Source organism: Glycine soja, chromosome 11 (genome assembly GCF_004193775.1).
Source record: "Glycine soja cultivar W05 chromosome 11, ASM419377v2, whole genome shotgun sequence".
Taxonomy (NCBI): domain Eukaryota; kingdom Viridiplantae; phylum Streptophyta; class Magnoliopsida; order Fabales; family Fabaceae; genus Glycine; species Glycine soja.
The window spans coordinates 52118929-52259770 of NC_041012.1; the positions used below are offsets into that span (position 1 = coordinate 52118929).

The following is a 140842-nucleotide window of genomic DNA, read 5'->3' on the forward strand; positions in this document are numbered from 1 at the left end:
TTGCTAATTTTAAAAAATTGGTTTATCTCGCTTTTTTAAATACGATAATATTATAGTGTCGAGTTAATATTATCACAAACTACCGATAAAAAAATATTATTACAAAATAAACTTCAAATTCTATTCTCTGTTAAATAAGATAATTACACTTATTTTGTATGAATAAAGATTAAATTTAATACATTTTTAGTTAAAATATTTATTATTATCTACATGAGATATTGATAAAATATTATAAACTGTTATTGTACACAATCTATAAGCACAACTTTTCAATTCTTAAATAGATCCACTTTAAAACCTTATTTAGAATGAGACACGCTCATATTAAGTTCCGAAAACCTTACGTGATAAGAAACAATCATATACGTACTGGCAGTACCAAACATCAGTTGACATGAACCACACGTAAACCTTATTTGTATTTTAGCTAGTTTTATCTAAAAAAAACCCCACTTAAAATTTTAAATTTTTCATTCTACTTCCAAGAGAAAGAAGAAACAAAACTTCAACCCTACTTATTAACGCTAACTGTAAGAAGCGTTAGGTTTTCTTTCTAATTTAGTTATAAGTCAGAGTAACCACATACATTAAAAAAAAAGGTATATCAAAAGTTAAATTAATAATTATCTTTATAAAATGTATATATATTAAACATACAAACATTTGTATAAACTTATAGATAAAAACATAATGACTGGTTAAGTGTGTGTTTGAATCAAACTAACAAGTGTTGTTCTGTATAAGTGTATATCATGTAAGATTTTTTTCAACGTATGAAAAAATCGAAAAATATAAATAGAAATATTTAAAATTGTAACAAAATATGCATAATTGAAGACAAAAATATGAGTAAAGTTTAAAAGAATTAAAGGTAACTTATACTCACTTTTACACTTTATTTCATACATTACCCAAAAAAAATTATTTTTACACTGTTTAATCACTTTTAAATAGACAATTTAATCTCAAAACCTTAATTAAAAGTTTATTTCACATTAATTATATTTACAAAAGTTTATGTTAATTTAAAATTATTTGATATTTCATTCGTATACATTAAAATAAAAAAACTTGATGTATATTAAATTAATTATACATGAATTGCCATCATGTTTGAAATAACTTCCGATCAAAACAATTTTGGTGCAATAACATAACAAATAAAAAAAAATTAAGAATGGATCACCACTAAAATACAACAACGATAAATTATTTATGCAAATTCAACTTATTTAGCAACGAGTGATTAAAGTACTGTATGCCATATGACTATCACCTCAATCCATTACTTATTTAAAGAGGAATTAGTGAGTATTGGAACGAAATGTATAGAAAGAAATAAGAGAAAAGACTAGTTTTTTTATTATTTATTTTAGAGAAAAAAAGTAGAAAGGGATTTTTTTTCCATTCACAAAAAAAATCCTCTCCAATTTGCCTTAAAATGGAGAAAGCTAAATATTTTCTTTTCTATTTATCAAAATATTTTTTATTTCTTTCATTTTTTTATTTGAAAAATGTTTAATAAACACCTAATATGCTATCCAACACCTAAATAAAAAGAAAAAAAAAAGAAAAAACAACATATGAATATGATATGATTTATGATATGATAAGAAGAGAAATAAAGAAAAATAAACTGTGTTAATGAAGTATTTAAAATAAAGAATAATTTATGTATTATTATTCCTTTTATTTCCCTTTTAATTCAAATAGAGAAAATGCTAAAGAATTCAACAGTTTTCCTCTCAAAACAATTAACCCAATTATAAAACAAATTTACACTGTAAATTCATAACTCATCTTCTCGTTATAAAATGACATTTGTCAATTTTTTTAATAATGAAATAATATATTTTTTATTCCAAATTTACCCTCTGTGCCACACTTTTGCTACCCTCTCAGCCCACGAATCCCTCTCCCAAATAAAGCAAATACTATCAAAGCCCTTAGCAATATAAAATCTCCTTACCTTTAGTAGTCACAGAAAGTGATAAGAAAGAAATTCTATCCCACCACCGTCCATAACGGATTGGAGAGAAAGCACTCATTTCATTTTTTCCATTAAATCCGATTTTATTTTTATCTATAATAATTAGAAACAAATTATTTTAAATAATAATAAAAAAAACACACTCCACTGACACATCCTTAAAGTTCAATAACGAAGTGAAGGTAACAAGGAGTAGAAGAGAAGAGAAGAGGACCCCAAACTGAAAGTAATGTGTCATATATATATATATGTGTGTGATATTAATTAAAAAGTGAAGGAACTAACGAAACCATCAACCGCTGACCGGGGAGATCAAAAATAGCGAAACAGTATTTGATTTGATGATCATACATTTCATAACAACAGAAGAACAGAGTGTCTGATGGACACGTTTAGTTTTATAGCCTCTGAAAAACCGAAACTGTTTAAACTAAACAGAACATGTTTGGTGATCGGTTCCAAATTGGAACAATCCACACTCATGTTCCCCAAGCATCATCATGTCACAAATGCTCCCCACTGTCATTGGAGGAGGGTACACCCAACTATCCACCGAGTCGATCAACGCGAATTCACTTCTCGACTCAACCGAGTCGAAGCTCTCTTCAATGTTCGGAAGCTCCACAATCTCGCTCAGCTCCGTCGACTCCGCCTCCGAGCTCTCCCGGTCGAACTCCACCATCGCCGCGGCTTCGGCGGCCGCGGCTTGAATGTCACGTGGGGCACACGTGACGGGTCTGGGAAGCATGTTTACTATGTTTGGAAAGTTGAGAACCGCCGTGTGGCCCTTAATGCTCAAAGCCGCAACATCGTGCGCACGTGCCGCCATTTCAGGGGTGGCGAAAGTTCCGAGCCAGATGCGTGATTTCTTGCGAGGCTCGCGAATTTCGGATACCCATTTGCCCCAATTGCGCATTCGCACGCCGTGGTAATCGGAATGCTTGGTGGGGTCTCTGTTTCTCTTTGCTTTGCTCTGTTTCGGGGTCTCTGTTTTCAGGGGTTTTGAGGTGGAGGAGTTGCTGGTGCTGCTGCTTGGAGTTTCGTGACACCTTGCTGTTTCAGTCATTGTTATTCAGAATAAGAATGTTTTTGTAGCAGAATACGGGTTGCGCATGATAGAGGAGTGAGTGTGAGTACTAGGATGTAGGGGGAGGTAACATAGGAGAGGTGTTGAGCAGAGGAGAAACAGAGCATATGGGTTGGCTTTTTTGTAGTGAGGATAGATTATAGATATAGCGACCCTTAACCTACCAATAATATATTTCGTGACAATGCATAGTGTGTTAAGTTTAGGTTTACTAGTACGATGGGAAAGAAGAAAAAAAGAGAAGACTTTATGAGTAATAAAACTAACGCGGTTAAAAAATAGAAATGCATAAAGAGACTCGGAGAGGATTGGATTTTTCCTTTTCTTGCCAAAGATATATTAATTTGGTTAAGTATAAGGTTGTGTAGGACTGTGTGGAAGAAAGAAAGGATGAACGCACTCACTCGGGTACATTGGTCCCACCCAGGTATCGTATTTTTGTTCTAGATACGTTTTAGTTTTATTGTGTAACATTACATTTCTGGCCAAGTCTCATGTGTCAACATCGCACCTTTCTTGTGCCCGTTGGGGTCGAATTGTCTCAACGTTGCTTTGCTTTGTGCAATTCTCATTGATTCTCCATTTGTTTAAAGAAATTCACAACCAATTGGCAGTGTCTTCCGCACAAAGCAATTGGTGGTGTCTACAGACGCCACTAACTAGCCTTTGTTCTTGTTTTCCTTCGTTAAAATTTCCCTTCTTTTTTTTATTATTTTCATTTTTTTTTGGATAAGGACTTGTGAAGTTAATTGGTATGGAAGAAAGTTAGGCATCCTTTGTAAGAAAAAAAGATCAATAATCTCAGCCAATGAGGACATTAGGAGTTAGGGAGTCTATTATTCCATTAAGGTCATAATCATCCTATCCTATGTAAAGATAATAATAGAAAGAAACATATATCTCCATCCTAGGATGCTTTGCTATATCGTTGTGCTGTGCGCACTGCTGATTCAAAAGCATTCCTTCCTTCCCGCGGATTCCGAATTTCCAATGTTCTAGAGGGAGGTAGCTTATGGTATGGATTATTTACAAGCTATCCCTATCCAAGTTACCAAGATGTGACACTTGGGGGCATTACTATTTAGTATATTTTTTTATTGATACTATTTAGTATTAGTATTTAATCGCTCCCACGTTGAAAAGTAATGAGATACACAAACTTTTTTCACCAAAATATTTATCTGAGTAATTTAAAAAAAGCTTCAACTATTACTTTACACACAAATTATGTTGGTTTCCAGCCAATTGGGTTTCTTCTTTACCCCTCAAATTCATTTCAATACAACAAATTACCCAATTAGAGTGTTGTGATTTTTATGTATAAACTCAAAGAACGCAACCTAGGGAATCGGTTTAATATTAGACAAACGTGTAATCTGCAATATGTGACTGCATATAATCACACTCAGATTCATTTGCTAGAGACAAAAGAGAATGAAAAAAAAAGTAAAATAAAAAGTAAATTTTCTAAGATTCCCATTTTTCTCTCTACTTTAATTTAAGTTTTTTTTTATCTGTTTTTATATTTATTTATTTTTCTTTTCACTCTATCAAACATACATTCACTCCATACCTTCATTGTAACCTTAAACATTGGTGTATACATAACAGTCTATCAAACATACATTCACTCCATACCTTCATTGTAACCTTAAACATTGGTGTATACATAACAGTCATACTGAAATCTTTAACTACTTTAGGTATTATACGTATGTACCTTGGATGTATTTATTATTTTTCCCCAAATAAGAATTATAGTTGTCTATGAGCCAATGATAACTGAAGGAGCCAATGAAAAACAAAATTGTGCTTGATCCAACATATTTACTTTTTTTTTAACCATCCCACATATTTACCAGGAAAAAAACTGTAGCTAATTGATTAAGCAATGTTTAAATTTCAAGCTGTAATTTTGGTTGGTATACATTATTACTTTAAAGTTTAAAACGAAAATAGTGGCATTGGTACCTGGTCCTTTAATGCAATTCTTCCACCATCTTTTTTTTGGTATAGAAGTGGGTCTTTTATAGTCCATTGTTATATTTTGGTTATGAGCTAAGTGACTAAAAAAAATAAAAAAAATTATGTATAGTATAAAATAATTTTATATTTATATTTAATCATAAACTATCATTTTTGATAAATTTGTTGTCTTCACAAAATTAATTTAAAAGTCACACTAACAGATTTTTTATATTACTTGATAATATATAACTATTTTACACTACTGCCCTTTAATTTTTGTTTACTAACAAGTATATTTTAAAAAAAATAAAAATTTAATTTAAATTTTTCCCTTAATTATATTTTAATATTTAATTTAATCTTTAATTATTAAAAAATTCAACTTAATTATATTTTAATATTCAATTTAATCTTTAATTATTAAAAAATTTAACTTGGTCGTTCAATTATCAAAAAATTAAATTTAAAAGATGATCATATTAATTTTTTTTCAGTTTTTTCATTAAGTAACTTATATAAAAGATTAAAATGATCATAAAAAAATGCCTTTTCAATTTGTTCAAAGATCTAAAACAAAATCTTTCAAAACTATCTTGATTTGATGAATAAAATCTTACAAGAACTTGGGGGTTGGGCTCTTGAAGGACCTTCCTTCTTGTCAATTTACTTTTCTCGAGTTATGCCAGATCCCCATTAAATCCTTCCTTTTCTATTCTGCACATCATTTGGTCATTTTCAAAAGGCAAAGGAAATTAAGAATTTAAAACACTCCAAGAAAGCTGAATCCGATCGAACAATTGAACCAAGTATGAAATTTGTTTCCAAGGGGTGCTAGATTTATACTGGACTTTAAGGAGATGGGAGGGACCATTTTCTATTGAGAAAAAAATTGTAAAGAAAGGGCCAAACAGAACTCATAAACATTGCAGCAGGAAAAAGCAAGACATTACGCCGAATTCACTCATATGATAATGCTGATAGTGCCTGGAATACAGATAAAAAATCTCAACTACGTACAAAAAGAATTAAAGGAAAAAAAATATCAACATTCTAATGCTCATTTCCATTCAAAATAAGAGAACCGGTAGTAACCATTTCTTCTTCTTCCAAGTGCAAAAATTTTGCTCATATTTCGTTGACGACATGGACGAATCAAATAACATTGACAATGCTCCATCATGGTAAAGGAAATCAATCAACTTTTTTCATTGGAAATTATAAACCAGTTTGATCTATTCGTGTGAAATCCACTACGGCATCATACAGCACCATAAGTCTTTCTCCACAATAGCAAAACATTGAAATTTCAAATTACTCTCCTTGAATCGCACGCAGTAGCAAGATGGTCCTACAAGCGTTAGACAACATGATCAAGTGAGTCAACCAAAAACTAGACAAAGTATTGTTAAAACTATAACTTGAAATATGAGGAAAAATGAATATTATTTTTTATAATTGAAAACTGTAAAGTGAGGGTTACAATATATACCACTTTGATACTAAATGCTAGCCTATAATTATGGGCAGGAAATATGGTCTGATTACTACAAATAAGGAAATCAGTCCTAAGAACAAATAATGAAGAAATAAATCTAATTATGAGCTGCGACACTAATAAGGAACAACCCAGTTTATCAAACTCAAGCTATAGTTTCCATAAAGCAGAAACCATGACCTGACAGGATAAATTGTTCATCCTGGTAGCTATTATTTGGTATTCAAGGTGTTCAATTATGAACTTCTGATGACATCTACAATTCCACAAAAAGGGCTTGTACAATAAAGCAAATGAAATGACTTGTTTCTTAAGATAAATCACATTCAAATGATTGAATTCCACTGAATCTAAACAAGATTGGATTCTACAAAGCAGACAAATCATTGCAGATCATTACAATGCTTAAAGTAAATCGTTGGATGGTAAATAAATGATTTACTCCAAGACTTACCGATATAAAATCAAATGCTTTAGTTTCTTCCTTCTTTGAACTGTTGATCATTGAGCTAGGAGCTTGAGTTGAAAATTTTGATTGGAATATGTCCGGAAGAGGTGTTTTTCCATTGGATCCAGCATTTTGAGCAGTACCACCATCATTCTTGTTGACATTATTAAGGTGCTGGAAATTAGCCATTGTTGCTAGAAGTTGCTGCTGAGCCAAGAGATTTCCCATGGCACCATAATTAAGTGGCTGAGAAGAATATGACTGGTTCAACATAATGCCAGGCTGTACAGTACAAGGCGGATGACCAGAAGGAAATATGGAATTTACATCGAACCCAACTGCTTGTGTGCCCAACATGCCACCTAAACCATTTTCAGGTCCCAGATGGCTAACATGATTGTTTAAACCAGAAAATGAAGATTCGGATTGCATGGCAGGAGATGTTACTTTCTGTTTAGTACTAGAGGTATTTTCATCAATGGACAAGCCAGCCAATAAATCATCATTTTCAGGTTCAGTTCTATTCCCCAGACCATGACTCACATGATGACCCAATTTATCATCACCAGCAGTCATGCTTGAAAAGATATCTGCAGGCTCTTTGTTGTCATTAGAATGAAATGACACATCAGCAAAGGGATCATCATCATTTTTTAGTTCATTACTAGCTACTCCAGAGTTCATAAAATTTCCAAATAAATCATCAGCCAGAGCTGGAGGTGTGGATGGTGTCAAATGTGCTATATTTTGATCATTCTTACTCTTTGTAGTATCATCTGTTCCATGATAGTCATTCAAATCACCAGTGTCTATCAAGTCAGGTAACTCAGCAACGGCAGCACTATCCGTTTTCACAGCCTTCTCCGAGTTAATAGCACTGTTTAGTTGGTTTCCACCTAAAAGACCACGAACCTGTCCATCAAAGGGCCAAGTGCTAAATTTAATTACAAAATATTAATCTTGCAATCAAAAGGTTGCTCTTATTTTGATTGCTCTAAAATTTTTCTGCTTCATAGTTCCTACTTAGCTATTTGGTATAGAGTGATTCCTTTTGTCTGTGTAATTTGACCAAAAAACAGAAAGAACTGCACAATATTTTGCAGAGTTCTGAGATATAACTTAAATTCTCTGCCAGTATCTATACTCTCATAGTAACTAGCATGTTATTGTGCAGATTTAACGAGTGGCACACATAATTGAGTGGATAGAAGAAGGGGGAATGAATACAAGCTGGATTATCAGATTTATTAAAAGGGAAAGAAATTAAATCCTCAACTTGGATCTTTAGGCATATATTACACCAAACATTTGTTACAATATCTCAAAATATATTGTAAAATCAATTAGTACTCAAACTAAGGAAAAAATCTTGGGAGTTATTTCATTATTTAATTAGGGTGAGAAGCCTTATTGTATTAGTGGGCTTGGGTTTACACCAATTGCAATACACTAGTACTTGACCTATTTGTTAGCACCGAGAAAGTCTTTTTCTATTTTACACTCATCAAACATCACATATTACATCTCTTTATTCATTAGATATTACGTTATTCTGTCTAACTATGTCCATGTCATTTCCCACGCGTGCCTCAGACGCAAATGTTAACATCATGTTAAGAGAATGTAAAGATGAAAGATGAATCTATAACTCATTATAGGACTTCCAACTACATGCCTATCACCAATACTCCAATTTAATGTAATTATGGTTCAATAACTCTGGTTAAAAATTACTTCATGCTCAGAATAATGCTCAAGTCAAAAGAAATAAAAGTAATTCAAAAAAGAAGATATGAATTGATATAAGAAGAAAATATGAGATGAACGAGAAGTTGAAATAGGGTACCTTGTTTGCCTTTTCCCTCAAAGATGCTTGGGGGGATTCAGAACATCTCAACACCAGATCATTATTTTCAGCAAAGTAAGACGCCATACGTGAAAAATGATCGTCATCGTCTTTCTTTCTGACGATGGACTCAAGGACACAAACGGCTTTCACACGAACCTGAAAATATTGTTCCCAAAAGAGGTAAAAATGGGATGGCAAATACATCAATAATATGCAGCAAATATCAAATGAAGCGTTGAGCAATTCATATGGGCATTCATGTATGATTGAATTCGGTATTTTTGAAGAAACGTCAACACAACAGACATGCCTGCCACATCGGAGACTGGAGCTTTCGTTCAATGGCATGACATAAAGCCATGGCATCCAACTTTGCAGCCTCTCTTAGGAAAACTTGAATGGCATCTCGAGTGGGCTGCAGGCGCACACCACCAGAACTTGCAACTGTCTCCAGCAATCTATCCTCTTGTGTCTTGCTCTCAGCATAACTAGCATCACTTTTCGCAATCGACATTTCGATCCTAGTTACACTAGTATCCCGATTCAAAGGGCCACCAGAATGATTCCTTGAAAGTCCAGAAGCACCTTGCATTCCACCGCGATACGCAACGGGTTCATATCTGTCGCCACGTTCTGTTTCTGCTGTAAATGAGGCATGAAGATTATTGGGGCCCTTGTAGGTTCCAGTCCCAGCCTCATTCTTGATGAGAGAAGAATGGCCCTGTGTGAAGGCACTGAGCCCTTGCTTAATGGTTGCACTTCCAATATCAACCACCTCACTGAGAAACGATTTCTTATCATGAGAAGGCGCTTGGAAGTTCGTGTTCCCAAACCCTTCTATCCGTCTATTGAGATCAGAAGCAGCAGGAGGAGCTGAAGGAGGTGGGTTTTTGTTATCATCTGCAGAAAAAATAGCAGAGATGGCCTCTTGAGCAGTGTCTCTCACAGCCTTGTTGAGTGCATCGCCTTTGAGAGGATCCGAAGGACCCTTGTAGTGTAACAATTGACGTATTGCCACCGAATGTCTCTGCATTTCCCTTCTAAACTCCACACCACACTTTCCAACCGCGTATTTGATCAATCTTAAAGCCTGCCAAGTGCAACACAACACAACACAATAATCTGAATCCGATTTCAATTTCAGGAAGGGAATAATAATAATGGTGCAGTGCATGCGTATGTACCTTGTGTTTGACGATGGGGTTTTTATGGTCGAGGCGTTTAAGGATGAATTCTGAGAGCTCCTTGACGATAGTAGCGTGGGAAGAGAGTAGGAGTTGGCAGATTTCTTCGAGTTTGTAGACAGGTGTGACTTTGTCTTCATCGGAGGTAGCTGAGTCGATCAAGCGCCATCTCCAGTATGATTCCACCGCTCTTCGACTCGATTCCATTCTCTTCTCTTTCACAATTCACAACTCCCCTCTATTCCTTGGAGAAATTTATCAGAGAGAAAAGGAGGGGCTTTTTGCCACCAAATACGCAAATTCAGCGACGACTTGCCACGTCTATTGCTGACTCACCCACGCCGAGTCCAAACTTCATTCTGCTCTCCTCGCGCACGTTAGCATCTAACCTTAGCGCCGTGTTTGGATTCTGGGAACAAATCAATTAAACTCTGTAACGAAAATCTTGTTTTTTTTTTTAAAACATAATTGAACTCAGCAAACGGGCCTTGCGGCGCACACCACAGTCATCTTCATTCATTCCTTGGGAATGATAGCTTGCAGGTCTCTCATCAGGTTCGTTGAAAAAGCTATTTCCTTACAAAATAAATTATCTTTTGATTCCATTCTATTCATTTTGCCTCACAAAATTATAAGTTTGATGTTCTTTTGGTTTGCAGAGTGGAACGAGTTCTCAAGTTTACCAATACTTATGTGGCAGCAAGGTCTACACGTTATTGTTTTCAGGTTCCCAGCTTCTACTACTAGGGGAGTCTGGGACTCATTCTTACACTCACAAAAAAATTGTTTTATACTTATACTACATTCAATGTTGAGTTGCAATTGTATCAAATTTTCTCTAGTTTTGAACTCCTTTCTCAGCTTAAAGTTATTTTATTTTTTGCAACAGGGGCAGAACGCTTATCATTGCTTAAGCTGCAATTTTATGATGAGTGGTAGAAAGAAGAAAATATGTCTTGCAGACCATAGCATGGAACAGAAGAAAATGAATTCTATCTGGAGACCAATTGCCACCAATGCCAGTTCTTATGAAGGTTTGTCTATTTTGTCCCAGGACATACTGATATTCAACTTCAGTTGTACCGACAACTTTGCGTTATGGTTATGATTTTTATGATTTCTTTTGCATGACGTGACATTTTGGGAAATATAATTCTTTAACATATAAACTAGTTACTTTTATCCGATGTTTGCATATGGTGTATTTCCTAGACCAAAAATAAGTATTATTGTATTTTATGTGTTTTCTGCTACCTAAAAGTACTTGGCAAGCACTTGATGCCATGCAGTAGCGTGATTTTCAAAAAGCATGATACTTTTTAGTTTTTAGTTTTTAGTTTTTACTTCTTAGGAGAGACCGGGGAGGGGGGTTATTCATATAAAATGATGTGGTTTTGCAGAAAGCTTGATGAAGGATGCACTTGTTAAGTCAGTAGATGGAGGCAAAGTTCAAGAAACTGGCTGTAGCACATCTAGCAATATTTCAAATGAACATCTCACGAAGGTAGTTGCTGACTCAGCTACTAGTTCAAGCCAGTTGCAGGATAATGCTGAAAACAGAGTGCTAGAAGGAGATTCATCTGTCTCCACCGAAAAGCATTCAATTTCTGTGCAGGCAAGATTATAATTTTCCACTTCCTTTTATTTTTTTGAATTGGTAGTTTACGTTTTATGATGATACCAACCCAATATTTGTTCATTTCGTCTGTTACATGCTAGCGATTACCATATATCTTTTAGTTGGTCGTTTTTCATTACGTTTTGGTTTCATGCAGTGTTGGCTGTTCAATCTACATTAAATGTTACTATAATGCTAGAATTAATCAGTTTGTTATCAGTTATCAGATGACAGGACTTCATTAAAATATGGAAGGATTTCATTAGAAGACTTGCATGCAAGGCTACGCTACTGATGTGTTTTCTCCTTGCTTTTCTTTGAATCCAACCATAGTGTTTATTGTTGTTTGATATTTTTCTTCTTGTTTTTTTGTCACTAATTTACAGTGGAAAGTAATGTTATCACTTGTTGCTTTTTTAGAAATTTTTTATTGTACTATCTTTCTGCGTCCTTAATTTTGATCTCTAGTTTGTCTTGTTTTGTTTTAATAAAGAACTATACTTCCTTTTGGTTCTCTTTTCTGATTATGCATTGCATTGAACAGCCAAAAGCTTCAGCCTTTTCATCTGTTTTAATTTTGCGTTTGTTGTGCAGGTTGGTGCTTCCCTATTTCGTTTTATTAAAGGAAAAGGGTAAAAACTAGTTTTCAATTTCTGTTTTGCATAATGGAATTAATAACAACATTGCTTAGCCAGCTTGAAGTAGATAAATTTCAGATAAAGAGAGGCTCAATATGACATTAATAGAAACTGGCAGGGAAAGAATCTGAAAATGTAGACTTTTATTGCAAGAACTTGCTCCTCCAATGTGAAGGAGAATGAATTACAATCTTAGAATGTATAAGCTTCTCTGGATTACAGAAGAATCCTACGCTCTCAAGATTGTATAAATCTTTCCTCTCTATTTGCTAAAATTCCCCACCCCTCACTAAACACCCTCTACCTTTATTTATATACAACTTTCCTTTCAATTCTGTTATGACAGAATATTCCCCCTTTGGCCCTCCTTTTCTTCCTATTATAAACATTTTTTTATTAAGACATGGGTGAAAGTGATAAAGAAAAATAATTTTCATACAATTGTAAGAGGGACAAGAGAAAAGAGTGTGCTTTGATGATATACGGTGAAAAGCAAAATTGTGCATGTTAGGAGTTTTAAATAGTTTTGACTTGAGGTTCATGTTGCCAACACCATGTGGGAAGTGGGATACAATTACACAAATCTTGTTGCTATTGTTATTATCAGGGGAAAGGTTAGAATATTGTGCTTATGATGTGTGAAGTAGATTATTTACATCTTACTATGCTTAATACATTTTCAGGGGATCCACACAGAAAAAGATAGAAGAGGATATGGGGGTTAAAATCATAATACCTACTTCAAAAGAAGAGGATTTTTTAGTAAGTTTTGGGTTTACCTAATCTGCTATCTATCTTGTGTAGATCAGCTTTGAAATAGTTATCATTTTATTGTGTTTGTGTTTTAATTTTGATTATTGTTATTCTTTGAGATTTTTAAGTTATAGCTGATTGATTTGACATAAACATAGCTCTCTTTTATTCAAAAGAATAGATTGAGTGTGTTGACATTTGACAATCATAATGATGTTATAGGTCTTTGGTTCAAGTTGAGTTTCTTCACTCTATAGAAACATAAAGTCCAATTTCTTTAAAAGGCTAGAACATAATTATGTTTGACATGAGCATGAGTCTTATATTTGCTGAGTCTGAGATACAGAACTTCAGTTCAAAGTAGAAGCTCCCCCATCCTTAATTGCCTGGCTTTTTGGAGTGGGATTGTTACGATCGTGCTGGGTTTTATGAGGACCAGCCCCTCCAGAAGTTAAGAAAGAAGAGGATAACACGAGAGAGAGAAATTCATAAACTTTTTCATTGATTCTTGCTCTTTATTTACAGGTATTTATAATCCTCCTAGTAACGGAAAGATCCTAGGAATATTACAATCACCAATTTGTTAGTGCTGCTATGCAGGCTGGATAACGTTGAGCAAGAATGTCGTTGGAAGAAGATTTTCGAAGATTCTGTGAATGACTCAGCATTTCCTGGTGTTGTCGCTATTCTCAGACGAAGTCATCCAGGTATGTGGGTTTTCTGATCCTCCTTTTGGGCTTATCTTCTGTTGACACCCCCTCTTTTGCATAATCCACCCTGGCTGCTCTGTTTTTGTTGTTCATACCCAAGTGTGGCTCTGCATTCGTAACAGGGATCTCCTCTAAATAATTATTATTCTCATACTTTTTGAGTGGATAACGAAATTTGCTATCTGAATTATTCGATATAAATGCCTTTTGCAGCCACTGAAGGCATTTCAATCAACAGCGGGAATTCAGCTTCAGAGAAGATACAGGCTATAATTGATGAGGTTTGTTGCCTGTCCGCGCAGTCTCTCAGATTCAAATGATCCTTGGTTATATTTATCTCCTTTTCCAATTTGTTTCTTGTGTTTACTTCACACTTCACAGTCACAGACTAATTCACATGTTTGCTTGTGTTTGATAACAGACGGTTAATAGTCGAAGTCTTGATTATTCACACTTCATATCCCTTCCATTGGCCATTCATCCTGAGTTAGTTGATAAACTCATCAATTTTCAACATTCAATATTGGAAATTGGTTCTTGCATGGATGAGAATACTGATACTGAGACTGATTCCAATGAGGATGAGAGTACTACTACTGACACCAAAAAAGTGGATCAACTATCAAAGGAAAATTCTGGTGTTGCAGTTGAGCTTAAAGTTAATGACAACAGTAAATCGGTTAAAGTTAATGTTACTAACATACCCCTTGTCAGTTATGCACCTAAAGCATCCAAGTCTTCCGCTCCGTCTGGTATCAAAACAAACTGGTTTGCTATGCTTCTGATATTTATAGCTTAAGGAGTTTGAATCAAGAGTGAAATTATATCCATTGTGTAGTCAGCCCAGCAGCATAAATATTCTTAAGTATGTCTTGATATGTGTTTCCCATCATTTTCTACTTGTGGAGCCTGTTCTCTGAATTCTTGTTAAATTATATATGGATATTACGGAGTTAGTTGGTTACTCTCCTGAACCCTAAGAGGCTAAGACATGTTCATATTACCTAGTAACCAATCATTTTCATGGCTAATAAATTTAATTTATCAGATAGAAACTCAACAAGGATCAAATATTTATGCTTTACTTCAAATAACAACTTGTTCTGTTAATCTTCTTCTTCCTTCCCCCATGATTCATCTTCAATATGAAATTTTGCTGATTTATGTTGCACTTTTGCAGACCTGGGTATTGACAAATCCATATTCATCAAGCCTAAAACATTTCACCTTACAGTACTCATGCTTAAGCTATGGAACAAAGAGCGAATTAAGACAGCCTCTGAGGTCTTGCAGGTAAGTTTTATTAAATTCAACCTGATAATTTATTTTGAGAATTAGAATTTTGTATTTACGTTTGTAGCTGTGTAGAGTATCTCCTTGAAAGTTATGGAAGCCTTGGATAATCAGCCTCTCTCTATAAGATTAAAGGGACTGGGTATCTACTTTGAGCTCCATTTTTCTGATACATTATTCATATGAATTCCTAGTTGCTGCTTATCTGTTTACAAGATATACAATGACATTGCTACTAGTACATTCACTAAATCTATGGAATGAAGTAACTGAACAATATAAAAGTTAAAAAGTTGATATCTGTAAGTTTTTTGTTTGTTATTAACAATCTGAAAGTTTTATGTTTGAAACCTTGTTAATAAGATGTTCATTATTTATAGCATTGCATCATGAGATGTTAATCCTAATACTCATGTAACCTTAGCCTTCATTGAAAGATTTCTCGTAGCACTTTATGTCTGCTAGAAACTTTTACCCCATTAAAATTGACCTCTGTGTAATTTGTTTAATATCTTTAATGAGGGAAACATATGCTTAATCTTGTAGGAATGCATCAAAGGTTCTTTGGCAAAAGCCCGTGTTCTGTATGCTCCTGTGGAAGAGACTGGCGGTGAGGATCGTCTTTTACATGTCTGTCGTATCCATATATATATATATATATTTCTCTTTGGGGGGGGGGGGGGGGGTTAACTAAGAAATTTGAATCAGTGTTGGTACCTGATTTTAATCATATATTACCCTCAAAGAATTGTTTGAGTTTTCTAAGCTTTTTAGAAGTCATCATTGATGCATATGTTGAAGCTGGACTTGTATTAGAGAATGATGCTAAACAGAAATTGAAGGCAAATTAAATTTGTCAGATTCATTTATTGCTTTTGGATAAGTAATACTGCCTCTAGTCCTTTATATAAAAACATAAACCTATTTTCAAATATATTAATTGTTAAATTTCTTTTATACCCTTATGCTTACCATGAAGTCTTTGACCATACTCATTGATGGAAAAAATTATTCCTTAAATTATGTGTAGGTCATTAAATATAGATTTATGTGCATTTTGTTTGTAATAGTAATAGAAAAGTGCAATTTTGTTTGTAGTTTTAACCGTTTTCGGTGATCATCTTGATTTTTCTCTTATTTTACAGCTACACGCCACTGTGATGAATGCAAGGCATAGGAAAAGGTGCTACTCTATCCCCCCTTATTTTTGCAGCTCAACAATCTCCCTTGCTTTGTAAAACTTTAGATAATTTTCAGTTTAAATTGCTGATATGTGCTACCGGTGTTGAGGAACAAGAACAAGTGGACAAGAAAGGTCGATTCTTTTGATGCACGGGGCATATTCAAGCAGTATTGATCAGAGGACTGGGGGCAGTATCTTATTCCTGAAGCTCATCTTTCGCAGAGATTTTCTTTCAACGAAAATGGATACTATCATTGTTGTGCTTCAATTCCTTTTCCTGAAAATAAGCAGGTAGAATGACTGGTGTCTTGTTGATTGTTGCCTCACTTTCTTTTGTATGGAATAAGGATTTGGATGGTAGCCTTACCAAATATATTAAACTTATCTACCAGCAAAAGAAAATGCCTGGGATTATTAGATCAATTTTTAGTTAGTGTTTTCCTCAACAATTGATATTGCCTCTTGTAAACTTCAACTTCCTAATTGGTAGTTTATCGTTGATTGTTTAAGGAATAAACAAGTTTCACATCTATTTGGTTTAAAAGTTCATAAATAAAATCGTAGACCAAGGCTCCAAACTTTTTTTTTTTATTCCTATAATCAGGAAAGCAACGAAACAAAGAGCAAAAAGGCCGAAAGGCCCAAGCACAGATATAGCAATGGCCCACCCAATAGAACGAATTGCCCTGGACCAAAGATCAATTGATAACATGGACCCCCAAAAGCAAAAGATAAGATAACAGGAATCTTCTTTTCCTGCATCCAATATTTTTTCCAACACACCAGAAAAAAATACAAAATATCCTTATATATAACCTATACGGATTATGAGGCTATTGGGCTTATAGAAGAAGTGAAAAATGATAAAGTTAAATTTTTTTAAAATATATTGAGTGTAAAAAAAATTTATTAGGTGTAAAAAAAATAACCCGATAACAACTTGGCATGTTCTTTGAACCATACACAAAGCAAGATAGGAACCATCCCCCATATAAAAAAAATGTTTTGTGGTAATCTGATATTAGTTTATATTTTGAGAGGGAAAAAAATTAAAAAAAGAAAGAGATAATTGATAATGTGATGAGTGATACACTGTTTTCAGTTGAGAACAGAAACTTCATTTCGGATAAAATAAAATTGTGGTGATAATGAATGTAATTTTAAGCAAATCTATAAATACAAAAAGATAAAAAGTCAATATATCATAAATTTTCAGTATTTTTATTTCATGAAAACAGAAAATAACAAGTCAAACCAAACATATTTTCAAAATTCTAATCTTTTTAAAAATAAAAACAATTATAAAAATAGAAAATGAAAATGCCCACCCTAAATTTTTCAAATGGCACAACATACCACATCCCGTGCTTTACAAATTGATCTATATAGTTTTGAAAATGAAGCATCTAATAGAATCACTTTTGGTCCAAAACTAGAGTGGCCACTGTCCCTAGGCATAGCTTAGTTACTAATCGGAATAAACTACAATATTGGTCGCCACGGATTACATGAACCTTTGTTGTCATTATTCATTTTGTTTCATACTTGTATGCTTGTTTAGTTGTCTGCTATTAAGGCCCATAATTGCGCTGGCAATGATACTCAAAAATATTCAAGCCAGATTTCACGACTTAGTCCCATAAAATTAAGGAAAATCAAATAACATGACTTATAATGATGTTTTTATATGAGACAGTTCATCTCCTTTAAATTAATTTTTTCGGCCTTCACCTCCTCCTTCTCACAAAAGTGATTCAATAAAATTCTACCCATCAAAATTAAATTATATATATTAAATATGGCAGTGCGAGAGAGAACTCCAAGTTTGACATTATGCTTGGTTCAATTTTAAATTCTTTAATTGAACTCAGGCTATCTGGATTATGAAAGGATAATAAAACTATTAATGAAGACAGTGTTTTAAATTAAACAACTAGTCGTTGCTAACATGATGCTTATTTTGTAGCTTGATGCATGGCTCTATCTTATTGAATAGTTGGCAGATAAGGATTCCTATTAATTACAACCATGCAACTGAGACAAAACATGTGCTGCTGCAATGGCAGTATAGGCTAAAATTTTAGTTATCTAATAGGTACGATGTTGGACAAGTTATTCTAGTTAGTTTTTAATTTTTTATTAATTAAAAAATTTATTTAATTATTTAATAAACAAGTTTTTTTAATAGTTTTTTTAATAGTTTTTTTAGTAGTTTTTAATTTTTTGAAATACTATTGAAAATCATATTTTTTTAAATATTAGCTTCTAGTTTTTTTATATTTTTTTAATTTTTATCCTCAATATATTTATTTACATTTTCTGTTATCTTTTTAAAATAAATTATGATATTTTTTATTTTACAATTTTCATCTACTTTAATAACTAATTTTATCGAATATTTTTAATTTAATAAGTTCATTTTTTTTGTTTTTTGTTAGTTTTTTCGGTTTCCAACTATTTTTTTCAAATATTTTTTTTTAATTTTTATCTAATTTTGTCAAACATAATCTTAACAATATAATTAGACTGTCTTAATACTAGTTAAAATCATACAATATCATTAAAAAAGTGATTAAATTTTAAAAAAATAATAACATATATTTACTCTATTATTATTAATGAAATCATTTGAGTCTTCCTTTGTCAAAAAATTAATAATAATATTAAGTACTTATATCAATTTTAATTTTATTTTAAAAAACAACAACTGTGCTTAAAGCTCCATAAAGATGATAAAAAAAATTTAATTATTTCTCTAGAATAATCTGCAACAAATGCACATTAATTTTTTTTAATAAATATTACATATAAAATAAGAAAAAAATAAAATCGGGGGAAAGGGTTTTGCCAGCCATAACTGCAAGTAGCTCCATTGCTGCTTCAAAAGTTGTTTGATTAGCTAGCGTGTCTGATCCGAATGAAACTTTCTGGAAAATTTATCAGTATACAAAGAAGGGTTCCTATCACCCAATTGTTTTTTGGCTGCTTTGAAATGAGCAATTTTATGCTCTGTTTCAAAAAAGTAACGGAGCTCCCATGGCTAACTAGACATTTCATGATCAAGTTTGGCATTTGGCTGGAGAGGACAAAAGAATCACATGCCGGAATGGGATATTCAAAAGGCAAAACCATTGTTTTTTAATTTTGATTTTTTCAAGTTCTTTTTAATTTTACATTCACTCTTTTTTTCCCCTTATTTTTTCATCATATTTTTCATTGCCGTAATTATTAACTTCAAATTTAAGGTGTATGAGTCACACGAAAGAATAAACATATATAAAGATATAATATTGATTTGGTTGGATGGTTAAGAATAAGGAAAATGAAAGAAAAATCAAAATATTTGATTTTTTTTCCTAAAAAAAAGTCCAATATTTTGAAAAAGAGAGCACAACAATTAACATTTGCCGGGGAAAAAATAAATCTATAAAACAACATTTTAGTCAAGTGTATTTTTTGAGAAGAAAATGATAAGAGTAGTTAAAAAAAGTGATAATAACCAATTAAGAGTGGCAGTAGACACTTCCAACTTTACTTTTGAGGATTTTCTGAAGAAAATAAAGGAGAAAAAATTGCTAAATTTTTAATTCAATAAAAGAAAGAAAAAACTAGTAATGAGACAAACAATTTGAATCTGGAATCTGAAATCTGGATTAATGATGACATAATCATAATTAACCAAACCATTTTAAAAAGCATGTTTCAGCATTAAACAAAAAGAGTGGCCAAAAATCCTTAAGACCAGAAATTTCTGTTGATGCATTTTAAATTCCACAGCCCTGCCGATTCTTAGAGAATGGGCGGTGCTATTTGTGGCCCAAATTTCATTCATGTTCTCCACTCCACTTCTCTTGTGGTTATTTCCTTCACTCTCTACTCACATGAAGTAATCATTTTTCAGCTTCTGGACATTTCTAATGAATCATGATTCACGCCACTGACAGCTAAGCTTGCCAGAGAAAGACCCGTTTGGATATGCATTGATATTATGCAGCACACTAACCACATTCACGTACGTACTATCCACACTCCAAAGTCCAAATTATAAGTGTACCCTAACTTTAATTAGTCTATTCAAATTTTAAAATAAACATATCCTAATTTATTTGTTTTACATAAAAACATTTTATTCTTTAACATAATTGCCTCAACTGCTGCTGCTAGCAGAAGATATTCTTATTCTATACCAAAAAATCTTAAAGTAACTTTTTCTTAATAATAATAATAACAACAAAATAATTTAGCCATCAACGTTATGGTGATTTAATAAGTGAAATTAGATTTAGATAATTTAAATAAAGGTTTTAAGTTTAAATTGTATCAATCAGATAAGATTTTATTAAAAATGATCAACCAAATCAAACATCAAATATTAATCATCAATAAAATAAAATCGAATATAAAAAGCAACCCAACCAATCAAAATTAGAGTCGTAAACTTATTTAATAAGCCTTGATACTGTCCTTGATAATTTTCTACTATTTATATTGCTCCCTATAGAAGCCTTTTGTGCTATATTTCTAACTCCCCCAACACTTCCTTATCTTATATCTTCTCCTCCTCCATCTTTGAGATTCTCAAAGAAACTTCTGAAGATGGCTGGCATAGCATTCGGAAGCTTCAATGATTCTGTCAGTTTTGCCTCCATCAAGGCCTACATTGCTGAGTTCATCTCAACCCTTCTCTTTGTTTTTGCCGGTGTTGGTTCAGCCATAGCCTATGGTTAGTTAGTTTTTTTCTGTTTGACCTCAGACTTGTACTTGTCACTGCCACTTCTTTATTACTAGAGTTACATTAATGCAAGTAGCACATGCACAACATTTTTTTTTTTTTTTTAATTCAAGTAAACGAAAAGTAATAGTAAAAGAAAAGAGTGAGGATCCTTGTTACAAAGTTTTCTGAATGATGTACATACATGCAGAAGTTTGCAAACCAAATATTTTAAAAACGTTGTGTTTGCTTAATTTGAACACGAGTCTGACTTGTTATAATTCTTTTTGCAGCTAAGTTGACATCAGATGCAGCTCTTGATCCAACTGGGTTGGTAGCCGTTGCTATTTGCCATGGTTTTGCTCTCTTCGTTGCTGTTTCTGTTGGAGCCAACATTTCTGGTGGCCATGTGAACCCTGCTGTGACCTTTGGGTTGGCTCTTGGGGGCCACATCACCATCCTCACTGGTCTCTTCTACTGGATTGCACAGCTTCTCGGCTCCATAGTGGCATCCTTACTCCTCAAGTTTGTCACTGGCTATGTAAGTTCAAACTTAAAACATCCTTACTCCTCAAGTTTGTCACTGGTTTTTTTCTGTTAATTGGCAATTAATTAATGATTTGGTGTGTGCAGGATACTCCTATCCACAGTGTTGCTGCGGGAATTGGAGCTGGTGAAGGAGTAGTTACAGAGATCATAATCACATTTGGATTAGTGTACACAGTGTATGCCACAGCAGCAGACCCTAAGAAGGGTTCGTTGGGCACAATTGCACCCATTGCCATTGGTTTCATTGTTGGCGCCAACATCTTAGCAGCAGGGCCATTCTCTGGCGGGTCCATGAACCCTGCACGCTCCTTTGGCCCTGCTGTTGTCAGTGGTGACTTTCATGACAACTGGATTTACTGGGTTGGCCCTCTTATTGGTGGTGGTTTGGCTGGTCTTATCTATACCTATGCCTTCATCCCCACCAACCATGCACCTCTCGCTACTGAATTTTGATTTCATGGTCCACATTGTTGCCTTGTGTTAATTTCTGATTCGTAATAAAGTTGGAGTACGTCATTGTTTTCTAGCTTGTAAGAATTCATGAGGTTGGTAATCTAGTTTTTCTTTTTCTTAAAAATTATATTTTTCAGATTTATGGCTTTCCCTAGTATAGTGTTGCATTGATTAACATCTATCAAATGAGGAGAAGCTTACAGCTGTTTTTAGATAATCATTCTCAACTTTTATCTACATGTCTGGATATTACCCTGAATGTTAAGATAGTATAAATACTTTTGAACTCCCCTGATTAATATGCAAACATGCAGTACATCTTAGAGCACTCACAGGTTACTTCTGAGGTTAAATTAGGAAATGAAAGTGGGAAAGCCATAAAGCAGATGCAAAAGAAAAATAAGCTACGTACGTTTGATTGTATACTGTTGGAATGATCAATAAGTATAATTTGTCGTTGACTTATTATGTACCCAAAAAATAGGTGCAATAGTGAGGTTTGTCTTTTAGGCTTTTCATTATGTAGGGTAAAAACACAGTGGATGTTAATGATTAGCTATATAGTACTACAAGATTAAAATTTAAGCAAATGAAACTGAAATTATCTCTTGCTTAATGAAAATCTACTGAAGTGCTTAGGACGGACATTGAATAACGTGCCTTCACGTCTTCATGAAGTGCATATGATATGGGTATGCCCAACAGGTGTTATGTTAGTGTCAATGGGGACCAGCAAGTGGGAATTATTAATTTTAAAAAGTTAGAGTGGATTAAATCCAAGCAATAGAATACAAGGCAGTAAGAACAAGTATAGAGTCACACCAGGCAAAACATTTAGGTAGAGAGGGCCCATGGGATTGCAAAAAGTTGGGCTACTGTTGAGTACTATCGTTGAAGAGTTCCACCATTCCACTCCTACAAGCTGTAATTGCAATATGCAGTAGGTCTCTGTACTTGTTTTATGATATGAGACCACATGCATTTTTTTTTCTAATGGAAGTAATCTTGTTCAGTTACATAGAGACATTTTTATTCTTGTTCAGTTACATAGAATTATAATAGACAATTATCTTGTTCAGTTACATAGAGACATTTTTATTCTTGTTCAGTTACATAGAATTATAATAGACAATTATCTTGTCCAGTTACATAATATTGAACTGTGCTAGGTTTTTGGCCGATCAGAGATCTAATACTGACCAAACGGGCCATTGACAAATCATATTTATTACAGTTCTTAAACATCAAAGGATTTAGCTTAATTAATTAAGCAGGGTACGTAAATATTATAAATTCTTTGTCAGATGTCTCTTACGGATCAGAAAACAAAAAACATCAAAGAAATAATCTACTGTAATCAATGACAACTTTTCTAAAATAACTAGAAAAAAGCATACTACTATTTGCCTATTTGGACCAGTTGTTGTCGAGCTCTAAGACCATCTCACCGAGTTTGGCTGCTGAAATATTTTAACACCTATAAACTTTTCTTAACCACGCATGCCTTTTCCTTTCCCACTTGTTGTCGATACTAAAATTAAGAAATTAAATGAACAAAAACAGAGGAAAAAAGTATCAACCGTTGGTGCGCAGAAAATGGATTTAAGCAATTTTTTGATATCATATTATTGATATGAATTATCGATTCACTTTTGTGGATAATTAATATCCGTAAAAAAAAAATGATTGATCATCTTTAATGAGACTCTTCTATCTTAATCATATATTTTTTTTTCATCCACAATTTAAAATTCAAAACTTTACTAAAGAAAATTGAATTCACTATCACTTGAAGATTTATTGATGTATTTAAGCAATGAAATGAAAGTGTTAGAGCTTTTGGTGATACTAAGACAACATCTTAACAAATTTAATGATTTTTCTCCATTCAATATTATCTCAACCTACTAAAATATTCTTCAAATTAAAGATAAGGTTATAACATATTTTCCTAGCTATAACCATAGAACATTAGCGAGACTCAAGTTAGCTTGTACTATCTCTTTACTTTAGTAATCAAGAATATGTATGAACAGACAACTATGGTGAGAAAACAAAATGAGGTTATAACACATTTTCCTATGATTCTTTCGTGTTTTGATTTCTTTTTTCTTTCTATTAACACAGTGTTAACTTATCTAAATAATTTATAATTAGTGGATCCCACTAAAAATTAAGGAACGTAAAAAGGCAAATGAGCTTTACAATATTTTCCATATTTTTTTTCTTCTTGAAGTGCCTCTGAAGTCTAAGAAAACAGAATATATCTCCTATGTTCGAATTGCAGGTATCCAAGGCTTTCTTCATGGTTTGCAATGAAGCGAAAACAAAAATGTCATTGGAAGAAATTCGTTTTATATATATATCATTTCCTTTACTCCGACTCCCAGTCCGACTCTCCAGGCTTTGCATATTTCCATTCGTGTCCTTTCCACTCTGGTAGTTGTTGAATCACAACCTGCATCAAATCGCAAACCAATACCTGAGCTTTATATTCATGCATTTTAAGTGTAAAGAATGTTACACTATAAACTAACTAAAAATTATCTTTTAAGCATGGTTTTTAAAGTAAATATTATAAAAGTTAATAATTTATAATTAATTGACAATAATAATATATTTAAATTAAATTCTATATAGTATAACACAAAGTAAGAATAGTTTAAGTAACAATGCTGTAAAACAATTTCTAATTTATCAACCAAAGACAAGGATTACTAAAGTTGAAGAGTGAAGAATCACGAACCGCTCCTCTGGAATCTGGTTTACCAACAGTTGTTTGACATGCTAATCTCCAATTCTTTGGTTTCTTGAAAAAGAAAAAGAAAAAGTCCAGATAGCAAAACCATCATTCTCTTCTTAGCCACAAACAAATATAGTTCATGGTAAAAAATGGCAGGCAAAAATTTTCAATCTGACGATCAAGTTTGCATTCGGTCTATTACCTTCTTTAGTATTTTTTTCTCTTTATCAGTGCGAGGGTTTAGAAGCTCCTTGCCTTCAAGAACCTAACAACAATTGTAAAATAGCGTACTTTATTTAATCTGTCGTCGAATAAAAGGTGGTTTTTATTGTTATACATTTTAAACAAATGTATGTTTGGTACGAAGAATCATGAGTGTGACTGAAACTTTTTCATCAATTATAGGAATTTTAGATCCTCACATTTTCCATAAGAATATATTATTAATTAGGAAATATAGTTAATTTTTTTAAAATAATTATACCAAACATGAAAGTGTAAGACTTCAAAAGCATTCCCCCCCATTAAACACCCCTTAAAAAGGTTATTAATATACATATAGCTCACCTCCACCATACATGTGCCACAAGTTCCACCTCCTCCACAATTTAACAAAGGTCTGGCCTGGAAAAAGTAACAAATTAAGCATATGAACTGCTTAATTCACACAATAAAATAGAGCAAACAGTAAGGTTGCTGAGGTAATTACATAGGGTCCATAGAGGTCAACATTGGAATCGAGCATTATCTTCCTAAGCCTCTGGCCTCCACAAGCAGAACGAAAGTGCATATCTGGTGTTCCATCTGGTAGCAATACAGACTAACCAAACGCGGCCACAAGAAACAACCAAAATCATAAAGAGACATAAAAAATGTAAAACCAATTAATGTAGCATCATATTTATTAATTAATTGTTGAACTTACACTAACAAATACGAGGCCGACATAAGGTGGCTCATCGGGGTCAGTGGTGATGTCTGAATCAGAGTCCTTCTCATCAGGGACTGTGCCAACAGCTCTAATTTTGGTTCTTACATAGCTGACACGCTTAGATGAATAGAGGGGTCTGAAGTTATGGGAAGAGACAGAGCGTAATGCATGAGAAGTGAGTTGGAGTTGGAGGAGTGACATCTGATCTGTGTGATGCTATTTCAAAGTGTTATGTTGAGCTGATGAATACAATCATGTGGTTGTTCTTTTGATGATCTTATCTATCTGCTACGCTTTGCATAGCTACAACTTATATAAACGGATAAAGTAAGGGGAGGTTGAGTTGGGCCAATGTATTGGGAGTCATTTTAAAAGAAAACAAACGCTAGAAGAAGGGCTTGAACCTTCGACCTTGTGGTTAACAGCCACACGCTCTAACCAACTGAGCTATTCCAGCTCTGTTGCTAAAAAAAACATTTTATATTATTCCTCCTTTTTGTAATCATGTGTATGCACCAATAAGAAACATGGTTACAAAATTAAAAACACATAATTGCCTATTTGATTTTGGCGATTTTTGTTGATAAGACATTTACCAAATTATATTATAAGGAATTCGTTTGACACGGTTGAACTTTCTTGCAACAAAAAAAATAATAGTGATTTTGTATTTTGTGTTCTAAATTCAAGTGTTTGACATTTAGTTAGAAACAAAACAGTTTGTATAAAGTGATTTCTACTTCACATCTTTCAACCGATTAAAACTTGATACTTAAAACATTTGTTTTTCTTAAGTTTACAGGTGATTGCACTTACTACTTGTTACAAATAGGGATGATAAAAAATCTACATTCCCAACTAAAATCCGTACTAAATATGAAACATGTAGTGTAAATGAGTATTTGTTACTTGCAACTATAAATAAAATCTGTACCAAATATGAAACAGTGCTACTCACACACCATGAGTTAACCAAAATACTCTCGTATATAACATAAGTTAGAATTTGAAGTTATGTTTTAAAAAGATTAATGTTATTTGAATTTATGCTTTAAAGTGATGTAATGAAAACATTTAAAAAGTATAGTTTCGTTAAAGTTGTTGAGCATTATATATATAAATTTTTTTGCTAAAAAAATCATTTTTTTAGGTTTTTAATATTCATTAATATCCATAAATATCCGTGAGTACTTACATACCGGAGCATATATTTTAAGTCATGGGATAAGTAGCACTTACACATTATCCATATCCCGCGGTGCTCGTTACCATTCCTAGTTAAAAAGGCTATCCATGAATTCTAGTGAATAAAATAGAAAATAATGATTAAAATCTTTGGGATGTTGGTTTGGTTATTTTCTATTTTTATTTTCAGTAAAAATAAAAAATGATGATGAAAATATGTTGGATTAAATTTTTGCTGTTTTCATTTTCAGTGAAAATATATTTCAATGAACTAACAATTGAAAGTAATAAAATCTCTCCTTTTTAGTTAAAACCAGAAATTTCATAAAATCAGGTGGAAAAGATATAATTTTAAGTAAATATAAAAATATATTTACTCTTGAAAACATACATGAAAATAATAAATCAAATCAAACATGTTTTTAATATTCTAATCTTTTAAAAATGAAAATATTTTTAAAAAAATAAAAATAGAAAATAAAAATATAAATCAACACATCCTAAATTTATCTGGTGAATGATTGTTGTTACTCTAAATTATTCTCATAAAAAAATGTAAAAGATAGAGAAAAGAAAAAAATTAATGAGAGGAGATTGGTGACGGGGTGAAGGGTGGTGCGGTGAGGTGGTGTGGCAGGCAGCACGGATAAAGGCCGAGGCGATGGCCCAAGTTTCAAAGTTTGGGTACTTCCTTCTTCATTCTTCTCTCCCCAAACCCTCCAACATCCAGTTCCGTTCTCTTCTAACAGTTCTGGCCTCGTCCTCGAAACGACACCGCAGAAAAAGCACGACGCCAAAGCCAATGGAAGTGAAGGAGGAGTCTTCTAGCTTCAACAAGAGAAGGGCCGAGGGCAGAGACAAAAACGACATCTCCAAGAAGAACCTTCTACTCAAAGTTCGCAAGCTCAACCCAATCAATACCATCTCTTATGTTCAGATATTGGGAACTGGGATGGATACTCAAGATACCTCTCCTTCTGTCCTTCTTTTCTTCGACAATCAAAGATTTATATTCAATGCTGGAGAGGTAACTCTATATTCGGACATTATTATCTGCCTTCCTATCTCTCTGTTGAGGATTATTATTTATATTCATCTTCAATTCAGGGATTGCAAAGGTTTTGCACTGAGCATAAGATTAAGTTATCAAAGGTATGCTATATCTTCAACTTCAATCCTTTTCTCTCCTAATGTTAATTGAATTGCCTATTACTAGTAGTATCATCTCATGTAATTGTTGTTCATCTTTCTTCAGATAGATCACATTTTTCTTTCTCGCGTCTGTTCTGAGACTGCCGGTGGCCTTCCAGGTCTGTATAACTTGCCATGTTCAATTGTTTCTTCTTTACTGTTACCGGTTAGATTGGTGATTCATGTACAAGGGCCTTTAAATATTTTTTCTTCAACTCGCAGGTTTACTTCTTACTTTGGCTGGCATGGGAGAAGAAGGGATGTCTGTAAGCAGCATTTAATCTTCCTTTTTCATCGTATATATTTATATTTATCTATTATAAATGATAGTTTCTTTTAATTTGTAGGTTAATATATGGGGGCCGTCAGATCTTAAGTATTTGGTAGATGCCATGAGATCTTTTATTCCCAATGCTGCCATGGTTCACACAAAGAGCTTCGGCCCCATCTCCAACATTGATGGACCCATTGTGCAATGTCAAAGCAAGCTTTTGGACCCCATTGTTCTTATTGATGACGAGGTGGTCAAAATATCAGCCATTATCCTACAACCAAATTGCATTGAAGGTCAGCTGCTGACACCTTCAGAAAGCTCTTCACGGAAGAGGATGGATCATAATTTAGAAACCCTTGACTCTCCCAATGGCAAAAAGCTATCTGCTGCAAAACCTGGTGATATGTCTGTTGTATATGTTTGTGAACTGCCTGAAATCAAGGGGAAATTTGATCCAGAGAAAGCTAAGGCTCTTGGTCTCAGACCTGGGCCTAAGTATCGTGAACTGCAACTTGGAAACTCAGTGAAATCTGATCGCCAGAATATCATGGTTAGTCTCAAAACTCTACATTATTTGCCCAAAGCAGAGTAGAATTAGAAAAGGAAACAGAATTTGAGCCTGATGGATTTCAATCTCAATTACACATGCTTCAATACATTGTAAAGCAACTGTTTGTCTACTAAAATAGGTTCATCCAAGTGATGTCTTGGGTCCTTCTGTTCCTGGTCCCATTGTACTCCTTGTTGATTGCCCAACAGAATCTCATTTGGAAGCATTATTGTCTGTACAATCACTTGCTAGTTATTGTGATCAAACAGACAACCAACCAGAGGCTGGGAAGAGTGTCACTTGTGTAATTCACCTAACTCCTTCATCTGTTGTGAGTTGTTCAAATTACCAAAAATGGATGAAGAAATTTGGTTCTGCTCAACATATCATGGCTGGACATGAAAAGTAAGATGTTTTTCTTCTGGAGAGTCCTTTTTCTGGTTCTCTTACCTGCTTTATTAGGATTACACCTGGTTGCTCATTCTGTTTGCAGGAAGAATGTAGAGATTCCTATTTTGAAAGCTAGTGCAAGAATTGCAACACGACTTAATTACTTGTGTCCTCAGTTCTTTCCAGCTCCAGGATTATGGTCTCTTCCTAATCACAATAGCTCAAAATTTGGCTGTCTTGCTTCAAGTGAGGTTTGTCACATGATTGAAGATGAAATTTTTTTTACTAGACGAAGGTAATTAAGACATAAATGAGTCTAATTAAATTGTTTGATTTGATTCCTTTGCAGGGTTCATTTTCAGAACTTTCTGAAGTCATTTCTGCTGAAAATCTTCTTAAGGTATGAAAGATTGATGTGGCCTAGCCGTTAACTTATTTGTTCTAATTGTGACAATGGATGCCTTTTTTGGGCTCCTTATAGATAATTACAAGATTTTTTATGACACTTTTTAATAAGAGCCTATTGTAGTTGACAACTTAAAGCACTATGCTTATAACTAATAATGTACAAGCTTAAATACCATTCATCTGATTTTTAAATAAACATTTCTGGTGGTCTAACTTGTTCTCTTTGAACAATTCAAATTTTTTTGGATGCATCAGTAAGAAAGAACATAAGAATGGCATTCTTCTTGTCAAGTCCTTGGAGAGTGGTTCTTCATGGACTGTTGTCACAAAATTATGTAAGAAATGTATTGAAGCAAATTTTTAAGACCCCAAATTTTTCTGTAAAACCATTAGAGCATGTTCTCAGGCTCTCATCAATCCTTTTAAACCAAATTATCTTCCATTTAATCTACTTGTCGCTCACTTGAGGTTCTTTTAATCTTCTGACATGACCAAATCACCTTAGGAGAGTTTTTATCATCTTTTTCCTTATAGTGCTTCTCGAATTATCTACCTGATACATTTGTCAGTAGTCACCTTAGGACCGTAGTTTCACTTACTTGATCTCTATCTCTTGCTTTTGCCAACTTCATATTTTGATAGATATATTACTTTCTGCTATACAGTTTACTTTGCGTCCTTATGCTCATCTTGGGTTGGATAGATCTTGTATTCCTACAACGGCGGCTTCCTCAGAAATCATTGATGAGTTGCTGTCAGAAATTCCAGAGGTTTTGGAAGCAGTTAGGCATGTAAGTCAGCTCTGGCAAGAATGTAGTCAGACAAAAGAGGATTTAACTCCTGTGGCAGATCATGGGATGATGATTGAGGAACCATGGCTATGTGCTAATGGTATTCCTGCTTGTTTGGAAAATATAAGGAGAGATGATTTGGAGATAGTTCTTCTTGGAACTGGCTCGTCCCAGCCATCAAAATACCGAAATGTGAGCTCAATATATATAAATCTTTTTTCAAGTGGAGGTTTGCTCTTGGATTGTGGTGAAGGAACCTTGGGACAACTTAAAAGAAGGCAAGTCTATCCATATCCCTAACATTCATTCATGTTTATATAGTACCACACTTAATTTCTCTTTTAATATGAACTGTTGGTTGATGTATCCTTTGGAAACAGATATGGTGTTACTGGTGCTGATGATGCTGTGAGAACTTTAAGGTGCATTTGGATTTCACATATTCATGCTGATCACCATACAGGCTTGGCCAGGATCCTTGCTCTGCGCTGTGATTTGCTGAGGGGGGTGCCTCATGAACCACTGCTTGTTGTAGGACCAAGGCAGCTTAAGAGATATTTAGATGCATACCAAAGACTGGAAGATTTAGATATGCTATTTCTCGATTGCAAGCACACCACAGCAGCTTCATTGGAAGCTTTTGAGGATGATTTTCCAGGAAATTCAGTTAATTCTCGGAATCTGAACAATAATAATGGGGACTTAATTGCATCAAAAGTTGATTCTACTTTATTTGCTAGAGGATCTCGCATGCAAACCTATTTTAAAAGACCAGGTAGTCCTGTTGACAAAGATGTAGTTTCTCCTATCCTAAAGAAATTTAAGGAGGTAATCCAGGAAGCTGGTCTGAAGGCCTTGATTAGTTTCCCGGTTGTACATTGCCCTCAAGCATTTGGTGTTGTTTTAAAAGCAGAAGAGAGGACTAATACTGTCGGAAAAGTGATACCTGGCTGGAAGATTGTATATTCTGGTGACACAAGGCCCTGCCCAGAACTAATAGAAGCATCTGGTGGTGCAACAGTTCTCATACATGAGGCAAGTAATTACTTGATGTTGTTTGAACTTTTAACAATTTAGCTTTTTCTGGTAATATCTTAAAAGGATGTGGAATGAGATCAGTATAAGAATTTGGTACTGTATTTAGGCTACTACTGCAGAAGTATGCGAGTATTCTAGTCTTAACTTTTTAAGGGTGTGCTGGTTGGAGTTGATTTCAAACATTAGCAATCCTAGTCTTATTTCAGATCCAACAATGATAAACAAAGCCTTAAAAATCTAGAAGTTCTTGGTTCTCCAGTTGGTAAATCTTTGGCAAAACTAACCCTCTTTCACGTTAATTAACTTCTGCTCTGTAGTTCAAACTTATTTTACCTCACTCTGTTTCGCAAGCTTGGATACTTTTACAATAGAGTTTGTATCTTTGAGATTCCTTTGCGGTAAATTATGTAATTATTTTTTATCGAAAAAATACATGTTTCTTTGATTTATATTTAAAAGGATAGTCTTATTTATGATCTTTTTACTTCAATTCCTTTTGCAATGAATGCTTTAATTCCAACAATATATATTATTGTCCTTGTTAATGTATTTCCTTCAACATTTTCTTTGTGAACTAACTCTAACTCTATAGAGCATTGTTCGTTGCTTAATGCCATCACTAGTGAGTGCTGTCAACTTCTGACTTGTAATTGATGCAGGCAACTTTCGAGGATGCTATGGTAGAGGAGGCTATAGCAAGAAATCACAGCACCACAAATGAAGCCATAGAAATGGGACAGTCTGCCAATGCATATCGAACCATACTGACTCATTTCAGCCAAAGATATCCTAAAATTCCTGTATTCGATGAAACACACATGCATAAAACATGTATTGCATTTGACATGATGAGTGTCAATGTAGCTGATTTGTCCGTGCTTCCCAAGGCTCTTCCATATTTGAAATTGCTTTTCAGAAATGAAATGATGGTTGACGAGTCAGATGATGTTGTAGAAGCTGTGACTTCAGCTTCTTGACAAAATGACCCCATTCATTATTATTGATTTTTATTTATTAAATTATGATTATACCTCTATGTCAGGCTGTACAATATGGTAGCATTTGTCGTTGGATTTCCCATGCAGTTCCCCCCAACTTCATTTTGTTTAGGGAGTACGTTCTCACTGCCTTCGAATCATTTGTTGAAGCATGTGCCGAAGACAATTATTTTTTGAAGTTAATTTAGCATTGTATTTAATGAGTTTTTTATTTTCTGATACATTCTTTTTGAGTTGGCAATAAAAATTTGTCATCAAATTCCTCACACAAACGGTTATTAGACACTTTTTTTAACTAATATTTGAAAATATTGTATATTAAATTTATGTAATAGTATTAGGTTTGAACAAGATTTCCGTGTTTAAAGTTTTTCTTTATTTGGATTTTAATATTTTATTCATTTTGTTTACCAATTTAGATTTTGTTTATTCTGTCAGAAACAAGTCCTTGTATTTTTCATTCATAAGGTATTGGTTCATAAATTCTTCCCATATTTTTTATATGTTGAGAAATTTTATCTCGCACGAGGTTGAGATAGTTTGCAATATCAGTTGAAGAGTAAAAAAAATCTAAAAAACTATATATCGAATAAAAGTATCTCTTTATTAGATTATTGGTAAAATTTGAGAATTGAAGGAATGGAATATGATAAAATAAGAGAATGAAATTCTCTCTATCTCCCATTGTTTTATCAACCATTGATATGCCGGATGACAAAGACGCTCCTCCCACTTCAAAGAAAACTTCCACGAAACCCATATGTGTGTTCTTCACTTGGTTAGATAAATATCCTGTTTCATTTACCATTAGTCTATGTATTTTTCATGGGGCAGAGCATGGAACAATAGATCATTCCAGGAAAAAAATAAAAACCATTTGTTACCTTAATTAAACTTGTCATGTCTTCGTTATGATGCCAATTATTTCAAATGAATGCTAATTTTGCACTAAAATCTGGAGGATTTGAGGCTATTTCATGTTCAAACTTGTGTTTGCATTATTGTTCAGAACATATATTTTTTTAATTGTAGATTCAAAATTCTCACAGCAAGAACTTCCTGCATGGAAACCAATTCTAACACCTGGATGGGTATAGCGTTCAACTCACTTGCCTCATTTAGTTTCACTGCATGGCTTCTGGTTTTGCAAAATGTTTTACTAATTGATGAGTGATTTTATCTTTTTTTTCCCAGGTCATTTCTGTCATTGGAGTCATCTTCATCCCTATTGGTCTTGCTTCATTGTTTTCATCAGAGTGTAACATCTAGTATACATATATAGTATAACATACTTACATTGTGTGAAATGAGATTTGTGCTGAAGCTGAAAATTTCATTGATATATGAAGAAATTAATACTGATGCAGGTGGAGGAAGCTGATATGAGGAGAGTTGCCTTCCTCCCTCACATGCTCAAAATGCAGTGGCTTATATTCAAAGCGATACCACCAACAAGACCTGCATCACCAAATGGACTGTTAGTACACTTCCTCCCAAATAAGACATGTTGAGTTTTTTTAAATAAACTTCTCTAACTTCATTTTTTGCACCAGGGTATTTAATTTCCTTGTTTGACACCTGATTGAAAACAATTTTTTTGCAAACTTTACAGGTCGAGCATAAAATGGAAGCTCCTATTTATATCTATTATCAACTAGATAATTACTACCAGAACCAGTTGCAGAAAAATCTTCTTCCATATTTCTGTTTGAAGTTACATATAAGGAAAGGCATTCAGGCATTGTTTATGTTTATGAAGGCACTGTTTATGCTTACTTGAAACTGCTAGAAACTCGTATGTACTCATCTCCATTAGTGATAGTTTTCAAATTAGCAGTAAATCTTTACGCAGAGGAGTAGCAACTCACTCTCTAACACATTTTTTGTAACAGATTCTTTCTTATTTGTTAAAATTTATAGAAAACTACAAAATTAAGAGAGAAATTCATTAATAACATGTGACATCCACAAAATTTTGTGGTTTCTAATAAATTTCAACCAATTGAAGGAAGTGTTTTTGTTTTATCAGCAAATGTTAATTGTTAGGATGCTAATTTTTGTTAGCAGAGAAGATCGAATCCGCCACCTTTCTCTCCTAACCATCCAACCCACCTTATATCTCCTCAATAGAAGGAAGTATTCAAAAGTGTGTCAGAAAGTGCATTGTTAGCATACTGTTCTTCTCCATTATTGCAGTGATAGTGTTCAAAACTTCAAATTGTGTTGACATGATTTTGGTTGATTCTTGTAGATATGTTAAGAGTAGAAACGACAAGCAACTGCGGAGTAAGGCAGCAGAGGGGGAAACAACGAATTGTTTTCCCGAAGACAAGACAAAAGATAACCAGCCTATTGTTCCCTGTGGTCTCATTGCATGGAGTCTGTTCAACGACACATACAAATTTTCAACCAACAACAAGGACTTGACGGTCAACAAAAAGAACATTGCATGGGGGAGTGACCAAAGGTCCAGATTTGGCTCTGATGTTTATCCTAAAAATTTTCAGCGCGGAGATTTGATTGGGGGTGCAAAACTCAATGAGAGTATACCCGTAAATATATAATATATATATATATATATATATATATATATATATATATTATTTAATTTCTTCCTTTTATTATTACCCCTTTTTGCATTTTTGTTTTCTTAAGAAAAAGGAAATAACTTGTGTGGTCTTATGGCATACACCAGTTGAGTCAAAAAGAGGATCTGATAGTTTGGATGCGAACGGCAGCACTACCTACATTCAGAAAACTATATGGGAAGATAGAGGTTGACCTTGAAGTGAATGATGAGATAGAAATAGCAATAGAAAACAATTATAACACGTATGAGTTTGGAGGGAAAAAGAAGCTGGTTCTCTCAACAACAACTGTCATGGGAGGAAAAAATCCCTTCTTGGGGACAGCATATCTTTTCGTTGGTGGCCTATCCTTACTCTGTGCCATAGGATTCATACTTCTCTATGTCATCAAGCCAAGGTAAAAGATCATGATTTTGCACTGCTAGTTTCCAATTATACCATACAAACTTCTGACATTGCTTAGTATATTGCTCTTCATGCAGACCTCTTGGGGACCCGTCCTACCTGCCTTGGAACAGAAATCCAGGGAGTATCAAATGACAAGCATGAATTCCAATCTTTCGAATTTGACAATTCTCTATATTTCACTTTGTGAGGCAAGGCCTTCATTCAGGGACTACTACTACTAGGCTTTGTTTTCTCTTGATTACTTGACCAACTTGAAACTCAGTGTATATAAACGTTTCTCTTTCTTTTTTTTTCTTTTTTTTTTATAAATAAAGGACTAGGCTTAAACTTTAGTATAAAATATTGAATATATTTATATATGTAGTGATTTAGAAGAAAGACAATGAGAATTAATTATCGAGTGAATTAGTTTAAATATTTAGTCCTAATTCATATAAGAATCTCACCTAAGTAATACTTTCTTTTAATAATTAGCAACTTCATGATTAATACACGTCCCCAATGAGCAGGTTCAAGTTTCAAGTTAATGTTGATATACTGTGTTGTACTGAATTTCATGTCAGTAGCAGTGGGTGAATTTTCATGTAAAAGCCAGTGGGTTTTCGAATTTCCTGGAAAGTATGGACTTCCGCAACCACTGCCATTTATTTGCGTTTCTACACATTTAAGCATTCTTCCTCAGCAATTTCCTAACCAAATTTAAGTGAAAATTATGATGTCAAATTCCAGACGGTTTGGTGAGCAATTTTATGACTGGAACTTGAAGGAATTCCTATAATAGAACTTGCAATTAATGCCATAGGTGTCTCGGGAAAAAAGTTGAGACCCATCTCATTTACCATGATCTAATTTTAGAAAAAGAATTTGTCCTCATCATCAGTTAATTCAAATGAAATTCGCATTTCCCTCAAATGCAATTGACTATCTCTCATAACCTTCCATGTAATAGTTGCCAAATCCTTTCATTTATGATATTCACATGTTTATATCTAAAATTTGAACCCAAGAAAGGAATCTTTTATGAACATCCCAGCATCACTTTCCAGTGCTCTTAAACATGTTAGAACCTTAAAAGACTTCGCATTGATTTGCTATCTTCTTTTCCTGTAGTAAAAAGCTCACGTCAACTCTTCCACACCGACATCTTAAAACAAATGCTTCATTGCATTTTTTTTGTTTGATCTCTGTGTATCACTATAATTGTATAATTTTAGTCATTAAGGTTCTAATTGTGCAATTGAGTAATTAAGTATTATAGTTATGTAATTTTGTTCCTCTGTCGATTATCTTTATAAATATATATATATATATATATATATATATATATATATATATTTAATGTTGAGCTAATATGATTTAAGTACACTTTTAATTTCTTAGGTATCAACCATATGGCAATAGTAAAAAATATAAATTAGAATTAAGCCCCGTCAGCCCATGTTAAATAACACATTATTGATATTTCAAATTCAGTATCAAAAATAAAATCAATTAAAAATTTAATGAAAGAGTAATGAAGATACTGAAATTGAAGTTACAATATTTGGAAAACACAATTGACTCAACTAATGCTGCATCTAACCAAATATATGTCCATGGCCTGCAAATGTACCAATGCTCCTCATTTCTTTAATGCATAAATGTGCAGAAAATATACTATTAATTTTGAACCATTGCAATAAACGAAGTAATAGCCAGCATCTACCACCCCTCCAATTCATAACCCCGTCACACCAACTTCAATGACAAGTCATAACCACCAAGAAACACCCACTGATCTTTGTTTTGGTGTTGAAGAAGAGAAGATCAATGGACGACTCCGCCAAGTCACCTGATCCCACCGCATCCTTTGCTTTTAGATCCACAAGCACAACACCACCTCAGAGCAACTTGTTGAGAAGCCATTCTACTAAAGAAACCCCTTTCACAAACTTGATTCACTCCCCACCACGCCTCTCTTGTCCCACTCTTTCTCGCAGCCTCCAAAACTCTCCTCTTCACCACCGTCGTCAGTTCTCACCCCCTCCCTCTCCTCCTTCTCCCACAAAACTCTCTGATTCTGACCCTCAAACCACTTACCACTGTGCCTCTTCTGTCCTCAGAAACGATGGCCAAATCCTCTCCATTTCCCTCTCATCAAATGGCTTGGTCTACACTGGCTCTGACTCCAACCTTGTGAGGGTGTGGAAGCTCCCTGAGTTCACTGAATGTGGACAACTCAGGACCAAGGCTTGCAGGGTGGTGGCTCTCCAAGTGTCCAATGACACGGTTTATGCAGCATATGGTGATGGCAAAATAAGGGTGTGGAGAAGAACTTGGGATAAGGTGTTGAAGCATGTTCGGTTGGCTACCATCCCAAAGACACTAGGCTATGTCCGCAGCTACATCGCCGGCAAAGACAAGACAGTAAGTATCTATTAAAAATGTTGTTTCAATGTGGCATGTAACTAGAAAATATTTAACGTAAGAAACAATCGTAACCCACATAACGAAATACCACTTAAGAATTTCTTATGATTGTTTGACAGATGCACAAGGGGCTAATAACGTCAATGGTAATCAACACAGCGGAGGACATTCTATACACAGCTTCACTCGACAAAACGGTGAAAGTGTGGAGAATCTCAGACATGAAGTGCATAGAGACCATCAAGGCACACACTGAGCCAATCAACGCCATAATCGTGGCTGATGATGGGGTCCTCTACACAGCCTCAGATGATGCCACGGTGAGAGTTTGGCGTAGAAATTTTTGCAGCCATGACCAGCCTCATTCTCTCACAGTAACATTACACGCCAAGTACTCCCCAGTGAAGGCCTTAACACTAACCCCAGATGCTGGAATTCTGTACGGTGGATGCACTGATGGCTACATACACTACTGGCACAAGGGTTGGTTTGCGGGGCAGTTACAATACGGTGGCTCAATCCAAGGGCACACGCATGCAGTGTTGTGTCTGGCAAGTGTGGCCAAATATGTAGTGAGTGGCTCGGCTGACTCAACGAGCAGGGTTTGGGCTAGAGAACAAGATGGTCAACACACGTGTCTGGCAGTTCTAGTGGGCCATAGAGGGCCAATCAGGTGTGTGACAGCATTCTTAGGAGGGAGATTACTGGAAGATAATGAAGATAGTTGCTGCACCATTTGCACTGGGAGCCTTGATGGGGTCTTCAAGCTTTGGCGTCTCACTCATAACAATCACTGCTCATCCCCACCTGGGGCCAAGTACTTTGATCTCTGCAAGGGACTTTCATGATTAATTACCACTATTTTTATTTATATTTGCATTCGAGGACTAAGCTCAATAGGGTAAGGATCCTCTTTGATTTCTATTTCTGTAAAGTTTTTTTTTTTTTTTGGACTTGCGGCAGTCACGTTATAAGCCAACTTAATTTTTGATAAAAAAAAAAGAGGAGTAACCAGTCATTGGTCTCTTTTAACATAAATTGATAGTTTGGAATTTTTATACAACCATTAAGAAGTATTTGAATATTTTTAAATTCAAGATATAATCATATTTGTTAGTTTGAGTTTTGTATCATCTTTTAAGATGCAATGGTGGTAACGATAACGATAATAGTGATGGTGACGTTGACATTAGTAATATATGTTAGTAATCATTATAATGACACAATATAATGATGATGACAACAAAAACATGAGAAATATGTATTTTTTTTAAAATTAAAAATTAATTTCATAAAATATTTTTTATTTTAGAAATGAATGTAAAAGTATTTAAAAATTATTTTAGCTTCACTTTTGCTAAACATATTTTGTTTTAAAAATTACATTCAAAAAGTCAAAAACTCCAACTACTCCAAACATATCCTTGTTTTTTAAAAAAAAACATATTCCTTGTGTTCAGTTTTTAAGAATATATTCATTTCTATCCATTAATATTATTTTAAAAAATTAATGAAACATTAAATATTTTATAAATTTATCCTTAACATTAATTGAAAAATAAAATGATAATAATATTAAGTATTTAAATGAATTTATTTTTGATTATTCAAAAAATTATTTAATAATTGTTTTTTATCTTATTATATAATCTTGGAAGAAGTGTCGTTTTTTTGAGAGAGAGGAAGAAGTGTCTTAATAACCATCACATTCTTTAAATTATTTCAATTTATTTCGTAGGTGCCTTGTGTCAGTGTTTCCCTATTTATGAGAGATTGAAAAAAAAACAAAATAGAAGAATGTGTTAGGTTTTATGACACAATAAGCATAAATGTGAATCAAATAGTTAAAACTAGCATAGAGAATGATATAGAAACTTTTTCTTTATAAGAAAAAAGCTACACCTTTATAAAAGAAAAACATGTTTTAAAAATGAATTTAATGATATGTATTGACTATATAAAATATTTATATATTCTTATTTAATTATAATTTGTTATTAATATAATTTAAAATAATTATTATAAAAATTAATAAACTTATGGTATATTATGAATTATAATTAGAGGACGGTGTAAACAAAATTTACACTTTTACTGCACAATCCTTGTTTTCTTTAAAAATTATTATGTTGCAGAAAAGTATAAAACTGTGTTGGTTACTTGGTTATTGAACTTGTAGTTCTGGTTATTATGGCCTCACTAAACGACGTAGCTTTCCATAACAAGAATCATAGTTTCAACTTTGATGCAAAAGGTACAAGATGTCAGCTCAGCTGGCTCAATCATCTTTGTTAGAAACAATAAAACAAATGTATGTCTCCTTTCCTACACATGAAAAAAGAAAGAAAGAATCCATTGGCACCGTTTGGATTATGACCTCTCCACCTCTTTAGTAACCAGCAAACGCAAAACACAAAGAATTGATATGGAATTTGGAACGTTTGCATCCAAACAGAGCTCCTAGACACACCATGATTGGAATCTGGAAGATATATATATTGATGGGATGTGCTTGTGTTTGCCTTCCTTCCTTTTGCTCTATTCTTGCCTTTGCTCACCATTGTTTTCGTCCCTTCCATTTTGTTGTTATTTGTTATAAACAAAACATATATTATTACAATTTCTTGGAGATAAGACAATTCTAACATGTATTTTCTTTCTTACGCCTTCTATTTTTTTTTTCAGGGGAATCGGATGTCTTTCATATATTTATTTATCTTTTAAAAAATTATGAATATTAACCTACATAAAAAAGTCAAACATATAAGTTTAGTAACCGATAAATTTATATTTTAATTAAAAGATATTATAAAATATTTTTTAAACTAAATTATCTTAAAACTGATAAAAACATATACCATATTAACGGTGTTAGATTTAATTTTTATAAAACTTAATTGGTCTATTTTTATTTTTGTCTCATGTTTTAAGTAATGATTATTTTGATTTTTATAGATTATAAATTTGTTTACATAATTTTTTTTCAATAATTTATTAATCTATTATCTAATACAAAAAGAAGATAGATTTATATAAAAAAATATTATATGAAATAGTCTATTAACAAATCTATCTAAGTTTTCAAATAAAATAAACTTATTTAACCAAAACCTTATTTGATGTTAGTATATTTCCATTCCTATCCGCAACTCATCAATTAAGATTTTTCAAAGCAGCAACATCTATTGAACAAAATCTCTCACTTGAGTAAAAAAAAATATTTCATAAATATTAATAATTAATCCTAAACATGAGCGGTGAACAACTATATAAGATTTTTATTTTATAAATTTGATCATGCCAGTAATTTTATTCATTTTTAAATAATAATAATAATCTTTTACATAGAGGCAGTGAGTGTGTGGCACAGCAATTGGTTAAATTAAGAAGAAAGAAAAGAATGTCATCATCTCCACAGACACAGAGCAGCAGCAGCACCCCTACTCACCGCCATCCCAATCTCTCCGCGCCCTCCATGTTGGAGCGGACACTCTCCTCCCGCCGCGTCAACTCCTACGCTGACGACGACGCCGACGCCGACGCCGACGCCGATGTAGACGCCGACGAATCCAAGACTAAGAAGAACCAACACATTCTCTTCCGCATCACCACCAGAGCCTCCAATTACCTCTCCCGAATCGCCGGTTCCGGCTCCTTCTACCTCCCCTGCGTCACCATCGTCCTCTTCGTCTTCTTCGCTTTCTCCTTCCTCTTCACATCTCGCGGCTTCGTCTGCATCTCCTCTTCCTACACCCCCGTCTCCCGCGCCGGCTTCTTCGGCTTCGATGGCCTCGACTCCGATTTCGGATCCCTCGGCGTGCCCTGCTGTAAGTCTCTTTGTTCTGATCTGATCTCTTCCTCAGCCATTTTCGCTTTTCTTTCGGATCTAATGCTTGGTTCGGAGATGTGCAAGATAAAAAATAATTAAATTAAATTAAATGCTTCTACTACATTCATTTTACTATTTCCTGATCCTTTAATTTTAATTGCATGTGTTGTTCCTGAACGGTTATTTGAATGCTGATGAAAATCCCTGTGTCTGTTAAACTAGCCAGCTGTTCAAAGGTAGCAATGTGGCTGTATGCATTTATCAATTCTGCTAACCATTTTATTTCCCTTACGGTAACGATTAAGAAATCAATAAGCGGAAATTTTTTTCATAGAAATAAATGCTATAATTTCCAATGAAGCTTTCAGTTTTTGTTTTGAGTGGGTGACATTATATCTTTTTAGAATTTGCATTTGAGCCTAACTCAACAAAAAGCTACCACTTCACTGTTTTGACTATATTACTAATCAATGTGGATTTTCAACACCCGCTCACGATGAAGACCGGATATTTGTAGGTGCTCCGATTATGGCCTGTAAGAGTGTGACCCAATAGGTCCATGAAGCTTTCAGTTTTTGTTTTGAGTGGGTGACATTATATCTTTTTAGAATTTGCATTTGAGCCTAACTCAACAAAAAGCTACCACTTCACTGTTTTGACTATATTACTAATCAATGTGGATTTTCAACACCCGCTCACGATGAAGACCGGATATTTGTAGGTGCTCCGATTATGGCCTGTAAGAGTGTGACCCAATAGGTCCAACATCAACCACTAGGATAAGCTTTAATACTGCCTTAGATTGTATAACCATATTATTAGTCAATGTGGTATCACCAACTATCTTCCTACAAATCTTTCTATAGATTTTCTTAATACTTTATTAATAAAGTATTAAATGAAAGAGTAAATGCATTTAATGTCTTGGGATTGGAAATATAAAAAAATTCAATACTTATCATACAAAGTGAGGAGGAAGATTAGTAGGATGATGATGTTGGGCGCAGGGGGTGTAGAATTATTCTGTTAGTGTTAGGTAACAGAAATGTATGAAGTGTTTGTGGCCAAACTAATATTTTGTGAACGAACTTGTCATTTTAAGCATTATGGAATTGGGAGTAAAATGATGATTTTTAATTTTAACACTCTTGTTTCACATCCTTACTTTTAATTTTGAAATCATTAAGTCGTGCTGTTGAATTGTTGTGGGATACTTATAATCTTATTCTTGGTAAAGGCAGATCGAAACATGGTAAATCTGTGGAATGGACATCAAAAGATTTACTCAAGGGGTTAGAAGAGTTTGTTCCTATATATGAAACCCGGCCAATCAAGAACAACATGTACGGGATGGGCTTTGACCACAGCTTTGGGCTTTGGTTTATTGCCCGCTGGCTGGAGCCAGATCTGATGATCGAGAGTGGTGCTTTCAAAGGACATTCAACTTGGGTTTTGCGGCAGGCTATGCCAGATACACCAATTATTTCTCTTTCACCTAGGCATCCAGAAAAGTACCTGAAAAAGGGACCTGCTTATGTTGACGGTAACTGCACGTATTATGCTGGGAAGGACTTTGTGGATTTTGGGAGCGTTGATTGGCCCAACGTGATGAAGAAACACGGGATTTCGGACCTTAATCGGGTTCTTATATTTTTTGATGACCACCAGAATGAATTGAAAAGGTGATTTACTAGATCTTTGAGATGCAAGGTTCAATAGTTGAGTGCTTCTGATGAAACAGTTATTGATTATTACTATTATTATTTTATATATGTCAAAATGAGCAGAATTGAACAAGCTTTGAAAGCTGGGTTCCGACATCTTGTCTTTGAGGATAACTATGACACTGGAACTGGTGATCATTATTCATTAAGGCAGATATGTGATCAATCTTATATTAGAGGTATGTAAATTCACTTTCTAGAATTATTATTTGTTGTTGCCATAGTAAGTGTAGCATCCAGCTGGAAAATATTTGGTTGGTTTCAGACAACTTTTGATAATCCTTACAGCGGTGTGGAATTAATTTTCTCTATTTAAATTTTTTAATATATATTCTATTAGGCTATTAGCATTAGGGGTACCTGGTAAGCAATAACTTGTTCCCCATAAGGAAATTCATTTCTATTCCATTCTCTTGTTGATCAAAGGTGGGGGGCACAGTTGCTTTAAAGACAGTGATGAAGCTAGGATCAGGTCAAGGAGGAAGAAATTCTGGGAGAAAGCAGTTGATATTGAAGAACTTTGTGGGCCAAATGAAGCATGGTGGGGAGTTAGAGGCTATATGCGGGATAACTTTAATCATAGTAATGAGCCAATATCTTATGCTCAACATTTCCAGAATAGCCGGTATATTGAATCTATTCTTGATGTTTACTGGGAACTCCCTCCGGTTGCTGGTCCTTCCCTCACCCATCAAACCAGATATGATCCTGCTCGTGCACCCAGTCCTATTGTTGAAGATGGGCGGTATGGCTTGTTCCGAAGGCTGGGTTTGGCCAACCTTGACAATTCTGTATTTAATGGATACACTCAGATGGCTTATTTACAGATATCTTAACAATAATTTAGAGTTTCTTAGACAAGGGTATGATGTAGTAGAAGGAAGTTTTGTACCTGTATTATGTATGCATTGTTTCTTCTGCCTGATTTGGCTTAAGATGTAGTTTTTTTATTCTTCTTGGCCGTTTCCTTTTGAAATTCAAGCTAAGTTATCTTTAGTCAATGCTGAATTCTTTCTAATATGGTTTTGTTCCTTATTCACTTAACTATATCAATGTGTCAGTAATCTTTCTAGATAATCGTTTCAAAAGTTTGGTATTATAAATCTGCATCATCCTCTGTAACAGTTCAAAATCACAATAGCACACATAAATGAGATTGGTTTTAAGGCGAGGGCGACACGACACCTAATGGTCAGAGGATTCCAACCTCACATCTTATTATGTTGTCAACGCATATGACAATAATGCACTGTTGGAGTCTTATATAGTTTGGAAATGGCTGTTGCAAATTTCAGCGCATTTTTTGCCGGTAAACTAGACTTTGGTGTCGTCTTCGGCCTTCATTTATACTTGCAGTTGTAGGGTCCGGGTGCAACACTCCTGCAGCACCACACTGACCATTGACGCTAATTCTATAAACACTGCATTCATTTCGTCTCTGCCACTTTTGCCTTCGAAATCCTTGTTTCATTTCCCTTCCCTTGGTTCATATTAAATGTAATCTTAGCTAGTGCCAAATTTTGTATATACATATGTGCGTGTGTTTTTGTTGAATTTGTTACAACTTCACTGAGAGTATTGAATAATGTCAGCGTTCAATTAGTGTTGTTTCCCTCGACCCTTTTCCTAAGAGCCATTGATACTATTGGTGAGGTGAGATGATCATGAAGCCTGGGTGCAACCAAGAGCTGTATCGGGAGGACTATCTAGAGGTTATTGCTTCCTACACTCTTTCCGGATTGTTTTTTTTTAATCTTTCAAATTGATCATTCTAGAAGCCAAAAAAAAAAAAAAGGAGTGCATTCTAGATTTCAGATTGGCCATTCCAGAAGGCAATATGGGAGTGCAGGAAGCAATAGCCCTATCTATATCTAGAGCTGCCTCAATGGGAGACTTTAGCCCACTGGTATTTTGAGCCCAATTTTTGGGCTAGTCTGGAATGGTTATCTTATCTTGAATGATGGACCATTTGACTATAACTTATTTTTAGGACACGACCATAGTTTGATTTCTTTGTAATAAAATCGTGTACTATTTAAGTGTGATAAATTATTTATTAATCCATATAAGCAAATCACGCATCCTGTCGCCTTTCAAAAAAAAAAAAAAAACAAACCATGCATCCTATCGCGCTAAATTCGATTATATAATATCCGGTGTGATATAGTAACTTTAAAAAAAAAGTTAGATTTAGTATGATATAATCGTTAAAAAAAAATTAGTATGGTAAAATGCATATTTATTTATTTATGTGAATAAATAAATGATTCTACAAATCAATTATTGCAGTTTTACTGTGGAGAAGCCAAACTCTTACGCGCTTTTCATTCAAAAGTTATAAAAAGTGAGGATATTTGGGAGAACTAAACAGAATAATTATTTTATAAATTATTTCACCAAGCAGTGAAAAAAAACTTTTTATTTTATAATGAACAAATCGAAATACACGAAACTTAAATTTACTTCTTTATTAAAAAAAAAAAGTATTGTTATTTCGTACGAAGCCGTTGTCGCACGAATTGCACAAATCATTACGTGTCATTCCGTGGGTGCAGTTATAATTGATGAAATACAAGACACCGTATGTTATGATAAAAATAACCAATCATCTTCTTTTGTGTATCATTTTACGAAAATGTTTTACGTGACAATTAGCATTTTCCTAAAAATTATATTCAACTCTCAAGCTTAATGCTAATCTTCCCGTTCATTAGAATTGAATTTCTGTTCGACTTTTCCAATTAAAATATCGTGCTTAATGCTAAATTAAGCATTTCAGTGTTCCGGCATTCTGTTCTTTTAAACAGGTATCTTCCTTGAATTGAGAGCAACCTTAGAATATAGTAATGATAGAATTTAAACATATAACAAACAGCACAACCAGCAAATTTCCTCTTTATTCTGGGGACTAACATTATATGACCAAGAGATATGGTTATTACCATTTAATAACAAAATACAAATGTTCAGTATGTATAATGAAAATAAAATACATGAAGAAAATTCAGAATAGTTATAGAGGGAAACAGGGAAAAGCACAACAAGCAATTCTTTTATACAGCAACTAGAATCCAAGGATACACAAAATAGAGAAACAAACAAAATATGTGTATATATTGTCTGGATGTCTCCAGTTGAATTCTAATGATAAAACTTGTCATACTATATATATTAATGCACAAAAACTGAGACACTGAATAGCATATGTTTTTGATTTTGAACAGAATCATAAACTCAAACACCCTTGGAAATCTTTATATGCTTCAATGAATACCCCCCGCTTTGGTCTAATGGGGTTTTTTCTGCATTAGTTTTGGCTCCTAGATTTTTCCATGGCCCTTGGAGCTGCAACCAAGACAATTGAGAACAAATTTTTAAGAAATCTTGCATTCCAATATAAAACCGGTGATCCATATCAAAGATTATGATGAAAGATGGCATTAACAATGGAGTGATTCTAATACGACATTAGAATATAAAAAAAAACTACATTAAATTAACATTTTCAATCAATTGCCTAATAAACAAGAATTCATGCAAGAATAGCCTTACAACTTCCTTAGAAGAGCCTTTAATCCAGAAAGTACTGCGCATGTAAATCAGTAAATGCATGCTAAAACTAAAAGTAAGAATAAGACATACCTAGCCCAATTGCCTCAGAGCCCTTCATGATCCTTAGTCTCCGACATGAATCAGTGAACATCCTGCATTAACAAAGGATTTAACATGTTCAACCAGAGCTATCATAATTGAAAAACAACATTATCTTAAAATTTATAAATTATAATTATAATCATGACAATAAGAGAAATAACTTACTCCCAAGGAACATCACCCACAAGCATCCAGTCTCCATCTTTATCTTCATATGTAAGAACATATTCAGATCCATGGAGAAGATCCCTCAAAGAGCTCTCACTTAGTCCATCTTTCCCAGGAAGTCCAGGAGAATTGCATTGACCTAATTTTATGAATAGGAAAACGTTAGGGTGCAAAGTGGTTATGGTTATGCAGAATTTCAAGAGGGAAATAGTGGCTAAAAAAGAAGCAGCTTAGGCTCTTTCTAGCTAAGCGAAACAACACAGATGTCAAATTCCAAATTTTTAGATTTAGCAAATACAAGTTTCAATGTTGATCGATTGGTTAAAAAAACTAACTATTAGCCTTTGAAAGTCAAGCTAAAGAAACTAATGAAAAATACTATTAGCCTTTGAAAGGGCATGTAAAAGAAACTTGTGAAAAAAGCAAATACACATGAATTTTGAAGAAGGTATAGGTAGTACCAATGCTGAAGCAGCTGAACATCTTCTCAAGAGCTGAGGAAAGTTCCATATAGTTGTTATAGGTTTTGAGATCAACCTTTCTAAGATAAGGGGCACCATCCATACTGACTTTCACATAGAGACAACCAAATCCTGATTTTCCCTCAGCTTCATCATTGTTCTTTGTCAAATTAGAGGCCATCGTGTTCTTTCGGAAAGATCGAATTGGTGGCCATCCCACAACTTGTGCCCTGTCCGAAAATGAATTCTATATTAGAGTAATATCAGAAGACGAAAAAATTCCCATAAAGGGAAAAAGAAATCATCAGCCACTTCACTTTTTTGCAATAGAATCAATATCTAACTGAAAAACCAGGATTAAAAATATGACTATCAATTTTTAGTCACACAATTTGTTTACACGAGCTTTAACAAACAAACATACTTAGCAGCAGGAGCAATTGCATGGGCATTTGTTGCAGCAAACTGATCATTGTTTTCCTGAACCGGTTTGGCTGATTGAGGAACTGCACCAACCTCTTTGATGGTGGTGTTAGTTTGAGTGTCTAAACCAATAAGAGGCTTCCCAACATTGCCACCTCTTGGAGAGAACAAAGCAGAAGCTCCTTGAGATCCCTCAGTGACAGAAGAGGTGTCAATGGCATCAGAGAAGCCCCTCTTGGCCCCAGCCTTCAAAGAGCAAACATTGTTATTGTTGTTCTGCAACTCTTTGCCAAAAAGACAGAGTGCAGAACCTGATTTTCTCTCTGGAGACTCGCAACCAGGGAGGCCAAGCCTCAGCTCTGTCTCCTTCAAGTTCAGTGATGATGAGTTTTTACCATCCATTGACGGATTCTCTGCCAACCCTATGTAATCATGTTCCAATGCTCTAGACATCAAAGCCACAAGATGATAGGATTCAGAATATGCAACACAGGTGGTTTAAACAAGTGGACTATACTAATACTATATATGATAAAAGATAATATATAAATTTACAGATCTTTGAATAGAAAGAACAGAGAGAGTATGCAAGCAAGTCCAGGAGCTGGTTTTGTTGATGCACAAAACAGCCTTCTCCGCCCTTTCTCTAGTCAACTTTTTTCCTCTCTAATGCCAGAATAAAAAGATAAACAAGACATTTCATTTTACATTTTTTAAGGCTATTTTCTTAAACTAAAATTAAAAGTCCACTTATTAACCTACCTAATATAAATCAGCAGCAATTTTTTTGTATTAAGGTGAAATTTCAATTATTAATGTTGAACAACAACAAAAATAAACTCACTATTGGAATTTTTTTGGAAGGCTCATAATATTGGATTTAAGTTTTGTTATATTTTAATCATCAAATACACAAATCGGTTGATATGATATTATTTTAGGTTTACTGATCATTTTAAATTTAAGTCCCAGACACAGTTATATTAAATACTTAAAAACAAAATTTTATTGTTTAACATAATAATTTTATTCAATATAGTTATCTTTTGTCCACATTAATTTTATGTGAATTAAGTGAAATTATATATATATAACTGAACATTGTATTTACTAAAAAAGAGATTTAACAAAACATATTTCTTTGAGAAAAACTTCATTATGTGTTTAAAAATAGATGATAAGTTATTAAACACAATATTTTTATGTAAAAACATAAAAAAAACATAAACTTTTAAATGTAATTTAAAGAATTTGATCAAATATATTTAAAACTTCACATCGTATAACAATGGAAATTTTCTGATTGGTATAATAATATAATAATACAAGATATGATAACAATGTCTAGTGTGTATAAAGATATTCTTTTTATGAGTATATTGAAGATGAATATATTGTTATTGGACTGGTTGCATTGGTTTAGGAGCATTAGTATTAGTATAAGCATTTGCACCGACAGGTGGCTGAGTATTCCCCGGCAACCTTTTTTTAATTTTTCTATGACGAGTAGAATAGAATAGAAAAGGTTCCAAGTTGCAAAGTATGGAATGGAATTATTATTATTATGCGAGGTTAAAGTGAAACAGAGAATAATAACTGTGGCGGTGCATATTTCATTCGTATCCAACCCTAATAATTGTGTGAAGATGGGATCGGACGGTGTATATGGTGGTTAGGGGACAAAACGGCGTTCAGTTGTTGGCGTCGACTTTGACACTCATCATTTCATAAATTAATAAAATGTCTACCTCACTTCATTCCCTCTTCTCTTATAATTCTAACTAGAACACTATTACTATACTATGTTCATTCAACACTCTACAGAGCCTACACTATCCTTAGGCTCCGTTCGTTCGTTTGACCAAAACGGACCCAATTTCTCAAGTCAAATTGTACTTTTCTTATTCATCTCTTCAGAGTTGAAACAAATTCAAGAAAGATATTAATGAGTTTAATTTACTTGTTTGGGTAAGGCTTATAAATTATTATCATTTTTTTAATACCTGAATAAAAAAAATACATGACAAAAACCATCAACCAAATGCAATGAGATGGGGTAATATTATAAAAATGAACATTATTTCCGTGTATATAATATGCAATTGAATATAAAAAATTTGTATATTCTTAATACATTCTTTTTAAATTTATTTACGATCAAAATAATTTATTTGACAACGTTGAAAATGACAATTTTTTTTAAAAATCTATTTGTTGTATATAATAAGACACTTTGACCCTTTTCATCTCTCAGGTAATTTTTATTATATTTGTATAGTTTAGGAAAAATACAAAGAACTTATAAAAGTAGTAGTATAGCCATGATTCAAGAATTCGTTAGCTAAAAAAGCAAGAAGTATCTAATCTTGTCTAAAATTGAGACTGACCTCCAGACCCAACACAAGTTTTAATTTAGAAACCTAACAAGTTGCTTGTGCAAACTGAGGTTGGCAAAAGGAGAGAGAGGTAGCTGTTATAAACATATATTTTCCACCAATTATTAGTTTCCACGACTAGAAGTCATTTCTTTATGTTTCCCCCCTTAAATTAATTGAATTGAGTACTAGGTACATTGCATCGACTTCGATTCTGCCCCCACACATCAATATATAGTACTGATATAATGAATTGTTGGTACTTGGTATAGTTGTACATGTCTTTCCTTCCTTTTAGTAAATGGGGCTGCTCATCAATGCCGTATTCTCCTTGTTGTTGAGCTTTGAAACCTCGTCTCTTAACATAGATGCCTAACATGGTTCAAGTTTTAAAGTAATAGGTTAAATTGTTATTTTTTTTATTTTTTAAATTTATGTTTTTTATCCTCTTGAATTTTAATTTTAACATTTTAAGCTTCTTAATTTTATAAATCGATGATTTTGGTCCTCTTAATAAATTATTAAAAAATAATTTTAATTAATTAAGTTATTAAGTTAATTATAAATTAATCAAAATTATTAATTATTAAAAATGAATAAAAAATTATTATATATATATATATACCAAACATACTGAAAATTATTATATATATATATATATATATATATATATAATTAATACCAAACATACTGAAAATCAACTTTGTAGCTTGTTCACACTGTGCTTTGCAAAACAAAAAAAAAATAAAACTTAAAAATTACATATATATATATATATAAAATAAATTAGTGGAAAATGATATTTACACGTACAAAGGAAGCTGAAAAAAAACGAAATATTTTTATAAATTTTTTTTTCCAGAAAGGGGTGATATCAACATCAGAATTTAGAAAAGAACATATGAAAAAAGCGTTATTAGTCATCTCATAATAATTTTGGCCCATGCTTGCTGGGTTCCAATAAAAGTAGTTTAGGAATCTTGAATGAGCATTTGTGTTTTGCTGGAATGATATGATGGATTTGGGGGAAAGATTATGATGACAATAACAGCTTAATGACTTTAACATGACCATGACCATGGTGTCCCAGATGCTCCCCACGCCTTGTTTAAAGCTTCTTAGGACTGCGCTGGCGCGCTTTAATTCATTGGTACAACAACTACCTTAACGGATAACTAGTGTTGTTGCCTCTAAACCACTTCTTCCTCATTCAATGAATCAAATTTTGCTACCAAATCACTATTTCAATACCACTTGATCACTAGGCCTTTTATCCTAAATTATTACATCCATATCCATCTACTACTATATATTACTACTAATCAAATATATATATATATATATATATATATATATATATATATATATATATATATAAATCAGAAAAGAAAAAAATCATTGGGCTTTCTCCTGAAAGTCGTTATATAGTTTTTAGAATCTGTAATTCTTATATGTTTTTCCTATCTATGGCTACGTACAATTAATTAATTTCGATCGACACCTACAAGTTCAAATATTGATCGATCCAACTATATATATACTTGAGCGAGTGAAAGTGAAAACTTGTACTATAAAAATTAAAGTTTAAACAACAGCCAGCTGGGAGATATCAATTGAGAGGATCCTCTACTGCTTGTAAAAAAAAAACCGTAAATGATCTCATCCATACAAAATGCTTATTTATATATATACTTAACAAATCATAAATATGTTTGATAGAAGTACACGGTGAGATGGAGAACTTGAGAACTTCATGGTGTGCAGTTAGATTTTGAACTCTAGAGGACCCTCATCACAATGGAGATATTCTAATTAGCAAATATTCTAGCGTGAAAGTTGTTACCTCTTAGATTTTTAAAATATAAGTTTAGATCTAATTCAATCTCAAAAGTTTACTCAAGTGAAAATTATCCCTCATTCATATGTACTAATTTAATTTTATTTTTAACCAATGTAAAACTTTAGTTTTTTTCCATACCACACTTTTGGATTAACGTTTATCCCCAAAGTTGTCATCTTATCTTATGTGGTAAGATGTATAACTATTTCAGCAAACAATCCTTTATAAATGAGTGAAATGTGAATTTCATTCCCAATAAATGTACTAACCTGAATAACTAGAGCAAAATGACAAAAGACCGTGTTTCAATTAATTTAGATCTTAGAATACATCATGAAGTGAATTTCTTTGCAAGCTTGTTGCGTTACTGCTGTAGTAGGGGGAGAGGGATATCCTTTTGTAACTATACTCCTTTATTTTTTACTTAAGCTGTGTTTTTATGTGTTGTGCACGTTTAATATTAAGTGTGTGTTTGATTTATCATCCTTGCACCCCCTAAACGGACATTCTAACAGAAGTAAAAAAAGGTTGTTTTTTCACAAAATGGTGGCTTGGAATGTGTACGTGTTCATTTATTCAAACGGTAAACTAAAAACAATCTAAAGCTTACTCTCAATAAAGTTGCGTTGTTGAACGTCCATTGAAAGGTGAGAAAAGCTTAAAGCAAACATACCTTTTGACTCTTTTATGAAATGAAATCTTTTGCTTCTCAAAAAAATAAATCATCAAAAGATTTGACATTCATAACTCCACTGAAGTTATTTCAACTTAAATAGTAATATTGAGTTTGAATTTTGAATTTGTAGCTATATTAAATATTGCAAGAAAATTTTTTATCGATCACAATTTATTTGAATATAATTTTCTTTATTCTTTAATAAAAAAATACATGTGATGTATATAAAAAAATTATTCGTTCTCTAACATTATCAAAAGCCAATTTAGTCATTAAATTTAATAATTATAATTTAATTTAGTTTTTAACCAAATGGAAACAAATGGACTGATGATTATTAAAATTAAAACCTATTTTACCATAATATTAAGAATTAAGAATTAAATTGATCAAAGTTAAATTGATATTTTACTTTTTTTCCCCCTACAAATACTACATGTTAACCAACATAAAAAGTTCAGTATATAATTTGCTACGGGTGATTATAACAAAACTGAAACTTTCATAAATTACTACATTTGACTCCTCATCATTTAAGTAAGTAAGCATTATTTAAATTATTTCTAAGATAGAATGTATTTTAATTTATAAATTTTAAAATTATTCTTGTTACCATTTATTTATAAGATGATATATATATATATATATATATATATAAAAGCATATTAAATTGCATGTTACATCATAATAATTACTAATGTGATTTGATTAGATATATATCACATCATTATTAAATGATAGAAATTAATTTTAAATTTTATATGAATTAAAAAATATTTTTAAATTAAATTAAAATTATTTATAAAACTAAAAACATATTTAAAGCATTATTTTTGAAATTTTCATCATCAATCTTTTTACTTTTTAGTGTTAGAGAAGTAGAATTGTAATTATGATTTAAAATTGTAATTTTCTTGCTAACTCCAATCAGTTAGAGCATGTCTAAAACATCATTTTACAAGTCATGTGATCATGTTTAAGTCCTACAAGCATGATTTGAAATTTATGACATATTTGACAATTTTAAAAAAATCAAATTTCTATCAAAATGATTATTTTTATGTGTTAAATATATATAAAAACTAATGGTTTTTTTTCTCTGCGCGAGATACTAAATTTACTGTTATATGTATCAATAAAATGTTTCTTATAGAGTAACATTGCTTTGGTAATATATTTATCTATCCTTATTAATAAATACGCATGAAAAAATTATTAATAATTTTAAATAATATTACCTTTAATTGAAATTCCTTTTTACTATCAATAATCTCACATCTGTCAAGAAAATGAAGTTAAAAAAAATAGAAAAACAGGAACTTTATTATTTTTTGGAAAAATGAAGAAAAATTTATCTAAGACATGTCTAGCTAGCTGTTTTGTTTGACTATGTAATCTATTATAGTGCTCCAAGGGGCAACCAAATGAAGGAAAATATATATGAATTCCACTGTAGTAGAGAGTGGGGGGTTATTGCAGTGAATGTTTTAATTAATCTTCCTCCCACCTTTCACAATATGCGATTGTCTTACTTTACCCACTTATTTCTATCACACGTATAGGAATGGGAGAAATTCCTGGGACCCGTTTGTTGCGCACTATTGCTACAGTAGTGAACAAAAGTTGTAATGCTAACCTGATAAGCAAAGCATTTAACTCCCTTTCTCTGAAAAGGGATTCTCATTGTTCCTCACTACTAACTAGTCACTATTTCTGATGCCTTTAACACCCACACAAGCCTTTAATTAAAACACACACACACTTGTGGATTTGGTTGTATAATATCTTTTTAGTTTCTTCTTATAGTTCGTGCGTGCATGTACGTACATTCTGAAATATATAGAATAAGGTATTTGCACTCAATTTATATTAGACAATTTCAAAATTAGGATAATAAATTACTGTCTCTAGCTAACTTCTGGTTTTATAACAATTATTTTGGTGACAGTCTCAAAACTCATCGGGAAAATATAATTACTCAAAAGCGTTTTTTATTCTGTTACTTTTAAAAACTGAAAATACATGGTTTTTGAAAACTAGAATCAAACAGAGCTTCTTAAGTAATTTAAATGAGATTTGAGTTTTCATCGAGTACCGTAAATTGTTGAATACACCCTCCAGTTTTCTTTTTTTCTTTTTTTTACTTTTTTCTTCTACTTTATTTGTTTATCTGCTTTTCCGGTTGGAACTTGGGAGAATGGAAGGGAACTGATTATTTTAGGAGAAATGCTAGTAACACATTTTTTTATCCATGATTAAAATTTATTAAAAATTATAAAATTATGAAAGAAAGTAATTAAATATGCATGATTTATGATTTATTATTTTCTATAATTTTCAAGAAATTTTAACCAATAAGAAAAAATATATTTAAAAGTGTGTTGTTAACAATTTTTCTTATATTCAAAAGTGTTTTGTTAGCAATTTTTCTTATTGTTTTCGTTCCAAACTTAAAATTTCAGACACTTTAAAAAGTTACTGCACATGAAAGTCATTTTTCAAAGGCTCTTGACGATGACCAAAAAGTTATTGCACATGAACGATCATACTTATTCCATCCACAGTTATGGGAAGAAAACCGGGTCTTGACCACGAGATAACAGGGAATTTTGGCTCACGTGCGGCTGCATTTTTTATGCCCCACGAGATAAGCCTGTTAAAAAAATTAAGACCAAGGACATATCTTAAAAAGAAAGAATTAACACACATTACATTGGTGAGTCGTAAAAAAACTAAATTCTTGGGAAATTTCAAATCACTACCTTGTTAATTTAATCTTTTAGACAAAGTTAGTTTTCCATGCACACAATAACTTCATAATCATAAGATTCGTATTCTAGAATTGACAAGACTTAATCTCAAATTTAAATAGTAATATATGACTACTCATCATCGTGTTAGTGGTGGTTTTTTTACGATTATTCAAATACTGGCATCTTCTAATATTCGTCAAGCTTGGTGCTAGCTATATTTACGATATTTTAATTAGTACCTATAGCACCTAATTAAGCTGCCCGTAAACCTGAGTTACATGATAACAAGTGAGAATTTGATAGAAATTTAAAATATGATTTCTAATACTTGTTGTCTCTAGCATATACAAATATTTGTATTATCTTATGAAGAAACGTTATATTTTCTTTATTATGTTACGAATATGTATCTGAATTTGATTGGATAATAACTTGTTACACTTTCCTCCCACTTAGTCTTTTCGTTTGTTTTCCCTATTTAATAACAATGACAAAAATTCGAGTAGGTTTTCGGTAAAAACTTATATATTTACATGTTTTGTAATTATTAACAATTCATTAAAATCCCAAACATGTTCGGAATATATATTAAGAACGCATTTGTGTGAGGTCGCAGTCACTACCGAGACCCTGGTTAGATATAAAGCAAATATGCTATGATTAATGATGAAGCTATTGCAATATGCTCAATAGAGAACTCAGCCGGGCAAAGATCGAATAACTTATCTTGGAGGGCTAAAAACTAATTTGATTTTTTTTCAATTCGATCGTTCTATTTCATTATTGTGTTATTGCACTAATTCACGAAGGTATTATAAAAATAATAAACAATGATAAATAAATTATACATATAAAAGTTATATTTTTTTCTTATGTAAAGAACTTAATTAATAAACGTCGATATACAAAAATCATTTTTTAAGATGATATACAAAAATCATATTGAGTGTCCATATAATTCCAAGTTAAATTAAGTAGTGATATTTTTAAATTTGGATATGTCATTCAACTTGTCAAGACACTAATTGAAGGTTAATTAATGGTGCAATTGTAATTGAATCTTAATCAAATTGGTATTAATAAAGTAAAAGTCATAATCGAATAATAAATAAAATAACATTAAAAAAGTATAATATCATAACTATATAATACTAAAAACAAAAATAATACAGAATTTTATAGGTTTGGCATTCAAAATACACACAAAAGTTTAAATAAAATATTATGATAAGTTTCAATAATACACAAATATATTCATTAACAATAACAAGTGTCTATATCTAAATAAAAAAAATTAACAAATACTTTACCTTAATTTTTCATTTTTTTAAGTTTCATAATGTTTAGGTCTAAGTTTTAACAATACATAACAATATTCATTAACAAGAACAAGTTTACAACTAAAAAAAATATTTTAGGTTTTTTTGTGAAAAAATTAAAATGGCATTGTATATATTATGTATTTGTCATTGACTTGCTATGACGAACAATTTTTTTTTTATCAATTTTTAAGTTCTTTGAAGAATCTTATATTTTAATTTTTTTGATCATATTTTAGACCAATTTTATAATTTATTTGAACCAAATACTTGAACAGTTTAACGATTATCAGAAAACTTTTAGTAGAATGTTTAACGAAGCAAAAGCTCTCCTAATTTATAATGTATAAAAATTAAATTCAACATCTTGAATAAAAGAAACAGTTTTTTTTGTCACTTCTACTGATAAGTAGGATATGTAAAAACTCAACTAAAAAAAGTACTACGAATAAAAAAAAAATAGTTCTTATGAATATGTTTCTGAAATATATAGGTGGTAATACGAATAATATATATATATATATATATATATATATATATATATATATATATATATATATAAAATAACTTCTATGAAAATACATCATGTACCCTATAAGAAAAATTGTAAAAGAAAAACATTTACAACAACGTTAATTTCCTTACTACATACATGATGTGTTTTCAAACAATAATTAAGGAGTGTTAATTTAATACTTTTTTAACAATTACAGAGAGTTAATGGAGGGATACAAGAAAGAGAAATATCAAGAGAATTTTGACAAAACCTCATTGAATGACAATATAGTTTGCTTAAAAGGTTATTCATGTTGATGACCTTACTACTTTCATTAATAAGAAAAATCAAAGATAATTAATAACAATTCATGTTGATGAAAAAAGACACCTTAATGCAACGAACTTAATTGTTGAGAAAAACTATCATATTGCAACAATAATAGTTGTTTAGAAAAATGATCTAATCTTTATGACTTTGGTTGATGAGAAAGAATGTCTTTCGTAGATAATGCATGGTTTTTAAGACATGTAAGATATGGCAACAACTTTAATGGCTACAATAAATCAATTCTGACAACATAGGCAATCGCAGTGATATTCAAATATTTGCTATAAAACTTTTCGCAACAATAGTTGGCGTAGCAACATGCAACCATAATTTTTTAGCTGAAAAAAGTTGTTTTCTTGACAACATTAGAGCGTTGTAACAAAAAATCAATCCAACAAATTAACTTGCTGGCTCAACATAATAATAATAAAAAAATGGTCAATCTATTAATTTGCAATTATGCGGAGCCTTATACACTCTGTTATATATTTCCTATACCTCTCTTGTATTATCAATTATGTAGTGTTGACATTTCTAATAAAAAAAATATTATCTCTGTTCCATCATAATTATCATGTAAAAGAAAAATATTTATTATAAAATGATTATCGTTTTAATTTTTTAATGTAACATTAATTATATTTTATACTTATATCTCTTATAATATTAATGATAAATAATAAAATTTATATATAAATTAATATGATATAAAATTAATTTTATAAAAATATTATTTTTTATCTATTTATTATTATTTTTATTTGTATAAAATAATCTAAAATGACTATTTTGAAACGGATGAAATTAATCATATTTTTTCTTCTTCTGCTAGTCATATGTTAACTTATTGTGATTGTTATTTTGTTATTCTTTCCCATCGTTCAAATCCCAACGATCTTATTATTATAATCAAAACACAGTAGTATAATGAAAGGCTAATTGAATGGCCAGGCTGGGATAGAGCAAAAAAACCCATAATGATAATTTATTTCTTTGTTAACCATCGTAATTAAGTTCTGCGACTATTTGGTGAGATTTGGAGGTAATTCTGAGAACTGCAAAAGAACATTATTGGTTTATCGTGAGAAAAGTTAGAAAGGAAAAGGAAAGCTCATTACTTGCTACATCAAAGAATATGAAAGGCACAAGTGATGACTTGCACGTTGAGTCAGCTAGAACCGACTGGAGTTGAAACAAACATTTATCATATATATATTGACAAAAAAAAAATGTAATATATAACTCTTTTATTCAAAGTAAAAGATTTCTCTTAAAAATTCTCAGCAAGACAGTACTGTTCTCTCTGAGTTTCCAACAGGAGTTACGTTGTTTCTGCAGCTAAGCCAATACTAAGGTTTTAAATTACTATATATTGCAGTGACGTTGTAATATTAACTGTTGGAGGTTGATGCAGGTGATCAAGTTAGAGTCGACACGAAATGCAATTACCTTAAGTGTGATGTAACAAGCGCACGTTGTAGTGTCAAAGTGTGAGGGTCCCGCAAGGTCCAAGTCGAACAATGTACAAAGTGAAAATGACTCACTCATGCATGCGCTTAATTAAGATTTTTTATTAGATCGATGCATATAGAAATGTATCTCACCTGACCCGTTAATGAAGATTTTTGCAATGTTTTAAGGCTTGGGTTCGTGGACCAGAATTTTCTGGATCCACAATTTAAAACCTTTGTTGGTAGATCACATGACATTAACTAGAACGAAAATAAATCAGAAAAACGAAAAACATGTACGCTTAGAAAAATGTTTATTAATTCTCTGCAAGGTTTCACATTTCTTTTGGTGCAAAGAATCTGCCCCTAGCTTAGTCGTGTGTGATAGAAAAGTATTTTACATATATAAGTCTTTTATATACATATATAACTTGAGCGCAGAAAAACCCATGAAGAAAACCGCCTTCTGATTATGAATTTTATATTTACAGCGACAACCCAATTTCTCAGTGGAAGTTATGTGTTTGGAATCTTTCCGAGTCATAAAAAGACTTTCAAAAGTTGCAATGATGTTGATTTGAGAGCATTATATTTAGACTTCGTGAATGCATTATCTTTTTCATACTATACATATGTTTATGATGAATGGTATATTTGTTTGAATTCAAACGGTTCTGCTGCGAATATATTTAGAATATCAAATGTTAAACTTTTTAATAAAAAAATATATTTAATTTCATAACATTAGTCAAAACAATTGTAATTAACAAAAGGATAATGTAACTCTTCTAAAAAAAGAATAATGTAATTCTAGCAACATCCTCTTATTTTCCATTTATTTAAACATGGAATATATAAGACTTAAATTTAAACAGGCCGGAAAAAAAATTATTTCTCAGATATGAAAATTGATTTTTTTAGTTAGTCCTGCAGTTTAGAAAATTAAAAGGATGTTAATTAAAGAAGAAGAAAAAAACTTCTATCTCTAAAAAGTGAAAAATTTTCTCTCTCTAAAAAGTGGAAAAATTTGTAGCAACTAAGCCATCATTGCATTAAGGTAGTAATGTAAATCCAATCATAGCGAATTGAGAATAGAAGGTGTGGCATATGTTTCTCAGCACACACACAAACCCATGTAAACAGAAAAAAACATCATATGAAAAGTGTTTAAAATGTCATAATCCCAAACCATTACCGTTAGTGTAACTAATCGTGGCAATTAGGAAATTAATACTCCTCTAAAATAACATTTTTATGTTTAAGCTTAATTTTAAAGTAATATCCATTACGAATTTAAGTTAATAAGATCACCATAATCCTAAGGTTGCTAAATTTTAAAGATAAATGCATTCTTTAAAAAATCTAGGTTTTTTTGGTGTTAAAAAACTCTAGCTCATGAAATGAACTTCTAGAATTGCAGCCATTAGTATTTAAAGTAGTGCGTGCGTGGTATAATTAGCAAAAATCTCTCTTAAAGACAATATTGTATTTAAAGTGAGTAAATAAGATTATATTTTTCATTAATTTAATTTAAAGTGAATTTTGATATTAATAAAGCAAAATTTAAAAGTGATGCATACTCGCTTTAAGAGACATGTTCATGGAAACAGGCATAAAAAATCGCTTCAGGTGCAACGCCTATGAGATGTGAATTTAGTCAATTAATCGAATAACCGTAGAAAACAACCCGAATGAATGATATGGCTCCTTTTAAGTAAATAAATCTGTTGTCGTTGATTTGAATTAAAGTCTTCTATAAATCTAACTCATTATAAATTTTGTTTTTTCATCTCATAAATCTCGTCATTAATTTTAGATAGCCTAAATTTTCAAGCTCATATCCAACATTAAAAGAAGGCAAATGATATATATCCGTCCCTTAATTCATAAAATATACCTCCCTTCTCTCTCTTTTTTTAATGATTTTTCTTAAACATCCTTCTTAAAGGATATTTTAGTAATAAAAATAGAAGGGAAGGTATAGTAATTAATTAAGGGAAGTGAATATATCAAAAGCCTTGAAAGAACCAGCCCGGTACTCCGAGGTTGCACTTGCAGATTAGTTTAGTGGGCTTCAGATACAATCTACGTAGTAGGCCTCTTAATCTAATACTCATACCTTGTTGTAATTGCATCAAATCCAAGAGAAGCTACAATCCATGTCGTAAAACATCTTTATCTTTATTGCTTCGAATTTGATCAATAATAGTCGATATGTCCGAGTGGTTAAGGAGACAGACTCGAAATCTGTTGGGCTTTGCCTGCGCAGGTTCGAATCCTGCTGTCGACGGCTTTTTTTCATTTTTCTGAAACTGCATAATTTAAAATTTGTATTTTTCAAGAATTTAATATTTTTATAAAATGACATTATATTTAAGTTGATATATTATGTGTAAAACGCTGTCGTATAAGTTGTGACAAATTAAAGCTCATGCTTTTAGGTTACGCAGTGAAGAAGGCGGAAGAGCATCAAATTAACAACTTCTGGAGAAGAAGAAGAATGTGGACGCGGATACTCGCACGAGCAACACGTGCTGTTGCCGTTGCCGGCAACTATTCACTCATTAATCAACCCATCTCTGACCCTATCTTTCTCAAAATCCCCAAATCAACTTTTCCCCAAATTTTCAATAACCCTCGATTTTTGGTCACCTCCAACCTCGACAATGAGCTCTCACCGGATTCTTCAGTGAACGGCGGTGACAGACAGCTCGCAGAAGAAGAAGAAGGAGGAGGAGGAGGAGACACGTACGAGGTTGATTCCGACACGTTGGAGAGTGTGCTACGTCTTCTCCAAACCAGCGCTGATGGGTCCCTTGAGTCGTGTTTGGATGACATGGATTTGACACTGCACCAGCAATTGGTAACGAAAATAACCGAAACTCCGTTTGTTTTGAGTGAGAATCTGATAAGGTTTTTCTGGTGGGCATGGAGTGAGAGATCATTGGAAGTGACAACCCCAATGGTGGAGTCTCTTGTTTTGGCCATATGTGGAAATGATGATGTGAGGAAGAAGAAAGAGGTGGTGTACTCGTTGTGGGACTTGGTTAAGGAGATTGGAGAGAAGGAGAGTGGACTCCTCAATGTCAGGATTCTCAATGAGTTGATTAGTTCCTTCTCCAGGTTGCGGAAAGGGAAGGCTGCATTGGAGGTGTTTGATAAATTTGAGGCTTTTCACTGTGTGCCCGATGCAGACACTTATTACTTTACAATCGAAGCGCTTTGTCGGCGGCGAGCTTTCGATTGGGCCTGTGGTGTTTGTCAGAAGATGGTTGATGCGCGGACATTGCCTGATGCTGAGAAAGTTGGCGCCATTTTGTCTTGGTTGTGTAAAGGGAAGAAGGCTAAGGAAGCCCATGGAGTGTATGTGGTGGCAACAGAGAAAGGGAAACTGCCACCCGTTAATGTGGTTAGCTTTTTGGTTTTGAAGCTTTGTGGAGAAGATGAAACTGTGAAATCTGCTCTGGAGATCTTGGAGGATATCCCTGAGGAGAAGAGGGAGCGGGCAATAAAGCCGTTTTTGGCGGTTGTCCGGGCCTTGTGTAGGATTAAGGAAGTTGATAAGGCCAAGGAGTTGTTGTTGAAGATGATTGAGAATGGGCCACCGCCTGGGAATGCTGTTTTCAATTTTGTTGTTACGGCGTATTCGAAGGCTGGGGAAATGGGGAAAGCTGTGGAGATGATGAGGTTGATGGAAAGTAGGGGGTTGAGACCAGATGTGTACACTTATACTGTTCTTGCTAGCGCTTATTCAAATGGTGGGGAGATGGAAGAGGCTCAGAAGATCTTGGCAGAAGCAAAAAAGAAGCATGTTAAGTTGGGGCCTGTGATGTTTCACACTCTGATTCGTGGATATTGCAAGTTGGAACAGTTTGATGAGGCTTTGAAGTTATTGGCCGAGATGAAAGATTATGGTGTCCGTCCAAGTGTTAATGAGTATGACAAGTTAATACAGTCTCTCTGCTTGAAGGCTTTGGATTGGGAAATGGCAGAAAAGCTACAGGAGGAAATGAAAGAGAGTGGTTTGCATCTCAAGGGCATCACGAGGGGTTTGATTAGAGCTGTCAAGGAGATGGAGAAGGAGGTTGTGGAGGCTGAGAGCATTACTGCAGTGGTGTAAACATTGTTTGCTCTTTGAGGTTATGTGTGATGTGAGAGGCCTTGTAGTTGTAACTCTTTTCTGATTAGCATACCATTTTGTTAGGAAGTTGCCATCTTAATGCAAAAATAATTGAGTGGAGAAAATTTAAGAAGTGATTGCTGATGTGTTTGATGTCTTTTACATGCATTTTTTTTTCTTCTTTTTATGATATTGAATTAAGTTGGCCATGTTTTATATTCTTCCTTCTTTTGCATAATTCTGTCATGATGGCATCAATATTCTTTTTTATTTCTCATGATGATATGGGATACTGTTGGATAAGAATCAGTTTGCATCCTTCCTCCTTCAGACTCACACATAGACGCACCAAGAAGAAGGCTGTTTACAATTTGAATACATAGATGCAAAAGGCTTAGTTAGTGGCTTACCACATTTGCTGTATTTGGTTGATCGGAATTCTCTTTCAATGAGTAGGTGGTTGATCAGGATTCTGAATCCAAAAGGTTGCTTTGGATTTTGATAGGTTTATTGGAGTCTACTTTGATAGGTTAATTCGAGTCTGTTTAATATTCTTCTGACAATGTGATTGTTCATAGGATATGACTTATAATCTTATCCTTGGTAAAGGCAGATCGAAACATGGTAAAACAGTTTGTTCCTATATATGAAACCAGGCCAATCAAGAACGTGTATGGGATGGATTTTGACCACAGTTTTGGGCTTTGGTTTATTGCCTGCTGGCTGAAGCCAGATCTGATGATTGAGAGTGGTGCTTTCAAAGAACTTCTAGACTATTATAATTTGTTTGGATCAACTAAAATGTTGAGTCTCGAGGGAAAAAATATGACTTTGTCATAGGTAATGACTATTCCAGATATACATGGGTATATTTCCTTGCACATAAACATGAGTATACTTACTGGATAGCTGCAGGTCTTTGACTCTTTATTGAGCAGAAAATTTAGCAAGCAGAAGGTACTAATGATCTTATTTTTTTCAGCTGTAAACCATTTAAATCCACAACAACAAGGTATCTTTGCAACCACCCTTTGGTGCATTTGGAATACTGGAAACAACAAACTTTAGAGAGATGAAGAGCAACCACCCTCGATGGCCATCTCTTGGGCTCTTCAATATCCACACGAATGGAAGACATGTAGGAACTCCAAAGCTTCGCATCCAGCAGTAACTACCTCGCCCAACCTTGCAACTTCGTGGCAACCACCCAGCCAAGGTAGTATTACTTGCAAAGTTAATGCTTCTATATTTGCAAGGGACAATTCTTTTGGTGCTGGAATCTATTTTCGAAACAGTCAAGCACAATTCATCATTGCCAAATTACATTACTTGCATGGTTATGTCAGACCCCAGAAGCAGAATCCTTATCTCTTCTCCAAGCCATGTCTCTTGGGCAGCAGAACTAGGTCTCCAAAAAATCAAGTTTGAGACTGATTTTAAAGTTGTAACTGGTTATTTTTCAAAGCCTTCTATTGGTTCTTCAGATTTCAATGTAAATCTCTCTAAGTGTAGAGCCAAATTATCCTTTGTTCCCAACTTAACGGTGAGTCTCATTAGGAGGCAAACTAATCTTGTAAACCCATACTCTAGCTAGGGAAGCAAGATGTTTGCTAGTCACCAAGTGTTTGACCATATTCCAAATTGTATTTCCCATTTGATTATTAATGAAATGATATAATCTTTTTCCTCTAAAAAATAGGTTAAATATACAATTCAATTTAATTATGCATGTTTATGCATAAGTTAAATTGTACGTTGCTCTATTAGTTCTTTTGTAGTTTTGCATATTTTAAATATTTTCTTAGTAAATATTTTTCAATTGATCAGTTTCATTAAATAAAAGTAAATACATTTAAGATAAAAATCGTGACATCAATTAGATTAAAAGTTGTCATTATTTGACATATGTTTATGTTCATTTTTACTAATAAATAAACTAATAAAATCCAAATAAAAATACTCTAACTCTCTGTTTATCCCATGTATCATACGAGTCAAAATTTAATTACAATAGAAAATCAAGCTGACCCAAACTTATTTCAAATATTTCATGTTTTGAGTACGTGAGGTTTAAATTTAGATAAATGATTTGCTCATAATTTTGTGTTGGATAAGGATAAACAAAAATTCATCCCAACTAGTTTCTCATTTATCCCTATCTAGTTCATCCTCAAGTATTGATTACATTATTTAATATATGTGTCAAAACCTTAAATGTCATATAATTTAGAATAGAGGAAGTATAGTTCATATCATAATATATTAGTTGTAATTACCTTAACAAAAATAATTATGCATTTTTCATCAATGAAAATTACTTTTCTAACATCATTTAGTAATTAAATTTAATAAAAAAATAAATGATGTATAATAATTTGATGTTATTACCTTAATATTTTTTTAAAATATTTAAAATAATACTTATTTTGTTAACTAAAATATACTTATTACAGGTAATTACCATAATTGTTATATTTAATAATTACATTAATTACTTTCATTGTAAAATTTTAAAATATCTAATTATCTTAAAAAAATTAATATCTTAATTAATATATATTGGTCATAATTATCTTAATTAATTCAAATAATTGGAAACATCAATTCAAACCTGCTGTAAACATAAATATTTTACTTTTTAATTTGAAGAATTTATTAAATAAATTTTTTTATACAATAAATATCATGCTAGATAAATAGTATTTTTCTTATACAGCTAGCTAAATAGTGTTAATATATTTTCCTATCATGAAATATTTATCATATAGTTATAGCGAATACAATAAAGCATAATATCTAACAATTATTATAATTACTTTTAATTACTGTATAATTTTCATGCAATCAACTAAATTTATACTTTTTAGTGCAATCAATTTAAAATGCATACATTTGTATATCCAATCACATAAATTAATGAGTCTTAAGAAAACCGTTATCATTCAACAAATTTAAATATGACAAAGTACATTATTATTTTTTAAATATAGTTGTCAATACAACTCAAACTCGTGTAAATCATGCCAATAAAATTTTGGAAAGTTCTAAAATAAATTTTTTATTCATAGCTGTAAAAAAACTTTTTTATTCATTAATAACTAAAATTAATTATTTAAATAATGGTACTCAGTGCAATTTTTAAATTTAATAGAGATTATATAAAGAATAAATATTTTGATATATAAAAAAACATAAATTACATGTAATTATCCTAATTATTGATAAAAAAATATGAAGTAAATAATAAAGTAACAGAAAACCATGTCATAATATAATATGATAACTTAAGAAAACATTATTTTAGATAGATCAAGTTAAATTTCAAGACAGAGACAACACTCATCATAACCATTACCATCATCACACTAATAAACAATAAATAAATTTTGATTAAAAATAGAATAAATTTTAATCATATGGCATTAGTTAATAATAAAAACGTCATACTCAAAAAATAAAGTTAATATTGACGACGTCCTTCGACATCTTTTTCAATTAACAATTAGGGAAAAATCCTGAATGAATCATAGCTTTATCCGGTACTTTGACCCCATAATCCATTGAGAGCACAAGCAGGCATCATTAATAGGTAAATGAAGCTCCCCAGATGACAACCTGAAATGATTTAAATGTTAGAATTACATGCATGGAGTTATATCTAGTAGTGGAAAATTGTTATAAGGATTAGGCCTCACTAAGTTCTCCACCATCTTGTACTTCTGCTATCTGCCCAAATGTTACACAGGGAAAAAATGCTGTCATGACACCAACCAAAATTAAAGGAATATATAATTAGATCAGCCATTCTGTCTGCATATTATATGCTGTATCGGTGAAACAAATGTGGTTGAACAGTAACTAGCTATTGCTCTTAAATATTGTTCTCCAGTCTGAACAATTCAAACAGTAGGACAGTTCATAAAACAGACAAAAAGTGTAGCAACGCTTAAAGCAAATATATATTAAGATTTCCATGTGCTTATAAAAAAACCATTTTAAATTGACATTACAAAAATTACGGACAAATGCAGTTGATTTAACTGAATTGTGTCACACAAGCATAAAAAATTGTGGCTGTAGACCGCAATTTAAAACTATATATTTAATAAGGTTTAAGCTGTTGCATATGCAACCTGAACTATTTGTGAATATATATTCTGTCAAACTCATAGCATGAAGCCAAAAAATTTGCTCGAATAAGCATCAACTCAACTCTGTTCTTCATACAGAAATTGCTTACGGAAGACTGACCCATAAGACTCCCATCTAGGTCGTGCTATCCACTGAAGATTGAGTCATAGTAATGTCAAACAATATTATATATTTATATTTTAGATTATAGAACGTACTTTAGTACATTTTCTGTAAAAAAAAAGTACTTAGTACAGTTGTAAGCCTTTTTAGAGGCTATAATATTCTAGCCTTGGAATGAAGAACAACCTCCCGTACTAAATTTTTGTACAGAAAAGGAAAGACTCGTATCTCATAGTATTGGAAGTGCTACAACTTTCATTGTTATCTTTTGAGCAGAAGTTTAAACAAGTAATCTAACTGTATAACTCATTTAAAGGAATCAAACTAGAGTAGATATTACCATTTGTCTGATTCTCATGACAGTCAAATAGTCCAGTGCTCCATGGATTCCCTATTTGCGGAATCGTATCAGCTTCATAACTTGGAGCAATTAAACCAATGGGTTCATTCTGTTGAATTTTCTGATCCTCAGTGGCCTGCATCTCGCCTTCTTTTTTTTTTTAATAAAAGTTGTGGCAAATAGGCCAACAATGAATGAAGCCTAGAATTAAACCAATAGCAGAATCAGCTTCTTCTTCTTCTTTAAATACTGCTAGACTTATAAAGCTACAGCGTTTGGTGATACAATATATTTTCAAAAGAAGGAATATTGGAATTTGTAAGGCCACAATTAAGAGTTGTGATGAAAATAATGTACTAGTTGACTGATTAATGTTTCTTAATCTTCGATGCCAGAATTAAGAGTTGCCCGCAAGGTTAAAGCATGGCCTCCTTCTCTTTTAGGGTCAACTTCAGAGCCATAATGTGAATCTGCATGTACTTGATATAAGTCGTTATTCCCGCGGATTGCCAACGTATCAGTCTTTCAACCCTTAAACTGAATTGCGTGCCAATATGTCTTAATTTCAAGCCACTCATTAGGTATTAGGTATAGTTATAAACATCTATCCTAATATATAACTGAAGCGTGAAAAGTATCGTGTTACCTTTCCTCATGTTTTACCTTTTTAAAATATAATCATTCTCATATTTTTCTTTTATAATTTTTTTAACTCTTCTCACCATACTTAATTACTAAATAATTTTCACACTCAATTTTATCACTCACATTAACTTTAATCTTATAAATATATTTTCAACTTGATCCATCATTCATCTTTTCTTTTTTGTTAAACTCTTGGTCAAAATACACTGATCACAACAAGAAAAAGACCATTTAAATTCGTCGGTAAATTAACATTATCAACGAATATTTACTCACAAATTAGGACTCAACGAAACTTTAAATTTATTGACAGATATTACCGATAGAGTATTTCCGTCAGTAGTATATTAATTTTACCAACGAAAATTATTGACAGATATATCTCTGCAAGTATTTACCAACAGATTTATATTCAATTGAAATTTATATTTCCGCCAGATTTTTCCGTCTGTAATAAATCCGTGGGTAATATGTAAAAAACTGCAGGTACCAATAAAAATGAAAAAAAAAATCCAAACATTTTTAAATTTATATGGTTATATACAATATCAAGTTTCATCGATACGTTTAAGATTAAATTTTGCAATTAACTACAAGCATATTAAATTTATAGAACCTGATAAAAAATATTAAATTTATATAACCCATAAGTAAATGATGAAAATATTAATAATCAAATAATCAATAGTTTGATTTTTTTTTGTTACATTTTTAGTTTGATATAATAAGTTTATATCAAATAATATATATGTTTGGATGCGCACGTATGTGTTATTCGTAACATGTCACTTAGTATTTTTTTTTTAAAAAAAAATCTAACACAATGTCAAATGATACTCATGCATTGGGCATATGAAAAAAATTCAAGAAACTCTTATTCAGATAAAATCAGAATATTAATTTATCATGGGGTAAATTTTATATAATTCTTAATAATAAACCCAAAATTTCAAATAAAACACATATAAAATTCATTCAACAAAAAAAAAAAAATAGCATCCAAGAGAAAACTCGTTTTACGTTACACACTTGGGGAGGAAAAAAACCCTATATTGTCAACAGACTCAGCCAGAATATTCTTTGGATCTCTCCAAGCATGAATACGTATAAAAAAACTGACTATACAACATTCCCTTAACAAGGGTGACTATCCGTATCTGTTGCCCAGGCAAACAAAATATATATCTGCCGATGGAAACCTGAAGAAATCATTCTTCAGAGGCTGAAGGCACTATTCTCCAATATATTATTACTGTGCCAATGTACATCACACGCAGCCCAGAGACATTGTCATGGTCATCTCAAATATTTATTGAACACTACACTTTTCGTTCCCCAAGCCAGCCATTTCTTCAGCCAAACTAGTCGCTACCCATTGATGGACCCATAGTCTGGATCTGTGAAAAGGTGCATCAAGGTTATGAACTAAAACATGGAATAAAATAAGGCTAAGCATTTTGTGAAAAGTGAGAAAAAGATAACTAGGGCATCTAAGTAGCAAGAGATCCTGCTTAGAATACCTTATTAACGAGCAAGTTCACTTGTTCTCTGTACATTTCCTTCAAGTCTACAATATCCGCACGAAGTTCCTCCAGCTAAACACATTGAAAATTTATAATTTTTCTATTATATATCTTAATAAATAAAAGGAAACATCACAGTTTCGATAGATCAAAGTCTTAGGCCTTGTTATAACTAAGTCTACAAATTATTTTCTTTTCTCTTTCGCTACTTTTTGTATTCAGGGCCTAGCTTGTCTAGTGTTTTTCTTTTGATTTCTCAGATTTTCTGGAAGAAAGAGAGCAATTCAGTTGTGCCATACTCTCATCTGGGCTCTAAAGTATTTCAAACACAAGAAAATTTATAAGGCAAACAAACTAAGAATGAGTTCCTCTACAAGTTTATAGGATTGCAGTGATTTCCTTACAGGGAATAGGCAGACCAGTAGGCCAGGAATCCAAAACCAAATTATGTCTAAGATATTAGTCCTAGAAAGAAAGCAAACGTTGGCAAATTGAGAATTACCTCTTCATCACGTTCACCCATCAATTCCAAAGCAGCAGAGTGCCTCCTTCTTAGTGCTTCTAGCTCTGATCGTAAGCCAGGTAATACAGCAGCCTCCCCACGCAACTTCTCACACTGCAATGTGGATATGATATGCATGTCATGAATAATGACAAGGAATGAGACCAGCAAGTACTAAACAGGAAGCAAAATTCACCTGTTCTGTCATTTTGACCAACTCATCAGCAAGAGAATCGCGAATAGATTCCAGTGATGCCTGGAATTTTTATTATTAAAAAAGTCATCATTGTATCCCAAATAATAGATTCATCTAGATCACTGTCCTATGATCCTACAGCTTAATATAAATTATAAACATTATGATATGTTGTTCTCAATGACAATAAATAGTTGAGCCATGAACTGGAAGTTATGGTACCAAATATTTACAGGGAATGAAGACAATGAATCATACCAGGCGTGACATGTATGAAGCAAGTTCACCCTCCTTCTGACGAAGTGCAGCTTCAAAAGAACTGGGTGTCATGCTTTTCACATAGTAAGGACTCATGTTTAATTCTCCTGGGTTTCTCCTCTCAGATATACCATCAGAGGAGTCCAACGATGCTTGCAGAAAGTGGCTTTCTTCCAAGCTTCCCAGGGAGCTTGCACTAGAGAGTTTCCGAGACAGGTTCCCTACATAAAGAATATTATAGAATTTATCACAGATAACTCAGCTAAGTGATGTAAAGAGAAGCAGAGCATCACACCATTCTCAAAAGCAGAATTTAGCTTTGTAGTAGGAGTTTGATCTGATAATGGTGCAGATTGAGCACGTACAGTCTTCTCCAGCTCTGATCGAGCAGCCTTTTCTTTTTCTATCTCCTGGAAAAAATGAAGAGTCGGGAACTTGAAAAAAAAATCACCAAGGTTCTAACAAGATAGATGGAATTTAATACACCCTTGCAAGCAATACTATACCTCATTTTTTTATGCATTGTTTCTTTTCCATAATTTGCCCAAAATATCTACATCAGCTCGCTATCATATTTAATTCACTCTGTTTAATATTCTGATTCTATTAATAATTACAGTTTATAGGGACATTATCTTTGATTTAGAGGAAACAGAATATCCTCTACAATTGATGTAATTATCCTATATAAACATGCATCCATTGTGTACTCTGATACACAGTTTTCACTCAATTTCCCTTTGTTTCTACTATTATAACACACTCAAACATATAATGTTAAAAAATCCACAATAAAAAGCAAGTTGAATTTCTTTTATAAAATTTGTACAGAAAAATTCATGCAGCATGAAACCAAATTTCTCCCTTTGGCTGGTTCATTCCATTACACACATAAAATGAGAAATGAAAGAAAATTTAATGGGAGGTGAAACCAAGAGCTTCATGTAACATGTTTAACAATGCTATGTTTGAAATCCATAATCAAAAGTTCTACCTGCTGAAGATGTTCCCTTTGCATCAATGCCTCCTGTAACTCTTGCTTGTATTTCTGTCTAATGTCTCTAATCTCTTCCTCAAGCTGTCTCACACGACCTTCTTGAGTGTCAGCTTCCTCCTTTGCTGCAAGATATTCCTGCCTGCTTTCAGCTGCCCTTTGTCTCTCCTTTTCAAGGGTCCTACTTAACTGAGTCTGTTCTGCTCTAAGACATGAAATCTGTAATTCATTGTTAAAGAACAAAGTAAGTCATTTATACAAAAAATTGCCATTAAAGACATGATTTCACTTGAGAAATTACAGAACCTGAGCCTCAAGGACATTAATTCGAGATAAGGTCTGAGATAAGCGTTCATTCACAGATCGCTCTCTCTCCTCTGCAGTTGCAGCTTTAGCCTCTGCTTCCTGTAGGATCCATAGGAAAAGATGAAGAAATACAATAATATTCGGTGGGAAAGTTTCTAGAATTGAAATCAGAAAGTATTCAAGAGACCTGAAGTCGAGAATTAAGAGTTCTTTCAACAGCAGCCCAAGCTTCAGCTTTTCTGGCATTTGTTTCCTGTTATAAGGTCAATACTAGTCTAGTACAGATCCCATGTGGCAAAACAAAAAACAGAAGGAAGAGTAACTCTGAATCATATGTGTATTAACCTGCATGGCTTCAATTTGCCTTAAAAGCGGCCTTGTGGATTCTGGAACTTGCGTAATCAGTTCCTCACACCGTCTTTCACTTGCCTAGAGAAATCCATCCAAATTATAAAAACTACCAAAAACACAAATAAAGTTCCTAAAACTTATTTATAACATTCTCAGAAAGTAAAACAATTTATAACACAAATAAAGTTGCTAAAACTTATTTATAACATTCTCAGAAAGTAAAACAATTGAATGACAAGCAGAGAGCAGACCTGGTAACGTTTTTGAAGATCCTCAATGTCTCTGCGAAGCATGTCTTCTTTGAAGACTGCCTGAAAATGGATGAAGAAAACATTAAAACTGAAAAATAACATCCTGAGAAAGTCAACTCAGTTAAAAAATGACACAAAATACAAAAGAAACCTGTTGTTCCTTTCTACTTAATGTTTGCCTCAATTCTTCAAGTGCCTGGACTAGCATAGATTCACGTTCCTCAGCTTCTCTCAGACGACTCTCTAGTTCAGTTCTTGCTTCATTGTTCGCACGAGCCTCTGCTAATGCTTCAGCTTCCTTAGCAGCAGCCAAAGCATTCGTATAATATTCTTTCTGTGCTGCAATTTCATTTTGATGTTTTTCTATTGTTTCTTGCAACAACTTCTCTGTAGCTGTCTTGTCCCTCTTGATACTTTCTACTTTATTCTCTTCTACCTGGATTGCATTACATTAACCAAAGCAGTTTCAATTAAAAGTACTAGCAAATACGAGGATTGTCAACCCATGCTACTCCAAAAAAGAATGACACTTTCAATGATATAGAGAATTGTCCACGACTCTATAGGTAGCAGACAACAATAAACCATAAATTCCCCTTCAAAATAATATTAAATTTAAATTACAAAAATTAAGATGGCACTTTTATAATCAAACTATATTATGAAGAAAATCTTTAGCAAAAAGATAAACAACCTGAACAAGTGAACCCAAACAGTAATGGTATGCGTATACCTAGATTCCATGTCATGACGAGTGAAGAGAATTCATTCAAAAAAAATTGCCAGCAAATCATAACTTCCAATAATGCTTTCAGAATAATTCCATTACCTGAAGTTTAGTAGTCAAACCTTTCTTCTCCTCCTCAAAATCTCTAATCTAGCTTTCATAAAAAAAAAGTAATCAAGAGATTTATTACAATATGTAGGGGTTGAAAAGGTTGAAGATAGCAGGAAAATACAACAAATAGTCTGCATACCTGAGCCCTTAGTTTCCTAATTGTGGATTCTTGAGCAGCCTGTTTTTTGGAAAGCTCTTCACCTGAGATGAGAGACAGTCTAATAAGGGCCTCTATAATCTCCAATAATTAAACCACTACCATGGTTCAATAGAGAAACTATTTAATTACAACAGAAAAACCCTTATGAAATTATTAATTTTCCAACCAAAGCAATGAACAGTAACAGTTCACATACAAAATTTATAATGTAACATCAGCCTTCCTGAATTTTACCCTCTTGCTCTCCTATAAACATTGTCCAAACCTTTCCACAGCCAAACAATAAAGGTATACAAGTGTGCTGGAGTGTGCCTCAGATGTCTATTTAAGGGAAATAATAAAATCACTAAGCAAAAATTTGAAACTACATTTAATCAAAATACTTTTTTTCTATAATCTTAGATCCCAAGCTGAAGTGTCCAGCCAACAAGATCTCACTTTTCAATTCCAATCTTGAACATGCCAAAGTAGAAGTCACAAGTCACAACAAGTCAACAATTGCATTAATTAAATACTTTTACCTTCCTCAAGTGTAAAAACTGGAAAGGCAAAAATCAGTATGCAAGATGCATCTACTTACAACCTTGCAAAACATTCTATGCCATGGCACCTATGGATGCCTATATATTTCATACTTCTTTGTGCTATGAAGAGCCAAGTTTATATCAAACTAGGCATTAATGGAAGCACCTCCAACAGAATTGTTCCAAACCCAAGTAGAATTGACATGCTGAATTCCCCACAAAACAGAAGCCACATAATCTGACATGCTCTAGATACCAGATTTTATAACAATTGTCAATTGACATCTACATGTTTGGACTAAGTTATAAACACATGACATTGAATAGAAACCCCCACACCCATCAATTTCCATCACCAAACCAAGTGCAATTCCATCAAGGGAACCTCAAAGAATATCTTTCCTGAAGCAAATTAAAGTGAATGATTAGAATTTTCAACACAGATGAAGAAACTTGATATATTAATACATAAGAAAATTGTAAGAGTAAAGGTGTTGACAAAGCATTTATTACTCTAATAAATATGAAGAATTTAGCACTATGGTTTTTGTCCCTTTAAACTTAGGTTGCATATATCTAAAAGGACTGTCCATATAATCAAACCCAAAGAGACATTAATAAAAAAAATGATTCTGTATCCATCAAAGCCTGGATGATACAAATTTAGGTTTGATTTCAGAATGCACTACCTTCTGCCATAACTTGATTAATTATTTCATCCTTTTCTTTCAAGAGAGCAGCTGCATCACTTTTTTTATTCTGCTCTCGGCGGAGTGTATCCCTTTCCTTAGTGAGAGCATAAACCTGCAATTAAACACCAAAAACACATAAAATCCCATAACAGCTGTAGCTCAAATGAGGTAGCATACACTTCAAAACATATACATAATGCCTAATAATCTTCTTTGATAAATCACATTCTTCAAAATTCAAGATGAATTTCCATTTTCCAACACCAATCTCCAATGCTTTAGATGCTAATGTTCTAATATTGAAATTATAATACATTCACTTTGCTTCCATGGGAACTTCATTTTTATCTGATGCACTAATATTGCAAGAATTTGATTGGTATCCACACAAAATGGAACAGCAATATCAAATCATAGCTCATGCATCGCCTCACAATAAAGCATATGAGGAATCCCTTTAGTTTTTAAGACAAAAGAGAAATTGGATCTTCATCCTCAAAAGAAAGACACACACTGCAGCCTATATGGCATCTATGCTAGCTATGCACTTATATGAAAAAAATCATGAGAACATCTGAAATGCAAACTATGCATGCAAAGGAAAAAATGTGAACCTTGATAGTACTTCTGTCATTTGTGCCATAGGTTAGATTCTATGGTGAAATAGTCAACCAGAAGTTCATTGTATAGACTAAACACACTATACACAATTTTTCAATTATGCATCTGAGTTAAATTACTGATAATTAAGCATAAAAAAAAAATAAGATTTACGAAAAGTGATACCTTTCTCTCAAGAGTTGCAACTCTCTGATGGTATTCCTCTCGCAAAGACTCAACTTCTGCCTCATTGGATTTTCTCTGTTCCACAATTATCAGCAATGAAATAAATGGGATGCAGGAACAAGCAACACAGCAAAGAAAAGAAAAAAGAGAAATAGAAGTAGGGAGGAACAGTAACACATGCTAATTAGCTTACAAAAACACCAAAGAATTTTCATAGAAAGATGTACAAAGGAAAACTGATACATCATACATAGTATACAACAGGAAATATCCAGAAAATTACAAAATAGTAGACAACATGCAAGGTCACAAGAACATCTAAACAATACGTGTAAACAAAAAAAAAATCACAAAGACTGGAAAGGTTCAAGAGGTAAAAATAAAAGGCTGTATTAAATCAAAACATGACACTAGCTACTAGGTAATGAAAAAATAATATACCTTGAAATCCTCAATCACAGCTTTCAATTGTTCATTTTCATTCATCAATTTTGCAATCTCATCAGCTTTAGCCTGCAAAGAGAACCAATATTAAGAAAATGTAATAATATATGCAACAATATAATGGCCACAAAAAAAAAACAGCATATAGAAGAGTAGCATAATTAGAAAAAATATGCAACTTCTTGAATATATTGAGTTGAGACATTAAATCAAATGACCTTAAGCCATGAATGAAAATTGGAAGATTGTAGCTGATTATAGCTAAAGAATAGTTTTCATACAAAAAATTCTGGGCATTTAGAAAAAATAATTAATATGCATCACAAATGCTTTTGTTGCTGATAATAAAAAGAAACAATTTGTGATGTACACTTCTCAATTAGTCCATAATGGACAAAGAAAAATTATTTATGACAAAGTGAATCAGAAACTTAACTTGCACCACCTAATGATCTTCATGATCTTTGTTTTACATAAGAGAAGCTTGGCATAATATTTTGTCCAAGAAAAAAAAACTTAGTTCCACAAACCCTTAGGCCCTAACCAAGACAAAAAGTACAACAGACCAACAAAAAGGCTACCTATAGACCATGTAGCTCTTAGATCTTGTTATATTTTGAGATCTTGCAACAATAATACAAAGAGTTTGTTTCTGCCATGAAAACAAGCCCTAAAATGAAATACCTGAGCTTGTTTTGCAGCACCTTGCAGTGCAGCTTCCATCATTTTTATCTCCCTTTTCACCCTCTCTAGTTCAAGCATGGAACCTGAGTCAGACATAGTTCTTTCAGAACTCAAATGATGCTCTTTCATATCAGTTTCAACATCATGGGCAAAGTGCTCCCTTTCATTTTCTTTTGCAGATGTTTCATTTTCAGGTGAAAACATATCAGTTACCACCTTAGAAGATTCATTTGGTGGAGTAACACTGGACAAGTGTTCAATATTTGATTGATCAGTGTTATTGGTTTCCTCAGAAGCCACTGATTGGAGAACAGAAGTGTCAGTATCATCTCCTTTCTCACTATCAGTTGATGCTTTGGGTTGAACAGAAGAAATTCTCTTTTCACTTTCTTCTGCTTGGACCCTCTCTTCTGCTTTACTCTCCTCTTTTGTCTCAACTTGAGAATTTTCATGCCCATCACTAATGTCATGTGATTCATCAGACTCCCTAGTAACACCCTCAACTACATTGTCCCCAAGATTAGAAGGCATAAATTGCACTGACACTGGACTCCCAGAGGTTCCCGGATCAGCAATCTCTTTCTCTTGAGAATGTTCCACAGAATCTGAACTCTCAAACTTCTCAACAGGGGATTCAGGCAATTCAACAGGCAACTCCAGTAAATGGTTTTCCTCCTTTCCATGATCCAAGTTCTGTGCAACTGTTCCATCCACTGACTCTGTATGCTCGCCATCTTCTTCTTCCTTAAGAACTTTATTTTCTTCTTTTGTTGTGTTTTCTTCAGCTTCCATATGGACTGTGTTATCAGTTTCAAGGGCATTGCTTCCCTCAGCCACAGATGTATGATCCAGAGACTCGGGCTGTTCCAGTGACTTCTCCATTTCAGAGTCTTGTTGAGAGGATTCGTCTTTTTCAGACATTTCCTCAGTAGTTTCCTCACTTTTGTTCCCCATAAAAGAGATGACGGGATTAAATAGGGTTTTCCTGTCAGCAGGTATAGGCCATGATCCGGCATCTGGAATACAAAAGAAGAAAAAAGGACATGGCTCCAATCAGTGTCAAAACTGAAAACTACCCACACAGATAACACACATCCCATCCAACAATTAAAGACTAAAATCTCACGGCAGTTAATGAACTTTGCATCTACCTCCCAAAATCGTAAAATCGCACACGGGGGAGAAATCCATTCAGAAAAGAAAGAGAAGTAATAGGAAGTACTGAAATTAATCACCTTCATTGCTGGATTCACCCTTCTCTTCGAATCCAAGAGCAGAATCAAAATTCTTCTCAATATTCTTCACACTCTCCTGAAGCTTATTGACGGCTCCTGCCAAATCAGGGAAGTTCCCCCATGTATTTTTCCCACTAAACCACGCCATCGCGAAAGCTAGAAACCAAAACAAAGCCGAACCGTGATGCACATTAGCAACTCAAAACGCCACCTCAATTCCTACTATATTTCGATTTCAGATCCCAGAAAAAAAAAACATCAAAAATGCAACAACAGATAAGTTTCTATTGAAAAAGAAAATACGGTCGAGTTCAATTCATGAACCACACCACACCGACATACAATTATGCATCTAAACGCCGAATGGAGAGATAAAAAAGGGAAATGAGAGGTAAATCTGAAATCGGATAATAGTAAGATGAATGCAGAGTTGGTGAAGGGAAGAGATCAATGCGACGCGAACCTTAATGGATCCGTTGGATTCAGGAATCAAATCGTGGACGTGGCTTTCGAAGTGGTGGAGCTCATAATTGAATTATGGTGAAGCTTCACCAATACAATAAAAAGGAAAAGAAACAAAAGTTGTTGTTGGTGAAAGGAAAGAAAACGTGAAGGCGGGAATGAAGGTTCGGTTTGATGAGCTCTGCAAAAGTAATATACTATGCGAGGGATGACGGATCCTCCTCCAACGCTATTCTAATTCTAACGCTTTCCTTTCCTCGCCTCCCGCGTTCAGTTGGGGACGAAACCAACACTGTCCTTTTTATGTCTACATCTCTTTCTTTTAGAAATTATTTTGGCTTAAGCAGGGTAAGGGTAATTTTTTTGGCTGAACCATGGCCAAAATCAAAAATTAATATCTTAAGATACTAATATTCATTTAAGGATTAATCTTTCCTAATAGAATAAGAGTAATTTATCAAGGAAATATTATTCAATATGTGAACAGCATGTGTGAGAATATTTTTGAATGTAGAATAAATTTTTGAATATATAAAAATGGAAAACACTAATTCCCGTTTGAGAATATTTTTGAGATATGATTCTGAGTCTCGTTCTTAAACATAAATTACATTTCATTCCAATTTTAAGGAACCCTGTTTAAGAGATTGGGATTTGGGTGTAGTATAATATGTTAAAACAGAAACGGGAGTGTTATTTATCCTTCTTTTAGTACAATGAGAGACCTGAAAAATAAATATGAAAACCAAAAACACAAGCCAAAACAAATAACTCCCTAAACAGAACTTTCTTAGGCCAAATTAAGTCTGATGGATTATAAAACCTAACGAATATAATATGATTTTAAAAATACCTGCTGAAGGTAACGTTTGTAAGAAAAGCGTAATGATCATCAATGTTACACTGGCTATGCTGGTAAATTTATTTTGCACAATTAAATTACTCTTCAAAGATGAGACTCTACTATTAGCATGGAGTAAATTCTAGCCACTGAAATTATAAATACCGACTACTTCCATCCCTAATGTTACAAAATCATCAATTTACTTTAGTTAAAAGATTGTAGTGAAAGAACTTGGAGTGAATGATATTTTTGTATAGTTAAGATAAGCTTCTTCACCAATAATCACCACATGAACACAGTCCATGCCTAAAATGATGATAGCGATTGACGTTCTCACAGCTATCTCCCTCTTCGTGATTTTTGAGATGAACTTGGTAGCATAATGGCAATCCTCACAAATTCGGAGATTCTTTGTTATCAAAAGCCTGGTTCCTGGCAATGTACTTATGAGTCCAAATGCAATAGCTAGTCTCTTTCGCTGTGACTGCACACCATGTCTGTCTTCTCATCTTCCTCCACATCATGGAAGACAGATCCTGTATCTGGAACATACCCAGCTTCTCACATTAGTCCTGCTAATCTCTTCAACTCTGCATATATTGCACCAGAATTTGGGTGCGAAACATCTCCAGAAAGAAATGCATAGACCCTGTTCTTTACTTCAATCCAGCTACAAGCAATGTTTTTCTTTATTCCTTTATCTATCATTAACTGCCTCAATCTAGCAACTCCTTCCCACTTACCTGATTGAGCAAACAAGTTAGCCAAAATCGCATAATTGCCAGAGTCATCGGGTTCAAGTTCAGTTAGTTTCTCGAAAGCCACCTCTGCCAACCCCACATTTCCATGGGTTTTGCATGAATTCAGCAAAGCACCCCATACACCAGAATCTGGCATTACATCCATTTGTCTTATAAGATCATATGCCTCATCAAGTTGACCACAGTGACCAAGGAGATCAACCATGCATGTGTAGTGTTGAACAGTGGGATTGATCTTGTAATCCCTCGCCATCAAGTTATACAATGCTCACCCTTCGTCGAGCAAATGCCCTTGGCTGCAAGCTGCAAGCTGCAAGAACACCAACAAAGATTATATGATCTGGCTGAGCCTCTTTCATCATTCTCTCAAACAAGTTCAAAGCTTCAACAGCAAGACCATGCATCGCGTAGCCAGTAATAATTGCATTCCAAGATACAACCCTTTTCTCCCTAAGCTGCTCGAAAAAGACACAGGCAACTTTCACGGAACCACATTTTACATACATGTCTATCAAAGCAGTTTTGACCTTGTCATTGTATTGAAATCCATGTCTCCAACCAAATCCATGGATCTCCCTCCCAAGAGGAAGACAGGCAATGTCAGCTGAAGATAAAATCATAGTGACTAGAATAGCCTAGGTGGGTTTTACACCCATTGCCGCCATCTCATGGCATGGAGAAAGCGATTCATCAGGGTGTCCATTCTGAGTATAAGCTGCCAGAATGGAGTTCCATCACACAGCATCTCTCTCGACAATCTTATCAAACACGTGACGTGCATCCACCACGCAACCACACTTGGCATACATGTCAACAAGACCTGCACCCACAAACACATCCCTTTCCCACCCAGATCGTATCACAAGCTCGTGAATGATCCTTCCCTCTCCAATTGTGGAGAGCGCTGAGCATGCTTTGAGAACAAATGGGAGAGTGAAATTATCGGGCTTGAGCCCATACTCAAGCATCTGATGGTAGAGTGAAATGGCAGCCTCATGGGGCCCGTTCCACGCATAAGCCCGAATCAAGACGTTCCACAGAAACAAATTCCCTTTGGGAATTTTGTCGAACAGGTGATGGGCATTCCACAGAGAGTTGCAGACGCTGTAAAAATCGACAACTTTAGTGGCCAAATCTAGATTGTAAGCAATACCCAATTGGCACAATCGGGCGTGGAGTTGTTTCCCGGGCTCTAACGCCTTTGCAGCGATACAAGAGTCGAGTAGTGAAGCGTAATGGTAGTGATTGGATGGTGATGAAGGGAATGAATCCACATTGTGCCAAGGGATTTGTTGTGTGGCAAATGAGTGGTACGACACTTGAGGTTGAGGTAGGAAATAGGGTGGGGAAACGGGGAAGAGGTTCAGAGAGAATGAAAGTATAGAGAGAATTCTTGAGGTTTCTTGCGTCTTCCTAATGGAAGAGAAAGACATTTGATTTCTCAGAGAAAAATGCAACATTCATTTCGAGTCGTTTGGCAAATGCCTTGTTACATTACAGGCACATATCTACCTTTTGTAATTTCTCTGTAGCACATTTGTGCATGGCGCTCTCTACATAATTACATCACATTTGGGTATCGTTGAAACCATAAAGGTGGATATGATTAGTCCTCAGATTAATTTTTTTTCAAGAGATTAGTCCTCAAATTAACAAATTGAGAAAATAATCCCATTAAATCTTGAACAATAACATAAAAGCATTATTGTAAACACTCAATCTTGAAAAATATCAACATCACTACTCCATTGTTGAACAATAGACTCATAAGTCATAACAATGAATCTAATACACCCATTTTATATCAACATGTTTTTTCCTCTTATTTTAAATATCTGGGTGTATTGTAATTAATAGGTAAGATCAAAGTGTCAATCTAATTAGAATTTTTGCTCCTATTGTAATACTTTTTGAATCACTAATTTTTTTTTTCTGTACAGTTGCAGAGATAAGAATCAAACTTAAGTCCCCATACAATTGATTGGTGGCTCAAGCTCCTTAACTTAAGTAGTTTTGGTCCATAAATCTTTTTACAGCTGTCTTTTACCCAATTTATAGCAAAGATGTGATTAAGCTCAAATTTATATTGAAGAAAATTTTGTTTGGACTAATATGTAGAACAATACAAGTTAAAGCTTCTTTGAATATCTAAACAATACAAGAATCAAATTGATTCACTTTGTATTTGTCGCTTGAATTAACTTGTTTCAGTTTTTTATTCACATAATCTTTTCTCTCGTAAAAAAACATTTTATTATCAAATCACATGCATCATAATAGGATAAATCAGCAACATTAAATGTGGTACTAACATTCTACTATTAGATAACATTTATCTTGTATGAATTATCCCTTGTCATGTGAATTTGAGATGGACATTTTCCTCTTGGAGTCAATTTGGATTTTGAGTTAGATTTTTTATTTATTGAATTCAATATAATAAATTAATACCCCTTAATTTGTGTTTTATTTCACACATGAAGTTGAATAAACTTGAACTGCAGTTTTTTTATTGACTTTTTTTAAAAATTATTCAGTAAATTCTTGAATTATTTGTAAATTTTTAAATAAGTACCTAAGCTTTTTTTTAATTGGATAATTGGTTATGTAATTTTTTAATTGAGTTTCAATGGTTTCTAAAACTGTGACAATTTTTTTTAACAGTTTTAAATTGCCAAAAAGTTATCACAAAAAACCTAGTTTTTAGTTAAGGGACCATTAAAAAAAAGTTTAGAACCTACTTGAAAATTTGCAAAAAAAATTAAAAGAATTATCAAATATATCACAAGGTTTATAATAACCAAAACACATTTCCAATCAATTAATTTAGACTCTTTATAAATATGTTACTTTAATTCCTTTGTAGTAATATATTTGTCATTCTTATGTTGAAATTAAGTTATTTAATACTTAATAGTTTACTTATATTTAAAATTTCAAAGGATTAGAAATGGAACTGAAGTGTTATAATGACCAAGATTCGCCAAGAAATCAGTAGCTCTGTTAGCTTCACGGTCAATATTGGAGATAGTAACCCTCCAATTTGGACCAACCATGGAGGATTTAATTTCTGATACTTCGCTATTAATTTATTTTGAACTCAGGAAATAATTTGAATCTAAATATTTGAGTCTGTCAAAGTTTCAAATTGAATAAGAACAAATATAATTCATTGCAACTCATTTTCACAAACGTCAAACGCCCTCCAACGAGATGAAGATATTGGGAAGTGAAAATTTTTAGTATTTTGCTAATTTTTTCTTAATAAAAAAGGTGGCCCAGCCCATCCAGATGAGTTTGGTCAGTAAAAAGCCGACCAAAAATAAGTTATGTTCCAATTCTTGCGTTGGCACAAAAAAATAAAATACGAAGTCGAAGATCGTGTTGCATGGTATGGAATTTTTTATTTTCTTCCGTGTTTAGGTAAATGTCGTAATGTCATATAACGATATGATAGTCACTAAAGCAGCTTTATCATTGCGGAGTGTTTTCCTTTTCTTTTTTTCATTATCAAAGTTCTGTCTTTTTGTTTCTATAGTTTCGGAAGTATTTGCAAATTTGTGATTCTGAAAACGATAACCTTACGTTTGGGGCTATGCAAGGTTTAGTATCTTATAGCTCTAGCATTCTGCCAATGTATATGACAAAACATTATTATTTGGTTTAAATCTACATTGAGTTTCTGATGTTTCTTTGCTTGCCACGTATTTGTTTGCTTTTAATGGTTACAACATACAAAGGACGAAGAATCTTAATTTCATTTTTCGTTTGGTTTGTTTTTGTTTTTATATGTTTTAATTAATAGTTGCAAATAGTATTACGTTTATATTCACTTCCACAGACGAGTTTATAAAGAAATTTGAATGCTTTGGGCCTTTTTTTTTAGAAAGCGTGTTTTATTTTTATTATTATCAATAATTATAAAAAGGCTATTTTATTTTACTTTGAGGAGAATGGTAAAATCAACTGTGTAGAGATGTAGACTCTGTTTTCATCATTTTCTTTATAATACATGGTGTTTTTCTTTTTTAAACTACGTGTATATATCTTTAATAGAAGTCAATTATATTTGAGTTAATTTAACATAATAGGGTTAGTTTCCTCAAAATTCCTACTCAAGATATTTTCTAAGGAAAATCAAGTATTATTTGTTGCTAAAATATGGTGTTATTTTATAAGCATATAAAAAATTAAGAAAAAAAAAAGTCTCAAAACGTATTAACTATCTATAGACTCGCTACTATTCTGTTAATAATAGTATTACTAGTTTACTATTGTTGTCCTGTATTGGTTTAGTTGTTTCTTCTCACTATTCTGTTCTACTCGTTTTTTTCAAACTTCTTGGCATTTCTCGTAGCTGTTATGTTATGTGGATAACATTGTAAAGATAATGGTCTAGTGTAACTGTTAGAATAAATGAAAGTTTGAAAAAAAAGAAAGAAAAAGAAAAGGAAAAAAAAGTTTCATCGCTCAGGATAAATACTTGAATAGTGTTTCACTCCCAGAGAACTCAACATGAATACATATTCGACATCACTACAATATTTTAAAGTGTCCATGCTGCTTCTTCTTCACGTATAGTATATACAGCATTGTCTGCAAAATTTTAATATCAGTATATACCATATGGATAAAATGAGAGAACGTATTTTAATATCGCGTAATTAGTAATTATAACCTCGATCAGTTTCAGCAATAAATATTCCTGAAAACGTGCACATACTCTCTGTCTTTAACACACTATGAGCCTGATTTCCTTTTTGAATGTTTGTGTGTGACAGTACTATTCGGTGTTCGCTTTTCATTTCGCTTCTATTTCATCTACTCTTCATAGCTAACTGTCTCTCAAAGTTGGATGAAAAGGTCATCTGAATGAACTTTTTATATCTAGAGGTGTTCATTGTAAAATATTTTCTTAATATATGACTGTGCAGAAACCTGATTATCATGACAATTTTTTTTTACTCAAGGGAAACATCAAACTAGATTTTTACCAATCAATTGATTTTAATTTGTGTTATACGTGGCTGGTCAATTCCCTGAATTACGTGTCGTGATGAAATTTAAAGACTTAGCTTGGTTGCTAGATAAATTTCTAATTAATGTTGCCAGTCTTAGGCAATGCAAGTTAGTCTGTAGGAAGATAATGCTCATTATATGTTTAACTTGTGTGAGTGGGCTCTAGTTTGTTTGATGCAGGGGAAGGGAGAGCTAGAATTGGATATAAACACTTTTTTTTTCACTCTATATCAGGAATTCTGGTGTTGTCTATGAGATTCTGGAACTAGTGATTTAAGTCTATGTAGTTAAATTGATACCGATATATATATATATATATATATATATATATATATATATATATATATATATAAGTGCTAGAAAACAAAATTTCAGCTAGCTCCCTTGTTTTTTGCTGTAGAAGTTGCAACTCCTTTTGCATATATATACCTGCCATATGATAGCTACCATGAATTCAAATTATGAAAGGAACATTGCCGCCATTGTATATAAAAAATAAAAAGTAAATCACGAAAGGAACATGTTTGCTCCGTAACATTCATAGACAATATCTGTAATAAGGTTTGAAGAACAGAAAATCAGTATATTTTTGTTATTCACAAATGTTAATTTATTATATTTGTTAGAAATGCCAGTTGGGATATTCAAAGTTTGAACCCTTAGCGACCTCTCCCCCTCCTTTCTTTACCCTTTTCCAAACCAATCTTATATCTTCTTGAAATCAGTATGTTAGTTGTTTACCATATATGGATGACAATAATCAAAGGATTTGACGTAGAGAATCCAAGTAGTTATTACTGTTAGATGCAATGAAAGCATTGCACGGACATGTAATTTATTAGCAGCAACTTATTGTATCTTTTTGTGCTGAGGCATCATGAATTTCGGTGTATTTTGAGTCACTAAAACTTTGCTTTTCAATTTATTAATTGCTTAGCTTCTATAAGTAAGAACTATGAATAGTACTCCCACAAGGATAGCCAATAACTTCTTATTATTTTCTTTCACCTGTTAATTATTTTTGTCTCCTTGCTAGTTTCTCCCATATTTTAAGCCTGCTGCTTCTACCTTTTGTGAGCCAAAACTTATTTTATGGAAGAAAATGACAAAGGTTTCAAAGCTATGAAAGCAAGATATATACCTCTTTCCCGTGGGAGTTTTGGTGTTTCTGTTTTTTGCTTTCCTTAGTGGTGTGGAGGATCAGAAAGGTGTGAGGAATTTAAGATGAAAAAGAAAAGGCAACATAAAGTAAAGAGAGGTGAGAAAGTAACCTCAAATCAATTAATGTTTTTCTCTATTAGGTTTGTGCTCGAATCATGTGATTGCTTCAAGTTATCTGCCGTTCCCAACCACCAAAATATAGGAGAAAAAATTGCATGAAACCTAAAAAGAAAAAAACATTTTGGCTTAACTGGTTTGAATAGCAGATAAACTTAATCATAACCCACATGACACCAAAACTTTAATTATGGAATGTGATGGCAGATGTATCTGACAAAAAGTATGCCTATAATCTTTATCCTTCGTTGTCACAAACATTCTGCAATGAAGGTTTAGATCTTATTGTATATCAACAATCATACAAAATTCAGGGGCAAAAAAGAAGAAAATCTACAGCTGATGAACATTAGCAAAAAATAGCTAGTTGCAAGAGAAATATTAATAATAATTTTTTTAACGTACTCTTTGTTATTAGATAAATTTTACATGAGATTTATTAAATAAGGAATAAGTCTAATTAATTTAAGTGGGACATTTTTAAACTAAAGATTTAGGTTTAAATTTTTTAGGGTTAGAAAAAATTATTAAGGTAACTTTCATTTTTCAATAAATAGTTTGTTGAAATCAAAGTTACCTACTTGATCAAATTTTATTTATCTTTTGATCAAATTTTAAATTAGTTAGAGGATTAAGAAAAAAAATAGTTTATTCAAATCAAATATGCATAATTTTTTTAGTATGCTTCACGTTCAAATTTTGTAGTTAGAAAATTGCCTCTAATAAAATTTAATATATATTTGTTGTATAAAGCCAAAAATCCACAACTTTTACAATCTTGCAGCTTTTATAGTGAAGTTTGTAACATTTGATATTATGGTGATATAGGTTGCAAAATGTATAATTCAAAAATAGATATTATGATACTCCCTTTCTTAAGAGATTATTACAGTAAATCCTACAAATTGCGTGTGCACACGTTGTAACACTTTTACCATAATTCCATGAATGACTGCTATTTATTTTAATGAGTCATGCATGAATGCAAAGAATTTTAACGAATTGCGTAATATTATTTTTTTTTAAAATGAGGATATTTAAAAATTCAAAATACAGATTATTATTATTATTCTAGTTTTAAATTTAAAAGAAAAGTTGCCAAGAAATTATTGGTCAGAGACCGAACTTGGTTTCCTTCAACAATAACAAGGTATTGATCGAGTGAGTCCAAGCAAATTATTAAAGGTGGTAAACTATACTCTCTCCTAAATATAAATATTTTTCGTTCTGAAAAATTTCTTCCATTTGTTTTCTCTTCTTGCTACCTTATCTTTGAGGATATAAATTTGTTCATCTTTTCGTATACTTTAAGATTGTCTCGCCACATCCTCTTCCTTACCATTACGATTGTACCGTACGGCATGTCCAAGCTGAGTCGGCTTATATTGTTTTTGTTAGTTTTCTTTCTTTTTTCTTATTTCGTGTTTTTTTTTTCGTAGTCAACTTTGGTGAGAATGGTCGTTGTGGCATGTTTGACATAGATAGGAGAATAGAAAATATTAGGTTGTATTTAAAAAAAATAAAAACTAGTCAATCTATTGTTATGTAAATAAATTAGTTTTAAAAAATATAAATGTTACTTATGTTGTATTTGAAAAACATTATAATAAGTAAGATAAATTACTCTAGTAAAAATAATTATTGTAATTAAATAAACTTATATTTAATCAAATAGTTTATAAATTAATTGAAATGAATTTTTTATAGATCACTAATTAATATATATATATATATATATATATATATATCATGCATTTGAGTTGACTAAATTACCATAGACAAATCTCTTTTAGAATATTTAACCCAATTGCCTATTAAAATTTTAACTTTAGATCATTATTTTTTTAAGAGATTATTAATTAAAATGAAATAATCTTGCATCAATTAATATACAGATTTAAAAATTAATAGAAACAACTTATCCAATCCAATACATATACAAAGTAACACATATATTCATAATTCAAAGTGATGATTATTATGAAAAAGAAACATTATGCTTTGGCCATTGCAATTATAGTTTTTCTGATATAGAATCGGTTATGAATGGGGTTAGAAACAAAGGTGTAACTCTTATATGTTTTAAAAAAATTATGACCAAAATTAATAGAAATCTATAAACAAAATATGAATAAGAAACAAAGGTGTGTATGTGGAATTAGTTAATTAATTAAAAAATGCAAAAATAACATAAAAAATTATGTATTTTTACGCATGTATATGATAATTAAAAAATAATTAAATTTAATATATTATTAAAAATGAGAGTACTAATTAGGAAAATATAATAATTAAAACGACTAGTATGCACACATACTAATTTCTTAAAGAGAATATAATTAATGTGATGGTTTAAACTTCTCATACTTATAATTCATACGCACACCAAATTATTAAACATTGAATTTATAATAGAATTTGAGTAAAAATGCAAATGTAGTAACAATAATGGTTTTACAAAATTAATATTATAACAACAATAGTAATTATATATAATGCAGGATAATTCTTAGAAGAAAAGAAAGGGGGGAAAATAAATACAAAGAAAAAACATTAATTAGAATATAGATAAATAACCTTTTTTGAAGCACTAAATAACCTTTTTTTTAGTTCGTTTTGATCTATCACATTTCATTTTATCCTATAATATTTTATTAATATCTAAACGTAAAATAAGTTTCAGCGACTCATAGGAAATTAATTTTTTTTTTTTTTTGCTGAATAGGAAATTAATTAAGTTTGTAACAAAGTATTCATAACAAAACACAGTAACCACTAATCTGTACGAAAGCATGGAAAAAAAAAAAAGATTTCCAAATCAGAATGAGCATGTTTCGTTGCTTTGGAATAAAATTATAGTAGTGCTTTTTAGGTAAAAATTTTCGTTGTAATAACTATTTAAACACAGTAACCTGTACGAATGGTTGAGAAAAATAAATAAAAAATGATTTCCAATTCGGGTATGTTTTGCAAGAAAACTATGATTGTATTTTGTCACCAACTATTTTTTTTTTCTTATCATAATATTATTACAAAACATTCAGAGGCAAAAAAGTAATAATTAATGTCCCTCAAAAATTAGAAATGCATACAAAAAAATATATTTCTCTCAACATGGTATATTTCATATTTAAAATCAAAATTTGAATCCTCCTTGATAAAAAAAAAACATATATGGTTACCACTTATTTCAATTAGTATTGATTTTTTGCAGCAAACTCTAAACTATGACACATCATACATAAAAATTGGTTTAGTTAATAAAGATAGAGCTCATATTTTATAAAAATATAAACTTGAATCCTGCAATTATTGATATAAGATTTTCCTTCGAAGCCCGTCTTATTAATATTAAGCTTTTAAGACTCAACTTATCTAGATTTTTTAACGAATAAAAAAATTACTGTGACACACAATGAGATATCGAATTGTTTTATAATGTACATAAATAATTAGCTCTGCAGCATAATTCCATAAAAAAATACTATAGGTGTATTTAGTACATACTACGGTACACGATAAAAAGAATAACACAAAACAAATATTTTAATTACATAATAATTTTTTTATCATGTAGATTAATTAACAACAGATAACACAAATAAAATAATATTATTTTACTAAAATAACCTTTTTAATATTAATTATTTTAATAGAATTTACATTAGTATTATATATTTATGTGAAGTCAAAATATATAATAGCTAGCTAGTAAATAATAGATAATGTAAATTTAAAATAAATGATATCATAATAAAATTGTTGAATCCAGTCAATAATGAGAATTCAAATGTAATTATTGGATATGTGTTACATGGGTGAGAAGTAAGAGAGAAATGAGAGCATTCTTGCTGAGATTTTATTTTGTCCTCATATATTTAATTTTTTTACAATTATTTTTGAAATCAAACATGAAATAAAAATATATATTCTCAAATCTTTGAGTTGTAATTAACATTTAAAAATCAGCATAAAATGCAGCTGAAAGACCAAAAGTATAGTAAAAAAGGCTTAGGCAGCTGAGTAAGATAAATGATAAAAATACCGTTGGAGGCATAAATTCAACTGCTGAATTGTTAGTTGGGTCTCTTTGTCTTGTTTATCTAACAGTCAATCCTACCAGCCTCCACATTTAACATAAGGGGGATAAAAATATATTTTAAAAAATCCTTAGCGTTTGTTTTTATAGTCTTAAATCCACCACTTCCTACGTCACTTTCTCTCTTCCCCCTTGCCTCTCTGCCATTTTTGATCCTTCATAAACACACCATTCTTCATTTCCTTCATCAATGGGCGCCGACATGTCCAACAATAATAATCCTCCTCCCACTTCTCACGCCAAAGACTTGTTTGCTTCTCCAGCTCTCTCTCTCAGCCTCGTCAGTTTTCTTTCTTTCCTTTTTTCTTTCTTTGTCTATGTGCTTTTGTCTCTCTCTCACTCTTGTCGTGCTCTGCTGCATTGAAGGCTGGCATTTTTCGCCATGCTGGGGTGGCCGCGGCTGATGAGGCTGCCACTTCTGTGGAGGAGGGCGAAGAAGGGAGTGGAGGAGCTGCTGAGAGGTTAGAGGAGATTAGCAGCGAGAACTCCGGCCCCACGAGATCCAGATCAGAGGATGACTTCGAAGGAGGAGAAGCTGAACCTGAAGATGATGACGATGCCCATGGAGACAACAAGAACAAGAAGACGAAGAAGAAGAGGAAGAAATATCACAGGCACACTGCTGACCAGATCAGAGAAATGGAAGCGTTAGTATATTCATACTTTATCTTACTTTATTCTATGTATTAGCGTCTTTGCTTAGTTAAGACATGTTTAGCAATATTCAAATTTACTATAAGAAATTATATATAAAACTTTGTAAATTTCACGTCTTATTTTATAACCTTCACCGGTAAAGTATAATACAAACTGTCTTGTTGCTAGCACTAGCTAGTTTTGATGGAGAACGGACTATTGACAATTTGACATTGATTAATCATGGTTGAGAAATGTGCATTACTATAATTATCTTACACTTTTTCTTTGAGTTTATGGCATCCCTCCTGCATAGTACTACTATCACTATGTGTGTCTTCTGGGTATGCGGGTAGTATTTGTTAATTGAGAACGTACTGCTAAGAAACAGCTTTATATATATATATAGGCTGAAACTGTTACCTGTAGGATGGTTTTCTTTGCACATGTTATTAGTTGTTAAATAAATAAGTAATTTAGGGGGTCATCAATGAATCAAATTAATGATTTGCATGCCAGCGTTACCAGTGGAGACTTTAAAGCATCGCTGCGTAGTTTATACCGTACTACTGGCCACGATTATGAGTAAATTTATGGATATCATATGGTTATAAAAGGACGATGATTAAAAGACAAAGCTTAAAATTTTTATTTTTGAACTGCTTTTGCTAGCTTTATTTATTTGTTTGAAATAAACCACTTTTTTTAGCCCTCTTTCTACTTGATTAGTTTGTGTTACTGTTACACATATTTATATCATTTCTGCATTATTTTAACCCCATTTTTTGGACCACTCTGCATATCAGAACTGAAGCTTGTAGTGAAAGGTAAATCAAAAAGCTGACATGAATGTAATGTTGTAGGCTTTTCAAAGAGTCACCACATCCTGATGAAAAGCAGAGGCAACAACTAAGCAAGCAATTAGGCCTTGCCCCAAGGCAAGTCAAGTTTTGGTTCCAAAATCGTCGAACCCAAATCAAGGTAATTTAATTTAAATTTATTAACTTACCCACATATCCAGTTAATCCATCAACTCCATTTCATTTTCTTTAATAATTGTTTTTTCTTTTGAGTTTAATAATAATATATATACATTATTATATACACATATATGTAATTGGCTTTTTGCAGGCAATACAAGAGCGTCATGAAAATTCTTTGTTGAAGTCAGAAATAGAGAAACTAAAGGAGAAAAATAAGAGCTTACGAGAGACCATAAACAAAGCTTGTTGCCCCAACTGTGGCGTGCCCACCACAAGCAGAGATGGTGTCATGCCAACTGAAGAACAACAACTACGTATTGAAAATGCCAAACTAAAAGCTGAGGTTGAATTTAATTTACATTATTAATTACTTTCCTTGATATGCATGTAAAGAAAAAATCAATATTGAAGATTTACACTCTCTAGCAACACGTGTGTGTAGGTAGAGAAACTCCGAGCAGCTTTAGGGAAATACGCACCAGGGTCAACGTCCCCTTCATGTTCTTCTGGCCATGACCAAGAGAATAGAAGCTCTTTGGATTTTTACACTGGAATTTTTGGACTTGATAAGTCAAGGATAATGGACATAGTAAACCAAGCAATGGGGGAGCTCATTAAGATGGCTACCGTGGGGGAACCATTATGGCTTCGTAGCTTCGAGACTGGTCGCGAAATTCTTAACTATGATGAATATGTTAAGGAGTTTGCAGTTGAAAATTCAAGCAGTAGTGGAAAGCCAAAGAGATCCATTGAAGCCTCAAGAGACACTGCAGTTGTTTTTGTGGATCTCCCTAGTCTTGTCCAAAGTTTTCTAGATGTGGTAAGAATAAGATATATACCTTTATGTGCGTGTGGAATGCTTCTTGAATAACCACTGAGCTAGTGGATAAATTACAATATAATTATTCAAACTTAATCAAAGCTTTGCTATCCGAATAGAATTGTCTCACATAAAAGATACAGGTGATTCAAAAAGAAAAAAAGAACCATATGAATATTAATTAGGATTGTCTCAAATAGCTTTTTTAATCTCTTATAACAAAATGTCTCTTATATGAAAATACTTCGCGATTAAGTTGTGGGTTAGAATCAAATATTATTTCCTTTTGACTTGTAAAAGGTCTTTGTTATGCTTCTTGCAGAATCAGTGGAAGGAAATGTTTCCGTGTTTGATATCTAAGGCGGCAACTGTTGATGTTATATGCAATGGAGAGGGTCTTAGCAGGAATGGTGCAGTGCAACTGGTAAGGGGAAAATGTTACCACTCTGCTAGTTTTTGTTTTACATGGTTACCTAATTCTTTCAGTAATTAATAATCCGCATCACACACTAAATTCACCAACCACAAACCGTATACTGAATTTTTGTGGAATAATAATAATAATAATGATAATACTAATAATAATATTGTAAAAAGTGATCACAGCGTAAGTGATAACTAATCTCTTATTTAAATGATTAAAAATTTAAATTCTAATTAATTCTTAAATATGTAATAAATCATGTTGGAAGTAGAATATTTATTATGATTACACTCACAATTATTAACAAAGATTAGTCTCTCTTTGGAAAAATTATTTCATACCAATACCATCTTTAAAAAAATTATGTAAAAAGTGATGAACAACGTACCTGCTCAAACTGCTTCCGTTCCACGTGCCTGCAACTATTTTCTCTTTTATTATTATTATTATTATTATTATTATTATTATTATTATTATTATTATACAGCTATGTTCTCCTACATTGAATTCGTCGGGGCCTACTTAATGAAAGGTTTGATAAAACTTAAAAGTTTAGGCAGATACACTAAATTGAAATGCCAAAAGAAAAATTAGTTTGTGTCATATATATAACCTCAATCACTTTCATTCAACCAAGTGTTTCAAATAAAATTTATTTCCCGTTGTAAAACAAAAAGGACATGGATTTATTGATATGGAATTTCTTTTCAGTGGTCCAACCATGACAAACAAGAGAAAGGGTGGTTTCAAGCTGTTTTCGTACATATGAATTTTTTTCATCCTAAAGTTATAAATGTTTAGGTAAACAATTTGAGTTGCATGTGTAAACTTACGCTTCCGCTTATAGAAATTACGGTTCTTAACCCATGCATTTGTTTTCTGTTCCAAAATGGAAGTGCTTATGACTTTTTCGTGTCTTTAAAACACGACCTTTATTTATATCACACAAAGTATAGACAAAGTCACACAAAAGTTTAAAAAGATACTAATATACAAAAGCTCGAATACCATTTATAACTGTTGGCATTTTCCTCTCACTTCCCCACATCTTATCCAATGTATGTGTCCAGCTGGAATCTGTCTCTCTCTTTGTCTCTACGTGTTCTTTTATGAAAAAAAGATTTTCCTCTCAAGGACTAAAATCCAACTAAAAAGCACATAAACCAGTGTTTTATTACTTCTAGTATTCCATAATATAAACTAAAATTCTTGAACATAGAAAGACAAGCATGGCCTCGTTGGAAGTTCTAAGATGTGGACACTGGAGAGTGAAACTTTTGCCTTGGAAGTACTAAAGGCACAAAGTTTAATTTGACAAGAAAACTATAAAGTCTAAACCTTAATTTTGTATTGGGTGCAGATGTTTGCTGAGCTTCAAATGCTGACTCCTATGGTTCCCACAAGAGAAGTCTATTTTGTTCGTTTCTGCAAGCAGTTGAGTGCTGAACAGTGGGCAATCGTTGATGTATCCATAGACAAAGTAGAAGACAACATTGACGCGTCCCTCGTGAAATGCAGAAAACGCCCTTCTGGTTGCATTATTGAGGACAAGTCCAATGGCCATTGCAAAGTATGTACAAAATCAAGTCCTAAATATAATTGCTTTACACCTATGTTACATAAAGGACCCATAAAATTTTCAACCTCAATATTTTGTTTTTTGGGGAAAGCCCTTGGTCATTATATATAGTAAGTATAAAACCAAAGGGCTCTAGCTCATGTTGATTGAGCAAGAAGCGTGAGTGTTGTAAATCTCTTTTGATTCGTACAGATAAAAAATTACAGTCAGTGCAATCTAATTTACGATCAAAATAAAATAAAATAGAGGATGGGTACAGCAACTGGGTGTTACTAGTATGCTAGTTAGTGTGAGTGTGACCATTGTAGCTAATTTTGTCGGTGGACATTGTGCAAGTTAAGGATGCACTTTCATAGGCACCATTAGTAATCAATAATCATCACTTGAAAGATGCAAAACAATAAAATTATTGTGTTAATAAAATGATCGAAGATAGTTAATATCTTGTGAACATAAAAACATTTTTTTAGTTTAGTAATTAAAAGAATTGGTGAAGGGGATTTAGAACTATTGAAGTAAAAAATGCAGCATAGACTAGACTACATTTTGATCTTTGTTTTTACCTATAGGTAATATGGGTGGAGCACTCGGAATGCCAGAAGAGTGCAGTCCATTCAATGTATCGCACCATTGTGAACAGTGGCCTAGCTTTTGGGGCCAGGCATTGGATTGCGACTCTACAACTTCAATGTGAACGTCTAGTTTTCTTCATGGCAACAAATGTTCCCATGAAGGATTCAACCGGTGAGTAATACTAAATTCTAATAAGTTACTACTTTGTTATTAAATACTTAACTTAGGAGCAGCTATAAAATAAAAGAGTTTTGCATGACAAAATGTTAGGTGTTGCCACGTTGGCCGGGAGAAAAAGCATTCTGAAGTTGGCACAAAGAATGACATGGAGTTTCTGCCATGCAATTGGCGCGTCAAGCATCCACGCATGGACTAAGGTTACAAGTAAAACTGGAGAAGACATAAGGATAAGTTCTAGAAAGAACTTGAACGATCCTGGTGAACCTCTTGGGTTGATATTGTGCGCTGTTTGTTCTGTATGGTTGCCTGTCTCACCTAATGTTCTGTTTGATTTCTTGAGGGATGAAAATCGCCGAACTGAAGTACCACTCTCTTGTCTCCTTTCCTTCTTAACCCTTTTGTCAATTTTGGTTAATAATTTGAATGGTTAAATGTCCTGATATGTATCACATTATCTCAGTGGGACATCATGTCAAGTGGTGGGACAGTGCAGTCTATTGCAAATTTAGCCAAAGGACAAGACCGAGGCAATGCCGTAGCCATTCAAGTAAGTTGCTTTGGTTCGATTCAAATTTCAATACCTTACGAAATGAAAATGCAAAGTGTATTCAGGTAAAAAAAACATGGTTCTAAGTGAAATATGGTACTCGTCTCATTTGGCAGACAATTAAATTGAAAGAAAACAGTGTGTGGATACTGCAAGATAGCTGCACAAACCTTTATGAGTCAATGGTGGCATATGCTTGTGTGGACATTACTGGCATTCAGTCTGTGATGACAGGATGTGATTCTAGCAATCTTGCCATACTGCCCTCAGGATTCTCCATTATTCCTGATGGTCTTGAGTCAAGGCCATTGGTGATTAGTTCAAGGCAGGAAGAAAAAAATACTGAGGGAGGATCTTTGTTTACAATGGCATTCCAGATTCTTACCAATGCTTCTCCCACAGCCAAGTTAACATTGGAATCTGTGGACTCGGTCAACACTCTTGTATCTTGTACATTGAGAAATATCAGAACAAGTTTACAATGTGAAGATGGTTAGTTAAAATCAGATAATCACTTGATAGAGAGCCATAGACTTTAATTAGCTGTGATAATCTTGGGCTCTGTATTCCCTTTTTGGATGGTATTCGGTTTGGCAAAAATAGCTTGCGTTTGTCCCCTTATTCTGTTCTGGGTTAGTTTTAATCATTATTCCATTACCAAGGAGGGTTGGTTGAGTTTGTATATCTGTATCTGCAGTTCTGTAGGTGGAAAGATAGACAAGAAGCTTTTAGAACCTAGATATTAAGTATGGCGAGTATAGAAATTATCATTTGTTAATTCCTCATGCAGTTGGTATTTTTTGTAGTAATTTTGATTATTCCTGCCTTACATGGTTGGTTTGATGGCTCAGATTGGAATTATTGACTAAAAAGGATAGTGAACTACTTCACACCCAAGTTCTGCTCTAACAATGTAATCATCTTTTACACAATCTTCACGAAGCTGTACAGTTCACGTTTATGTCGGAAACAAACGTTACAGTATTGTTGTAACCCAAATTATAAGCATCCAAAACTGTGCATATCAGGTTGATAAAACCAATCAAATTTCCAAAAAAATGGACTTACCAGAACAACAAAACAAGAAAGGAAGAAGAAAATTCCAACTAAAGAAAAATATTCATTTGTCAAAACGAGGCTTCACCAGGTAGAAATTCTTGCCTCGAAAGTAGAAATATCTTTGAGCTTTTCAAACTGAAATCTAAACATGCACAAAATTGGTCAGTAGTCAGTAGTCTTAATTATTGTTATAGAAAAAAAAAAACTGACTTTGCTTGTTACTCTCTGGGAAATATATTTAGTGTCGGGTTTGGCACCTTGGCAGTGTTATTTGTTATTAGGCTTTAATTTAGGTGTGGTGTGGGAAATTCTTCCACAAAAAATTGTTACAAAATACAAACTTACAATCCCGGACAATTATGCAGGCAATACAAGGGTAACCAGGTCCTTGTTTCTTGGTCAGTATTCATCTCATTTTGTCCCATGCATGTGCCATGCTATTTTATCCAATACATTTTGCATAATTTGGTTGCCATTACCATCAAGTCACTCTTTATGTGAATTTTTTCCCCTTTCAAGCTCCTGTTAGAAAGCTTACAACCAAGTGCCTCGTTGCAGACGGAGCAAAACAAAGAAACCATGGACTATACATGTAATTGTAGGAATGACCTTATACGAAAGTAAAGTAGAACCAACTTGGAGGCCTCTTGTACCATTTGATCAACCAAGGCAAGGCCGCAGGAGTCCTATATTTCAATCGAGGATTGTATCAAGATCACTGCATTTGATCCAGGGATTCACATTATTACTACAATTTAACTGGAATTTTCATTTTATTGACCACAGTACTATTGTTCAGTATGTTGTAAAAGTAATCAATAGAAAAACGAGTTGGATAATTTACAAGGAGAGGGGAAATTAAGAGCTCAACAGGGAAAGAAAAGTCAAGATATTTTTATCATAGAAACTAGGCCATCAGAAACCTAAACAAATATTTCATCAAAAACTTGTCGGTTACAATAAGTTTTCAAAGATAACACAGCCATAAGCATAACTTGACATTTGAATTGAAGGTTGATCAAAAGCCATATCAGACATTTCATCAAACATATTTAAAGGGTGCAATAAGCAATAATAAAAGCTCTCACGATAACAGAGTTAAACAAGATTCATTTCTCAATTTCACTCATTCATTTGGTTTGCACCAAATTGTCCACTCTCAGCAAGTCGCACTCGTACTTCATTTCTGTATGGAATTAAACAAGAAAATTTCCTCAATTCAGCGAATCCAGGAAATTAACACCGAGCAACTTAGATCAGAAAACCCTCAGAAACACTAAAACAATGATGAATGAAAGAAAAACACGATGATATATGATAGCAGTCAGCTAGAATGATGAGAATTGCACATACAGTGAAGGTAAAAAATAGAGCAGTAACAAAATACTAGCAGCATCCAAATTACAACACATAAGCACGAAAGAGAATGCAAAAGTAGGCGTGAGAGAGTGAAATTGAGGTGTGACTCTGGAGTCTTCTAGGGCTGGGACTCGAAGGGAATGGAAAGTTCCTCGGGCTGGGCCTCGGGCCTGCTGGAGGGCCTTTTGGGAACGGGGAGTGCGAGAAAGGCCTTGGTCTTGCTGATGGGCCTGGTCTTCTGGAGCTGGACGATGTCGCCGACTTTGAATTGGTTATCGGGGTCGTGGGCCTGGTACTTCTTCTTCTTCCTCACGCGCCTCTTGTACTTTGGGTGAGGGGCCAGCCGCACCACCTCCACTGCCACCGTCTTGTCGCTGGTGGAGCACACCACTCTCCCCTGCATTGTCTTCATCGCATTGATTTGAGGCAGGAAACTCGGTGGGGCCCAGTGGGTCTGAGTCACCGCCGAACTGTGCTTGGAGAGAAGGGTGGTGGAATGACCATGTCCGTTCAGAAATGGGGTTGAGAGCTGCACAAGCCACATTTTCTTATCTCTATCACTGCACTCACACTCTCTCTTCTCTACCATATATTTATCTCTATCTCTATCTCTTTTCATTCTGTGCCACTGCGGTGCACGCTGCACCATCTTCTCTATATTAATTTATTTAATTATCTAATTTTATTTTTTAAAGAAGGTCATTCCTAAAAATTACCTAACCAAAAATACTAAGACTGTTCTGTTCATCATCTATGTTGTATCATTAACACATCTGAAATTAATTTAGATGAATTTAAATTTTAGATTGGTGTCCTATATTATTTTTAAAAATAATTATGTATATTAATAAGAAAGTATCGCTAACAATTCTCTCTCCAGATTACTGGTTGAGTTAGAATTTTCCTGTATGACCATATTCTAGGAGGTGAATATTTACATGTAAACATATGAATGACATTTGCTTATATATTTTTAAAAAATATATTATATGTTAAAAAAAGTTTTTTTTTTATGTATCAACTACCTTTGATTTTTTTAATATTTTAATAGTTAATTCTATCGTACAACAAAAAAAGCATAAAACAATGGCGATTCACATAAATATAATTGCATTAAAAAAAACAACACAATATGAAAAATGTTTTTACAATACACCTCCTATGAAATAGGATACTCATTATACATTTTGATTGAGCACAAAAAAGTCAAAGTATTTAAAGGTTTTTAGGGGAAGACTCCATTTCTTGAATCACTTTTTTAGGTTTTATGATAATGTTTCATATGTAAGAATTTTTGTCATTTGTTGTTTTAGTAATAGAACTCAATTTGAGTTCTTGAATATTATTTGAAAAAAAAAATTCTTTTTTTTTCAAATAGTATTAAAAAATAATATATAAATTAAAAAAAAGTGTAATTCTTCAAAGTTTTTTTTTTTTTTCTGAAATCCAATCTTCAACATAAAAAACTCCTAAGAAAAAATATAAGGATTTTTTAGTTTAAAAATCTCATTAAAGGTAATCTTATAAAAAAAAAGAAAGTGTGTAATAGAAGAAGAAAAAGTCTACCAAATCTTAATAACAATATTTATATATCTTACTAAAAGTCACATAAATCACTCAAAATTTATCACACAAAATAATCATTAAAATTTGTATTTATTTTTTAATACTAAAAAACTTTTTATTGGTCATACAAAGTTTCAATTAAATACCACAGATTTCAACATCCTCTTAAAAAAATACTGACAATTTTGATTAAATACTATACAAAAAAATTTTTATTACAAAAATATAATACATTGTCTTAGTTTATATGTATAAGCAAGATAAATTACTTTATAGTGCATATATAAATGTTTATTTGTTTTATAAATCGTATTGGTGTCTTACTATTTGATTAAATAAATAAATTTAATTGAACTACATTTATAAATTATTATATTATTAAAAATATTTTTTTTATAATAATAACTCTAAAATTTAAAATTAGTTAATTCATGGTATAAAAATTTGTAACCGGCCGGATATCAAATTAATTTGCTAAAGCTGTATAAATAAACTAATCCCATGTATATAAAAAAAAAAAATTACATCTATGGTATCTTTACAAAGATTTAACCAAGTGGATAGGCTTATCCATGTTGGAACCATGTGGCATGTCATGAATGAATTACAAAATCTGCACAAAATAAATGAAGTTGGCCACGTGGCAATGAAGATGAGATTGAAGAAACATATCAAAACCAAAGCATTTCTGCATGTGATCACACAGAAAGAGAAAGCAATGGCTTCTCTGGCAAGCTTAGCTGTTGTTCAACCATCTACTGTCAAGGGCCTTGCTGGAACTAAGCTCTCTTTCAAGCCCTCTCGCCAGAGCTTCAGACCCAAGAATTTCAGGTGAACAAATTGCACTATGATTACTCTACAGGAGATTTAATTAAATCAATATGCATGCATAGTCCTCTTCTTTTTGTTCTATATACATGTTTTCCGAAAACCAAAAAAAGTCTCTATAGGTTCTAATTGTACGTGAAAGTTTAATATTACAGGAGTGGTGCCGTTGTAGCAAAGTACGGTGACAAGAGTGTGTACTTTGATTTGGAGGATCTAGGCAACACTACTGGTCAGTGGGACTTGTACGGCTCCGATGCACCTTCACCCTACAACCCTCTTCAGGTTTGTTTTTCCTCTGTGCGCCTCTATATTATTTATTCGTTTTAACTAAGAAATAGTTTCAGGTGTGGTATTTAAAGCTTGTATTGTGCATTCACATGGTAGTGAACGTAAAGTGATATTTAACGTCCAATTCATGGATTATCCTATGACTCTCACTAATGAATAGCCCAAAAGATTATGTTTTTTTTCTTTCCCTCGAACAACTTATTAGTCCTTGATTGAAAATGCAAACTTATATAATATCAGTCTCATTGATATGGATTTGCAGAGCAAGTTCTTCGAGACATTCGCCGCTCCATTCACAAAGAGGGGATTGTTACTAAAGTTTTTGATCCTGGGAGGTGGTTCCACCCTGGCATACTTGAGTGCCACAGCGTCAGGTGACATTCTACCAATCAAGAAGGGCCCACAACTTCCACCAAAGCCAGGTCCCCGTGGCAAGATCTAATTTTGTTTCCCAATTCCATCTGTTTAGCTCCTTCCCCTCCCCCTTCTTCTTCTTCTCTTGAATTGAACATGTATATCTCTATTTGCATACAATGTGTAAGTACGCCTAAAGCCTACTTCTATTAAATTATGTTCATTTCCGGTCCAATAGAGTCATGATTATTTACTTTTATCAACTTTAAGAGAGTTTTTTAGTTAAAAACTATGAAGCACGGACACCTCAGTCCCTTACTGTGTCCAGTGTCCGACACGACACCGATACCGACACGACACCGACGCCCGTGTCAGGGTTGAGTTTGATGTGTTTGACAGGTGTCCACTTGTCCGTGTCCGTGTCGTGTCCGGTATCCGTGTCAGTGTCGATGTTTCATAGGTTAAAAATTAACCTAATAGTAAGTGATCACCACTAATAATGAAACTCAAGATCTTCTAATTAATGCAGTTGACTTGATTTCCTCGCATGATCCTAATTTATGGAAAGCAAAACTAGTACAAGTTGTATGTTACACGAATTGGCCTGTGAATCAATACAGCATGATCTCTACATCAACACTGTCACCGAAAGGAAAGGTGAGTTAAAAGGTCACGGGAAAGGACAGACATGACTACTTGTGGTAGGTATTGTCAAAAAATCACATCTCGGTGGCTACGGGACTACTACAAATCCTTCTTATAAGGATAATACATTATACATCTCTGACAATGCTTCAAAGCCGATGATTTTGTATGTTCATTCTTATGTACAAAAGGAAAGAATTGATCAAGAATCCAACAAACACCTCTGAGTCTAATGTGCTTTTAATGACGCGATGTTGGGCTTCTCATGACTCCCAAGGTCTCCAGGTATGACACCTTCTTGTTGGTCACTATGGTTGGAAGTTTTTGTTGCTTTGGATCATCATCGTCTTTGCATAAGTCATCCGAAATTGCATAGGGGTCCTTCTTCATGTCTGCTTCACCTTGATCAGAGCCCCAACCCATAAAATCTGATAATGTCATTGAACCAGCTTCTGCACTAGCCTTGTCTATCTCTTCTCTAAAAGGCCTTGAAACTGAGCTTCTCCTTCTCCCTGATAGATTTTGAGATTGAATTTGATAATCAGCTTGGAGTACATCATCTATTCTTGAAAGTACTGTAAAAGCCAAACTTTCCAATACTCTTGAATAGCTTTCTAGAACAGCTTGCCCCACATCCTGCCAACCCAACAAATCCTTTATCATGTTAATTCATGCAACACAAATGAAAAGAAATCCATTAATGATGTTATGTCTAGATATTAAGACCGGAGCTAGAGTATGCAAATAGTGAACAACAAAACTCAAGCTTCACACAGGACAGACTCTTACCCTGTTGTATTGGATTTTGCTTATATCCAATGCAGATTGAGGAAGGCCAGGGAAACGATGCTTTAAGAGAAGTAATATGGTTTCTGCTCTCTCTTCAAAGAGCTCTCTTTTTTCCAAACTCACTGCAGAACCCCAAGCAGATTTGGAATCTTTTTGGTGCATCTTTCGCTTCCAAATCACTATTGATGCTTCAATTCTATTCTTGAGATCTAGGATTTTATGTTCTGATGATAAGTCCATGGTTGATAGGAACTGGTCAGGATCAAAAAATTCAACTGTTATACTCCTGTAGTTCGAGTCCCCTAGACTTGCTCTTCCATTCTGTAAATGAAGAAAAGGAAGAAAAAAAAAAAACCCATTTTATGTAAAAAGATGTCACAATGTTGATTCAGGTGCTAACTTTTAAGCATTCATCTGTTCTTTTTGTCTCACCTTGGGCAGAGAGTCAATATAGCTTTCGGGGATCTCCATTTCTGTTAGAATTTGGGCATTTATTGCCATGGCTGCTTTAAGTACTTGATTAACACAATCTTTCTGATACTGCAGAAATTTTCTAGCCATATCAGATAGACCTTCTGCAGGAACCTTAGGGGTGGGTAACCACCACTTATCATCATTTTTTGTCTTGGCACTGCCTTGATCTGAATCATCTGAATTTTTTGACACATAATAGAACTCATTTTGATCTTTGAAATTATCTAGACATTCCTGTTCATCATCATCAATTCTTAAAGATAATAACAATCAATTCAAACAACATTTAGCTCAAAGGGTAATTAAGGTTAATGATTTTTCTTACAAGAAGCATTGCATCAAGCTTGCGCAAGGCAGGGACATTCATGTGGAGGTCCGTTCGTTGTCGTGTCGTCATAATCTATTCAATATAAAAATCAGGTTCAATCATATAGCAATTATTATGATGATAGGAAGAAAAACGTAGATATTTAAATAGAAAGAGGGTTACCTCCATATTTGAACCATCCTTAGACTTTTGTTGTGAAGGAACCATTTCAACAACGTAATCCGTGACTGATAGAAGCCAATCAATTTCTTTTCTCCATTTTGCTTTCCTTTCTGCCGGCATCGGTTCTAGGCGCTTTTGTTCACCAAAAATAGAAGCTGCGGTTTCATTGAGATATGAATTATGAGAATATATTAGGATATGTTGCAAATATTTATTTGTTCATTACAAATCAATAACTATGGAAAGAATTCCAAAAGAAAAAAGTCAACGTACCAGCAAGGTTTGTGAAAGCATTTGACAGTGCCAAAGCAGACGAAACACCCTTTCCTCCACCGGACATGTCCTCACCCAACAACAGTTTGGAAAATCTCTCCTTCATCTGTTCCATATCTGAATTAAAGCCAGCCATGAATGTCACCAACATTATAGATATTTTCGAATCTCTCTTTTTCATGGAAAAGTTTTTAGTTTTTACACAAGATCAAATAGCAATACCTTGCAATAGCTTCTCTTTGGCTTCCTTCACTGAAATTTCCTCCTTGCTTATTACCCTTGCTTTGGGAATCATCTTATCTAAATCATTAAGAGGCTTTGATCCTTGACTTCTTGATGACGCTGCTCCATCTTCTGTAGGTTCCAATACGGTAGCAGTGTCAACGCTAAGGCTCTTAGTAAGCCTACCAGTGCCCTCAAATATCCCTCTGAAATTAAACAGTTTGGCCTTGTAACCTTCCTGCTCTTGTTCCCCAGCTCGAACCATGTTTTTGTCGTCTTCTTTTTTTTCTTTTTCTTTTTTATTCCTAGGAAAGTTTAACTTTTGAGGTGTAACCTAGCAAGAACGAAACATGGGTGTCTTAAGACCCCTGCAGGGAGAGATAGTGGGAGAGAAGGAAAGTAGCACAGAGGAAGCCAAAGTAACGAATGAAATGGGAGTTGTATTTTTTTTTTCCTTTTTTTCTTTTTGGAGTTGGTGAGTATGAGAAAAGGGTGGAGGTGGTTTGTTTGATGGTGTTTTTTTTTTTTTTTTTTATGTTAGCCTCTCTTTTTTGAGCTGGGTTCTTTGAACGTGGGGTGCATGTTGTAATGGGTTTAAGAGTGAGAGAAACAAAATTTGCATTATTTTTTATGTTAGGAGAATTTTGCTTTGGCAAAGAGGGGGGGAAATTGGATGGTTGTTGGTTAAGGTTCTAATTTAAAGGTCAAAGATAGCTAAAGATCAGGGAAGACAGACATGCACGCTTAACCAATTACAAATTTATAATAACCGACCTTCCTTTTCTTCCTTCAGTGGACCGTGACGATGCCTTTGTCTTGTTTAAGAATTTACTGCTTGTGAACTCCAAAATCTTGCTAGTGTTTTGTTGTTTTGTCACCTACACATATCTCGAGTCTTTTATTGGATTTCATTATCATAATATATTAATATACTGCTATTTCCTATCCTGTCATTACACAAATTCTTTAGTATAGCATTATGAAACTTCTTTCTTTGTTAATTTTTAAATTTAGGTTGTCATGATATAACTTGGGCTAAAATTACGTAAGTAACGTATCTGTCACGTCTCAAATAAAAAAGAAAACACTCTCAATTCAGTAAAATTTGATTTCTTATATCATCTTCGAACATTTATATTTTCTTAGATTTTATTGTAATATTTAACCAAAAATGGTAGTTAAATTAAGATCCCTCACGCTGTTCTTTCTTAGAGTATCTCGAATGGAGATATTTATATAAGTTGTTTAATTTTAAATAATATTACTTAATTTTTGTTCGACTGAAACAGATGACATAAATTAAATTAAATTAAATACTCATTTTAACAATTTCAGTATTATAATGAATTTACGCATAGAGGACTTAAAATTATGTGAAATTGAAAAACTCATAAAATTAAGATAAATCTAATCAATTATACATTAGATGTTTTTAGTTGAACTTTCGGACCAATTTTGTGTTAAAACAAAATATTTGCAAGATTCTTTTTTTTTTTTTAAGGATTTTTCTTTTTGGTGTCATCGAACTTCCTTACGGACATGTTCCATTACAGCTGCGGAAATTTGGGGCATTATTAGTGGCCTTCGATTAGCTTAGGACAAGGGATTAATTACCTCTTGGTTATCATTGTTTCGGCGATCCTCCTTCTATATGTAAATCCCATCTGTGGAGTGTGGAGACTAGACTAGACTACTAGCAATTGCCTTGTATAGGATATGGATCGTTGCATGTATTAATTGCCTTGTATCAGTTGTATCTACTTGACCAAATTTGAAGAATAAAACTACTTGTTTAACCTTTTACACATATTATGACTTTTTTTCAAATGAAATTACTATTTATATTTTTACCCTTTGCAATTCGATGGTACGTCAATGAAGGTTTTTTTTTTTCCTTTTTAAAACTTTATTGTATCCCTCAATAGACCAAATTTGTATTGATTATTTTTCCCCTCATTTGTTTTTTTTTTTCCACTTCTTGCCATGATTCATGAGTTACATAAGACCTGCAATTGTATTGTGATTACACTCGCTTTCATAATTCTACGACCTAACCCACTTTTCATTATCCAATTCAATATCGTAGAATCATTTTACCAAAACAACATAATATCTTTATTTTAAACATTTTTTGAGGAAAAATATACTTATGTCATTTCATTAATAATAAGAGAAGAAATACAATGTATAATACGATGAAAAACAGAGCATACATAAAATCTTGATGTCCTTACAAGAGAGTGAGCGGCATGATTTACCTGCCTCTTAACAAAACTCACCATGGAATTTGTAAGAAAAGAAGGAAATAGTTATTTACAAATATTGAATGATATAGTACAGCTCTGAATTTCCTTTGGAGGAATTATTGAAAACATCTTCGACGTTCTTGCAATCCGACTCAAATATTACATTGGAAATATTGAACTCCTTTGTCCACTTTAATGCTTGGTAAAGAGTCCATCATGCCTCGGCCTCAGCTGTTTCAGGAAGAACCGGGTGCCAAGATGTTTTAGCCCGGATGATCCTACCAGTTTCATCTCGCAAGCACAAGCCAACACCAAATCTGGTATCATGTGAAAAAATTGTTGCGTCCATATTGCATTTGATCTGTCCGGTTGGAGGTTTATGCCACTGCACACTGTTTTGATTGGTTGTTGATGAAGGTGTTGTGTTACTTTTTGCTCGAGCATGTTGCCAATCTGCCAGAAATTGCATTGCAAGAGATATTGAAATATGGGGAGAGACCTCAAGATCATTCCAAATGCTCCAAATGATAATGCAAAATTTGCTGCAACTGTGAGAAGACAAGGAAGATAGTAAATAAAAAACAAGTTCTTTTGTTCCTTCTACTTGGAGCTCCTTGTCTTCGATATGGGTTCAGATTTCAGCTTCTTTCCACAAACAAATTGCATGTTGACAATCAAAGAATATGTGGAAGTCATTCTCAAGACAGTTATCACAAAAAGCGCATGTACATGGGCATTGAACATTTTTTCTGACGCAGATTGAACATTTTTCTGATGCAGCCTTTAGAGTTCAGCGGATCTCTTGTTTGTGAATGGAATCAATCGGGGTGCTAATGACTTGCCCAATGCACACTAACATCCAAGAAGAGCTCTTCAAACTCTGCCACTATCCCTCTTTCTCCGCCTTCGCCCACAAATGCAGACGACGTCACCCTCCTCTGCATAATTTTATTTTCATATTCTCACTTGCCTAAGTTATATATAATTTAATGTAATTTGCATATTTTTATATTTAGCTCAGTGGTAAAGCGGTTGGATTGGTTTAGCTATTGCCAAGAGCTATGAAGCACGGACACTTCAGTTCCTTGTTATGTCCGGTGTCTGACACTGACACGATACCCGTACTACGTTCTATATTTAGGACATTACAGGTGTCCACGTGTCCGTGTCTGTGTCGTGTCCGGTGTCCGTGTCGGTGTTGGTGCTTCATAGGCCAAGAGAGCTGAGGCTTTTGGGTGTCGAGTTAGTTACCAGTACAGATCTGAAAAAACAGAGACGGTGTATAAGTATTACTCTAACATTCTTGATTTGGCGGCTAACTCTCAAGTGCTCTTTGTGGCGCGTCACATTGTGAACCTGGGCTTATTGATGTGTTTGAGGTGCGTGGAGAGTTGCTGGGGCTTGAGAATGTTGTGCTGACACCTCATGGGAGACCTTGTAATTGCTAACTTTGAGGTACACTTCCTTGCCAACCCACTCTTCACACCAGTCACTTGATGTTGGTTTCCTTTAGATCGGTGCCTACAACCTCCGCAGAAGCTGTCTGAATTACATGGATTTTGTTCAAATCCAACTTGTTACTTCTTGTGTCTTTTGGCTCGAATCTATCACAATTGAAGAAAAGTCTAGGCATTTAGCCGCTACTTCTGAATAATATCCCGTGCTACACTACACTCCGGACATTTCAATTTCAATTTGTTGCAATCAAACAATCTAGTTTTTTTTATACTAACTATAGATGAATTACGTAGTTCAATGGGTTGTGGATAACAGAAAAAAAAATCCATTCATTCGACCTTCTGTTCACAAATCGCACATCAAATATTCATTCTAGATAACACATCACAAGTTATTTTAGTTGTGCACTTGAACGGTTGAACAGAGGATAATGCCTGATCATACAATATTTTTTTTATAATTTTATATTATTTTTATTCAAAGTTATCAAACTCGAAAATTTATGCAACTTGTGAGAGTTTCATAGATTTAACTCATGAACTCAACTCGTAAACTCGTAAGAGTCTACTTCATATAATAATAATAATAAAATATTTATAAATAACATATTAATTAAGCATTTCAACAATATAATATAAAGCAAAACAATAAATCATAAAAGTTTAAATATTTAAATAATCAAGTCTAGTAATAATGCATCACTACTAGATAATAACTTACAAACGTTATAATAGTGATAAATCATTTTTATCGAGGGTTTGATGTTATTAAAGGTGTTTGATATTATTAAAGATGATAATTTTGTATTTGAGAATAACATGAAGGTATGTTAAATGCTAAACAGACAAAAAACAATCAAAAATAACTTATATTTTCATTTAATTTTTTTTAACTTGCTAACTAGTTGACTTGATGATAAATTCAAAAGCCTATCAAATTTATTTAAAATTTGTTCAGACTCTACTAAAAAAAAGTTTATTCCAAAGTTAATTCACAAGTGGGCTCGCAAATTCCAAAGTTTGATAACTAGGTTCTTATTAGTTTTTTTCTACAAAACTCTTATTACTTTAATCAACTCAATCAATGCGCTGATTGGCTTGCGAAGCATGGATCTTCCAACTCAGATCCGTTTTCAACTTGGAATGGCTGCCCTCCAAATCTGCAATCCTCTGTTTTTGCAGATGCAGTGGGTGTAGTTTATGTTCGTTCTTAGTTTGCTTCCTTTCCGCTTGTTCGTGTTATTTTCTCATTGATAAAAAAATCTCAATTTTTTTTTCCTCCAACTCAACAATTCTACAAAGTTGTTTAAATGATTAGCCCCACAGTTTAATTGTGAAAGATATTTCATATGACACTCAAAAATTAAAAAGCACCAATTGCTTAGTAGAGCAACTTATTATTTTTTTAGTTTCTCTCCAACCATCTGACTTGTTACACGAGTTATTAATTTGAATTGAAGAGAGTATCTTGCATTGAAATTGTCCTTATTACATCACTTATCACAATTATTTATTTATTTTTATTTTTTCTCTACATCATTCTATCCCTTTAACCCATCCACACCAACCATTTTCCATATTTCTTATCCAAAGTTCTCTAAATATCACTGCAAATAATATCCTTCCAAATCATCTAAAAAGGAAAAGTAAAACTACTGACTGACCCCACAGGCCAGGCCACAGACATGAAAAGAAAAGGATAATTGTCCCCACTCATCATACAAAATATCATGACCCGATTCCAGGAGTTTCTCTTCTAATCTGATTTCAGTTTGATTAATACTTCGAGCTGCTGTGGTTATCTCTTCATCTTTGGACCAATATCTTGTTGGATCAGCTTGATTTTCCCAATATGTGCATTTCTTTCTTTTCGGTATAAAAATATGAAATGATTTATTTCTCCTGACTATGGGTAAAGACTAGAGAGGTTGGAGGAAAAACAGACAATATAATCCAGAATATTCAGATAATTTTAAGGGAGCCTTATCCGAAACAGAATAAGAACTGAAGAGGAACTTTATCATAGACATTGTAAGCAAAAAATATTTATCATATATACAAAATCAAAATGAGCACCGATCACATAACAAAGGACCCTTCAAAACTTTAAAAGGGTCCAATTCATAAAGACTCAGGAATCACTGCTCATATTTTGTTCCCACGAATACCAGCATTCATCAACTGTTTTTCATCCATTGCCCCTAGTGGAACTTTATTTACAGCCAGACATAACCCGGGGATACTCGATAACGATTAGATAAGATAAGAAGCCCCTTTGAAGATGAGGAAATTGAGAGTCTCCAGAGTAAAGTAGACGAATGTTCCCTTGGAATGGGTGAAAAAACACCCAAAACTTGATCCCACCACACACTGCCATCCAGAACCATACTTTGTATCAAACTCCTGCCAGTCAAACAAACCACAATAAACTCAATCAACGACCAACCACAAACTTCTTTATCTTGTGTTACAGAAAAATGATACTAAAATTAGTCTTCTAGATACACACACGACATTAATTTAATTCTTGAATGAGCGATTATTATCCATTAAAATGTCCACTAGATTTGAAAGAACAACCTAGTGTTGTGTATCATTGAAGGAGGGACGAAAAATGTTACCTTTTTTATGTGGGCAGCAATGGATGTGCAATCAAAAACATCATAGAGATCCAGAGCTTCATAAGCGGATGCCATGGCTTGGATCTGCATCTTATCTGGCATGTCAGTATCCTCTATCACAGCTTTACCTTCCAACATGTTTTATCACTCCTAAAGAGCCTCTATCTCTATATTACTAAATATGATGTCTCAATTTTCTTTCTTTCCAAGCATAAAAAGAGAAGAAGGAATGATGGCTTTAAACTAAACAAACCCATTCCAAGTGTGAGGGAATCACTCAAATGACCATAAAGCTGGCACTGTGGCACATAGTCCAATTTTTTGTCCTTACTTCTGCTTGCTTGCAGACATTTTTGGCCTCATTCTATAAATGGACATCAATAAATAACTCCATCTCATTACCTCTCTCATGCTTTTTCGTCATGGTCGTGCTCACGGAGTCATAGTGTCATACGAGGAAATTGATGCCAAAGATAAAGCTGGCGAGGCCATAAATAAAAGGAATTTTGTCACTTTGGTAATTTTGGTTTTGACTAGCTGCATTGCTTCTTGGAAGTTGGACATTAGATTGGATTGAACTAACCCATCCTGTTAGTTTTGTATTTTTCTTCTTCTTTTTTTACTATTGGACAAATTTAAAAATTATTTATAAAAGAATATAAAAATAGTTATTCATTACACTTCATTTTGTAGAGAATATAAAAGAAGACAAGGGAATACACATTTATTAAAAACGTTCCATCATTCAGTATACTAAAGAAAAATAAGTGAGGAAAGAAAAAAAAAATCGCGTCCTACAAAAAAATTGTTTCCTTTTTAATTTGGGCAGAATGCTGCAATATAGAGACCAAAAGGGTTTCAGGAAAAATAAAGAGCAAAAGATTAAAAATATTATTATGTGTTTTATAATTATAACATATGCAGATAAATTTATTATAATTGCATCACAACCCAATATAAATACTATAGTAATGGCCTTTTGGGTGGTAATTTATTAAAATGACATTGACTCGTCTTTTATCGTGACAATTGACAATATGGTAAAAGCATATAAAATTTAAACTTTACCATAAATTATACTTGTTAAATTATTAATATTGAAAATTATAGACGAAGTTGATTTTCTTAACTTTATTTAACGACATTATAAACATTTCGCGTGATGATAAAGGGACACGCACGATGGTGATGAAAACTTTGATGTACATATACTTTTTAAGGCAATGAAGAAAAAGATGAAAATCAAAGTACCGTTGTTAAACACTTTACCTTTTTGCTAGAGTAGTCTTGCAATTTTAGAGTCTCTTTATAAAATATCAATAATCACTCAAAATACATTACGTTAGATTATCAAGAAAAATTATAGAAATATTTGAATCCATAATTGCAATTTTAGAATCTCCTTATAAAATATCAATAATCACCCGAAACACATTACGTTAGATTATCAAGAAGAATTATATAAATATTTGAATCCATAATAATTTATCAAACAAACGCAGCGAAATTTGAATTATTTATTTAACAACCATATATTTTATATCAACAAATTTTTATTTGATTGTATCCTTAATAAGACCGCTAAGATATTGTCCTGGATAAACATCCACTGACTTCTTAATGTTGATGATAACAGGCAAGTCAATTATAATAATTTAGCAATCATAAATTCTAGTATGATGTCTCATAGCAAAATATTAACTTCACCAACATGATTAAATGTTGATCCTTATGTGAAGTGATTGCTATTAAGACATTTCGAAAAAATTGAAGTCGTAATATCCAATGATCTCTAAACTTATAGACTTTTTATATGAAAATATGTAATTTCTTGTTATCTTTAATTAACGCATAATGCACTTTACTACTTTCTAGTGTTGCATACCAAGATTACTTATATATCACCTTAGGAATCCCACAAAAAATTATTTTATGACAATAAAAAATAAACTTAAGAATACATGATAAATTACAACATAACTGTTTTACAACAATAAACCATATGATGATAATAGAATGTCATCAACATATAATACAAAAATAATAAATTTATTCCCACTGAACTTTTAGCACACACAATCATCAACCAAATTTACCTCAACACCATAAAAGATAATCTTTGATGAATTTTGTATTACCATAGTCGAGAGACTTGTTTAAAAGCATTAATGGATTTCTTTAGTTTGCATACCATAGACTTTATATCATTTTAAACAAGGTTTTCTGGTTGCACTATATAAAGTATTTCATCAATTTTTCTATTTAGAAATGTAATATTTACATTCATCAATGCAAAACAATTATCAAAATGATATATAGTGTCATTATAGTCATAAGAAAGTCTTTCTAAGAAATAAGAGAGAAAGTCTCTTTGTGATCAATGTCTTCCTTCTTGTTAAACTTTTGGCGACAAGACAAACTTTATATATCTTAATATTACCCATTAAATCTTTTTCGACTATAGATATTTATCTACAACTTATGAGTTTCACACTTTCAAGCAATTTGATGATATCCCAAATGTTATGTTCAACCATCGATTTTATTACATCATTTATGTCATCAATCCACTTGAGAGTTAAAGCACAAATTGACTTGACTAAGGTCAATTAGACCTTCTCAGTCAACCTAATATCATATTCATGTTCTTCAAGAAATATGACATAATCATATCAAATTACATTTTCCCTTTCTCTAGTGAATTTTTTTTATGAAACTTCTTAAGGCTATTGAATTTGAACTTTAGATGGTGTTTGAGAGAGAATCTCAATGTTGTATTGTCTTTTAATAATGTTAGGAGTAACATCATTATTTAATTATCATATCATTTTCTTGAACAATGATGAATACAAAGACTTATCTATTGTCAATAACAAGTTATTCTTTAAAGACAAACATTCTTTATGTTTTCTTCTCCTCAAAACTAAATTTCTTCAAGGAGTCTTGCACGTCTCAAACATGACCTTATGAAATTTTAAAAAACTTATACATGCGGGAGCTTTAAATGTAACAAAAAAAATTGAAACTAATTATCTTTAAGTCTAACTTATCTTCATGCAGCCTATAAGGTATTGTTTCGGTTAGACATCCCCAAATGTGCATATGCCTAATGTTGGGATTTCATTGGCTCACACCTATAGAGGTTCTTAGTGACTACTTTAATTAGTATCCTAAAATATTGTGCTTTGTTATCAACTCCTTCGTAACTAGTTCTTTGATTCTATTTTGAATTGGACATGTAAATCATAAGCGTAAGTACATGTATAAATTAAATTAGTTTTTGTCATGTGGATCATGTATGATTATATATATATATATATATATATATATATATATATATATATATATATATACTTATTTAAGTATTTTGTACATTGTTTGACGAATGTATATTACAAAAAATATACTCTAGTTTTCATAATCAAATTAATGAAGTTTTCATTTTAAAATTGAAATTACGCGTTTTATAATAATGATATCATAACAACGAAGCGGATCGTTACATAAATTGTGGTTCGTTACATAAATTGTGGTTGAAACAACATTCAAGTGTTTTGTGTGAAACTGATTCAAAGGTAGCTCTTGATCTTATCATTAAGGGGGTTCATCAATATCATCCTTATGCTACTCTGGTTGAAAGCATTCGATCCTTCCTTGATAGACAATGGAACATTAGCATCAGCTATATCTTTTGGGAAGGAAATGCCATTGCTGATCGTTTAGTTAGGCAAGGAGCAAGTGCTGATTTGCCTCTTCAAGTGTGGGATGTTTGTCCACCAGAGCTCTCCTCCTTGTTGTCAGATGTTATAGGCATCTCTATCTTTAGGCTTGTTTAGTTTATCTTTTTGCTTTTATTTTCCCAATAATAAAAAAACAAATACATTTAATTTGGAAACACAATAATGATAAATCATTTTGTCGTTTTAATGACTTATGATTTATGACTCTAATACTGATGTTGATACAAAAGTCATCTTCAAGACCGTCAAAGTTGTAAATTTTCATTACACATCAAACATTTAAAAAAAAATGTTTTATAAAATACATATACTGTGAACATTAAAATCTTCATCATTCTCAATTTTAAAGTGTCATTTTTATTTTTTTTAAAAGAATATAAAATAAAAACACAACACAACTTTAACCATACATATTATTATCCCAAATTAAATATTAAAAAGGTTGATATATATGTATTAACCTCTGAATATTGAATATTTGAATTAAATTTAAATTAAGATTAATTAAACTTGAATTGATAAAAAAAAGGATCAGTTTTGCTATCACACATCAAAATTTAATTTTTTTATTAATATTTGATAGAAATAGAAAATAGAAATAAAAATTAAGCTAGTTAATAAAAGAAATATCAAGTGACTTAGTATAATTTTTTCTAAAATTAACCGTTATTTCTTTAAACATAATTATTATAAAAGTTAACATTAAACATATAATTATTATAAAAGTTAACAAAAATTAGTATAATACACTTAACAATTAGTGCAGTTAATTATTTCTATCTTTAGTTAGTTCTCTTGTATAAAGGGAGTTGGTTAGAGTCCATCTAAACCCATTTTGGTGTATTTAATTCATTCTTTAACGATAGTATCAAACATTTGAGTGCTCCTCTCTCCTTTTCGAATCTTCTTTTTTTCCATTGTAAATTTGTATTTTTCAGTAATAATTTATTTTCTTTTTTCTTATATCACACATTACGAGTGTTTCTGATTTTTAATTCAATGGATTATAAATTAATCTTACTTGTGGTATTAAATAATATTATAATTTTTTATATAATATCAATATATTTTAATTGAATTCTTTAAAATTAGCACACGGATTAAAAAACATTCTGAACGAATCCTAATGCAAAAAATTGGAAGACTATCGTGATTACGATTTAGCAACATTATCGTAAAATTATAAGATGCAACTTTTAGATAAGGCTTACACAAATGGCTAATGGAGACAAACTCGATCAACAGCCTAACATCACCAAATGGAGACTAGCACGACCGATTCCCTTGATATTTTAATAGCTACAAATATCAAACAGATATGAACGAAAGATTACCAAATAATAATATATTGGATTACTTGTCTGTGGATGTGATTTCATTTATTAACACAAATTTGAACTATTGTTGGACCTGGATTCGACACCATATCTACGAGGGATAACATAACCTATGTGGGTGTAGTTCAACGTACAGGACCAAAAACACATAAGTTAAAATCCAAGACAAATGAATGTTTTCCAGATGTTAATTATAAATTTCTAAGTCAAATATATAAAAAGAGAAAAATATATTTTTTGACAGATTAAAAACAAATTGTTTAAATTACTTGATATTTAGAATTCGTGTGCATAATAAATTAATAAAAAAAGTGGTCATTATTAGTATGTGCATGCGGTAGCAATTTGCAAAGTATGTGAATTTTCAAATGACATAATTAATTAATTGGTGCGAATAAAAGTCTTTAATAGAAAAGAGGTACCTCAAACCAAAAAAGAAGGGTCCTATGAGAAAACCAGTATGATATTTTTGTAACTATTAAGGACTCTCTAGTTAATTTGCAGTATGTTTAGGGAAAGTTTTTCATACAAGGTATCTATATATAGAACATTTAGTTATTACTTACAAAGTTAAGTAGTGTAAAATAGTTAATTACAATGTACATATAAATGAATGCAGACAATAAATAAATAAATAAAATCTATGTATGTAATTCATGTCAACAAAAATTGAAAAATTGATAGACTAAATCAATTAACAACAAGCACATTATCACTTTGAATTAAACAATTGGGTCTGTCTACGGCGAAGATGTTTTCAATGGTCCATCGATGTACTATGTAATTTTACCTACAATAAAAGATTAAGGTAACCTGTATATATATATATTTTTATATTTAGATTATTTTTTTGAAAATTAAAATTAGTCTTTTTAATTAAGAATATCTATTTTTTTCATTTTCGTAACCTAATTCCTCCAGATTACTGTTTGCCCATCTCCTCCCTCCCTTTCAGATTTGGATTTTTTTTCCCTTCAAATCTACACTAGCAAAAAACTGTAACAATCTCTTTTTTTTTTTTTTTTTTCATAATGCACTCGCTTTCAAGCCGAGGCAAATTCCTTCCGGCAACTCCAACAAAAATCTTCTCCGACGATAACGATGGCAACTTCATACTCTCTCCGTCGATTCCACCACCGTGATATACGACTCCGCCTTCAACGTGGTCGCGGCAGACAAGGGAGCGGCGGAGGGGGCGGAGGGTTCCATTCTAGAGCAAATCCAAATATTTACTTTTTGAGCAACAAATTATATATACCGTATTATATTATAGGTATCACTTCAAAGGAAGAGAGCATTCCATTCTAGAGCAAATCCAAATATTTACTTTTCCTCACCTGAAATTATTGTTACTATGTAAAAGGAATGAGTTGAACCGAACGAATGATCCAAACAAAGCATAAGTTAAATGCGAGATTATTGTCATGGAAAAACAAAGCTGGGGGAAGCTTCAAGTATAACACCTTTGTAACAAACAAATTGTTCAAACAAATAACAATTACACAGCCAAGTTCTTTCGGTGTGCACGCCTAATCTAATTTTTGGAGACATAGCACAAAATATTGTTTAGATATATTTTATTTGCATATTAAATCAACAAATCAGAGTGGCGCAGCGGAAGCGTGGTGGGCCCATAACCCACAGGTCCCAGGATCGAAACCTGGCTCTGATATAAAGGAGAAGGCTTTCCGCTCAAGCTTTTTTTAGGTTCCTAAAAGAGTTTGGGCTTGTTTTCGACTCTGATACTATTCGATTCAAATGTTGTGGGCCTTTATTGAATTTTGTTGGTGCTGTTTTTAACTCTGATACCGTTAGGGTCTAATGTAGGCCAGACGATATCGGAACAAGTGAAACACTGGAGGCCCAATTATTTGTAACCCCAAAATATTCTTTCCCGTGTCATCTTAAACTTACGTACAACTAGCAATAGTTATCCAAATAAAGAAATATTTCAAGAATTTAATTTGTAAATACCGTCAGTGTAAATCATTTTAACTTTATTTTTTAATTATACATATTAATACAAAAAATATACTGTTAGCTATTTTTTTTATGATTTACTGTTAGTTAATTTGAAATTACTATAAAGTTTATTGTCAATAGTATTATTACATGCCAATTAATGGTTAGATAAAAATATTTTACGTCAGTATATTTAAATTAAACCCAAACAATTTTACAAAAAAATATTTAATATCACATTCACATTTATCCTAAACGTATGTGCAAAATATTAAACACTCGATTCAAAATTCAAAAGATTTCTTGTTATGCTGCATTAAATCCCAATAATTGCATGTGAAAACACAACTTTACCAAACCCTTTCCCCCCTCAAAATAAATAATAAAGAACGAAAAGCCTCATTAAAACCAATTCATATGGACACTCTGATTCATGACACCCCAAATCCTGCAAAACTGATCGAGTTTTTAACAATTCAATTCCCGTCCCTTTTTATCTCCTTTTCTGGTCTTCTAATTAAATGTGTAACAACCTCTTGCATTAAAAATTTAAGATACCGATTAAAATAGTTAGAAGGTGTAACCAATTTTGTCATTGGGCTAACCCAAATGACATTAGCTAAATTCCTTAGTTGAGTTTTGTTTAGATTAAACTATTTTTGTCATTCATAATCGCCATTAATCCAACAGAGCTAAATTTCACGAATAAATTATAGAACGTACCTAAAATGATAAGATATAAAAACACGTTGAAGCATAGACAAACAGGAGAGGACCTAGAATATAATCAGACAAATTGTCCTACTCTTATAGTTGAAGGTTCAAGAATTATTTTCCAGGAAGTGCTCCTGCCCCACAAAAGAAAAAAAGAAAACATAAAAATAAAAACAAAAACTGTTGCCTCTTATTTAAACACTTATATAACAAATAACAACTAATAAAAAAACAAGCCGCCGACACTTATTCCCGAGCCTGGCGAATTTGTGCAGCCAGTGAGGTTTGGTTCCGAGCCTTTCCAACAGTATTTATTAAGTATTATCCGTTCCTCTTATTTACCCTTCAATCCTAAGGCACTTCACTTGTTCTGCGTTGACCATAGCTTCTCTCTTTCTTTCCTAAATAATCCTTCCATGCAAAGTGCAAACAAACGCTCTCTCTCATACTTATAGTGACACACTCAGCTGAGTTTCGTTGTATTGTATGTGTCCTTTCTCAATTCTCATCATATATCTGTTCAAGTACCATTATCTTTCTCTGTCGAGTGTTGTCATTTTTTGAGTTTCTCACTACTTGTTCTTTTTTGCTGATACTTACATATATATACGTACAGATATACAGTCTATTCACTCAAATTAAGTGGCACAAGTGCTCTAGATTGTTGTCTAGTATCATCCAATTCTTTCTTCATTCTATATTGGATACACACACACTTTGACTTATAGCATATAGCGAGTGAGTGATGATGTTGTCAGCAAAATCTGAATCGGATATCACAAGCTTAGCTCCATCTTCACCTTCAAGATCACCAAAGCGGCCTGTGTACTATGTGCAGAGTCCTTCAAGGGATTCTCATGATGGGGACAAGTCATCTTCAATGCAGGCAACTCCAATATCAAACAGTCCTATGGAGTCTCCCTCACACCCTTCATTCGGGCGTCACTCAAGGAACTCTTCCGCGAGCCGCTTTTCGGGGATTTTCAGGTCATCTTCGGGAAGGAAAGGGAGTAGGAAGAGGAATGATAAGGGGTGGCCTGAGTGTGATGTGATTCTGGAAGAAGGGTCTTATCATGAGTTTCAGGACAAGGGTTTCATGAAGGCGCTTCCAGGCCTTGATTACCTTTGTGGTTGTCTTCGCTGTGTTTTGTTTGATCATTTGGGGTGCTAGCAGGCCTTACAAGGCACAAATTGCTGTTAAGGTAAACCCAATTTCTCAGTTTTTAATTTATGCCACTCCTCACTCTTCTCTGTCTTTTTTACTACTCTAGAACCATAAATAAATAGTTGTTGTTACTGATACGTGATAACTGCAGTGAGGAGTGGAAAAAATTGTGACTATTCTTGGTTAGGTTAAACTAATCATTTAGTCCTCATAGCTAACACTTTTTTTAAGAATCAATCTCTTTATGGGAAAAATTTAAGTTTTAATTCCTTCGCGCCCTTATTAATAATCAGTAGTTCTTGTAGTTAGCATGCTTCTTAAGTTTTAGTCCCCTTTCAGTCTTATAATGACCAAAATTTCATTTTTTTTTTCACTCAGGCACCAATTCCTAAATGAGTGTCACCTGTAGATAATTTGTTCTCTGAACCTGTCAATGATTAGTTTAAGCAATTCCTAGAGACCAAATGATTAGTTTAACCTAGTAAATAATTTGTTCTCTGAACCTGTCAATGGGGTATATATGGTTACCATAAACCCCTTAGAAACTTGGGCAGCATTATATTATGATAGTGTTTCAATGTGCATAATTTACTCATTCAATTTCTAGATTTTGATTGGATACTCTACTTTCAAGCTGACATTACTAATAGTAGTATGGCACTGCATCTGCATGTAAAACAAAAGACTTGGAGCAATGAATTTATTTAAGTATTGCTGCAATTTAGGGTATTTCAGAAAACAAAATGATGGGATAAGGGTTCCTATAAAATACAGCTTATAAATGTTTTCTAATTACTTGCTAGTTACACAGGCTAATTTAGCAAATTACATGATACTGCTTGACGTTTGGATTCTTGCAGAGTTTGACGGTGCATAATTTCTATGTTGGAGAGGGTTCAGACTTCACGAGTGTCCCCACAAAAATGCTGACAGTTAATGGCACTTTACGCATGAGCATCTACAACCCTGCTACATTGTTTGGGATCCATGTGCACTCCACACCCATCAATCTTGTTTTCTCAGACATCACTGTTGCTACTGGCGAGGTAAACAATCCTTTCATGACTGTCTTTATTCTGCTAAACAACAACTAATTCAATCATGCCAAACCCACTTTCAGATGAGACTTTTAAATCAGAGAATGAAGTAATCATCTTTGGTGTCCCCTTGAAGACAAGTTTTATGTTCATCAACATAAATAGTGTGACATTGGAAAAATGAAAATATATCAAATAGCATGTACATAAGTACATTCAAGTTCTGTGTTGGCATGTGAGTAACATAACATTTGCTTCTTGTGCATGTAACTTTGTTGCAGCTGAAGAAACACTATCAGCCAAGAAAAAGTCACCGCATTATATCAGTGAACCTAGAGGGTACTAAGGTTCCCTTATATGGGGCTGGATCCACCATAACTGTATCCCAAACTGGCGTTGAAGTTGGACTCACATTGAACTTTGAAATCCGTTCGCATGGAAATGTGGTGGGTAAACTGGTCAAGACAAGGCATCGTAAGGAAATCACTTGCCCCTTGGTCCTCAACTCTTCTCGATCAAAGCCCTATCAAATTCAAAAGGAATTCATGCACCTATGATTGATCAGTCATCAATGTCCATTTTCAGAGTTCATCTGTTTTTGAGAGTGTAGCTTAAAATTGTATTGTGCCAAGCTTCAGATCATAAGATCCATTTGGTTTGCAAGAAAAGCAAAATATGCACTCGGAAAAATACTTCTTACATACAACCAGTCCCCTGAATCCCCTCTCTGTACCTTACTCTTATGAGCGTTGTGCAAATAAATGCATGTAAATTTGTATATGCATATGCATAAAATGAAGAAACAATTCGCGAGTTCATTACTGAGGAAATTAATAACCCTTTGCACGTCGCCATCATTCTTATAGAATGATTTTGAGTCAGTTTATGAAAATGTAGAATGATGGGTAATCATTTGAATCAGTTTATTACAACATTCAAGGAAAGTATGTCTTTCGAGTAATCCATGCCTTCGCTTAATGCTTAGGCAGGTGTAATACTCTTTTTAGATCATTCGAAGAGAGTTAATTTTGCTTAACAAGAAATGCGACACAAGAATCATGAATGCTCTTAACACAGAAACAAAAGAAAAAAAAAATCAGATTGTATTTATTGGACGTACACAAGTTAAACTCGAATTAAAAGCTTGTCATTTGCTGTAAATTATCAAACTGGTTTTGGGCCTAAGGCCCTCCTTGTTCCCAAAAAATAGTTATTGAGGCATATCTTGGATGGGTAGAAAATGGGAAAGAAGATACTTGGGTCAGACTAAATGATAAAATTATACCATTTTTATTGGTAGTTGCTATATCTACTTCCTTTCTTTTCTTATCCACCCTCCTTTTCAATTTGTTTTTCAAAAAATACACTCCCTTGTCTACCTATAAAAGGGGAGTGGATAAGTGAATATAGCAATAAAATTATACCATTTTTATTGGTAGTTGCTATATATACTTCCTTTCTTTTCTTATCCACCCTCCTTTTCTCGATTTGTTTTTAAAAAATACACTCCCTTGTCTACCTATAAAAGGGGAGTGGATAAGTGAATATAGCAAGTTCCTTTTTTTTATCCTCAATTTTTCTCTTAATAAAAAAAAAAACATTTTTTTCTTCTTAATGGTCAAGGATAGTGGCAGCAGGCTTTCACTCTCCTGAAATCTTGTTAACATGGTGGCCCCTGAAATTAAGGCGCGTTCATAGTTTGTCATTACTCACTATTACTACAGCGTTTTATTTCACAGTTCACACACATCTTCACTGATGTGCATTGTGCCACTTTCCCTAATATTGGAAACTTTTCAACACCCCCGCATCAGATCTTGATCCCAAACCAATTCAAGTAGGCAACAAAACAACGTGTGTACGATGAAACCCACTTTAAGATTCATCGTTTTCCTCCTCACCCTTCTCCTGGTACTGAGGTTTAACGTTGCCACAGAGGTTAAGGATGAGTTGGAGGAATTGTTAGCAGTGGACGAGGAAGTAGAACGGGAAGCCGAAAAGGGTGGCGAGAAATTATCCGAAGCAGAGGTTTTGAGCAAAGCCCAAAGGATCGTAATTGAGCTCAAGAACGAGAACACAGAGAGGGTTGTGAATGGGAACGAGTTTGTTCTTGTTCTGGGGTATGCACCTTGGTGTCCAAGGAGTGCTGAGCTAATGCCCCATTTTGCAGAGGCTGCAACTTCTCTCAAGGAATTGGGAAACCCTCTTATTATGGCCAAACTTGATGCTGACAGGTATCCCAAGCCAGCTTCTTTCCTTGGTGTCAAAGGCTTCCCCACTTTGCTTCTCTTTGTCAATGGCACCTCTCAGCCCTACTCTGGCGGTTTCACAGCGTAAGATTCTCTAACAAAAACTAACAATACTAACAATTAACATTTGCTGATAAAAAAAACTTATAATTGGCTTATCCGACACATATCCAATACTGATACTATTGGATAATGTTATGAAAATCCAATAAGGATATAGAAAGCATGTATAGTATGGATACTTGGAAGCATTGCCCCTTGATGAACCAAAGGGAACTTGTTCTCTTTATGGATGGTTTTAAGAAAGGAATGGTATTGATAGTACTATTCTTGTTTGTAGACAATTGGAACTAGGAATTAATTTGTGATAACAATGATTTATAACTTTCTGTTTTTGTTTTTAATAATGCCCAAGAACTATGTTCTTAATTTGAATTTTGCAGAATTGCAATTATATATTTTATGAATTTTTATAGATATCTGGATACGTATCTTACACTCTTACACCAACTGTATCTTATATAATTTTTGGGATAATTGTATCGCCATATCAGATGGGTATCATATCTGTGCATCATAGGTCCTGCTTGTCTGTCATGTTTTGTCTTGAAATGTTTATCTGCTTATTTTGTTTCCATGATGCTTTCAGAGATGATATAGTGATATGGGCACAAAAAAAGACTAGTACTCCTGTCATTCGGATAAGTTCAGTGGCAGAAGCAGAAAAGTTTCTGACAAAGTATCAAACATTTCTTATTGGTCGGTTTGAAAATTTTGAGGTAAGTTATGATTTAAGGTATGCTGGGGTTATCAGACTAGAGGTTCCAAATTGACAGGAGGTGTAGATTTATGGGAGTTGTGGAGTTGTTCAATTAACGTAGTATGTGGTGCTGCAGATGACATTTTGTTGATGAATTCACTTGTTGATCAAAATAATTTACATTAACTCTGAATTTGGTAGGGTGGTTTTATAGCATTTTTTGTTAAAATATCGCAGGGACCTGATTATGAAGAATTTGTGAGTGCTGCAAAGTCTGATAATGAAATCCAGTTTGTGGAAACGAGTCAGGTAGAGCTTGCTCAAGTTCTTTATCCAGATATCAAGCCTACCGATCGTTTTCTTGGAATTGTTAAGAGTGAACCCGAAAGATACAGTGCTTATGGTGAGTCTGTAGTTGGTTTCTGTCCATATGTTGAATTCATTCTAGTGTTGCTACATTAAATTATAGAAGCAAAACAGATATTGATATAGCGGTATCACTTAAAGTGGTTAAAATCTTAATAAGTGAATTCTATGTTTGTCAATCACACCAAACGGTGAGTAGTGAGGACTTACTAAGGCAACATGCACAACTTACCTGATTGTGCAGATGGAGCTTTCATACTGAATAAAATACTGGAATTTGTAGACTACAACAAGTTTCCATTAGTTACAAAGCTGACTGAAATGAATTCTGTCAGAGTCTACTCCAGTCCCATCAAGCTTCAGGTCACTATTATTTCCAAGTTTAATCTACATTAGATATTCTTTTGGCTTGAAGTTATTGTTGAGAATAGTCCCACATCAGATGTTTAACAAACATGATGAGTGCTTATATAGCTGGGTAGACCATCCCCTTATGAACCGGTTTTTAAGGGGACATTTCGGATGCCTTTGCTGCACTATAAAATTTAATAGTTATGTTCCTATTCTGACTTTAACTGGGATATTAAGTGTACCATTTGAGTATTTTGCAATTTAGTTAGTGCAATGACTTGATCAATTTAATACACCGAGATGCTGCAAATATTTTCTCAAAGTTCCATTAAAAATAAAAACAGAAGCATTTAATACTCGCGAGAAAAAAAAACCTGGATAGTCATCCTAGCAAGTCTTTGATCTTATCAAAATCACAATCTCTTGTATGATTTGCCATGTGTTGATCACTTGGTTGCCCCCTGGATGGTTGATAGTTGATAATTGAAACAAATGTGAGCATTTGTAAAGGAAATGAATGTGTTTTTCAGAACTTATTGAGCAGTGCTTCTTACGTGGAAAAAAATTCTGGAGAATCTGAACAACCAAAATTGGTTCAGAACTTGGCCATGCTTGTTCTTGTCCAATTTGATCATTTTCAATAACTTTAATTTGGTCAAAAGACTAAAATTTAATCATTTAAGCAACATGCATAAACTAAGCCACTAAAGGATGTACTAAAATTTACTCCAACTACATACCACCAAGTGAGTTTTCTTTGTTGTTAATGAATAATACAGGCTGTATGGACTGTTCCTTGTCAGTTTTATTCATTATGTTTCTATTCAAGCTTACCAGTTACTAATAGTCAAGGTTAATTGTTTTCTTTTTTCTCTAGGTTTTAGTCTTTGCAAACATTGATGACTTCAAGAATCTTCTTGATACTCTTCAAGATGTTGCAAAAACATTCAAGTCAAAGGTGATTAGTTACTTTAGCCTACATTTGGAGCTTTCAAACCATTTTCCTGCATTTTTTAGAACTTATGGTCTAATTCCTTTGTTTAAATGCAGATAATGTTTATATATGTGGATATTAATGACGAGAACCTTGCAAAGCCCTTCTTAACATTGTTTGGTCTTGAGGAATCAAAAAATACTGTGGTTAGTTTATGAGTTAATAACAGTGATTTGTTCAGATTGCTTAATTAGTTTAGATATTTTTGGCAACTGATTTGATTTACTTCTTGGTGTGCCAAATAGGTAGGCGCGTTTGATAATTCAATGAGCTCAAAATATTTGTTGGAGTCAAAACCAACACAAATCAATATTGAAGTATTATCTTCTCTTTTGTTCTTATAATTTCTTCTTGCTGTGATCACCTACCAAAGGAGGCTAATTAATGTTAAAATGGCATTCTTCAGGAGTTCTGCAATAATCTCATGCAAGGTTCTTTGTCGCCATACTTCAAGTCACAGCCAATTCCAGATAACGTGAGTACCATTTAATATTTTCTGCATAATTGTCTCTCCTACTTTAGTTTTAGGCAATTCAAGAAATTAGTTGCATTCAGTGTCATATGTGGTCCTTTTAATTCTTTCAAATTAAAGTGAAGCAATTGAATTTGATCTAGTGTAAAATATTTCAGATTGATTCCTAAAGATATATAACGTGCTCTATGGTTATAATAATAGAATAGAACAATAAAAGATAGAAGTTATTTATTTTAGTACTGAAACTTAATTCAATGTCTTCTAAATTAAGCATCATGGCATTGGAAATTGCAGACAGAAGCAAGTGTTCGTGCTATTGTCGGGAAAACATTTGATGATGAAATCTTGAGCAGCAAGAAGGATGTGCTCTTGGAGGTTTGCAAAGTTTTATCTCTTCTATATTTTATGTCACATGTTCAAACTTCATTAGTTTGTTTGTGCTAGAAATATATTATAAAATCATTCATGTGTGTTCACCTCATATCTTAAGCTTTTGGAGTAGTTGGGCAAATTTTCTTGAAAATATTAGTTGGCCATTAGAATTTTTTTTATTATTATTCCAAAAGGTATTGGCTACTCCTTGGTGGATTTGTGCTCATGAGTCATGACTGAAACAGGTATTTACGCCTTGGTGTATGAACTGTGAGGCCACAAGCAAGCAAGTAGAGAAGTTGGCAAAGCACTACAAAGGATCAAGTAATCTAATATTTGCAAGGACAGATGCTTCAGCAAATGAACATCCAAAACTGCAAGTAAGTGTCATGAAAAGGCTGTTGTCTCTGTTTGTCATGGCAAAACACGCTCACAGAATCTGTTGTGAAAATTGAAGATCCTGGGATTTTATTAAGGACAAATAGTTTTTCCATATTGATATGACTAATTTGATCAAAGTTTATATTTACTGAAGATGTATTTTACCTTTGCTTAATATTTCAGGTGAATGACTACCCCACGCTTCTATTTTACAGAGCAGATGATAAGGCAAACCCGGTAATTACTTCTCAGCACTCTGATTTTGGCGACAAAATTTCGGTTTATATAATTACTACTCTGCTAACAAAACACTTTTTTTTTTAATGCAGATCAAACTTTCTACAAAATCTAGTTTGAAAGAGTTGGCTGCATCCATCAACAAATATCTAAAAGTCAAGAATCAAGTACTCAAAGATGAGTTATAGAACATATCAAAAAAGTTTTGGGAGAAAAACACTTAACCATCTAGAAAGTAAACATTATGGAAAGAAACAAATACTATGATTGTCTTGCGTAAGCATTTTCTAATTTTTATAACCCTTTTATGGTGGTCCAAATATATGATAATCTATTATTTGGATTAGCTTACTGCTAAATCGCGAAAAGCTAGGCAAATTAACAGCATGTAATGAAATAGATAACATGTTTGAGATATCAAACATTGTAGCGATCATCATTTGCATCTCATAGAAAACCTGCAAATCACAGGCTTAAAGTTGATGCGTTGACATATATCAAGCTTTTATGATTCAAAAAAAAAAAAATGTGGACCAGCTTATTCAGCTTCGCAAGGTTAAACAAATTGATGTGCTTGTGTCCGTGAACACGGACGAACGACTTACACTAATTCATGACATGCGTGTGCTATATTGGTTCTAATAATTTGCAGTAGTTAGTCGGTGAAATGAAAGAAAGCTAAGTACTGCTAGCATGTCAATAATTGTACTACAATGTTTTAGCTATTCAGTTACTCCACGTATCATTTTCCACCAAACATTTTGCTTCTGAAATCATGACGAACACCATACAAGTTTCAAGTTACTATAGAGTAATTCGAACCGAAGAGCTTTACTTCCACAGTTGTTTCCGTTATTTCCTAAATTCATTGTGTTTGGAACAAGTTGATAATCGTTCAAAGTGTCCCACGTTTGACCATGACAATACAATTAATGCACAGGGCGTAAAATGCTGGCATAGAGTGGCAATAATAAATGATGGTGAGTTGGATCTGGAAAATTATAATTAGTTCATCTATTTGCTTTTATATTGGAAATTACTCCATTCTAGTAGTATATACAACTTGAAAAACTAATTTCTCCCCTCCATTCTCTCAATTAATAAACCTTTTTTTAGGTGGATTTTTATACCTACTCTTGCAACTAACTAAAAAAATTCTAATGCCAAAAAAAACTAAGAAAATTCTCTTTCACTTATTACAAATGAATATTATTTTTTTTATCGTATAACTAATCTTGTTAACTAGCTATATCACTTTCAATTTATCCTTTATAATTTTTATCTTTAAATTGATTCTTAATAGTTTATTAAAATAATTATCAATAATTAAAAATAATCTTATATCATAATTTAAATTTTTCATGTAAATCCATAATATAATTTTCAAACTCAAAATATATATTTATTATGAATTTTAATTATAATATAATTATATATTTTAAAAAATATTTACAATTTCTACTAATTTTATTAAACTTTTTTTAAGGAGGTGGAGTCTAAAATACATTCAGGACTATTTTTCATAGCACCTTTTAAATAATAAGATTGCATGTTATTTGCTACAACTCTTATATACTTATCATATACACACATTACAAATCTATTAATTACATAGTTTAAATAAAAATAGTAACAAATAATATATATCATATAATAGTAATACTTATCATTAGATAATTTAAATTAATAATGAATAAAATTTTAAAAAGGTATGATTTATTTTAGAAGTTAGATAATTTGGATTTGGAATCTCATACAACTGCCCTTACTAGCCTTGTAGTTGCCGGAGAGGGTTGGGTAAAGCTGAACACTGATAACTGATAGCATGCTTCTAATTTTATTGATCTGGTGCGTTTATAAGGCAAAGCTCTGATGTGCCATAGCTGGTTGAAGAGGCTTGAGGGTACTTGTGTAAGAACAACAAACAATTTAAATTCTGTCTGGACTCTGGAGGAAGCAAAGAGAGATATCATTGATTATATATTTAAGAAACTGTCCAAGATACAGACATGCTTGACAAAAAAAAACTAAGCGCTGAATTAATTTTCATCACTTAAAATTATTGACATAACACTGCTTAAAATTCTGACTTGATAAAAAAACAATTCGAACTGAAAAAAATGCCAATTATATAGTCCTTGAAATTGAATCTGTAATCCGAATTCTAATATCTAGGCTGAGTAGGTACAAAGGTTTTCAAACCCCATGTACTCTTTATTTGCAATTTTTTGGATCATGTTTGATATGCCCACACCACCTGCAATAAAAACAAGGAAATTTTTTAGGCAATCTTAATCAAGCATTGCAAACATGTTACCCTTTAGGCATAAACAAATTAGTCCTCCTCAATTAAATCCTAATGACACTTGCCTAGTGATATTGCACTAACAAAAATGGTGCCGGAGAGGATGAAAATGATCAGAGATGCTCTCCCTAGTATGGCAACCAGCTTTCTCACTAAAACTTGTCCAACAAAGGCCGCAAAAGTGGATACAGCCACAAAGTAAAGAGCTACAGGGAAATCACGCAGTAAATATTTGAAGTAATTTAAAGACATAAGAATATAAGATTAATTTTGTTAGTTTTATTCCCATTCACATTCATACTTACTATAAGGAATAGGAAACCGTTTTAGAAGGTAATATTCCACCACTGACATAGATGCTGAAAATGTCATGGCAAAAGTGGCTGTAGCACTTGACACCTACGTAGAAAAGAAAATTCACAGACATAAATTCAGTTCATGGGGCCAACACAACAAACTCAGTCAAATTGTCCACAAGCACACACAATCTACTGTAGAAGGAAGAAAGTGTTGGGACTCGGGAGAATAATTTAAATTTTTAAATTCAAATTTTTAAGATAATGTTTAAATTCAAAGATATTATCAACTCTGTAAGATTTTGCTTTGATCTAAAAATGTTATCTTTATTTTAAGAGTTGGTTTCCTCTCTTAATATTAGAATGCAAGGTGTATAAGTATAGGTTTTTGAGATAAGAAATATCCAATCAAGAGAGATGGTGATCATCCTAAGCAAGAGAGTCGTCATGTGAAGGGAGAGCTTCTCAAATTTGTTCGAAAAATTTATGATGTTATTGGAATGAATATTCATTACGATGGATTTGTGAACCATGTTAAAGTTGTCTATTTTGATCTTATCCTCGTTATGCATGAAGGGGTTTGTTTCAACAAGAGAAAGTTACCTGAGGAGGGATTCCTAGCTCCAAGAAAAGGGGTCCCAAAATAAAACCTCCACCAAGACCAAGCAAGCCACCAACTATACCAGCGCATATGCCACAAGAACAATACAGAACTAACTGGTGCGCTCGCCATTGTGTTCTTTGATCTCCTTTGGATGCTATCACTCTCTTGCCTGTGTACAGAAGCACAGCTTGATATGAAGTCGCTCCTAATGCCACAGGGACCTGCAATCAAACCAACCACAAAAACAGTATCATGATCATGGTTAATTCAGTGCGAGTTTGTGTACGTGATTTCGAGGAACTGAATTCATGCACCTGTAGTAGATTAAGTATCCAGTATTCCACTGAACAAGTTGTTGTGTGACTCTGTTTGAAAACAAAGGCATAATTATATCACCATTAATATTCCACGTAGACATGCAAGAAAGAAACACACAATGGAAATTGATCATCATATAATATCTACCAAGTACCAACTTTTGCAATCTCGGAGGCAAGTATAAGGACCCAGACAGTGAAAAGAACTCCAAGTGCTTTCCAACGAACATTTTCAAGAACTGATCCCTGCATGCCAGTAAGTCACATGTACGTGTCATTCCCACAAAGAAAAGAATTGTCATTGATTCGTGAAAGTAGAAGCTGTTACTTTGTGATGTCTCAGTCTCACCGTCGTTTCCTTGGATTTTTTAGGCTCATTATGATTGCTTGTGTTTGGGCCTCCCGGTAGAGGCTCATATGCGACCTCCTCACTCCTTTCAGTGCCTAATTAGAGTGTCATGTGGAAAATCATATGATAGTTTTAGAAACCACAAAAAAAAAAATAGAATTTTTACTGACCCACTTACCATTAAATTGTGATTGTCTAGCAGTTTCCTGGAATTATAACAGGAGATACATTAAAAGGAAGTAAAAATCGCAAATTTATTAGTAATTTCATAGAAAGGATTTCTGAATATGTAAAAACCTTCTTAATAATGGTTTCTTTTTTCCATGTCTCAACTCCTTTTAAGAATGCCTTGGTTGCAATTCCTGTTTTATATATACACCCAGTCAAAGGATTGGTAGGGAAAGAAAAGAAAAAAGAAAGAAAAGATTCAGTTGTCAATAATTTTCTTGCCTACGAAAATTATTAGTAGCAAGACTGTGATCATCCAATCAGCAAAAATCACATTGAAGGCAACTCCAATGCTGATTCCAAGCACCAGCACTGGTTGGAAAAGAAGTGCCAAGTCGTAGTCGATCACTGGCATGTCAAGTGTTGGATGTTTTTGCTTCAAATTGTAGAAAACTGTCGCTGCTGCTCCACCCGTAATCATACCTTTTTATCAAAATCAAGAGCACTCAGAATTCACAAAAAAATTTCAAACCAATAACATAAACAAAAGCTACCTTAATACTTTAATATGCGTACTGAGCACCCAACATTTATTGATTTTCACCAGACCGTGACAAGCTGATTCTACTATTTTATGCTATACTGATATGCTAAAAAATATAAACTGATTTTCATCCCTCATAGTACACTCCAGTGCTGAGTGCTCCCAACACAGGATATGGTAATAAGTAACTCTCTTGTTGAGTGACCACAAATAAATTTTTATCTTTTTGGTGAAAACATTTCCATTTTAGCATTTGACATTAAATGTATTATATTTACATAATCATTTTATTATATATATATATGGAAATGTTAATATCCATCCTAGTTGGAGTGTATTAGCATTTAATACCAAAAACATTGAACTATAAAACTATTGGTTGTTTATGTTTTTCAAAATTTAATTCAAGAATATTATTGTAATTTATCATTTAATTTTAAAAAAACAAAAAAATTCTCTCTCCTGTCTTTTTTTCAAACTTATCTCTTATAAACATGATTTTTTTAAGTTAAATGATGTATAATAATGTCCTTAGCTTATATTTTAAAAAAATCAATTGTTTTTTTAGTCAAAATCGTTTTGTGTTAAATGTTATTGCACACCAACTAGAGTAAATATTAATTTCTATATATAGAGAGAGAGGATATATCATATGCAAATGATTATTTTATGTGAGAATGATCAATATTCACCGTTAGATCAAAATGAAAGGTCAAGATTAAAATATTTTAAATTCAAATTCAAGATTTATTTAACATAAAATCTATAAAAGATATATTAAACAAGATATCAAATATCTTAAAAATTTAATTTATGTCCTTTATCGAAAAAATATCACCACAACAACCACCACCACCACTATAATTATAGTTGTGACCCTCGTATTCTCATATTGCCATATATATAGAGAGAGTATACAACTTGGAGGAGGTTCTTATTTTTTCCACTTTTTCAATTAGTTTACTATTTATGTTATCCTTTTTTCTTCTTATTTAAGTGCGAATTTTATTCACTAAGAATAACAGTTTTCTTACTTTCCTTATCTCCACATAACTTTTTTTTTTAGTTTAATTTTAAACTATAAAAACTATACTAAAAAATTATTAATGGATTAAAAATTATTAATACAAATTTAAAATTTATCTTTATCTAATATTATTCATGCCATTTTCTTATTTATTTAAAATATACTAAAGTAATTAAAATATTTTTTAAACATTATAAAATTTTAAATCCTTTCTTATCTAATACTATTTACATGAATGTTCTATTTTATATTAAACTATAATAAGAAAATAATTAATAAATTTAAAAATCTCTCTATCCTTTAAATACTTTTATTTAAGAGTGTAATAGTACTTATGCACTAATTATGTAAATCAGTCTTATATCATTATCCAATTATATATCATTCTTTGAGTTATTTTAACCAATTTATCATATATGGTGGGTTATAATTAAATGACTATGCAAACTTTTTATAGTACACATAATCTTTTTTCTCTTTGTTTAACTTAAAAAATAGTACACATTTTATATTTATTTTTTTAAATACTAATAAAATATGAAAATTAATGCATTTTGAATTAAAATACTAATAATAATAATTAAGAAATGATATTTTTATGATTATATACTAAGTTTAAGATTATTATTTCATCCCAAAAATATATTTTAGGAGAATGAAATTCATATATTTTTCTAAAGTGTATTATCGATTAAATTACAGGCATCAATTCTTTTTTTGTTTGTTTGAAAACGAGTTTATAAACAAAATGATTTTTCAGCTGAAATAATTCACACACAGAGATATGTAATGCTTACACTTGGAGATTGCAGTAGCTGATTTTGCATCAAATCCAATAATAAGGGAGAGCATAGTGACAAAGATGCCACCCCCACCAACACCACCCACGGTTCCAAATGCAGATCCCAGGAATCCAATTATCGTACCCGTTATTATTCTCCATCCAAATTCTATATCCTGCAAATTAATTAAATCACACACAACTAGTTATTAATGTTCACCCCAATTCAGATTTAGTCCATTTTCAATTAAAACCACACATCCACATGCATAGACAACTTATTGTTCAATGAAATAAAGAGAAAGAGGGCAAGAGAGAGAAGAGAGTTTTGAGGAAAATCAAAATAATAAACGAGTGATGCGGACACTTACCGGCCAAGTATGTTGGTATCCAGAGCCAGATGAGCTCCACAAAAAGTTCACGACTTTACCAAGAAAACTAGTTTGGGTTGTCTCAACGGTGGTGGGATTAATGTTTTTGTGACTTAGGTGTTGAAGAGCAGAAACAGAGACCGAGATTAAAAGAAGAGTAATTGTCAAAACTAATCTCATGTCCCACCGTTGTGGTGATCCTTTCACAGCCATCGTTGTTTGCGTTTCTTTTTCCTCTCTGTCTCTGCGGTGCAAATACTCAACCAAGGCCCAATCTTGTGTGTGCTAAAAACTTGAATAAACCCAAACCTTAGTTGGTATGATAGTTGCAACTTGCAAGGATTAATCATGCACATATGTTGGGTAGGTTAAAGAATTGATAAAAAAAACCTACAAGAATGCCATCACCCTATTTGATAAATACCATCACCTTTTCAGTCTTTTGTCTTATATTTCTCTTGAATATTCTTAGATTAATGGATTGTACAGTTGTGAAATATATTTTGATCCCTTATTTACAGCATCCTTGTTTCCATTGTTTCCTAAATTATATATAGCTCCATTTGTATTTTGCAATCAAGGGAATATCAATAAAATTATATATATACTCCATTTTTTCAATTTATAGATTGTTTCATTGTTGAAAAATTTGCTAAACGTGGTATTGCTTTATTTGAAAATTAATGCATTTACAACATGTTGTTAGAGAGACATTTTGATATTTTTCAAAATTATTAAATTAGTTGTTTTTTTAACGTTAAAATGGTTTTTTCTAGGCATCTTAGTTAACTGTTTATATTCAATCTAATTATTTTCAAAACTATCTCTTGATCACCGTAAATTAACATTAAATATATCTAGAGTGGCTTAACGGATCTCTGCACGTCCTATCTCCTAAAGAACATCAGTATCATTCTTAATTTTTCAAATTTTCAATTAGTTATGTATATATGTTTCTATAACCTTTTAAATATTTTCTTAATATATTGGTAAGTCATATATTAATTATGCGTTTATAGTTTAAATAATTTTTTATTATAATACTGAAATATAATTTAACTACCACCAGGAAAAATTGAATAAAAAATCGGTGACCCGATGCGGTTTAAATGCTGACGTGAATTTAAGGCTACAACACATATATTACCAATTCAACGGTAATAAATGGGTTGGTAGATATACGTCTAAGAAAGAAAAAAATGTCTGGCACACGGTAGGAAAATAATCAAGGTGCATATAATATTTACAACTACTACTCATAGTTTGTATATTTAAAATTAAAAGGATACCATGTTTTTTTAGGAAGATAATAACATGTTAGTACATTTTGAGGAGATAGGGAATATGTTGATTGTATATCTTATTTTGAGAGTAAATGAACATAGAAGAAAGATAAAAAAAAAAGTGTAATAATAAGTAAGATTAATATTATGTATTTTATAATATAAAAAAATATGAATCTTCCTTTTATTTATAAAACTATTAAATGAAAAAATAAATATATCGAATGCCTTAAAAAAGATACTGAAAGAGAATTTAAAATTATTCTTTTGACAGAAGCAGGAATATAATGCCAAAGACAAAAGACAAAAAGAAAAGGAAAAACAAAAAAGATTGTGGGGGGAATATGACTCTGGCAGTGTCCGCTAATAGGTAAAGGACAAGCCGTTGCGGAGGGGTGTCAATGGCATGAAACTGGTTGTCATCGTCGACATGGAGATTGGAGAGGGAGAGCTCCCTGCTACACTTTTTTATATCATTCTTTTCTTCAAGATAAAGAATGTCACAGTGCAAGGACATTACACTGTTGGAATATTCTGTAGGGGATTTTTTTTTTCTCATGTATGAGAATTTGGAATATTCAATTTTCATAAACTTTAACACATTCTTTCACAACAAGAGATTTATGTGATAATTAAACAATAAGTATAAACTGGATCCAATATAATTATAACAAACAACTCAATTCTAACAAAATATTTAAGTTTAGTGAGATATAATTAAACATTTTATTAAAATAATATATAATTAGAATAGAGTTTAATAGTAATTATATGATGATTCAATCACAATTTATTTTTACGATAATTATTATAAAAGTTAACAATTTTTTTATATAAGATAATATATAATTGGATGATAATGCATAGTCTAATTAAATTAGTTACTTTTTTCTTTTACTTTTACCTTTTTATTTTATTTAAAATAAGTAATGTTTCTATCCCTCTCGTTATTAATAAAAGATACTTGCTTTTATTGTATATATTTTTTTAGACAACTTTACTCTGCACTAATTTTTAAGCTTTCATTATTCTTTTATTAATAATAATTCCACTTTTTTTATCCATAAAAATTAAAAACAAGTATTGATAAATTTATAGTCATTCACACATCTTATTCAATTAATTTAATTAGATGCATTTGTTAATAACTACCCAAACTCTTGTACTGGTAGTTACTTTCTTTATTTATTTTAAAGTGTATAAAGAAACACAAGACTTTCTTCCCCAGTACTAATAATGAGGATAATTTTATAAAAAAATATTATTTTATTTCATCCATTTATTAGTTTTTTTTATTTATATAAAAATAACCTAAAACAATATTTATTGTGAGATGAAAGAAATAGCAAAATAAGTACATCAATATGGATGTAGATATAGCTAGACTGTAGCATGTTAATTTAATAGTATGTAATTGGGAGATTACTTGAGTTCACTCTTGACTTTATTTGAGACATTTTCAAATAAAAAGGATATGGTTTTGAGTTGAGAGTGATTCAACCTACTTTTAAAGAAATTTTATTTATTGCGTAATTGTTTAATATTATACTAAATTTACATCTTTATAACAGTAGATAAAAATTTCTCAACATACTACTCATAGTGGGCGACCCAACCCATCGAAGTTTAGCTCTTAATTAATAAAAAAACCTATCTTCTGATATTCCATAACCAACTTATAGAAATTAATAAACTCTGTAAAAACTGATTAATACTAATTCCTTATTATAATTAAAATATAATTTTAACAATCTTTCTCTTGAATACCATTAATCAATCAGTAAAATCATAAAATATAAGAATCGTTAAAAACAGAATTCAATTATAGTCAAAGAACATGTCAATCAATCAATTTCTAAGAAATGGTAAGTTTTTAACATTGTAGAAAATAATACCCCACGGGAATACATACATGCTAAATACTCACATTTCTCATTAGAATAGGAATATAGAGGAGCAATATTTATTAAGATGAATATGCAATCCAATAATGATCAAACATTTAAAAATTCTATAAGTAATATGATATATCAAGAAGTCATCGTGCCATACATATCTTATGTTAAACTCCCACTAACTCAAAATAGCAAAAATGACTTAAATACTTAGATAGGTAAGTCTCTGGTAGTGTATCGGCAAAAGTTTCTTTGCTAGCAACTGATGACTAGCATTTGATATATATATATATATATATATATATACACACAAGAGTGACTTGTGTGATCGTGTCTTCCTCCCTGAATAAAAATAGCTTATCAGTTATCATTAATGTTACTGTACATAAACACACTTGTCTAGAATATTTTTTATAAAAAAAAAAGTCATGCATTCGTCATTTGATTAACTTTTGAAAAACAAGAGTAAAATAGTCGTTTAATTTATTTAATAAAACAATTATTTTTCATGCGTGTCTGTTGTATAGTATGAAAAGGCAAAAACGAACAATATCATTTCCGTGTCTCTTTAATCAACAACAGGTAATAGTCATGAATAGTTTAATACTAGTTGATGTTAAAAATTCTATGTTCATTTTTCATAACTTATTCAACATTTATTTGTAAAAATAAATGTAAAATTAAATGATGACCTGATATTGGGAGAAAAGAATAATAATTTCTATGTAGGAGGAAAAGGAAGAAAAATGTAGGGCAGCAAGTATAATAATAGTCTGAAAAGACAGATGAACAACAACCAAGACTAGTGCAATTGACAAAGTACACGTGCTGCACGCTTCACCTTACTCGCCACACGGAATCTACAACTACAACTACCAATCTCACCTAAGTTAATATGGCCCACTCTTCTAGTGGGAAATGTTCGTTTATAAATAAATAAATAAATAAAATTGTACGGAAAATGCCTTTTAACAATAAAAAATGAGCACCCGAGGAATTTTAATTTTGAATTGAAAAAAAAGAGATATTTTTTGTTGAATTTATCTTTCTCTATTTTTTCTTCCATTAATTAAAAATATAACATGGTTATTTATATTTTCTCTATTTATTTATTTCTCTTGTCCAAATATAGTCGATATAATGTTGTTCTTTTAATATTTAAATTGTGTGTGTAAAAATACCAAATATGTATAATACTTTCGTTTCTTAATATTCAAATGACCAAATAATAGGTAATTATATTATCTTTAAGAGATAAAGAATAAAAAATAAAGAGAAAATAACACTTAGCCAGTCCTTAAACATTACCTCTATTATAAACAGATAGATTAAACTTTAGTTTTGTCCTGTTTGTTTTTAAAATTTTACCCAATTTGTAAATAGATATCATAAATTTTAATTTTGTTTCAATTGATACTAAAAAAACCTTTGCACTTTTACATAGAGATCTTAAACTTTAATTTCATTCTAACTAATCTTTATAAGTTATCTTTTCTAACATGTTAAATTATTTATCTTAAATGTCAACCATTCATTAATATATTTTTTCTTTTTTTGTTACAAACCATTTTTTATGAAATTTTTTGTTGCCATGAAAATCTTGTTAAATCATCTAATGTGATAAACAATTAACGTTTCTAGGAAAGTTATATTAAAACTAAAAAAAAAACTAAATGTAAAAGGCTTTTATTCTATAGAAACATTTTTTGGCATATTTCTAAATAAACACACATATTCTTAAATGTGTATTTTTTTTTTCAAGATTATACATCACCAATTGAACATATTTTAATATTTTTAACATTCACCATTCTTAAATTTTGTGATTCCTAAAAAATATGATTCTTGAATGTGAAAAAAATTCTTTTGTATCAAGCATCCCCTAAATTTTAAGATTTTTTATTTGCAAAAAAGGAGTCATATTTAAGAATAAATTAGGATGGAACTAAAATTTTGGGGTGTTTATTTGAAAAAAAAAAATAAAGTTTAGGAGGATTAACCGGTAAGAATAAATTAGGATGATACTGAAATTTTAGGATTTCCAAAAATAAATAGTTAAAAACATTTTTTAAATGGTGAAGTGATTAATAATTAATTTTGAATTAGAAATATTTTATATACTTGTCTAATCCAAATTTACATTTGTCATGTTCTTAAAATAAGAGTTGTTCTCCTTTAAAAAAAAGAGTTTTTCTAGCTACAAATACAAGGAACATGATAAATAAGAACTTTTAATCATTTGCGTAGAAATAAAAAGAACTTTTAATCATTTAAGAAATACAAATAATAAATATAGGTTAACTTATTTAATCATTTCCTTTTTAAACAACTTTTACTTTTTACTATTAACATATGATTATTACTACAATCTAAATTAATATTTCACAGTTAAAGTAGTCTAATTAAATTAGTTAAACATAGCATGTGAGTCATTTTAAATTATTATAAATTGTGATATTGTCTTCGATTAATATTTCACGTGTTTTTAAATGAAAAATGTTTTTATTCAACCATTTTTCTCTTTATAACTTTTATATTTTATAAATAAGAAATATTATTATCAGATACTATATCCTATTCCCCTTATCAGATATATCCCTTATCTATATATAGACTATAGTGACTAGTGCTTAAGTGAGTTGGCTGGTGCTAGTGGCGACCGTCATGATAGGGTCTAAGTACATTTGACAGTGTCACATGCGTGTGTCGGTCCTCACTACTCATTAGTCAAACACGCAATTGTTGGATATTTTTTATCAAACAAAAAATGTAAAAAAAAAAAAAACTAAATAAGATAAATAATTATTTTTATCACTGAACATATAATTCACTAATAAATATGTTTCTATTACAAGATAAAAATACAAAATCTAATTCTCAAAAATGTAAAAAGTGTAATAAATACATCTGATTATTAACTTTTTTTTGTCACCATTAATAAAATAGCCTACATGACATAAAAAGAAAATTTTGTCATTGAAATGATTATCAACGTGATCGTTTTTAATTGTCAACATAAGGACATATTTGTCATATGATAATTTATTAACTTTTTGTCTTCCCACTCTCGGAATATGAATGGATAAATAATCATTTTTTGTTCCTAAATGTGTAATTTGTTAACAAATGTATCCCTCAAAGATGAAAATATAAAATTTAGTCTCCGAAAGTATAAAAAATGCAACAAATATATCCAGCCGTTAACTTTCATCTGTTACCATTAATAAAATAACCTACGTGACATAAAAGGACGGATTTGTCACTGAAATGATGGTCAACATGGTTATCTCTGATTGCCAACATAGAAACACATTTGTCATATAATATTTTATTAACTTTTCGTCTTTCCACTTTCTAGGAATATGAATGGGTAAATAATCACTTTTGTCCTTAAATGTGTAATTTGCTGACAAATGTGTTCATGAAAGATAAAAATACAAAATTTAAT

At 32.5% G+C, this 140842-nt stretch overlaps 18 protein-coding genes, 3 non-coding genes and 3 pseudogenes across 25 annotated transcripts; 13 read left to right on the top strand and 11 right to left on the bottom strand.

The window, feature by feature from the left end:
• Window positions 1-2214: 2214 nt before the first annotated feature.
• Window positions 2215-3295, bottom strand: LOC114375899 (dehydration-responsive element-binding protein 3-like). The gene has a single exon (XM_028333760.1). The coding sequence runs from the start codon at window positions 3057-3059 to the stop codon at window positions 2424-2426; it is 636 nt and encodes a 211-aa protein (XP_028189561.1). The 5' UTR covers window positions 3060-3295; the 3' UTR covers window positions 2215-2423.
• A 2645-nt stretch (window positions 3296-5940) lies between these two features.
• Window positions 5941-10330, bottom strand: LOC114375898 (protein MODIFIED TRANSPORT TO THE VACUOLE 1-like). The gene is made up of 5 exons (XM_028333759.1): window positions 10025-10330; window positions 9151-9930; window positions 8838-8996; window positions 6998-7903; window positions 5941-6396 (listed from the first exon to the last, which is right to left on the bottom strand). The coding sequence occupies exons 1-5, from the start codon at window positions 10229-10231 to the stop codon at window positions 6355-6357; spliced, it is 2094 nt and encodes a 697-aa protein (XP_028189560.1). The 5' UTR covers window positions 10232-10330; the 3' UTR covers window positions 5941-6354.
• Window positions 10331-10423: 93 nt separating this feature from the next.
• Window positions 10424-16749, top strand: LOC114375900 (annotated as a pseudogene).
• Window positions 16750-20719: 3970 nt separating this feature from the next.
• LOC114377073 (aquaporin TIP2-1-like) lies at window positions 20720-22144 on the top strand. The gene is made up of 3 exons (XM_028335462.1): window positions 20720-20942; window positions 21224-21471; window positions 21564-22144. The coding sequence occupies exons 1-3, from the start codon at window positions 20816-20818 to the stop codon at window positions 21930-21932; spliced, it is 744 nt and encodes a 247-aa protein (XP_028191263.1). The 5' UTR covers window positions 20720-20815; the 3' UTR covers window positions 21933-22144.
• Window positions 22145-24061: 1917 nt separating this feature from the next.
• On the bottom strand, window positions 24062-25918 carry LOC114377074 (photosynthetic NDH subunit of subcomplex B 3, chloroplastic-like). Its single transcript, XM_028335463.1, has 6 exons — window positions 25601-25918; window positions 25385-25495; window positions 25243-25299; window positions 24878-24940; window positions 24679-24741; window positions 24062-24390 (listed from the first exon to the last, which is right to left on the bottom strand). The coding sequence occupies exons 1-6, from the start codon at window positions 25805-25807 to the stop codon at window positions 24307-24309; spliced, it is 585 nt and encodes a 194-aa protein (XP_028191264.1). The 5' UTR covers window positions 25808-25918; the 3' UTR covers window positions 24062-24306.
• A 71-nt stretch (window positions 25919-25989) lies between these two features.
• TRNAN-GUU lies at window positions 25990-26063 on the bottom strand. Its single transcript has one exon. It is a non-coding gene; the product is annotated as a tRNA-Asn (tRNA).
• Window positions 26064-27346: 1283 nt separating this feature from the next.
• LOC114377072 (tRNase Z TRZ3, mitochondrial-like) lies at window positions 27347-32697 on the top strand. Its single transcript, XM_028335461.1, has 11 exons — window positions 27347-27818; window positions 27899-27943; window positions 28047-28101; window positions 28205-28248; window positions 28330-28806; window positions 28946-29211; window positions 29300-29447; window positions 29546-29596; window positions 30270-30673; window positions 30776-31430; window positions 32093-32697. Exons 1-11 carry the CDS (start codon window positions 27453-27455, stop codon window positions 32408-32410), a joined length of 2829 nt encoding a protein of 942 aa, XP_028191262.1. The 5' UTR covers window positions 27347-27452; the 3' UTR covers window positions 32411-32697.
• Window positions 32698-35037: 2340 nt separating this feature from the next.
• On the top strand, window positions 35038-35842 carry LOC114377075 (ALA-interacting subunit 3-like). The gene is made up of 2 exons (XM_028335464.1): window positions 35038-35416; window positions 35502-35842. The coding sequence occupies exons 1-2, from the start codon at window positions 35157-35159 to the stop codon at window positions 35557-35559; spliced, it is 318 nt and encodes a 105-aa protein (XP_028191265.1). The 5' UTR covers window positions 35038-35156; the 3' UTR covers window positions 35560-35842.
• A 1168-nt stretch (window positions 35843-37010) lies between these two features.
• On the top strand, window positions 37011-38888 carry LOC114375828 (protein JINGUBANG-like). The gene is made up of 2 exons (XM_028333692.1): window positions 37011-37833; window positions 37956-38888. The coding sequence occupies exons 1-2, from the start codon at window positions 37237-37239 to the stop codon at window positions 38682-38684; spliced, it is 1326 nt and encodes a 441-aa protein (XP_028189493.1). The 5' UTR covers window positions 37011-37236; the 3' UTR covers window positions 38685-38888.
• A 2309-nt stretch (window positions 38889-41197) lies between these two features.
• LOC114373108 lies at window positions 41198-44436 on the top strand. The gene is made up of 4 exons (XM_028330648.1): window positions 41198-41663; window positions 42903-43347; window positions 43453-43568; window positions 43816-44436. The coding sequence occupies exons 1-4, from the start codon at window positions 41237-41239 to the stop codon at window positions 44223-44225; spliced, it is 1398 nt and encodes a 465-aa protein (XP_028186449.1). The 5' UTR covers window positions 41198-41236; the 3' UTR covers window positions 44226-44436.
• Window positions 44437-46383: 1947 nt separating this feature from the next.
• Window positions 46384-48777, bottom strand: LOC114377592 (auxin-responsive protein IAA27-like). 2 transcript variants are annotated; one of them, XM_028336182.1, is made up of 6 exons: window positions 48651-48777; window positions 48097-48540; window positions 47673-47902; window positions 47209-47350; window positions 47032-47093; window positions 46384-46734 (listed from the first exon to the last, which is right to left on the bottom strand). In XM_028336182.1, exons 2-6 carry the CDS (start codon window positions 48495-48497, stop codon window positions 46697-46699), a joined length of 873 nt encoding a protein of 290 aa, XP_028191983.1. In that variant the 5' UTR covers window positions 48498-48540; window positions 48651-48777; the 3' UTR covers window positions 46384-46696. The 2 variants fall into 2 exon arrangements, with proteins under 2 accessions (XP_028191983.1, XP_028191982.1); XM_028336181.1 differs by having other exon boundaries at window positions 48097-48767.
• Window positions 48778-61543: 12766 nt separating this feature from the next.
• On the top strand, window positions 61544-61625 carry TRNAS-CGA. The gene has a single exon. It is a non-coding gene; the product is annotated as a tRNA-Ser (tRNA).
• Window positions 61626-61748: 123 nt separating this feature from the next.
• LOC114375806 (pentatricopeptide repeat-containing protein At3g02650, mitochondrial-like) lies at window positions 61749-63673 on the top strand. The gene has a single exon (XM_028333670.1). It carries the CDS (start codon window positions 61767-61769, stop codon window positions 63453-63455), a length of 1689 nt encoding a protein of 562 aa, XP_028189471.1. The 5' UTR covers window positions 61749-61766; the 3' UTR covers window positions 63456-63673.
• A 5968-nt stretch (window positions 63674-69641) lies between these two features.
• LOC114373460 (golgin candidate 5-like) lies at window positions 69642-79201 on the bottom strand. 3 transcript variants are annotated; one of them, XM_028330922.1, is made up of 20 exons: window positions 78902-79201; window positions 78439-78594; window positions 77204-78219; window positions 76517-76588; window positions 76076-76150; window positions 75287-75401; window positions 74053-74114; window positions 73905-73952; window positions 73227-73511; window positions 73076-73135; window positions 72819-72902; window positions 72661-72726; window positions 72474-72572; window positions 72168-72386; window positions 71469-71583; window positions 71174-71394; window positions 70916-70975; window positions 70720-70833; window positions 70215-70289; window positions 69642-70091 (listed from the first exon to the last, which is right to left on the bottom strand). In XM_028330922.1, the coding sequence occupies exons 2-20, from the start codon at window positions 78584-78586 to the stop codon at window positions 70056-70058; spliced, it is 2970 nt and encodes a 989-aa protein (XP_028186723.1). In that variant the 5' UTR covers window positions 78587-78594; window positions 78902-79201; the 3' UTR covers window positions 69642-70055. The 3 variants fall into 3 exon arrangements, with proteins under 3 accessions (XP_028186723.1, XP_028186725.1, XP_028186724.1); XM_028330924.1 differs by having other exon boundaries at window positions 78439-78657; XM_028330923.1 differs by having other exon boundaries at window positions 78439-78660.
• A 485-nt stretch (window positions 79202-79686) lies between these two features.
• Window positions 79687-82256, bottom strand: LOC114373461 (annotated as a pseudogene).
• An 8742-nt stretch (window positions 82257-90998) lies between these two features.
• LOC114374952 (homeobox-leucine zipper protein GLABRA 2-like) lies at window positions 90999-97575 on the top strand. Its single transcript, XM_028332683.1, has 11 exons — window positions 90999-91181; window positions 91268-91548; window positions 92401-92518; window positions 92669-92863; window positions 92963-93340; window positions 93663-93764; window positions 95125-95334; window positions 95913-96087; window positions 96187-96458; window positions 96557-96643; window positions 96760-97575. The coding sequence occupies exons 1-11, from the start codon at window positions 91092-91094 to the stop codon at window positions 97138-97140; spliced, it is 2289 nt and encodes a 762-aa protein (XP_028188484.1). The 5' UTR covers window positions 90999-91091; the 3' UTR covers window positions 97141-97575.
• A 1415-nt stretch (window positions 97576-98990) lies between these two features.
• LOC114374953 (30S ribosomal protein S17, chloroplastic-like) lies at window positions 98991-99725 on the bottom strand. Its single transcript, XM_028332684.1, has one exon. It carries the CDS (start codon window positions 99708-99710, stop codon window positions 99180-99182), a length of 531 nt encoding a protein of 176 aa, XP_028188485.1. The 5' UTR covers window positions 99711-99725; the 3' UTR covers window positions 98991-99179.
• A 1577-nt stretch (window positions 99726-101302) lies between these two features.
• LOC114376297 (photosystem I reaction center subunit VI, chloroplastic-like) lies at window positions 101303-102346 on the top strand. Its single transcript, XM_028334361.1, has 3 exons — window positions 101303-101458; window positions 101611-101737; window positions 102006-102346. Exons 1-3 carry the CDS (start codon window positions 101346-101348, stop codon window positions 102183-102185), a joined length of 420 nt encoding a protein of 139 aa, XP_028190162.1. The 5' UTR covers window positions 101303-101345; the 3' UTR covers window positions 102186-102346.
• A 248-nt stretch (window positions 102347-102594) lies between these two features.
• Window positions 102595-105684, bottom strand: LOC114376296 (rop guanine nucleotide exchange factor 12-like). The gene is made up of 7 exons (XM_028334360.1): window positions 104991-105684; window positions 104769-104885; window positions 104496-104650; window positions 104331-104405; window positions 103964-104239; window positions 103532-103852; window positions 102595-103378 (listed from the first exon to the last, which is right to left on the bottom strand). Exons 1-7 carry the CDS (start codon window positions 105253-105255, stop codon window positions 102983-102985), a joined length of 1605 nt encoding a protein of 534 aa, XP_028190161.1. The 5' UTR covers window positions 105256-105684; the 3' UTR covers window positions 102595-102982.
• Window positions 105685-110642: 4958 nt separating this feature from the next.
• On the bottom strand, window positions 110643-111634 carry LOC114375112 (dynein light chain 1, cytoplasmic-like). Its single transcript, XM_028332861.1, has 2 exons — window positions 111315-111634; window positions 110643-111096 (listed from the first exon to the last, which is right to left on the bottom strand). Exons 1-2 carry the CDS (start codon window positions 111450-111452, stop codon window positions 110947-110949), a joined length of 288 nt encoding a protein of 95 aa, XP_028188662.1. The 5' UTR covers window positions 111453-111634; the 3' UTR covers window positions 110643-110946.
• Window positions 111635-117991: 6357 nt separating this feature from the next.
• On the top strand, window positions 117992-118063 carry TRNAM-CAU. The gene has a single exon. It is a non-coding gene; the product is annotated as a tRNA-Met (tRNA).
• A 1341-nt stretch (window positions 118064-119404) lies between these two features.
• Window positions 119405-122222, top strand: LOC114376759 (annotated as a pseudogene).
• A 622-nt stretch (window positions 122223-122844) lies between these two features.
• Window positions 122845-127937, top strand: LOC114376758 (protein disulfide isomerase-like 1-6). Its single transcript, XM_028335019.1, has 12 exons — window positions 122845-123602; window positions 124168-124297; window positions 124516-124681; window positions 124889-125007; window positions 125873-125953; window positions 126046-126135; window positions 126235-126306; window positions 126396-126464; window positions 126759-126839; window positions 127082-127216; window positions 127401-127454; window positions 127547-127937. Exons 1-12 carry the CDS (start codon window positions 123133-123135, stop codon window positions 127640-127642), a joined length of 1563 nt encoding a protein of 520 aa, XP_028190820.1. The 5' UTR covers window positions 122845-123132; the 3' UTR covers window positions 127643-127937.
• Window positions 127938-129402: 1465 nt separating this feature from the next.
• Window positions 129403-134698, bottom strand: LOC114376996 (sulfite exporter TauE/SafE family protein 3-like). Of its 2 annotated transcripts, none has more exons than XM_028335355.1 (12): window positions 134217-134698; window positions 133862-134021; window positions 131776-131976; window positions 131623-131687; window positions 131504-131531; window positions 131326-131420; window positions 131136-131222; window positions 130974-131024; window positions 130659-130880; window positions 130065-130158; window positions 129825-129965; window positions 129403-129711 (listed from the first exon to the last, which is right to left on the bottom strand). In XM_028335355.1, exons 1-12 carry the CDS (start codon window positions 134427-134429, stop codon window positions 129626-129628), a joined length of 1443 nt encoding a protein of 480 aa, XP_028191156.1. In that variant the 5' UTR covers window positions 134430-134698; the 3' UTR covers window positions 129403-129625. The 2 variants fall into 2 exon arrangements, with proteins under 2 accessions (XP_028191156.1, XP_028191155.1); XM_028335354.1 differs by having other exon boundaries at window positions 131305-131420.
• Window positions 134699-140842: the final 6144 nt, after the last annotated feature.

Bases quoted from the DNA above. Each gene is read 5' to 3' on its own strand.
- LOC114375899 (XM_028333760.1), bottom strand. From the start codon at position 3,059: ATGACTGAAACAGCAAGGTGTCACGAAACTCCAAGCAGCAGCACCAGC.
- LOC114375898 (XM_028333759.1), bottom strand. From the start codon at position 10,231: ATGGAATCGAGTCGAAGAGCGGTGGAATCATACTGGAGATGGCGCTTG. The intron at 8,997-9,150 runs GCATGTCTGTTG...CAATATTTTCAG, and splicing joins TCCAGTCTCCGATGTGGCAG to GTTCGTGTGAAAGCCGTTTG. The intron at 6,397-6,997 runs GTAAGTCTTGGA...TAACGCTTGTAG, and splicing joins AAGCATTTGATTTTATATCG to GACCATCTTGCTACTGCGTG.
- LOC114377073 (XM_028335462.1), top strand. From the start codon at position 20,816: ATGGCTGGCATAGCATTCGGAAGCTTCAATGATTCTGTCAGTTTTGCC. The intron at 20,943-21,223 runs GTTAGTTAGTTT...TTCTTTTTGCAG, and splicing joins TGGTTCAGCCATAGCCTATG to CTAAGTTGACATCAGATGCA. The intron at 21,472-21,563 runs GTAAGTTCAAAC...TGGTGTGTGCAG, and splicing joins TCAAGTTTGTCACTGGCTAT to GATACTCCTATCCACAGTGT.
- LOC114377074 (XM_028335463.1), bottom strand. From the start codon at position 25,807: ATGTCACTCCTCCAACTCCAACTCACTTCTCATGCATTACGCTCTGTC. The intron at 24,742-24,877 runs GTAATAGACCGA...TTCTTTTTCAAG, and splicing joins AGAAAAAAATACTAAAGAAG to AAACCAAAGAATTGGAGATT. The intron at 24,391-24,678 runs GTTCGTGATTCT...GATTTGATGCAG, and splicing joins AACCAGATTCCAGAGGAGCG to GTTGTGATTCAACAACTACC.
- LOC114377072 (XM_028335461.1), top strand. From the start codon at position 27,453: ATGGCCCAAGTTTCAAAGTTTGGGTACTTCCTTCTTCATTCTTCTCTC. The intron at 29,448-29,545 runs GTTTGTCACATG...ATTCCTTTGCAG, and splicing joins GCTGTCTTGCTTCAAGTGAG to GGTTCATTTTCAGAACTTTC. The intron at 29,597-30,269 runs GTATGAAAGATT...TCTGCTATACAG, and splicing joins CTGCTGAAAATCTTCTTAAG to TTTACTTTGCGTCCTTATGC.
- LOC114377075 (XM_028335464.1), top strand. From the start codon at position 35,157: ATGCGAACGGCAGCACTACCTACATTCAGAAAACTATATGGGAAGATA. The intron at 35,417-35,501 runs GTAAAAGATCAT...CTCTTCATGCAG, and splicing joins CTCTATGTCATCAAGCCAAG to ACCTCTTGGGGACCCGTCCT.
- LOC114375828 (XM_028333692.1), top strand. From the start codon at position 37,237: ATGGACGACTCCGCCAAGTCACCTGATCCCACCGCATCCTTTGCTTTT. The intron at 37,834-37,955 runs GTAAGTATCTAT...ATTGTTTGACAG, and splicing joins TCGCCGGCAAAGACAAGACA to ATGCACAAGGGGCTAATAAC.
- LOC114373108 (XM_028330648.1), top strand. From the start codon at position 41,237: ATGTCATCATCTCCACAGACACAGAGCAGCAGCAGCACCCCTACTCAC. The intron at 43,348-43,452 runs GTGATTTACTAG...CAAAATGAGCAG, and splicing joins CACCAGAATGAATTGAAAAG to AATTGAACAAGCTTTGAAAG. The intron at 43,569-43,815 runs GTATGTAAATTC...TGTTGATCAAAG, and splicing joins TGATCAATCTTATATTAGAG to GTGGGGGGCACAGTTGCTTT.
- LOC114377592 (XM_028336181.1), bottom strand. From the start codon at position 48,548: ATGTCTAGAGCATTGGAACATGATTACATAGGGTTGGCAGAGAATCCG. The intron at 47,903-48,096 runs GTATGTTTGTTT...ATTTTCGGACAG, and splicing joins GCAATTGCTCCTGCTGCTAA to GGCACAAGTTGTGGGATGGC. The intron at 47,351-47,672 runs GTACTACCTATA...TCATAAAATTAG, and splicing joins GTTCAGCTGCTTCAGCATTG to GTCAATGCAATTCTCCTGGA.
- LOC114375806 (XM_028333670.1), top strand. From the start codon at position 61,767: ATGCTTTTAGGTTACGCAGTGAAGAAGGCGGAAGAGCATCAAATTAAC.
- LOC114373460 (XM_028330922.1), bottom strand. From the start codon at position 78,586: ATGGCGTGGTTTAGTGGGAAAAATACATGGGGGAACTTCCCTGATTTG. The intron at 71,395-71,468 runs GTGTGATGCTCT...TTCTTTATGTAG, and splicing joins AAATTCTGCTTTTGAGAATG to GGAACCTGTCTCGGAAACTC. The intron at 70,834-70,915 runs GTGAATTTTGCT...TCCACATTGCAG, and splicing joins TGGTCAAAATGACAGAACAG to TGTGAGAAGTTGCGTGGGGA.
- LOC114374952 (XM_028332683.1), top strand. From the start codon at position 91,092: ATGGGCGCCGACATGTCCAACAATAATAATCCTCCTCCCACTTCTCAC. The intron at 91,549-92,400 runs GTTAGTATATTC...GTAATGTTGTAG, and splicing joins CAGATCAGAGAAATGGAAGC to GCTTTTCAAAGAGTCACCAC. The intron at 96,088-96,186 runs GTGAGTAATACT...ACAAAATGTTAG, and splicing joins TCCCATGAAGGATTCAACCG to GTGTTGCCACGTTGGCCGGG.
- LOC114374953 (XM_028332684.1), bottom strand. From the start codon at position 99,710: ATGGTGCAGCGTGCACCGCAGTGGCACAGAATGAAAAGAGATAGAGAT.
- LOC114376297 (XM_028334361.1), top strand. From the start codon at position 101,346: ATGGCTTCTCTGGCAAGCTTAGCTGTTGTTCAACCATCTACTGTCAAG. The intron at 101,459-101,610 runs GTGAACAAATTG...TTAATATTACAG, and splicing joins TTCAGACCCAAGAATTTCAG to GAGTGGTGCCGTTGTAGCAA. The intron at 101,738-102,005 runs GTTTGTTTTTCC...ATGGATTTGCAG, and splicing joins CACCCTACAACCCTCTTCAG to AGCAAGTTCTTCGAGACATT.
- LOC114376296 (XM_028334360.1), bottom strand. From the start codon at position 105,255: ATGGTTCGAGCTGGGGAACAAGAGCAGGAAGGTTACAAGGCCAAACTG. The intron at 104,240-104,330 runs GTAAGAAAAATC...GATGATGAACAG, and splicing joins AGCTTGATGCAATGCTTCTT to GAATGTCTAGATAATTTCAA. The intron at 103,853-103,963 runs GTGAGACAAAAA...CTTCATTTACAG, and splicing joins ATATTGACTCTCTGCCCAAG to AATGGAAGAGCAAGTCTAGG.
- LOC114375112 (XM_028332861.1), bottom strand. From the start codon at position 111,452: ATGTTGGAAGGTAAAGCTGTGATAGAGGATACTGACATGCCAGATAAG. The intron at 111,097-111,314 runs GTAACATTTTTC...TTTGACTGGCAG, and splicing joins TTGCTGCCCACATAAAAAAG to GAGTTTGATACAAAGTATGG.
- LOC114376758 (XM_028335019.1), top strand. From the start codon at position 123,133: ATGAAACCCACTTTAAGATTCATCGTTTTCCTCCTCACCCTTCTCCTG. The intron at 126,136-126,234 runs GTTAGTTTATGA...TGTGCCAAATAG, and splicing joins AGGAATCAAAAAATACTGTG to GTAGGCGCGTTTGATAATTC. The intron at 126,307-126,395 runs GTATTATCTTCT...GGCATTCTTCAG, and splicing joins CAACACAAATCAATATTGAA to GAGTTCTGCAATAATCTCAT.
- LOC114376996 (XM_028335354.1), bottom strand. From the start codon at position 134,429: ATGGCTGTGAAAGGATCACCACAACGGTGGGACATGAGATTAGTTTTG. The intron at 130,881-130,973 runs GTGCATGAATTC...GTTTGATTGCAG, and splicing joins GGATACTTAATCTACTACAG to GTCCCTGTGGCATTAGGAGC. The intron at 129,966-130,064 runs GTAAGTATGAAT...ATTTCCCTGTAG, and splicing joins ACGGTTTCCTATTCCTTATA to CTCTTTACTTTGTGGCTGTA.